At 41.4% G+C, this 121896-nt stretch overlaps 8 protein-coding genes across 18 annotated transcripts in view; 5 read left to right on the top strand and 3 right to left on the bottom strand.

Annotated features, from left to right (window-relative positions):
- Positions 1-3097, bottom strand: part of wars2 (tryptophanyl tRNA synthetase 2, mitochondrial) — a 25757-nt gene extending 22660 nt beyond the window's left edge. Inside the window, exon 1 of the mRNA XM_055031428.1 lies at positions 2993-3097. Coding sequence (XP_054887403.1) covers positions 2993-3097 — 105 coding nt within the window. The remainder of the gene's footprint in view (positions 1-2992) is intronic.
- Positions 3098-27941: 24844 nt separating this feature from the next.
- hao2 (hydroxyacid oxidase 2 (long chain)) lies at positions 27942-37243 on the top strand. Of its 5 annotated transcripts, none has more exons than XM_055031419.1 (9): positions 27942-28034; positions 30582-30640; positions 31445-31592; positions 32017-32168; positions 33330-33613; positions 34403-34624; positions 35667-35825; positions 36656-36725; positions 36826-37243. In XM_055031419.1, the coding sequence occupies exons 1-9, from the start codon at positions 27982-27984 to the stop codon at positions 36879-36881; spliced, it is 1203 nt and encodes a 400-aa protein (XP_054887394.1). In that variant the 5' UTR covers positions 27942-27981; the 3' UTR covers positions 36882-37243. The 5 variants fall into 5 exon arrangements, with proteins under 5 accessions (XP_054887394.1, XP_054887395.1, XP_054887396.1 ...); XM_055031420.1 differs by having other exon boundaries at positions 34406-34624; XM_055031421.1 differs by having other exon boundaries at positions 27982-28034; positions 31440-31592.
- A 952-nt stretch (positions 37244-38195) lies between these two features.
- Positions 38196-55351, top strand: si:rp71-68n21.9 (kelch-like protein 9). The gene is made up of 11 exons (XM_055031405.1): positions 38196-38331; positions 39136-39189; positions 43412-43545; positions 43690-43871; positions 43993-44125; positions 45283-45479; positions 46224-46299; positions 46405-46962; positions 47841-48020; positions 48113-48226; positions 53724-55351. The coding sequence occupies exons 1-11, from the start codon at positions 38276-38278 to the stop codon at positions 54221-54223; spliced, it is 2184 nt and encodes a 727-aa protein (XP_054887380.1). The 5' UTR covers positions 38196-38275; the 3' UTR covers positions 54224-55351.
- Positions 55352-58348: 2997 nt separating this feature from the next.
- Positions 58349-70193, top strand: hsd3b1 (hydroxy-delta-5-steroid dehydrogenase, 3 beta- and steroid delta-isomerase 1). The gene is made up of 4 exons (XM_055031424.1): positions 58349-58475; positions 59536-59969; positions 65174-65338; positions 68176-70193. Exons 2-4 carry the CDS (start codon positions 59819-59821, stop codon positions 68982-68984), a joined length of 1125 nt encoding a protein of 374 aa, XP_054887399.1. The 5' UTR covers positions 58349-58475; positions 59536-59818; the 3' UTR covers positions 68985-70193.
- Positions 70194-70761: 568 nt separating this feature from the next.
- On the top strand, positions 70762-88980 carry pla1a (phospholipase A1 member A). 5 transcript variants are annotated; one of them, XR_008606101.1, is made up of 12 exons: positions 70762-71301; positions 75175-75385; positions 76120-76297; positions 79542-79653; positions 81252-81353; positions 81667-81759; positions 81938-82120; positions 84147-84236; positions 84327-84432; positions 84551-84654; positions 87596-87751; positions 88569-88680. XR_008606101.1 is itself a non-coding variant. In XM_055031415.1 (11 exons), the coding sequence occupies exons 1-11, from the start codon at positions 71235-71237 to the stop codon at positions 88657-88659; spliced, it is 1386 nt and encodes a 461-aa protein (XP_054887390.1). In that variant the 5' UTR covers positions 70773-71234; the 3' UTR covers positions 88660-88980. The 5 variants fall into 5 exon arrangements, 4 of the variants coding, with proteins under 4 accessions (XP_054887390.1, XP_054887389.1, XP_054887393.1 ...); XM_055031415.1 differs by lacking the exon at positions 84551-84654 and having other exon boundaries at positions 70773-71301; positions 79545-79653; positions 88569-88980; XM_055031414.1 differs by lacking the exon at positions 84551-84654 and having other exon boundaries at positions 70774-71301; positions 88569-88980.
- A 2209-nt stretch (positions 88981-91189) lies between these two features.
- popdc2 (popeye domain containing 2) lies at positions 91190-100285 on the bottom strand. 2 transcript variants are annotated; one of them, XM_055031426.1, is made up of 5 exons: positions 100237-100274; positions 99178-100011; positions 95416-95524; positions 94756-95317; positions 91190-91612 (listed from the first exon to the last, which is right to left on the bottom strand). In XM_055031426.1, exons 2-4 carry the CDS (start codon positions 99669-99671, stop codon positions 94805-94807), a joined length of 1116 nt encoding a protein of 371 aa, XP_054887401.1. In that variant the 5' UTR covers positions 99672-100011; positions 100237-100274; the 3' UTR covers positions 91190-91612; positions 94756-94804. The 2 variants fall into 2 exon arrangements, with proteins under 2 accessions (XP_054887401.1, XP_054887402.1); XM_055031427.1 differs by having other exon boundaries at positions 94897-95317; positions 99178-100285.
- A 1150-nt stretch (positions 100286-101435) lies between these two features.
- LOC129360915 (cytochrome c oxidase copper chaperone) lies at positions 101436-105518 on the bottom strand. The gene is made up of 4 exons (XM_055031431.1): positions 105412-105518; positions 103683-103808; positions 103494-103602; positions 101436-101646 (listed from the first exon to the last, which is right to left on the bottom strand). The coding sequence occupies exons 2-3, from the start codon at positions 103799-103801 to the stop codon at positions 103518-103520; spliced, it is 204 nt and encodes a 67-aa protein (XP_054887406.1). The 5' UTR covers positions 103802-103808; positions 105412-105518; the 3' UTR covers positions 101436-101646; positions 103494-103517.
- Positions 105519-110432: 4914 nt separating this feature from the next.
- On the top strand, positions 110433-121171 carry hcn5 (hyperpolarization activated cyclic nucleotide-gated potassium channel 5). Of its 2 annotated transcripts, none has more exons than XM_055031409.1 (11): positions 110433-110761; positions 112524-112710; positions 113244-113348; positions 113448-113585; positions 115256-115417; positions 115560-115653; positions 115761-115888; positions 116717-116863; positions 117361-117598; positions 118936-119104; positions 120966-121171. In XM_055031409.1, exons 1-11 carry the CDS (start codon positions 110577-110579, stop codon positions 121162-121164), a joined length of 1752 nt encoding a protein of 583 aa, XP_054887384.1. In that variant the 5' UTR covers positions 110433-110576; the 3' UTR covers positions 121165-121171. The 2 variants fall into 2 exon arrangements, with proteins under 2 accessions (XP_054887384.1, XP_054887385.1); XM_055031410.1 differs by having other exon boundaries at positions 118936-119119; positions 120966-121050.
- The last annotated feature ends 725 nt before the right edge of the window (positions 121172-121896 follow it).

Below are 121896 nucleotides of genomic sequence, written 5' to 3' on the forward strand. Positions count from 1 at the left end.
AAGAAAAAAAACACCTCAAGTGCACACGTCGTAAATTTATCAGTATGTAATTATGGTAACACTCAGGGCAAGCCTCCACCTCCAACATCTCAGTGGAGGTTAGTCATTTCCTCCTGCAAAGGCAGCAGAATTGTGACCGGAGTGGCAGCTCAAAAGGCACAGTATCGCATGCTCGGTTTGTTTTAATTAAAACTCCGACGGTCAGGAGAAAAGCTCAGGCAACACAACCGAAACGTTACGGGGCTCCCAGAGCTCCGCCGCGGCTGCTTTTCTACGGACCGGTTCTGTAATTCGACTTAGTGAGATGAATTTTCAACAACAGGAATAAGGAGGCACGCGGGACTGCTGCTGAGAGAGGGAAAAAAAAAAAAAAAGGCTGAACGGAGAATGATTACGACAGACTTAGTTACACTGGAGGGACTGCTGTGAATTAGCTGGCTTTTCTGACAGTTGAAAATAAATAGGGCAGTTAATGAACATCCTCAAAGGAGAGGCCACGTTTCCCCCCACTCTCGCCGGCCTCTCCCATGTGGCGCAGGAGCTGCTCTAATGGTTTTAGCTGACACCCGAGTAACTGAATTTGAGGCTAACTGGGGGGAGAGAGAGAGAGGCAAATTAGAAGTCACTTCCTCTTTCCTGTAGCCTGCAGCTGACATGACTGATATCAGCCAATAACTGGACCACAGGAGAGAGATATCAGAACGCAGGGCTGTAAGGTCGAAGACACAAATAGCTGGCCTTCGTTGGGACGCTGATTGTTAAGATGTTTTCACTTGCTTCAAATGGTAAAACGGTGAACGTGAAGTTTTCCCTTCAACTGGAAATTGTTTTCATGAATGTAGGCAGTTCCTTTCGGGTTGAAATTTTACTTCAAGTTGGGTCGAGGGAGGATGAGCAACATCTTTCTTCTTTGACTAAAAGAAAGTCGCTTTAGAAGTGGTTTTGGTCCAGCTGAGTTTATAACTCTTTTGTTTGTTTGTTCGTTTGTTTTGGTTTTGGAAATTTTTGTCAGCCTTTACGCCGAGAGCAAAGGGATTATTGTGTCAAATGTTAAAGGGTCAATATTATGCATTTTCCAATATTATTCATTTTCCACAATCAACTACACAACTTCAGATGTTACAAATTATGTATAAAATATAACTTTAAAGTATTTGACTTTGCAATGTAATGCCTCTGTCTCTTTAAGAAACTCCTACTCTTTCTGAAGCTATGCCTTCAGGAAGTCATCACAACACGGCTCCTCCATTAAACCTTGACCAACGTTTTTCCAGCGTTTTCACTGAGAAGAAGCTCCTGTGTTGAGCTGAGCTGATGCCCAGCTCCACCAAGTGTTTGCTAGTTGCTGCTGGCTAGTCTGAAGGAGCTGAGTGGAGAAGTCATGGGGGAAGATGGAGGATCGGAAACTTGGAAACTGCGGCTCAGAGGATGCACTGCGCCTTGAAGGCGGGGCTAGGGTCCCCCCCAGGTGTTTTGCACAGATGAATGGTTGCCATGGGAGATTAAAAGATTTCTCAAACACGCATAAAAGAATCAAGGCAACACTCCACGTATGATTTTGATGAGGGAATAACTTTAGAACTTGATGGAAAGCTGAAAAGCGTTGATTTTGCACAATACAGTGCTTGACGTTCAGTTGCCGTAGCGCTTAATTTAAGATATTGTTCAGGATTCTTCTGTCACCTCCTGGTCATCAATGCACTCCTGTAGTAATTTTCACGAGTCAGTGACTCCGGTTCCACAGCTCCATGTTTTCTCCCTCTATAATAATTTTTATTGTGCTCCTCTTGTGAACTCGAACACATGCGCTTTTGTGAAGGATAAACTCACAGCAATAAGTTGTGTTAACTTTTCAATTAATTTTGTCATATCTCCATGAGTTGTGTAAACGAGGGTGTTAAGGTGGGAGCGGAGAATAACATACCAAAGATCAAACTCTGTTTAATAACATTCATTATCAGATCAGATATTTTGTTCCTACAAGCTGATTAAATACTTCTAACGTAAAAGATGTAGTTATTTTTAGGTGATGAGAGTGAAAACACTATAGAAATGTGTACTTGTTCCACGAGGCGAGGACCGTTCTTGCATAATGAGAAAAAATTACAGTATTAAATTATAACGAGTCACAATTTAAGAACGAGGAGCTATCAGAAGAACTTGTAAAACAATATTTAGACAATTTGTCTTGTTAAATCGACTTAATGATATTCGCTTTCTGAGTTAAAATTCGAGACGATTCTCTGGTTGTGTCTTCAAGGCAGAAGATCAACCTTAACTTTCAAATTGTACCACTTTTAAGAGTTTCACAGTGAATTGCTTTGGGTGTTGTTTTGTTGTTGCTTTTTTCATCTGCAACCTAATTTTCTTTTCTTTTCTCTTTTTTTAATATGTTGGGCTCAACAAAATAGGTCAGTTTTACCATGTTAACGTCACAGTGAGATGTCTGTTTCCAGACTTAAAATTTAATAATAGAAAACCTTGTCATTTTTCGCTAAAGTCATGATGAAATTTGCCGAGCATACAAGCATATTCTTATAAATAATAATTGAATCGGTTTATTATTTTCCGGAGTGCCTTTTAAAGCGGGGTTTGGGTTAAATGTTTTCTCACATGTGTGTAAATTCACATTGCAATGAATCCACGTTGCTCCGCAACATAAAAACATGACGTCAACCTGTCACGTTAAACCCCGTGGACGGATATTTTTCAGCGTTTTTAGCAACTACAAGTTCGTTTCTAGACTTTCGCTGCTTTAAAACGCCTCCAAAGGTTGTCGCCGTTGTGGCGGTGCTTCCACAGCCCAGTGCTGGCAGCACGTTTAGCGGAGACTTCTACCGCCAACACAGCTCACTGCTCTGTTTACAGCAGACAGGCGGGATGACCTGCTGCCGACAGCACCAGTGTTCTCTAACCTTAAAAGAAAAACTCGCGCTAATGCATACTTTTCTCACAGCCGAGACCAGAACTGCCTTCGCTCTACGACACGTACCTTGATTTCCGGGCTTCCTGCAGCGCAGAAGCGCCTTTTCGGGGGTTTAAACCTCTGAATGAAGCAGATGAAGTGTTTCAAAGTGGTCCGCAAGGGGAGCGCCATGTTGGAATGTGAGTTCACTCTACGGTGGCTGTGAAAGGACAATAGACTCAACCGCGTTTCAGTTCCGAAGGAAAACAGCCGAGCAGGAGTTTTGGCAGGATCCAGCAACCTAGAACCGTGAATGCTATTTACCGATAAGAGAGGGGGAAAAAAATCACAAAATAAACCAGGAAGCAAGGCCAAGCTAGCCAACAGAAATAAACATAAACAAAAGAGGAAGTTGAATATATAATACAGTTTCTTTGGCGCACAAATAGTAACTGACGAATAAAAAAATAATGCTGTGTTAAATTCAATAAAGTCTTCACTTAACTTCAAAGTTTTCTCTTTTTTATGCTACTTTTCTTTTGCATCACCCTGTTTCCTAGCTCACCAACTGGCTGCATGTTCTGTTGTCAGTATGCGTTTCACACCGGAAGATAAATGGTGGCGCACAAGCTGCTTTTTTTTTTGGTTACCTTTAAGCATTTTATTTGTATTTGGTTTTGCTGTTTTGTTTTAAAGAAATGAACCATAGTCTATATTATAGGTAAAGGTAAACAACATAAAAATCACTTTAATCTAATTTATGACTTAAAACTAGTTTTGTTAATGATGACAATAATAATAATAAATAATTTATTAGTAGTAGTTGTAGTAGTAGTGTCAAGAAAAATGGGATATATTGCCATATATTATAATTTATTGACTTTGTTTTATTTTCATAATAATATAATTATGATTATTGTCATCCTTAGAGTACCCCAGCTAGCACTGAACGTCCTGTCAATGTCCGCTGAACGTTCGCTCAACGTTTTCCAGACTTTGAAATGAAACGCCATTAAAAGTCCGGCGGACTTTCAAAATACTTCATTTAGTTCACATGTTCTTAAATACAGTGAGCTAAAATGAACTGAACTAGTAGCATGATAGTGCATTCAGCAACTCCAGCAGTAGCCATCGTAGTATCTTTCTTCCGGGAGTCGTATATTTGCAAATTTGCTCAAATGTTGTCGCGTGAACCAGATTTGTTTTGCAAAACTAATTGCTGTGACATAGAGTCAAATTAGACACATTTCTTTTTCAACAACAGCAACAAAAAACCTCTTTCCCTAACCCATCTGGGTTCTCTCGCTGAACTCCAGACTCCTTCTCTTTGTTCCGTATGCGTGTCTGAGCACCGGGTAGCCTATAGAAGGCGAAGATAATGCAACTCCACCGCTCCCATCGCAACATTTACAGTAGGTTATAGAAATGTGTCAGACATGTGTGGTTTCCTCGTCTTCGTGTCAATTAACCGGTGTTGTGTCTGGCTGCCTTCTCGACAAAGCAAAGCGACGTTTCCCAGGCAGCAGCTGCAGGACTCCTCTCTCCTCTGCACCTCAGCTCATTACAAAGTGGCGATATACATGCTACGAGTGATTATGCTCCACGCTGGCTAAGGTTACAACATGTTTGCAGGGCACAACCGGCTGCTCTCGGTCGCTGGGACCTCTTGTTTTTCGGAACATCTGCTCCTGATTTTTTTTGTTCTCCCTCCCCTCCACCTTTGTGCATCTGGTTGCATTTGCAGAACAAAATACTATGGACTATCTTTCCATATTCATTATTATTTCCTCAGGCACCGTGTCGGGGCTCTTTGGTGCGTCAGATTTGGACCTAAGCTGGTATGTTCTCTCACGCCTGGTCCATGTGAGACCTAGTTTTGGGCCGGCCAAGAAAGACTGGTTGGGAAATGGGCTTAGATGTCGACTGGTGTGTATGTGTGTGTGTGTGTGTGTGTGTGCAGAGACATCATGCTCCTGTTTCCTGGCCACCCTGTAGATGCCGGTCCTCTTGCTTCCCCTTTCTTTTCCATCTCTTGCCATCACATCTTTGTGAATCTCATTAAACAACTACTCAGGTAATGTGATATGTGGAACAAAGTAATGCACAGATAAAAGCTGCTGCTGAGATCATCTAAAGCAGGTCCAACACAACGTGGTGATGTAAGTGGTGAAAGTCGGCTCTTGTTGGATAAGAAATCATATAAAGGGCATTGTAGATAAAAAAATAAAATAAAAAAAATGGAGGAGATTTTGCCTCCCCACCCCCAAAAAGCTGAGATTTTCTGGAAAAAACAAGGTAACCTCTAAGTGTGAAAAGTTCCGTATTTGCTCGGAAATATTTTTTTAAACACAGAAATTTCCACTTTATTAATATTATTATTATCTTTAGAAAATTTCGAGACTCATCTCAGACAGTTTCTTGGCAGAAATTAATTTGTACTTTTTTTTTTTAATCAATTATAGCCCTAATACGGATTTGTACTTTCAGCACAGCCTAAAATATGGAACATTTTAGAATAATTTCCTGTATAACATTTTGTTACATGACGACATCTAACTCTTCACAAAGTCTGTTTAGAGGCCAAACGAGAACTTTTCAGTCCACAGATACAAGCTTACTAAGAGCTGAGTATTGTTTTGAGCTAAATGACAGAATAGTTAAATAGCTTTTTTAGAAGAGAGAACAGCGAAGCAGCTGTGGATGTAACCGATGTTTAAATATTTGTATTCACTCCTGTTTCATCATGGCTGTTCTACTTTATGTCTTCTAGATTTCTGCACATAATCTGGAGCAAATAACTTTAAAAAACACACACACAAAAAACTGTCTGTCATTCAATTTGTAGCCGAGAAAAAGAAACAGAAACTCCGCAGTCTGATCTCCAGGGAGCGCCCCGAGGCCGACCAGGTGATGAGTGAAGATTTCGTGCTTTCGTTACAAATCTTTGCCACTTTTCACCAATAAGGCGATTCATTTTACATGCTAATCCAGATCTCCGTAGGAATGTTTCTCCCTAAAATCCGTATCGAAAGGATCTTTGGGGATCCTTTTCTGGTTTCCTTTGTCTCATTTGGTGTCTTCTTTTTTTCCCCCCCTTTAGTATTTTTTTCCTGGAAAAACCCCGCCCATTTTATCATTTTGCTTTCTGTATTCTTCACTGGAATGTTAATCTTCCAAGCAACAGTTTTATGCAACGTTTACAGACTTGTGGAATGGACAAAAACAGTCTGTGCATCGATGTTGGAAGGAAAGTCCTTCTGGTGGTGACCGACAGTCCACCTGTCATAATACAGAAAGAAAAAAAAATGTCTGATGGAGGGGTGTGGGCTACAGCCTGATGATGAAAGATGGGCTGTCCCCTCTGACATTTCAGGCGGTCAGAGTCAACAGGACGACCACCACCCAGGTGGCTGAGTGGAGGGCCGGCCAGCCAGCAGACAGACACTGACCGAGCAGTATGCGCGCCGATTCGAACAGCTGAAGAAGAGAGCAGACGTCCCGCCGTTGGGGGCCATCAATCACACCCCGAGCTAAAAAACACCGGCGTGTGGAATCTGGCTGAAGGGAATCGAAAATTAGAAAAACAACAATAAAGCGCGATAACAAGAAATGCAGATATATAACTTGTCGGGAGACCTCACACACGCTGCTCCCTGACAGGACGAGCCTCAGCAAGCATAATAAACATCCAGGACAAAGTATTTTGTGCAAAGCAACGTTTGGCTCCCAGGGGAGAATCTGGGTCTCATTACGGATACGTGGGACGGTGCATGTGTGAAATGGGGAGTTGGACTCGTTTCTCTTCTTCGCTACAACAACAGCAGCGAAGTGCATCTGGATGCTCAAGCTATCAGTGAGCTTCGCCGACGTTCACATGGTTGTTAAAGGAGCGGTGAGGGAATCAAGTGTTAACATAAACCTCTCTCAGGAGAACAGCAGCGAAGGACCAGGACGTCTTTGGGTCCTAAAGCTGGAGAACCACTGGTTCCGATGAGGCGGCTCTTAATGGTCAAATTGACTTTTTAGAACTTTCCAGAGCAACGCCGCCGTCTCAGACGGAGCTCCTCCTCAGAGCTGCAGTTTCCAAGCTTCCAACTCACAGACCAGGCTCCTCCCTTCGCTCTCTATTTCCCCACTCAACTCCTTCAGACTAGCCAGCAGCAGGTAGCAAGCATGTCAGTGCAATGCTGGTAAAAACGTTGTTAAAGAGTTAATAGAGGATACGTGTTGTGACGACTTCCAGAAGGCGGCGATTCAGAAAGAGCAGGAGCTTCTTAAAGAGACAGAGGTCCAATCTCAGTGTGTTAAATTAGTCAAATCTGAAAGTCAAATTTCTTAGAAGTCATGCTTGATACGTATACCAACCAAAGGTAACATAATTATTTGACTGTGCTATAACATGGCACCACATTTCTGGAAAACTAACTTTCAGATTAACTTTATTCAAACTTTCCCAAAGTCCCAAGAAAACAGTTTGCATTTGCATATTTGGAGTAGAACCAAAAATGATTCTTGTTCGATTTAGTTGTAGAATTATTTTCATTTAACTAATCATTTTTTTCATCTTCATGCATCCAGTATTTCAATGTTTCATCAAAACTGACGAGATCCAAGTCTTTGTGACTAGAAGGTCTCCTTAAAATAATATTTAGAAGTGAAAGATTAGAGAACGTTTAAAAAAATATAAATTTACAGAAATTTGGCTATTTCAGAACAACTCTGTGTGAATTTATTACAAAAAAAATAAAATATATGGTTTTGATAATAAAAATACTGGCCATTCATGGAAATCAGAGTATCTACTTAGCTCAGAAAACACATCACAATTTGACTTTTTATTTCCCACAAGAACCACAATCATTATTCTCCTCTTCTGGCCCCTTTTCTGTGTCAACCAGTTCTACCTGTTCATGCAAACCTTTGCTTGTATATCATCATACACACTCCTGTGTGTGTGTGTGTGTGGGAGTGTGTGTTTTAGCAGTGGGCGTTTGGGGGTCCCACGGGAAGCCGCGCGGTTTCAGCACCTTGTCTCGTCTCCTGTTGTAGCGTTGACAGGACGGCGGCGAAGGGTCAGACGGGGTGAAGCGGAGAATTACAGCCAATCGGACGGTTGCCTCGTTAACCTCGCAGTGTGGCGCTATTTTTAATAAGTCCACTGTTTATATTTTGGGGTTTTTTGTGTTTTTTTTTTTATTGAACATACTTTTTAAATAATGCCATGGTTTTCTACTTCTACATTTTCCGATTTGGCAACAAATTATGCAAACTACAAGGTCTAATTAATAATTCTTGGCTTGGGTGAGTTTCTACCTAATGGCAATAAGCTCACATATCTGTAAGTTGTCACATTTTCTCTGCTGCTCACTGTCTGGTCTTCATTTGCATTAACTTCCATTGTTATCTGCTATTTGTTTGCGTGTCATTCCACTTCAGTCCAGCTGTTGGATTTGGGTTTGTGGCCAATTTAAAGGCAGAATGAGGGGCCAGCCCGGGGCACCGTTCATGCTAGAATCACTCCTGGCAGTGACCTTAGGAACTCAGACAGAAATAATGCATCTGTACTTCACTTAATCGACTGTTAACATAAAGAAATTTCATTCTTGAAAAAGTCTATCTAATAGAGGTACGCGATATGGCATATTTTGATATCGATACAATAGTGATTAAAAACAGGGTTGGTATCGCCGATTCCGATACTGATACCGTTACCAATGCCGATACGTTTCATCATTTAAATTTGACAGTTTTTTTCTTTGTGGAGCTGAAACAAAAGTACCGATCTTATTGCTCCAGCATCAATCCAATACCGACTTTATTGATTCGCGTAAACTTAATAAAAACTGGGCTGAGTCATATAATTTAGTAGAGATCATTGAGATTCGTGAAACTTTTACTGTATATTCTACAACAAAACCATTAGGCTTCCTAATTTAAGTTTGCCACGGTCACCTTGTCTGCGTGTCTCTCATGAAAAACAGGAACGCTTGCAGCCGAATCAGTGCGAGCAGCAAGCGCATTACACATGTTTATCGGCCGTTTCCAAAATAGAGAGGGAACGAAGGGATGAGCAAATGCCAGCGTAGGACGTAACCAGAGCCAGATTCTTCAATCCATCAGGGCCCCGGTCGATCGGCCAACGTCTGGCATTAGACCGAAACTCTGTGCCGATTCCACCGCAGCAGAGACCCGCTCATTAGTCAGCCTGACAGCGTTCGTTTCTTCCCTGTGAAGTGGAAGACAAAAGCGGTTTCTCTGGACTCAAACCCAGCTCTCTTCCTCCCTCCCCCAATCTGCCTACTGAAGAAATTAGAAGGAGAATGCAGACAAACTCTGTTTAGATGACAGGTCTTCAACTCGTTCTAACTTCTACCGACCTCGATCCCACAGCCAAATGTAGTTTCGGTCTTCTTTTCCATCATTTAATCATGAGTATTATCTGTCATTTTTTCACATTGTTTTTTACATGGGACAGCCACTTTGATTGCGTCACGTAGAGAAGAAGAAAAACCCCCAGGGACATGAAGCCGCGCTCTCCTGGCATCGATTAAAGGCGACATGTCATTATATTTTAGAGGCCAAGAGGAAAAAAAAAAGATCCTGAAAGTGTGAAACATAAATATATCCCAGTTCCATTGTTCTCAAAGCAGATCATTTATTTTACAAAAGGGCGTCTGGATTTTTTTCTGTATTTTCTAGAGCGATCACCCTCACTCAATGAAAATACTCTGCATCTCTGTTGGAGACGCGTTCGAGCCAGCGCTGTGAAACAGTCGACATCTTGGGTGAAAAAGTGAAGTAGCGAGCCAAAGCTGCGGAGGACAAACTTCCAGCTAACAGACGACAGACGCATCATGAAGCTTATGAAGCTGCTTCCTTTTACAATTATTGTATTCTTTGCAAAATGTCTGATCTTGTTTAATCAGTGATGGTTTTCCTGGAAAACTCTGCATGTATATTTTCCCACAATTAGCAGAACCTGCGACTCTTTCAAGAAAAATTTGTTTTATCTGTGTCCGAACCAAATGAAGGAGGGAGTTTCCTTTAATATATTGATTTGATTAGGACAGTGCACATTAAACAATGTTACCACAGTTCGTGACAGTGTTAAATGGCAGGAATTAGCGCAATGGATACATTTCATCCTTTGACCTAAGACAAATAAGCAGAAGAACCAAAACACCTCACTATGCAGGACATACCGAACAATATTGGCAAAACCTCGGTATCGGTATCAGTATCGGTATCATAAGTGAAAAAAGTGGGTCAGTGTGCATGGAAACTCGTGAAAAGTGCTGCACATGCAGATCCTTACCCTACCGCAAAACCAGAGAAGAAAAATCTATAATTTTCATGATTAATGGCCAGAAAGGAACTCCAGATCCACTGATTTAGCCTTTTTTTTTACGTTTCTTGTGTGCATTTCCAAAAGCGACCTGCGTCCACTTGAACGCGATGACTGATTGAGAGTTAGCACACTAAATAAACTGTGTCCCAACACGCTCAAATATTAAGTTATCCAACATGCGCGCGTAAATACGTGTGAATTGGTCGCCGCTCAGGAGCGCATGTGTTCTCAGCTGGCACCGAGACAAGCCGCGACGTTATAACACCTAATTTACTCTCATTTAAATGCTGCAAGGTGTGAAACTGAGGTCAGCGGTATTTCCTTCACACACCTGAGACTGGAAGACGCTGTGTGCAGTTTTAGTCATTTACTTGCACAAACTGACGGACAAAAAGTCCAGTTTGTTGAGTTAACATTAATCCTATAAATATGTTTATGGGACTTTAAACTGACTGTTTAAGATATACTGTTATTGAATTAAACACAAAAATCTTGATGATATGAAGATTTCTACCATTTCCATCACATTCGACGACACTCGGGTTTACACGCAGATCTTTCTTTACATTTTTTATTCCACTGTAATATTTGTTTATGTTTTATGAATTAATTATACTTCCCAAATTTGAAGAATGCGCATAACATTTTTCTATTATGGGCAAAATTCTTTATTTGTGTTGGATCTACATTGATCTACAGACATCCTTTAAACCAAAATGTTTTGTTGAATTCATTGATTCATTCATTTGTTGAATGTTTCCAGTTTCGCTTTTCCTTTTTATATTTTAAATTGTTTTTAAAAAGTACAAAAAGTAAAATGAAAAAATATGGTTTGTGGGTACGCTAGAAGGGACAGAAAACAAAACCAAAAAAGGTTTGGATGCTGCTGCTTTTCCGTCTTTAAGAAAGATGACTTTCAAAACCTCATCTTGTCCTGTGAGAAAAATGTTCCGCCACAAATATATGCAAAACTTTGCCAATATTCCACTCATGTAAAAAACATTGTGGCGTTTAAAAAAATCCAAACACGATTAAAATCCATGCTGAAAAGGTTTGTTCACCCAATAGGGCATTAAAAAACGCAGCAGATATCGTCCTCCAACCACTTCCTGTTGTCTTCTTCTTCGTGGTTTTCCAGCGGGAACATCCGGCTGTTGGTCACGTGACACCTTTGATGGGAAAAGAACAACAACAAAAAGTATCTTTATTGCAGTTTTGGGAAATGAACCAATGTCGATACGAACAAAAAAAGAAAACAGCTTGTCTTCATCAAAAGACGCGGGTTTTCATGAAGAAAGTGTTTGTCAAATTGAGCAAGTTGTGTTTCAATGGAAACGCAACTACCGCCGTTCTCCACCCTGGCAGTGAATATTAGGTACATCATTTTTCACAATGTCACATTAGTGGACATTTTCAGTTTGAGCTTCACTTGTTGTTTGGCATAATGTTCAGCTTTTACGTTAAAAACTGCCACTTGTTCTATCTAGCAGGCATTATGCTAGAAAATACGTAAACAAATAAAAAATAAAGACTGCTGTTGTGGACACGTCCTGCTGACACAACAACAATTAAAAAAAAAAAAAAAAAGAACAACAGAGACATAACTGCGTGGTGCCACGTCAGTGAATGTTACAGTGAATTTACTCCAACTGATGCACGAAAATGACCCCCACTGATTGGCGGGTATAAATTCAACGGTTTCCCCCAACCAGGAAACAAAAAACGCAAGCCGTGCGCATTTTTTGATCTCATTTTATTTTTTTCCTGTCGAAAAACCACAAAAAAATCACTGCGTGCAGGTCTCGCAGAGAAGAGAGACGGCCACGGCGCACATGCATGCGTATGCGCTTCGATGCATATGTATGGGTGTGTTCACATGTGTAATAGATGTGTAATATATGTTACCAGGCCTCATCACTGCTGTCAGCACGTCGGACCTTGAACGCGTGTGATGGATTGTTTTACATGCAGCTGGAGCCTCCTGCTGTCTCCCCCCCTCCCGGCCGAACCGCTCGCTGGCAAACAGGAACGCTGCCGAGATTCAGGAGGAATTATGAGTCATGATGGATCTGTCAGTCTGCTGGTGTGTGTGTGTGTGTGTGTGTGTGTGTGTGTGTGTGTGTGTGTGTGTGGCATCTTCTCAGGGGTCCTGCGAAGTTCCCATGCTTCTATTATGATGTTTTTTTATGGGAGGTGAGGCATTTGGTGAACAGGCTTCACAAACAAAACTATCCGATTTCAGAGGTTTAAGCCAGCGGAGTCAGTGAAGGGTAGAAAGTGCATGTTGGTTACGTGAATAAACCGGATTATTTACATTTCATTTGTCAGTCACAATTGTACAGAAAGCTGCGGTCTATAACTTCTGCAAAATAAAAACAATTAAAAAAAACATTTTTTTTTGCATATTAGTAAAAACTGTCGCGACGTTATGTTCTGAGGCAGATGATCTGCGAAGGGATCCATCTGCCAACCCAGACGGTGTGAGCCTCACTTTTCTCCACATAATCAGTCTGCATTGCAGTTGTGATTGTAAAACTCCACTACGTCGTCTGTCAAAACAGTATTAAAGACAGCGAGAGTCAAATGAGCCACGAAACGTCTCGATTTCGTTCTCATTTTGTTTAGCGGGACGATACAGGAGCGAGGATTCATCTGTAACGAAATGCAGTTGATGTGTTTTCTTTTAAACTTCATTCGAGGGCAGCATTGTGTAAAGACGACTTTTTAGCGCTTTACGTCATGTTTGAAAAAAATCCTTCAATCTCCATGGAAACCATCTGACAGCGCCGTCGTCGAGGACGAGCCATGTTGTGACTTTCTGAAGGCGGAGTTTCGGAAGGAGCAGCAGCTTCTTAAAGAGACAGACGTTCAATATCAAGGCGTTAAAATTACAAAGTATTTTTTTTTTTTAAGTTTCAAGTTATATTTGATACTTTTTATAACGAGTGAAGGTAACATAAAATGGCACTATGTGCCTGATGAGCACTTAATACCGCCCCTTTAAAAAAAAGTTTATATATTGTTGAAACGTACCTTTCTTTAATTCAGTCAGCATTTTCAGCCACTTTTACAGTAAGCATTGAACATGTCCGCAGGGATGCATGGAAACGGTCAGATGCGAAATGTAAATCACAGCAAATGAAGCACTGAAAGCAGAAGCGATGATCCCGAATGTAAACAGCGGGCCCGCGTTACGCGTTCTTCTTCCGCCGCCTGTCTCGGGCCGCAGCGTTTCTCCGTCTGAGTTTATTCAGCTGCCTCCAACACTGAGGGATTCACACCCGCAGCTATCCGGGGGCAGACTGACAAGCCTCTGCGTATTGTCAGAAATGGCAGCTCTCCCACCCACTCACATAAATCAGAAGTGTGTTTCCATTCCCCCGACCCCCAATTCACACACACCCACCAAAACGTTTCACAGTCACTTCATCTATTTTCCTATATCATACCACTGAGCTGTCATGAAAAGCAGTGATTAATTCCTTCCCACGAGTTATTTGCGGTAAGTGCTCAAAATTTCTTTTTTAATTAGAGGGGAGATTTTATGGGGTTTTTTTTTGTTGTTTTTGTTTACAAGCCCCTGTTATTTGTACATCTACATTTGTACATTTGTACATGTGTTGGCTTTAGTTTTGTTCCTAAACAAAACAATGAATGAAATGAATTGTGAACCCTTGTAAAAAAAACAACCACAAAAAAAAAAAGCACTTTGGAAAAGTCTGAAGTGCCAGACTGAAGACTTTTCTCATCCAGTTTTTGGTAGAAAGAGAGGAAAAAGATAAAATTATAAACCATGCTGCTTAATTAGAAGAAGAAGAAAAAACAGTTCCATAGCGAAAACGTCATTCTCATGTTTTCAACGTCTCTGGTGAAACCACCAGCCAACATGTTAGCTCAACTTCTGACCCCGAACGCATCAAGAGGAAAGCTGGAGTCCATGTTTGTAGTTTATTATTTTCATACTTCAGGAACTGTTTGGGTATGAACGTGGTGTTTTTTTTATTTATTGTTTTTATTCCAACATCCAGTTTTAGAAAAACTATTTCCCTTGTGGACAGAACCAAAGCAGTTCTTTCCTCTTAGTCCAGCAGAAGCGTACAACAGAGCTGGTTTTTACCAGGCTAGTGCAGCAGCTGACTGCTAGATTAGAACCATGCCTTTTGGGGTCAAAACCAAAGCCTGAGGGAGTGGAAATACAAATAAATATTGGCAGAATTGTAGGTGTAGTTTGGAAGCCGACTGTGGCTTCTATAATATTACTACAGCTTCAAAGCAGAGTTATTTCTGTAGGCAGCTAACAAAGCAGGAGATGCTTCTAGATGACATCTTACCAATCTGTTCATGTCTTTAGATTATTGATTATTATCCAGATTATTGTCAATCAGTTTTCCACCAGCGTGTTATTGATCTCTGTGACGAATGGCACCGGAGAGGAAAGATCGGGTGGGACGTTTCAAACATCTTTTAGCAGAAAAGCAATCAAGGGTCAGGAACGAGGCAAGCCGTCTGTGACTGCATGAAGCGAACTGCGGGGGTAATCGCTTCCAAAAGATCCCACGGGTGAAAGGAAGGGAAAGCGCTGGGCTAATGAAAACGACCACCATCTCGGCTCCAGGGTTGCACGTCATACGGGAAGCCCAGATGAGGATGAGGGGACGTGGGAGGATGGCCGCCTCCAGTGAGCGTGTTGGAGCGGCGCCACATCTGGTCAACAGTGGCTGTCGCTTCCTGCACAGAAAAACAAATCGCACAAAGCAGAGAGATCCCGCGCTGATCCAGGCTCACAAACACCACAAAGATGGTGGATTCGGGGGATTGAATCAGACTTTCTTTTTTGCTTTTTCTGTTTGATACGATAGAATCGCCATGGAAAACTGAACACAACTTATGAAAAATAATGTGGAGAACATTGGGTCAAAAGGTGCCTTTTAATTTTTCTAATTCACATTGATGACCGGGTGAATTTCTGTTTATTCCCTCACCTGATGGTGAGATCAACACAATTTTGCAACTTATTCAAACTAACAGACTGCTTCCTGCAGGTTTTTGTCTAACAATCCCAAACGTAACTTCACTTTCTGATTGGAAACCAATTACAGGACGCACTGAAAAACTGAATGGAGCTCCAACAAGTCAAGTTTATTTGTACAGCACATTTCAGCAACAACACCAGAAAAAAAAAATCCCACAGCTACCAGTTATCAAACCAGTAACAAGTATTACATTTTGTCTAATTGTATTGCATTTATATGACATTTTGTATCATAAAATTTGTATATTAGTTCATAAGTGTTGTTCTTTGGATATCATCACTTTCCGAATATAAAAAATGATTTAATAACTATTAAGTAATCGTTATTAAGTGATTATTAACTTCATCGTACAAAAATAATCTCAGCCAAAAAGAAGAAAAAAAAAGATCTAGAGCCTTTTCAGCTTTTCTGTCTGAAGGAAATTTATGAAAGCCCCGTTTTAAAAAAGCCATCATTTGATGGATAGTTGCAACTTTATGCTTCCCTTTCTGTGTCGCACAAGAACATCCAACTCTTACCCGGCGCGTGTGGAAAGTCGTCCACACGTCACGTGAAAGCAGAAGTCTGTCTTCGTTTCTCGTCTTTCAAACCCGAGGAAAACAGATAGGAAGGAAAGATAGAGAGATGAAAGAAAGGCTTCAGAAGAAAAGTCTTTCATTTTCTTTCCTAATTGGTGTCCCGCTGCTGGGCCGGGAGGAAGTGGAGCTTCCACTCCTCCACCCGCGGTGGACGCCTGGAGTCTGGCCCCGTCCCCGGAGCCTCGGAGGAGTGTGAAGTGCCAGCTTCAATCCCAGTAATCCCAATCCCGCGCTCCACGGTCGTTTCTCCTCCGCGGCGCCGTGAATGAGCCGGGGACGACCTCGCTCCTGGTTCGCATTATCTGCCCCACCTGTTACTATGAGACCTTTGACCCGACGGAGCGGAAGAGATGCGTCCAGAAGGCAGCGAGTCTGTCCTAATGAGACCACGTCCAGGCGATGTGTCATTTGGTTTCATTCACAAAGCGAACAGCAGCTTGAACAAACCAGCATACTGACAAATGACCTTGTTTTGTATGTTCACAAACAGAATGAAACAGATTTTTAGCAGAGCCCTGTGACCTCTGTTTTATTATCACAATTTATTTTTTTTTAATACTTTTATTTCTCGCAATAAATTGCTTCAATTCAAATTCAAATATATTTCATTGATCCCAAAGAAAAATTAAATGTTGTTGTAACTCGTAATAATTCAAATTCTTCAGAGTCCTTGCACAGGGACGATCTCCTGCAGCGGCCTGTGTTACAGCCAATTTGAAGAAGCCTCTGACCGAAGACGCTCTGTTTTTCCAGCATACTCATCTCACTGCCATTCAAAGTAAAAAAAATAAAAAATAACGGTTGATGTGTACATTTTAAACGACAAAAAAAAAAATGTCTTCCCGAGATTATGTCAAATTTTATTGCTACTTATAGTTTGTAACGAGCATTGCATCTTTTTCTCCCGGTAATTGATTGTTTTCTGCAAAAAAAAAAAAAATGTTTTCATTGTTTGTAGCTAGCTTAGGCTAATGCTAACATTAGCTGGTCTTCAAATGCATCTAGTCATAAGTTAGGCCTGATTTCAAATTGAAACATCCTAAAGTAATTCCGTTGATTGATTGACTGATTGATTGATTGATTGATTTTAAATGTTCCGCATCATTTAGCGATCGCTGTTTCCTCCTGCTCCAGTTCTCCCTCCCACGCCAACATAGAGCAAACTTTCATGCCCACACATATATCCTCATATCAACCCCACACAATACGTCCCTGGCACATGTGGAGCAGACTACAGCAAATTGATTATTTTCATGTAGCCTAGCGCTCGCTCTGTGGTCTGCTGCACAGATGTATGGACGCATGCGTTTCTTCCACAGAGAGAGGAAGAGAGAAACAAAGGGCTGGAGCAGCAGGAGCCGTCTTTCAGAATGACAGCGAAGTCAAAAGCCGGGATTTTACTTTAACTGTGCCGAAGCAGCTGACACTTTGTCAGGTTTTGCCGCAAAAGCTGAGACACAAAGTGAATGTTTTTTTTTTTTAGTTCCTACCTATGCGTGTGGCTTTGTGAATATTTTAAAACTCATTTCCAATCGCTGCATGGAAATTTGTTCAACTTCCAAACAGAATATTCGGTGGCGTCGTATTTGTTGCTCTGTGTTGTTTCATTTTGAAGACAAAGTTCTACATTTGGATCAGTTTTCTTGACAGGTTCAGCAATAAAAATGATGAACTGGCCCCCCATCATCCGATACATGACTGCTCTTCTCCCGGCCCTGTTAATGGCTGCAGTGGTCATAGGGACAGATTAGCTTCCAAACAAACGTCCTTTCGACAACAGCGCTGAGATGATTTCTTGTTCCTGGTTGCTAAAGACAGGCTCGTTTGCCACAGTCCGAGCGAGAACCTGATTACAAAGAACCATGTGGAGTTAAAGCTATAAGGACTTAACACCTGAGGCCTAACGATTATCTTAACTGAGGTAAGGTAACCTAAGGTAAACCAAGGTAAGCTAAGCTAAGGTACTGCGAGATAAGCTAATGTAAGATAAGATAAGCTAAGATAATGTAAGATAAGCTAATGTAAATTAAGTTAAGCTAAGCTAGGACTTTCAATTCAATTCAAAAATACTTCCTTTATTACAATATTAACTTTTCTGTTTATTTAACTCACATTAACCAGATTTCCATCCATTGCAGGTGCTGATGGCTGTGGACAGGCAGGATCGCCTGTAGCAGTCTTTGTTACAGTGGTTTTGAAGAAGCCTCTGACTGAAGACCCTCTGTTCTTGCATGAAGAAGATGCTCAGTGTTGACCGTGATGTTATTGATTTCATGGCAAATCCTTCTTTGCACATCTATTTCTGGAGGAATACAAAGAAGTCTAAGAGATAAGTTGCTGAAAAGTTGCTTTCTAAGTTATTTCTGTCTTACTTCTAGTGTACTGAGATATTTGCTGGAATGACTTGGTGAGGTTTTGTGTTTCTGCAGCGTTGGTCTGTCACACGCACATCATAAAACGCTCTGAAGTTAGTTCGGCAAAGTGGGGAAGAAAAATTTGAAAAAAAGTTCACAGGGTGTCAATGCGTCTGTAAAAGCACCGTAAGTGTCACGAAGGCAATAAGATTTTCTCGGCAAAATACTTTCAGGAATGCCATCTGACAACGAGATTCGCTTTGAACGAATATCGGCTTTCCACTCCTTGGATGTCTGATGACGGAATCGGGCCCTGGATGACCCGTAAAGGCTTTTATAAATGAGTTCAATGGGATTTTTGCGGCTCTTGACAGTTTAACGGAGCACCAGATCTCGGCGCACAGACTCTCGGCAGGTCCACATATTGTTCGTCGGAGAATAAAAAGAGATGAAAAGGGGATGTGGCAAGAGGCTGAGGACACGAGTACATCCCCTCTTGGAGGACGTTCAAGAGACGTCCTATCAAAGCCGCTTTCCTTCCGTCTATAAATACCAGCTCGCTGAATAATATCCCTCCTGCTGCGGGTATCGAGATCTGTTTAACACATGAGAAGCTCTGGCGATAACTCGGCGGGATATGCATTATGCATCGCGCAACTGCAGATGAAGAGAGCGGCATATATATCCAGCGACTGGCCTGACATTTAATGACGTGTCCATCAAAAATATGACACCTAAATCTGTCCTAATTTATTGCGCTAAATATGTCTTAGCGTGTCGTATCACTGGGAGTCAGTGTTGAAAACAGCTCATAATAAATTATCGAATTTAAGTGGCTGTGGAATGGTGTGGTAAAAGGGACAAGACTGCAAAGTAGTCGTAGGAGGCCATACCTGTGACAGAGTTCAGCTGATTAAAAAGGTTTTCCAGGTGACACAGCGAGCCAGGGCAAAGACAGCAGAGCAAACTTTGCAAATAGGACTTGGGAGAGTATGAGAAAAATAAGGATTATGGTCCATTTCAGTTGGAAAAGCTAGAGAAAGCAGGGACGCCCAATAGATCGTCAGCAGTAACCTCTTTGAAGTGTCTTTTTTAATGGGGACTATTACATATTTTCCAGTCACAAGGTAATTTTATAGCATGGTCAAGTAACTAATAAGAAATTGAAAGTGGGCCTCTGTCTCTTTAAGAAACTTCTGTTCTCTCTGAAACTCCGCCTTCAGGAAGTCATTACAACATGGCTCCTCGATTAACCTCTTTACAACCTCCTTTACTGCCGTCGCATTGAGAAACAGCTCCTACAATGAGGTCAGCTGATGTGCAGCTCCATCAGGTGTTTGCTAATTGCTGCTGGCTAGTTTGAAGGAGCTGAGTGGAGGAGTCAAGAGGAGAGGGATGCTCATGTTTATATGCTATTAAAGTATTTCATAACCATTTATAAACATTTTTCAAATTCTGTCCGAGGTTTGAACAGAATACTTCAAAGGAAAAGCAACAAAAACACCTGAAGGTCAGAAGTTTGATGATACACCAAACTTAAATAGAAAGTATCGGTATCGGCAACACAAGCCCTTTGTTGGATCCATACCAAAATATGAAGCCTGGCACACCTATGGTAATAACCAGTCTTTATTTTTATCCTGCTGCCATTTGTGTGTCGCAAAAGGAGGTTGGCAAAATTGATACACGATCTCTTAAAAAACAATAATTTACAGCAATGATATCAATATCGGATATTGATATTGGCTCAAATTGTCATCTTGATGCTTCCTACATATAAAGCCTGTGAATCCTAAAGAAGTTGGTACAAGGAAGCCATCAGGCTTAAACAGCTTGTTGGGGGATTATTGTAGGAGACAAAACTTCAACAGTTGATTTTATTCCAGCTGTGTCAAAGTCCTTACTTCTTCTTCTCCTCTCCTGCTTTTTTCTAGAAGAGGAGAGATAAAGTGAGGAGAAGGGAAGAGAGGGGGGAGCGCAGCACTCCCTCCTGCGCTCAGAGATGCAGAGAGCAGAACTTGTGCCAGTGAGCCGGGCTTTGAAAGTGTAACGTAAGAATGGCAGATCACAGAGGCCAGAGAAAAATGATATTCTCCTCGATGCGACTCCCCCTGCCCGGGACTTTGTTGTGGGGGCTTCTGCTTTTAACTGGAACCAGGTTCTGTGTTGATGCGGCGTCCCCCACGGTGCGTACGCGCTAGCTCTGTCGCTTCTCTGCGCCCTGACGCACTGGGACGGCGTGTTGAAGCCGATGGCCGTCTGTGAAGATCTGGGGTCTGCAGGTAGGGGCTTCTCACCTGAGCTGACAGGTAGAAACCAAGGAAGCTCAGAAAGCAGGAGTTTCCTGTTTGCATTCGCTCCATTTAGCAACAGAAGCGGATAGGTGCGTGTTTCCAAAACAAAAGACACATGTCCAAAAACTTGTACTTTAAAGCACTATGGATGCTACAAGTTTATTGAAGAGGCATCATTGTGTGTTTTCCTGACACATAGCACAAACTTACCTTCAAAGAAATTTGACTTCATCATTTCAAATTGGGTTTCTGTCGCTTTAAGAAAGAAGGCGGAGATTTGTTTCCAGATTTCTTTAGCAACGTTTTTGCACTGAGAAGTAGCTCATATCAGTAGCGCTGCAGCTCCACCAGGTGTTTGCTAATTGCTGCTGGCTAGTCTGAAGGAGCTGAGTGGGGGAGAGCTGCTTCTGTGAGGCAGAAGCTCTGAAACTGCAGTTTTGAGAAGGAGCTGCACCTTGAGGGCGGAGCTCGGTCCACCCAGGTGTTTTGCACAGCTGAATGGTTGCCATGGAGATTAAAGTGTTTATCAAACATGCATTAAAGAATCAGGGCAACACTCCATGTATGTTTTTGATGAGTGAATAACACTAAAACGTGATGTAAAGCTCAAATAAAAGTTGATTTTAAATGATACTGCCCCTTTAAGAACCAGTTCAGACCCGGTCCTGGTCCTCGCATTGAAGGGTTCGAGTGCCTAGTGTGTCTCAATTCTCTGGAGCCTTTTTCTGCCCCGCCCTCTTTGCCCCCTTGAGCCACACTTCGGCTAAAGCCCGCATCCAAGCGGATTTTGGCGAGTTGCATTACCCACAATTCACCGCCGCACGTGTCGTCTTGCATTAAAAGTCGGCAACATGGCAACCTTCACAGAGCAAAAAGTGTCTGCCGCGCAAAAATAGTAAATGTGACGTATTAAACATCACTAGTAGGAATTTATTGTGACAACGACAAATCTAAATTCATATTACGGGAAAAGGTTTCACGATAAATTTAAAAATTGATACGATAAATGCCCACCCTTACCACACTGTACTGTCACCTTCTTAAAACCCTTACGCCAGTCATTACTGTTTCACTCAGACCCGCCATTTTGGATTTCTATGAAGTGACCCGCACTGTTCCAATCCTTCAATTTTTACGTGCTTGTAACCTGCGCACGTATGCGCAACCGAGTGCACACTTCATGGAGGGGCGTAGGGCCTAGAGTACTGCGATCGGGCCTTCATCTGCAGGGCAGCCATGTTGGATTCTGAACCGTCCCAACTTTCCACGCAGTCGAAACCTCGTCTTCAGGACAGCAGCACGCTTCCTGAGAGCATAAATCTGTCATCGCCGGCCTGATCTCTCTTTTGGTGTCCTCCTAAAAAAAAGAAAAAAAGGCTTTTACAGCAGGAGGATTTTTAACCTGCTTTTCTCCTGGTTGTTCTGTGCACTTTTACCAGATTTGCGAGGAAGGAAATCAAAAAGAACAGGAGTAAAATCTGATTTACGGCACGTTCTAAATCTGTCAGACCTTTATGTGTTTACCAAAGGACTTCGACTCCAGGGGTTCGTGCAGAACTGATAGCCTATTACATGTCTGACTGGAAATAAGTTCATTTTTATTCAGTCTGGCTGTTTTATTTCCTCATTTTCGCCAATAGAGCAATATACTGTTGTGCTCTATTTGCACTAGGGCCAACTCCGATAGAAACATCTTGGTCTGGATGTTTTCCGTTAGTGAGAAAAGATGAAAATCACATTAGTAAATATAATCTCATCTCATCAGTGTGAGATACACACACACTTTGGAGAGTAGCTATAGCTTTCTTACACAAGAGACTATATAAAAAGAATGACCAGGACAACTTGATGCGATCAGACAACCAGTGTTTGCCAATAGCTGTGTTGCAACTCTGGTGTTTTGGATCAAACATAGTTCTTAACAAGAATACTTCTTGATTTTCCTGCAGCGATGACACATGGCGTAGAGGAGAAAAGCTAGAAACTTCACCTCATGCAAGAATTCCTCTCCACGCGCACACACAAACCCAAGCTGCACCACCCTAAAATGTTTCTCATTTGCGATCCGATACGCCTTGTGTTTTCGCAGATTTGACGCCCTTTTTTGACGACTTTTAATGGAAATCGGAGGCATAGATCTCATTTTAGCTGATTCAAACACATGCAAAAAAAAACACATGCCTGCCCTCTCAAAGCCAGCTGGTATGCAGAAAAGCCCACAGTTTGTCCAGTGCTTTTGGCGGGGGGGGGGCGAATAAGAGCTTAGCCTTCAGTCTAAATCAAAAACAAATCCTCCCACAGCCAGATTCCAACATCAAAGGGGCAGATTGTACAAAAATCCCCTTTAAGGCCAAGTTAGTGGTGGATGGATGGTGTTGAGTTAATGCATAGAAAATGATGCTTATTCTTCTTTTTTGGTGTTTTCATTCAAGCTGAAATTTAGTATGGGTCTTTGCTCAGACAAAAATCCTGTCACTGCTCTCCTTTAATTCCCCTTTTGCGTATTTGAGTTAAGTGTAATTTCCTGGCAATTTTTTTTTTTGCTTACGTAAAAAGGAAGCTAGCCATCTGGCTAGCTTGCTAGCCAGCAGTCTAGCTAGCTAGCCAGCTAGCTGAATATGTTGTTAGCTCGCTAGTAGTCTAGATACATCAACATATCATATATGCCCAACTTTCAATCATTTGCTAACCACGTGTGCATGAGACATGTTCGTTTTCATTATGTCAGTATACCTTTCCCCGACCGAAATTTGCGTTCACGGCAGTCATTAGCCCATGCTAACGTTGGGCTAATAACGTTGTCCTCGTGTTTTTGTGGCTCCCGATAGTGGAGGGGCTTACTTAAAATTAAATCTCAAGCATATTATTATTGCCATTTATTTCACTTTTTTCCCCTGTGTGTTGTTTTTGCATTTAACTGATAGTTCATGTGTAGTGGTATGGCGCCCTCTGGTGGATTTTCTGTAGCACTGCATGCCATTTTTCATACTGCACCTATGTGAAGCTGTAGTTTGCCTGTAAGGTTAATAATAATAATAATAATAATAATAATAATAATAGTAATAGTTGTAGTAATAATGATGATAGTAGTTATTTCTAAATTTAAAACGTTAATTGTGGATTTGTTGAGACATTCAATTAATTTCAGCTGAGAGGGAAAACTAGCACAAGCTTAATTAGTCCAAATCATTTTAAATAAAAAAAAAGGTCTATTCTAAATTAACTAAAGTCATCAAAATTAAGTAAATCAAATGCATTGTTCACAATCCAGTAATTTACATGGAGTAACTATCACTATTTAGCACTAGAAATAAAATAAATTCACAACTTTCGGGTTTTACCAGCAAAAAGCTTCTCCGGCGCCATTTGAACCCGTTTAAATCCTTCACTTCAAGACATTGAATAATCCAAAACACACACAAACAGAGCATAAAATTAACTTGTGTCATGCAGCCGCTTCCCTTCGGTGTCCTATATGTGGCAAATATTCTGGAATCGATTTAAAACTCCTGACTACCAATTTCATGCATCACTTCCATAAATCGTACATGGCATGTCAATCTCCAGGTCAACTTTCATGGGACGGAAGCGATTTACTGACCCGTTTTCTAAATGATTGAAAAGTCGATTTCATTTCAAGAACTCAGCACACTGTAGGAGACACATTACAAATATTATTTTCACACAGATTGATGGGTTGCAGGTTTTGTTTGGGTTTTTTTTCTGATCATTATCATAATTTTCTACTAATGAAACCATCGTCGTTTAAGATTGGAATATTACATCGGACCAACGATGGGCTGAATGAAAAGTGCGTTGAGCATCTCCTTAAAGGTTTCTGCTTTCTAAACTTTCTTTTAATGACAAAAGAGCCTCTTCGGAACATATATTCTAATTAATTGAAAAACGGCGGCACATTTAATAGTAAAATAAAAGTCCCAGCTGCCTTAACATATAAGTATATCCCACTAAGTTCATTTTAGGCACATGCTTCAGCCGAACGCAGAAAAGATATGAGGTTGAAGTGAATGAACTGAATGATTATTTTTTAAAGTATTTCTGAAGTTTAGACTAAAACTAACAGAGTTTCACTTCTCTTTTGTTGCTGTTGTTGTTGTGGTTTCATTCACCTGTAAAAGAAAAAAAAAGTCACATTTATGCAACAAACCCAATCTGAAGTTAGGAATGAAATCAGGCATGGAAGGTAATTTAAAAAACAAAACAAAACAAAAGGCAGCATTAGCTGAAGTAAGTTAAACGTCTCCTTTTATTACAGTGCTTTCCTCCTTGGTTTTCAACAAGCCAGTTCACCTCTGGTTTCATGTCATGTCCAACTAACCTTGTCGTTGCAAACGCAGGACTTTTAGCTCTGACCTGGCGTGTGAAGAAGTCAGGGCTCGCTTTGCATAACCGAGTCGGACAGAGTTCCATAATGTTCACACCCAAAAGACCCGAAACGGACCGAGGAGCCCGCAGACGTCGCATTTTGACTTTTGAAGCAAGAAATAAATCCTTCATATGGATCCGAATTTAACCCTGAGATACAGTGGAGTAAAGCGTAAAAGTCCGAAGTGCTGTGACCGCACACTGCGAGTTTGATTTTTTTTTTTGTCTTGTTCTCCAGACATCATATGTTCCGAGGATCCATCAGTCATTCACTACGTGACGTTCCAGGCGCTGGTGTGATTTAAACACTGTGAGTCACTGCAGGAGTGACATGTCAATTAAAGTCGGAGAAAACCGGAAATGTTGGAGAAAAAAAAGATTGTTTACTGTTTTAGGCCTTAGGGAGAAATGAATAATGCTCTTATGAAGAACCGAAACTCATTTGCTTTGACAAAAAAAAAAAACACAGTCATTGCCAAAAGTTCACTTTCATTCATCTGAAAAACAAACAAATGTCAGATAAAAAAAAAATGAATAAGGCTGAAAAGTTTCAGATGAATAAGTTTGCACCCATTTTGAGTACTGCTTTGTTAAACCGGTTCATTTCAGAACATCAACGCTGCGCTGCCTTCAGCGATTCGGATGTACCAGGAATAAAGTTTAGCTGCTGTCAAAGGATTTTCTTGATCTTTGGTCATTTGAACCCTTTCAAAAAGCCAAAGTTTGCAGACAGGTTCTTATCCGATTAGTCCAGGAAGCAATGTCCAAACACATACTGTAATGTAATGTAAAAATATATATCATGTTTGAATGTTTTTAGATATCTGCTAGAAATACCTTATTAACAAAAAAAATGACTTCAGGAGAAGAAAATGAGAGTTTTTGGAATGGCCTAGTCAAAGTCCAGAACTACACCTGACAGGATGTCTGAGAGGCCACTTGACAGTCCACTTGGAGAAATTTCACAAGAGCCTCTGGACTAATGTTAGGAAGTCCAGGTGTGGGATGCTAGTGATCAAATGAAGTCTGATGTTTCTTATCATGGCTTCATTTCTTCTGCAGCACTCAAACTCACTATTTTAACTCGGACTGTAGAAATCATGTTCTTTTTTTTTTCTTTTTTCCTTTGAACCAGCTGAGAAGCGGCTCTGGTGTCCCAGAGAACGTTCGGCTCAAACGTCGAGCCGCGCAGGATGGAAACCTTGGCAGCCAAAACAAACAGCGAGAGTTGAGACCCGACTTCAGAGCGAAAACAAACACCCCGTCCCTGCGTTCTGCAGGGCCGCATAACACCTGGACAATTCAACCCACATGTGCCTCGGGGCCGGACGGCGTCCGCCGGTGCCGGCATGCGGGAGAGGTTTTTCCACTCTGCTGAGCGTCCAGCGCCTCCACCGGGACCTCACCGCCATCGTACTGCTGCGGGTCAACGCCACTCGCACCTTCTCTCTCTCTCTCTCTCTCTCTCTCTTTTTCTCTCTCTCTCTCTGTCTTCGTGTACAGGTAATGCCTGGCGTCTCCCCTGCGTGGAGTCCCACGCGTTCCACAGTCCCGACAAGAGGCGGGCAAATGCCTCAGGAAGGCTGGGTTTGTTGCCAGCAATATTGCATTTGCGAGAGGAGTAAATTGGATTCAAACGCCGTAACGCAATAAGAAAAGGGGGTAATCTAATTTGAGCCCAGCGCCGTTTTAAAACGCTTGGACAGCTTCTTGGGGCGTTTTGTTTCGTCCTGGGAGACACCATGGCGTTGGTGTTTCTTCTTCCTCCCACGTCCTGCTATCGATCAATCGCGTTGTGGGGAGGGAATCTAAAAGAAACAGTCTGGCGATATCAAAGCTCGAGACATCTGTGTTTTATATGTACGTGAACTCAGGATGTCTGTCAATCTGTCCTCCACTTTCACTCTATCTCTCTCTCTCTCTCTTTCTCGCTCTCTCTTTTAACCTGACAAAGGTTTTTTTCATATTTTAGTCAAGTTAGATGTTTCAGACTCATGAGTTGAGTTTCTGACCAAAGGTGTTCACATTGAAACCCCGGTTTCAATGTACATTGACAATTATACGTTGATAATCAGGCATTAAATTGATTTAAATGATTTATCCGAGGAACTCGAACAATGGAGAGAGAACAAAAAAGTCAAAGCGAAAGAAATTATTGGAATGGAAAGAGAACAAGTTTCCTACATGAGGATTGGGACGGGATAGAATTTTTTTACACACGTCAAATATTAGAAAAAGAAAGGCTCTATTTATATTTCCTTCCCTCTGTTTTTTTTTTTTTTACTTATCCTTCCTCTTCTCCATTTATTTCCTTCCGTCCGTCCGTCTGTCTTTCCTACCTTACTCCCAACTCTGTTTCGGTCTATCCTTTCTTCGAGGGGTGCACCGATTTATCGGGACAGAAAACTGAAATTAATGCGCCCTAACTTTCTTCCATCCTTCCTTTGTTCTGTTTCATCATATCCATCCATCCTTCACTCCTTTTTTCCATATTTTGCTCTTTCCTCCTGTCCATCCGATCATTCTTTTTCCCCTTGTTTCCTTCCATCGTTCTTTACTTCCTACAATCTAAAGATCAATTCTTTCTTCCATACTTTTTTCTGTCCTCCGATCCCTCCTTTCCTTTCTCCACCAACTGAGCCTCTTTCATCGTTTTCGTCCCCACGATCTGTCCAACCTATCGCCGTTTCTTCCTTATTTATTTCCTGTCATGCTTCCTCTCCTCTTTTTGCGTCTCTCCTCCTATAAATATTCCTTTCCTTCCATGCTTCCTCCCTTTCTTGTTGACTTCATGAGGTTTTCCCCATCACGAGCAGAACTACCTGCCATTAACGGCGCCAGGGTTCAGCAAAAGTACGGACACGACGAGAAAACGAGGGGAACGCTCATAGAAACGAAGCAAGAGCAGAACCACAGAGCGAGTGAAGAGATGCACCATTAAATTGCAGAAACAAAGGTTTTTGTTTTATGTGAGAGTGCTGACAAGCAGCTCAGCTGGTGTAGAGCTGGAGTGGGTGGAGCCAGTGGGTGAGCGGAGGGGTGGGGTGTGGTGGGGTGGCTGCCCTCTGACATGACCCCGTCACATGAGAGGTGAGCCGACACGCAACCGTGGGGCCGTTAAACAGCTCGACGCCAGGTAAGAGACCCGACTCCATCCGCCTTGTTTCGTACGCCGATGACACCGCGCGCTCTTCATTTGACCTCCAAACCCGAGAACGGCGCACGGCCCTTCAGTTCTGCCACCAACCCCATCGGGAAGGGCAGAGGCTTTCCAACCGGCAAAACTAAAAAGCCCCGAAAACGACACCTGGGAAGGTCAGGGAATCTGAGGAAAGCAGAAAACGACGACAATAACAACAAACGGCGTAAACCTTTGTGTCGGTGGTTGCGGCTCGGCAACAGAGATTGTCAACGCGTTCCAGAAGTTCACCTGAACATTGTTCTCCCAGCAGCCATTCAGTCGCTCTAAATGAGCGGCACCTTTCACAAACAGAGGCCGACATTCAGCACAACAAAAACAGAGCAGGCCCCGAGGCTGCAGGTAGACAGCTGGGGAGGATGGCAGCGTTTTAAACCAAACACTGCGCCGGCTTTCCCGGAGTGTGCAGCCAGACGGAGTTGAATAGTTTTTGACAGATTGTTTTTGTTTCCCGTTGCTTCATCCGAACCTAGAAGGTAACAAAACGTCGAGTTTTCTCACGGATGTAGATGGCTGCTTTGTATTTGAAGAGCAGACTGAAGGGTGTGAGCTAAAGGTCGATTATTTATCCAGGTCTGTTTATTATTAATCTGCCACACAGATGCTGGTCGGGATTTTGAGTTCTTCGTCAGTCCTGCACTGCCCTCTAGTGGCCGACGCTGGAAGCTGCACTCTAAAAGATTTGTGACGCAAACAGTTCAGTGTTTTCCATGCTCTCCGTCCATCACAGTAAATGTCCATCCCGATGACGTGTCTCTTCGGCGTTATTTAACTGTGGCAGGTTGTGGATCACCTGTTTGTTTTTGTTGTTTTTTTTAAGCCTTTTACGTGCAGACACTAATTTAATTTAGGCTGCGGCTGCCCAAACGTTTGGAGACCAAGATCTACTTTTCCTCTCACCAGCTGGCCGAGATCTACCTCATGGCACGAAGACGTGAAAATTGTAAATTAAACTGTTGACTTATTTTATGTGCAAATATACATCAGGTATAGCATAAATGATGAAGTGATAGAAAACCTAATGCAGGCGTCAGTCAGTTCTGGTAGATCTGAAATTTGGCTTGATGACGTCAATATGAGGAACTGCAGACTGATAGGAGGAACCAAAGAGCTCTGTTAAAGTGAAGAAAAGATGATCAACTCAGAACCACTCCTACCTAAGATTATGTTAAAAACATAACAATATCAGGTTTCCATGCTTGATATTTAGCTATTGATTATCAATGAGCCTCTCATGAACACTGCGGTTGTCGATTAGCTCATTTAAACTCCTCCTCTGCCAGGCAGTCGGTCTTTGAGTCCCTTTTTTTTCTTATTCAAACCGAAACACACTGAATTGCGCTTCACCCTGTTGAAACAATAATTACTGAGAATATTCATTTTACCTTCTGTGGTTGTGCTAATCAGGGCTGTTCAAGTGTCAAACTGGTTACCAGCTAATTTCTCAGTGAACTGAAACTGCAATTTAAAGTACAATTTAAATACACATATCAAATATAACCTTGTAAATAATTCTTTATTTGTAAATCTGCTATTTAGTAACTGTAATGTCAATAAAAAGTAGCCTTACCATTTAAGCGTCATCCCTTGAAGGAACAATGGTAGCACATATCATGTGACATTAACTAATACAACATGGGTTATGTCACAAAAAATGCTTTTTGTTTTGTTTCTTGTCATTAAACGACATGTTTTAAATTATATAGCCACGTTTCTTGGAGTTTTGCCGCAAATAGTTCCTGACATTGATAAATTGTTCAGTCATTGCTGATGGAAATAGTTCAATTTTGTTTTGTTTTATGTATACAGTGATTTGTATACTATCATCATTGTGGAAATTGAAATCTAAGATACGAGCCACGAAATAAATGCTGAAATCCGGGGTCCCTAAAAACATGTTTTTATGCTTTTATGCTTTTCGCTAATTGTTTCGCTAACTGGGCATCGAAAGCACAGGGCTGCGATTCGGGACCTGAAAAATGTTGCTTGAGATTGGACCAGCTTGTGGCAAAACCTTATTCTGAAATGCTTTACTTTGTTTTATTTAGAGACATACGGTGTTCCTGAAACCCTTGAAGTTTTCTGAAAACATTATTTAATTATAATCTCTGTGAGAAAGTGATCTTACAGAGTTTGATATGCAGTAACTTTTGCTGGAAAGAGCCAATGCTTCCTATGTGACGTACGCATGAGACTCACTCCTGGCTTTTCTGTACCATAGATACACTGAAAATGTTTTTAAAAAATGTTTTCATCTAGATCCTGCATCACTTACTCATTTCAACCTGGGTTGGTTCAACACAACAACTTCAAAATTGGTCAAAAGTGACTAATGTTTAACATTTCGACGAACAAGGACCGACCGTGCAAACTTCCTTTGCAGTCGTCGTCGGTTTGCGTGAAGAGCGAAAGCAGTTTTATTTTTGACAGACACGGCTTTATGTACGTCAAGAACAACCTCTGTGCTTTCTGCGTTTGCTGCAGGCGGTTCGCATGTTACGAGGAAAGGAGTTCTGCTCAGAGACGATGTGCAGCTGTCATCAGTGAGTAAAGCCCAACAAAACCACAAGCTCTCGACCTGCACGGTAACGTACTGATGTGTCTGCGGGGTCATATTGTTTTTACATAACAAATTGCTTTATAAAACTTTGGACTTCATAAAAGTGGAGGGAGGAGGGGGCAGTTTGACCTTTTGACCTTTAACATTTCATTAATAAATTCAAAGCCAAAGCAGCACAAACAAAAAATGTTTGCTGCACCAATTTTGTCTGATTTGAAGAAGGCGGGGGTGGGGGAGGAGGACGACTTTGCCCAGGTCAGCGGGGCAGTTATTGATCGACCGAGCTGCACTCGCTGGTTAACGGCGAGCTTCGGTCTAAACGGGGACATTGCAACGTCAGTCCTTCGCGGGCGCCGTGTGAGGCAGGAGGGAGGATTTTTTTGTGTTTTGGTCGCGTTGCTCGTTTGCGGTGAGTATCGCTGTAGTTTTATTTGTACATCTTGCTTCTTTTTTTTCTTTTCTTTTTTTGAACATGCATTGTGCAGCTTTTACTCAAACGTCCCCTGAGATCAATGTATTGGCTTAATCGGACAAAAAGTCGCAACAACACAAAGGATCGCGCTGATCATGCCGACGACGAAAAATGAACGGCGATCGTGAAGAGTTGTATTTTTTGCATGCAAGGTCTTTGAAATCATTGCACTAATTGCGCAGTAAAAACCACACTGACTACGACCACATCGGGTGAAATGAAGCAGAAGACCCCCTGATCGTCGTGTTACGCCTCATTGGTGTGCATCTCGAGCCGCGACGTTGTCTGTCTGGTGTTTTTCCTCACACAGAGAAGGAGTTCACTGTGCAGAGATGGCCATGGTTTGCCTAACTGACTTTGAGGAGTACGCAAAGGCGCATCTGTCAAAGGCCACCTGGGATTATTACGCAGCCGGAGCGGATGAATGCTACACCAGAGACGACAATCTGATGGCTTACAAAAGGTACGCTGGACATAACACGTCACATCCGCACAGCTTTTGACTGAATTACTTTTACATCGATGCAATATTTGAAATCTCTGTGTGGGTGTACATCTCTCACTAGGTGTAATATTGAGTGTTTGACCATTAAGAGACTCATTTTGATGTGGACTCTGTGCTGTTTTGACACATCTTTGCTTTCTCTGAGCCGTCTCTATTGAGGTGAAGTTGGATAATGATTAACCTGTTGCTACAGTTTAGCCAGACTGTCAGGACAGAGGAGCTGAGTTTCATTTTTTCCTTTTGTACGTGTTGAGTCAAAATCCTTTTCAACAGCATTCGATGGATTTCTGTTCACACGTTGTCATGTTCCACAGTAACACACAGAGTTTTCCTTCATGCAGAACCAATCGATGCCACTGAATTATTCATGTCTGTCCTCCAGGATCCGTTTGAGGCCTCGCATCCTGCGGGACGTGTCAGACAGTGACACGCGCACCACGGTGCAGGGGACGGAAATAAGCTTTCCCGTCGGCATCGCGCCGACGGCCTTCCACTGCCTGGCCTGGCATGAAGGCGAGGCGGCCACGGCTCGCGGTGAGTCACGTTCATCTCCTTGTGTCGCAACAAGCGAAAGTCTGATCCTGCTTTTGATGTCTTCGACTTTTACCTCCAGAGAAAGTCTACTGAATTTTTGGCTCCGGTCATCATTCACTCCGTCGTGAATCGTGTTTTGTGTTACTCTCTGTTCGACTCACTCCAGTTCGGTTTCTCCACGCCACACCGATTGACGCCAGGCGCTGGCATTTTGTTGCAAAGTGGATGAAATTCAGCTCGCTTGTTGCAGAAACCTTTTAATCCCGCAACGGCGGCAGTGCTCTGGCCGAACACTAGAGGGAAGTGTTGCAAGCTGAACGAGCAGCTGCACGGGAATCATTAATGCATTTATTCAACAAATAAATCAGACATTCAATCTACCCCGAAGTCTGCTGTCTTTAAAATGGCCACAAAAAGTAATTCATACGGTTTGAGGCAAGATTATGGAGCACCAGTGCAAAATATTGATCCTAATGATCATTTTTCATCCACAGTACCTCGCAAAAGTATTCATGCCCCTTGAATTTTTACATATTTCTTTCCTTTAGAGCCACAAACTTGATTGTTTGTGTGGGACATAATTTTTGCTGCAGGTTTTTTTTCTGCTCCCTCTTAGCTTTGGACAGACTGAAGTTTTGCCTGCGCTTCTCTGCAGAATGGCTCGGGTTCAGTCGAACCGGATTGAGTCTGTGATAATCAGATTAAAAAAAAACAAACTGAATCCTAAATTCTCCATGTTTGGTTCTGGGGATGAAGGACAGACTAGAACCAGAAGGCCTGAGTTGTCTGATACAAAGACAACAACAGATCTCTGATGTATTTTGGTGTTGAGTTATTCAGTTATGTATAAGCTAACAAAAGTATTTTAGAGTCTATTCTCTGAGCCTAGGACTTTAAAACTGGAGTTACATGATCAATCTTCCTGTTTTTTTTTGGGGGGGGGTACCTGTGAACACACTGTCTTACCTGAAGGGGTTAGAGATATAGAAATGCTTGCTGAATTTTCCAAATTTTAATTTCTAAAAATAAACGTGAAAACCGTGTATTTATTTCCCTTTCCACACACAGTACTGTGCTACTTTCCCAAGCACTGTAAATGCGAATATTTAAACCTTTGTTCTTTTAACGGATCGCACTGATGATTCCCCTCCTCCCACACAGCCACCGAGGCTCTCAACACCTGCTACATCACCAGCACCTACTCCACCTGCTCGGTGGAGGAGATCGTGGCGGCGGCGCCCAGCGGCTACCGCTGGTTCCAGCTCTACGTGTACCGGGAGAGGAAGCTGTCCGAGCAGCTGGTGCACCGGGTGGAGGCGCTCGGCTACAAGGCCCTGGTCCTCACGGTGGACGTGCCCTACACGGGAAAGCGCCGCAACGACATCCGCAACAGGTTCAGGCTGCCGCCGCACCTCAAGGTCAAGAACTTTGAGGGAGTTTTCCAGGTAAGAGAGTGCATCGGCCCGGCGGGGGAGCGTTGGAAACTGCGCGACAGCCGCTGGGTCGCAGATGAAAGGAAAAGGTTCAGGTTTCTTTTGTTAAAAAAAAAAAATTCTTACGTATTTATTTTGTGGCAGTGTAGCGTGAGACAGGTGATCAATAATAAATAAATAAATCAAGCTCCTCCATTTTCTCCCCATCCTACTATTGCAGGAAAGCACCACTTTACGATCAAATGGGCTCACGGTGAAAATAACAACTTCCCATTTCAGTGTGTTTTTCCAGTGTGACTGGTAGCCATGTTAACTAGCAGTAGCATTAGCTCTGCCGTTAGAAAGCGCAGCAGAGAGCAATGGAGAGACAGTGACCACATACACTAGGGTGATTGCCAGTGCTAAGACCCTCCTCCTGGCTCTGATTGGTTGCTTCTGATCAAGCAGTGTATTTCTACTGGGAGAACAAAGGCAGGAGTCTGATACCTTCCCAACATAGTGACAACAAATATGTAAACATTTTTCTTTTATAAAAGTTACACACTGTAGTTTGAAGATTCCATTTTAATTGTCTGTAATGTGATATTAGAAGTTAAAGTATGTAAATTAAATGGGGTTTTTTTCTTACTTATTTCTGTCCGTTGGCGTTAATTTTGAGGAAATAAAACTTATTTGACAACAGCCTAACAAATCGAGTTGAAATCTGACCCGAACTTTAAAGTTTCCCGCTCTACCATCTACAACCACTGCTGATTTTTGACGAGTGAACCTTTGCGGGAGCTGTACTTGTCGCACCATAAGCAGGAGACGAGCGTCCCAGAGGAGTACGGGATCCCGGCCAACACCTTGGACCCGTCCATCAGCTGGAAGGACATCTACTGGCTGCAGTCCATCACCCGCCTCCCCATCATCATCAAGGGCATCCTGACCAAGGAAGACGCCGAGGTGGCCGTGGAGCACGGCGTCCAGGGGATCATCGTGTCCAACCACGGGGGGAGGCAGCTGGACGGCGGCCCGGCGTCGGTACATGCTGGACACATCTCTCGTAACTTCACCTCAGAAAAGGAATTGGCCGTAAACAGAGTCAGGCAACGGGGTTGTGGAGTCACTGCAAGTGGCTCTTGTGTCTGAAAGTTAAACAACAGAGGCAGTGATGTTGTTTTAGAGAATTACATTGTTTTACAATAAAATGAGGAAACCTTCTGGAAATGGAGGGCTTGTGGCACTGTTTTGACAGAACTGCAACAAACTACCTTTGTATTATCATTAATATATATATTTGTACACTCTTTTGAAGATCCCACTTAAAAAGATGAAGATCTTCTAAAACCATTTTGTTCTATAAATCTGGATTAGATTTTTTTTTTGTCCTCAGTACTGATCCGAATTGAAACTCCTGGTCTGATAACATATTGAAATTATTTGCATCAATGCTGTTTATAGTCTTGATAACTTGACACCTTTGTGGAGTGGTAAAATGAAACAGTACACTTTATGTCTTTATTTACACATGGTCACATACCAATTACTTCAGTTTTCCAATATATCCTTTAATTTGGATATATTGTCCTAATTAAAGTCTGCAGACAGGCCTTAAAGGGGCCGTGTCACGTAACATCAACTTTTTTTTTTAGCTCTACGTCCTGCTGTGATGTTTTTCCGTCATCAAAAACAAACCCCCCTCAGCTCCTTCAGACTAGCTCGCAGCAGTCAGCGAACATCTGGTGCAACTGTGGCTCTACTGAGATCGTTACAGTTGCTAGTTCTCAGAGCAATCGCTGGTAGAATGTTGCTGAGGGTTTCTTAAAGAGACAGAGGCCCATTTTCAAGGCGTTGCATTACAGAGTCCAATTTCTTGTCAGTCATGTTTGATGCACATTGAATTTCTATAAAGGAGTTACTTGATTGTGCTACAAAATGACACTATATGGGACAGGGAGCTTCAGCAGCCACTTTGGACTCTTGCAGTGAATGTCGTGCTCACAGGAAAAAAACTCTTGATCCCATGACATCAATAAGTGACGTATTCTCCACGTTTCTGCCCCCCCTCGTCGTGTGCACACAGATCGACGCGCTGGCAGAGATCGTGGAGGCGGTGGCGGGCAGAATTGAAGTTTACGTCGACGGAGGAATCAGGACGGGAAGCGACGTCCTCAAAGCGCTGGCCTTGGGGGCCAAGTGCGTGTTCATCGGCCGTCCAGCCGTGTGGGGCCTCGCGTACAAGGTACGACAGCCGCGGGAGGCCGACTGTGTGGAATTGATTATTCAGGAATGTATGTTAGTTCAATCCGTGACGTTTGAATGTGACGGGGGTTCTTCTTTTTTCCGTGTAAAATGTTTGTCCTTGGCAGCGTCGGTGATTTCGTTGGTTCAGGTAATTTAACTGTGACCTGAAGTTTTATCCCTCTGTGAAACAGAGTATGAGGGTCACGCTGAGGTAACAAAAATGATCAAATTCCAAGAATAAAGTCTTTATAATTACTGGAATGAAGTTACTCAAGAACAAAATCATAGTGTTACAACTTTATTCTTGTAATGTTTCAACTTTACTGTCGTGACTTTATTCTCAGAACTCTGTGACTTCTGGCTGGAAATATTGGGACTTTATTCTCGAATTTTACGACCGTTTCCTCATTTCACTTTGACTTTATTCTCATACAACTTTTGTTTTCATAATAGTGCGACAAAATTCTCATGATATTATGACTGTATTGTCTTTATTCTCAAAATATTACAGGTTGCTCACAATCTTGACTGTATTCTCATAGTATAACAACTGCATTCTTGTATTATTATGGGCTTATTCTTGACAAGTTATAACTTTACACTTGTATTATGTCAACTTTGTCTTGATTCTCCTAATATTACCACTTCATCCTCATAGTGTTATGACTTTATTCTGATATTATGACCTTTTTCTCATATTATTTTCACATTATTGTCCTAATACTATGGCTTTCTTCTGGTAATTTCATGTATTTGTTTATGTTTCTTAGTCTGGCGCTAGCTCTCCGCCGTAGCGAGGCAGTAATTGCGTCTTGTGTGATTTATCAGGGGGAGGAAGGAGTGAGGGAAGTTCTTCAAATCCTGAATGACGAGTTCCGTCTTTCCATGGCTCTCTCAGGTCAGTCCGACACTCCAGGTTTGGCGACCCAAACGGGAACAATGCTGAAATGACGACATTCGGGGCGTCCTCTCTTTCCGTCTCCAATGATCTGACGCAGGTTGCAGGAACGTAGCCGAAATCAACAGGAGCCTCGTTCAGTTTTCCAGACTCTGACGACGACGGCGCCGCTTTCGCAGGATTCCGGCCTGAATTGAGCCCGAGACGCAGTGGCGAGCGCACCGAGGACGGGTCTACGTCAGAACCCGCTGGCGCCGGGAGCTCACGGCTCACTGAGGCCTCCTCCTGGAATTCGACTTGTAATCATCCCCCGTTGTACGAGTGACAGAATGTCGTGAGAAAGTGGAGTGTTGTTGGAAGACCGAGCGATCAATTAATGAAAGTGTTTTTGGCTTTGGTGGCAGAAAGGATGTGGGCGCTTATCATAACAGCCAACACACTTCTTCTGGTTAAACTGTGCAATGTTTGTGAGAAATGCTGCCAGTGCTTGTGGTTGAATAAATACCTGCTGAGATGAACACATTGGGTTCCTTTTGTTATATCATTTTTCTGATTTCCGTCAGTGTTCCGGCAGTGTTGCACTTCTCTGGGAGTTTATTCCAGACTTGTGAAGCTGAATACTGTTTATCCATGTTTGGCTCTGGCTGGGTTTTGGTTAACATCCAAATACATTGTGAAGATGCTATTTAAAGTGAAGTTTCACAGCCACCAGAGCTGAATTTGGAGTGTTTAGTGTATAGATGCTGCAGTTTTAACACGGAACTGGGGGTAATTTATCAACGCCACTGTCATTGTTAAAATAGAATTTTGGAAAATTGTTACAGAATGGCAGAGTTGCATTTTGATGGCCAAAAAAAAAAAGTGGTATAGGCGCAACAGGCTAAAAGTAATATTTAACAAACATTGTGTCTATAATTTAGCAACATATGGATTAGAGAAAATCCATAGTCAGATCAAATTCATCTTTGCAATTCTCATGTTTGAAATTTGTTGGTGTTTTTTGCAGCGTCGTCATTGTACTCAGAGAGATGTTTAACTCAAATAGGTCTTTGTAGGCCCAAAATGACCAACGTTCATGTTCATGAACAGTAGACGCCTGAAGAAGTTCAGTCTTTGAAAACAAACCGAATCATCAGAAGCTTCTGCAACCAGATCAACCTGCAATGGGGGCTCAAGATCAAGCTAAGACACCTGCACGTGTGTGAGCATGAAAGGAAATAAAAGGCCACAGCGGTGCTGAACGGCGGCCGTTTTGAGCCTTTCACCGGTCAAAGGCCAATCGGTTCATGCGACCTCAAACGCCTCAAAAAACTCAAAAGAGCTTCGCGCGACAGGAACAGCGACAGTATCTCAAAATGTGACATAACTGGGTGGAGAGCAGCGAGATGCGGAAAGAGACCGAGAAGGAGAAGTGGTACAGGAAGTGACTGAGGTCTCGGTTAAGTTGAGAAACGCCGATGCTTGCTCAGATGCTCGAACTCTTCCACCAGCTGGAGCGTCGCGGCAGACATTTTCTGCTCCGTCTTCTTCTCTGAGTTGCCCTGCATTAGATGGACAATCTGGAGGGGGGCCTCGGATCCAGTCTGCTGAGGAAGCTTTCCTCCAGGTAGGCCATGTACATCCGAAAGCCTTTTGTTTCTCTGTCAAACATGCACTGAAAGTTGAATCGTTCCCGAGAATAGCTTTGACAACGGCCTCGGTCTCCGTCATTAACTCCTAACCTATATCAGTCGGTTTGACACTTGTGTTTTTTTTTCTGCTGGAAGCCATTTAAGTTCTAATAATGGTGGCCAAAAAAAAAAAATGGCCAAAAAAAAAGCCAATTTGGAAAGATGTTTCACATTCATTTCTCAGCATGGGGCGCAGACGTAGCAACTGAAAACAATTCCCATTTAACAGGATTTAAAGATTTTGTTTACGGAATTCTTTTCTTCCACAAATTTACCCTGGTACACATTGTCCAAACAACAGTACATGCAGAACCACTTTAGTAATTATTATTGCGTGGGAGGAAAGATGTTTCGCCAGAACAGCGTGCTCATTTTCTTTCACATCAATCAAACTGTTTTATATGCTTAAATGTGTGCTGGTAACTATGTAAAACCTGGTATAAAAAGTAGAATACAGTCGGGAAAAAAAAGCAAAAAAAAAACACCAAACAAACTAAACTGAAAATACCAAAAAACAAAACAAAAAAATCAAAGCAGCTGAAGGCCAAAAAGCGACAGAAGCACACTTAAAATTTCAAACGGCCATGCCTGCAGATGGTGCCGGGCAAGTGTGAAGATAATTACACAACTAAGTAGCAGAGTAATATGGCGAAATTAAAAAATTACAGCCCACGTAGGTTGGAGATAATTCGAGGTAACAGTCTGCTGATTCGTCTCGTTTTCTTCTTCTTCTCCTCTAGGAAGTCTCACCAGCGCAACAACAGCCCTCAGCCTCCGGGGGACAACGAGCAGGGGTATGGACACGACTGCACTGTCCTACCAACATGTCCGCTCTTCGGGACGTCCCGCAGCTTAATTCTCGGACATTTTTGTTTGCTCGGTGTCATTGGCTTCAGTGTGCGACACCACAAGCGACACACTGCGCGTGTTTGTAGACATATTTGTGGGGAACGTGAGAGAGGCACTGCACTTGACAGGGTACAAAGCCAGACAGGAAGTGACTGAACCAGGCAGGAAGTGATTGAACTAGAGGCGGTAAGCAGGGGAAACCTTCGGAGGCCTCTCGTTCACAGCAACAGGCGTCCTTTGACTGAACAGCCCCCAATCTGCGGCGACTTGAGCTTTTCCCTCGCATGATGAAATGGCTGTTTGCTTTCAGAGTGCGAACACAGCTTTGTTTTGCTGTTTTTGTGTTTGTTCTTTTCGTCCCAATTTGCTTCTTTTTAAGTCATGACAGATAATTACTCAGATATTTTCTCCACTAGATGTGGGAATCCTTTCAAGGAGCCACGAATCAATCATTTGTTCACTAACTCATTTGATTCGGGCAGATTTAATGGCTCGGGGGTTTAGCGTGCCGTCCTTCTATTTACTTCCATGTCTAAAGATGAGAAATTAACAAAAAAACAGTCGAAGAGCACTGACCAAACTATGGCAACACAAATAACATAAATTTCATACAAGATTTAACAAAAAAAAAAAAAGAAACCAGTGTCACCATAATGCTTTATATTAGCAAGCAGGGATTCCACAAAACGTAACCACAGTGAATGGAAGCAGTTGAAAGTCAAATTTCTCTTCGTTCAAGCAGTTTTTAACCACGCTATGGCAATGTTGTGACTAAAACATCGTTTCAAAGTCACACCACTCAAACATATTTTAGTCCATCACGAGTTAATTTCCTTCAAAACACAGTCGTTGACTTTAAAACGTCACCCTGAGCTCAGTGAACGGATGAAAAAAAAAAGAAGAAGAAGACGTCAAATTCAATCTGTTGCCCATTTGGCTTTGACACAGAGGGAAAAAATAAGTCACTCCTGTGGATAATTATCCAGCATTAACATGCAGGAGGAACTCTTCAACAGACTGGTTAGCAATTTAACTTAACCCTATAATTGTCTTGACAACAAAGGTGTCCTCAATGGACCCATCGACGAGGGGTTAACGACGAGATCTGCAAAAGGCAGCATATGTTTGGAACTGATGGTGAATCCTTCAGATGTCAACAACAACAACAAAACAAAACAAAAAAGAAACGGCATAGAAAATTGTCTGATTGCAAACAAGTCGTGCGGTTGCTTTGATGGCGTGTTTACTCAGTCCTCTCAGGCCAGCTGTCGTCACCGTTGCACGAACCTGGTCGCGCTTCTTCCGCCTCTGACTCCAGATCGTTTCATAATCCCCGGGACGAAAGAAAATACCCAAAACAAAAATAAGGGTCTGGAACAGATACTGTTTCTTGGCTTGTGAGTAAAAAGAGCCGCCGCCTTCGCTCAATTACTTTCACAAACTTCATGCCGTAACACTTCCTGCAATGTCAGGGTCTGTGGGAAAATCATCTGTGACGACATTGAAGGTTATTTAAAGAAATCATTATTTTTTTTCTTTATTAAGACAAATGACAGTTGGAATCTGTTACACCAGTGGTCCCCAACCCCCGGGCCGCGGACCAGCACCGGTCCGCGGACCAATTGGTGCCGGGCCGCCACAAGAAATAATTAAACATTTCCGTTTTATCTGTTATTTGAGTTTGGATGATCTCTTATTCTGAAAATCCTTTAACCGGATTGTCTCGGTTACGTCTTGCGCGCCAACATGGAGCCACAAGCAGCAAAATGAGTAAGAATCAGATCAGATGTCTTTGGAAAGTTTCTTTGTGAAGGAAAAAGGCCCAGAGAAGAGACAGGAGGATGGATTTATCCCGGTAGGTGATTCCCACATTCAAAGCTGCTCTGCATGACGCGGTGACCGACTCGCTAACGAGGCAATGAAGCTTCAAACTGCTTCAAACTTGTGCAGAAGCATCACTTCTGGTGTCATTGTCTCTCGTCTCTCCCAGATGGGAGGAACGAGGTCAGGCCTCCCATTAGTCGTTATCGTGAGTTCAAATTTTCACGAAAGTAAAATGTCGGTTTTTGTGGCGCACCTGTATCTTATTTTGAAGAGATGTGTAAGCGTTACCATAGCGACCGGAGTCAGAGAGTGTTAGGGCAAGGGGTCGAGAGGAGATGAGAGGAGAGGAGCTTGCGAGTTCCAGGTCTGGGTCACACGGCACGATTTTAAGGATTGTCGGCCAATTCTCCAAACCTCTGTTGACCTCAGAGCCGATTAAAGTCCACTGAACATCCTGATCCCAGAAGAAAATCCAGTAAATCCCCCAACATGCCATAAATGCATTTAAAATAATCAAACATGAACAATGTAGAAGCAGTAGTGATAGTTTGTGGATCATTCTAAGCGATAAAAGACGAAACAAAAAGGAAAGGCCTTTGATAAAAGGGAGCAGCTGCTCTATTTGCTGCACTATGATTTGGAGGTGAGTTATGTTTTTTTGTAGTTAATATTTTTAACTGAATAAACATAACCACATATGTAAACTGTTTGGGGTTCCCCTCCGTCCTTACGTCACCGCGCTTTCTGATTGGCTCCCCGTCACATTCGCCAGGCTGCGTTCTCGCTCCCAGCAAAAAGCAAACCGGCTGCGATAATCGGGCCAAGACAACACAGCACACGCTGAAGGACGCTGTGAGATTGTCGTAAAGGAAAAATCGGGGAGGGGTGGTAGAAAAAAAAAAAAAAAGGCTTTAACTCCAACATGCAGGAGCATTATGTGACGGTTCCCTCCTCTGGTAACACAGGCTTATTATACCATCACTTTCTGTTCATAGAGCATGACTGAAAACAAAAACAAAGCAGAAGAATGTTTTCTCCATATTTTCTAAAACATGTCACAGAAATCCAACCGAGTCAAAACACAAACTTGAAAAAGAAAACAATGAAACCTTGTAGCATTTGTTTACCAAATGATTTCAGGACTTTTAAAAAAAGAAAAAAAAAAGCTAAGACTGAAAATTTCAGTTTTATCTAATCTGAGCAATTATTCCACACCTGAATCTCTCCCACTGAAATACAAGTTAACATTTCTAATATTTTTTTACCAGTTTTAAAACAATAATAATAATCCTTATCTCTTCTTTGAAAAAGAATGTGAAGGCTGATTGGGATTTGTGCGTCATGAAATGCGCTGAACACGTCCAGTAATGACAAAAACAGATAAACTGAGATCACTGAAATACTTTTGCTGAGTGTGAACAGGCTAAATGTAGAGCGAGCTTTGAGGGGTAAGAGGTAAACCCTTGCCCAACCTTTAACAAGCTGCGTTTTCCCTCCAAAACAAATAGTTTCCATTAAACAGACTAAAGACAAAAAAATAAAAATAATCATTTGTTAAACTTCAGAGTTGCAGCTGTGGAGGAGCTAACATGTTCTTTGGTTGAGTCATAATTGGGTCATTTTACTTATAATGGGCTAAGTCTTTTTTTTATTATGATTATTAAAAGTGATTTTGGCTGGGAGAAAAAATTACTTCTGGCAAAAATTATTTGCAAAAGTGATGACAAAATTTGCCTTATTGGGTAAATAAGCTCCAGAGGAGCTGCTCGTTTGAAAAGCACTGAAACAAACTCCATCTTGATTTTTTTATGTCTGCATTTAAGTGACTGGTTGACAGGAACTCAGTTTTGATTCATTGGCAATTTCTATTTTTTATTTATTTATTTTTTTACAACGATGTGGTTTTGCAACGGATGTTTTTTTTTTTTTTTTTTGCTCTTTTTTTGTCTTTTCACCCTGCCATAAAAAAAAGAGGAAGTTCACCATTGTAGTCTCTAGTTCCTCATTTTTAGATCGCACCATGTATGGACAGCAAATCGGATGGAGGAGCTTTACCGGTCCCACTGAGGAGAAGTGGCCTCCATTAATCCAGTGTGTAAGAATAGAAAAGCAAAAGTTAGATTCTGGCTTTTAGCGAAGGATCAAGTGAGATTTAAGAAAGTGGCATTTTTGGGCGGGAAGAACTGCGAGACAAAGGTCAAGATTGAAACGTTCGATTTCCAAAATACCCAACAGCTGTTTGTTTTTTACTTCTAATTTTTACTTCTAATTTTACTTCTAATTTTCTAAATGTGAAGGTTTTTGCATATCCGAAAGATTGGGCTGTATGTTCCCCCCCTGCAGGGCGAGCGGTGATGACAGCAGCGCCGGCAGGCTGAGCCGCAGACTGTCCCGTCTGGGCAGCAGACACCAGTCCAGGGAACCTCCAAGACCTCCGGTTCAGCCGGAAAGGCCTCCTCCACCGCCTGTCCAGCAGGGTATGTGCTCTCCACCTCACGGTCCAACCAACGTGCATCTTTAAAGCGAAACAAAACCAAGACATTTTCGACTAATTTCGACTATTGTCACTGAGAGACAACATGACAACTTTCTCGTGACCCGATTTGTGTTTGTGGTCACAGATGAGAGGGTTCCACCACCGGCTCTCGCCCTGCCTTCGGCTCCGCCTCCAGCACCGGCTCCTTTCCAGCTTCCGACGGATCGGCCGCCCAAGAGGCCCGACAAATCCACCAAACCCAAGCTCCCGCCTCGGCCGCTCTCCAAGGTGTTCAGTAGCAACGAGCACGGATCGAATGTGTTGCAGGTGTGTTCTTCCAACTGCACCTTGAAGTAACTGCACTGTATGCTGTCATTAATACAGTGAAAGAAACTGCATTTCTGGCCGAAAATGTTGGTTATTTATGGATCTGTTGTTCCCTCCAAAGGGCTTCGATACTTTCCGGGGGGACGAGACGCTGTGTGACGTCGTCCTGGTTCCTGGAGACAGCACAGAAGCTTTCCCGGTTCACAGAGTCATCATGGCTTCATGCAGCGATTATTTCAAAGCAATGTTCACAGGTTTGTTAGACTTTCGATGACATTCGGTGACAGGCAATTTAAGAAAATGAAGCCCTTCGTGCAGGAAGATGTTTGACTTATCACTCCAGTGTGTTTGTTCAACTCAAAGAATGACTTAAAAGCTAACACAGCACACAAAGTCAATGACCCATCCCAGTCTGGTAATGAAGATGGTTTAAAAAAAGGGTGACAATGTAGTTGTGAGTGGCCGATCCATCAGTTGTCCTCCACGTACCTGGCCTGCTAGAAACCAGCTTCTTGTTCCACGATTTGCTTTCTACTGAGGGTCTGGAGGCTCGACTAATGAGAAGCGACTGCTTGCTGGAGGCGCAGACTTTGTGAAAGTTTCAAATGACTGGACTGACGTTTGCCCCAGACGAATGTAATGCACCAGCTTGACGACCGTCCTCCACTGCAAATAGAGAAGCGGTGAGCCGAACAAGATGGCTGTTAATGTTAAGTCAATATTTGGTTGTGAGGGCAACAAGTCCAGGAGGGACACCCTGACATCCCTCTCCCTAGTAAATTCTGGGTCTCCTTCCATTTTAAAGTGACTGGAAAACCTCCAAACGTGTCCCAGACCTGGACAAAGCAGTCCATCATTTTCCAGTGTAGGACCTCAGCCTTGGACTCTGAGCTGACTCCCATCCTATTCGCTTTACATTTGTGTTCAACCTTCTGCAGTTCAGACTGAAAAAAAATAGATGTTCAAAAAACAGAACTACATCGTCTGCAAAAATGCTAAATTGTAGACCTTGACACCCTGTCATCACGTCATGAACAGGAGCTTTAAAAAGATGCATCTCCTGCAAAATTCTGAAGAAAAAATAGCTGGAAGCTTTTCTGATAACTGAAGATAAGTTGATAGCTCAATGTCATCGTTCTGCTGAAACAGACAGACTCTTGATGAAACGGCACAGAAATGATCCGTCTCGACTTATACTTTCATTTTTGATTACCACGAAAAAGGAAACTCTGCTGACCTTTTTCACTCGCCCTCCTTTGCATCGCGGCTTCTAACAAACCCGGTGCCGTAATCCCCGTCAGATTTTTGCATCTCACTGATGTTGCCAGCTCAAGACAAATCTCCCCGAGTGATGCAAATTCATGCGCTCACCTTGTGTCTGTCCCTCTGCGCTTCGTTCGCTCTTGTGCAGGAGGCATGAGGGAGCAGGAGATGAAAGAGATCAAGCTGCATGGGGTCACCAAGGCGGGCTTAAAGAACATCATCGAGTTCATCTACACGTCCAAAGTCATCCTCGACATGGGCAACCTCCAGGACACGCTGGAGGCTGCAAACTTCCTGCAGGTCATGCCTGTCCTGAGCTTCTGCAACGAGCTCCTGAGCAGCGAGGTGAGACGCTTCTTGGCTTTTTTATCACAGGTTGAGCAGTGCTGGCGTCTCATCCAGGCCTCTTCCTCAAAGGCCTCTCAGGTCCTCCAAGGCAACACGACAAGAGATGCTTTTCCACAACAAATCTTTGTGGATGTTCTGCTAATCTAAAAATGAAAAAAGCAACACACAATTTCCGATAAATATCAAAATCCCGTTAAACAAGAAATCAAATTAAAATCACATGTTGATAAGCTTTCATCATCTTTCAGCCACGTAGGCGGCGTTTTGGGGAAACTGTAATCGGCGATGTTTACACGAGAGCCCTGGATTCAACACACTAGAATGATACACAGCTTTTTATGAACTGTGCCATGTTGAGAGCTCTGGTGGAACTAGCTGCACATCGTCGGGATAAAAAACTCCAAAAAGAAACCTTTGTTTTCTTATTACTTCCTGTCTTCTTTTTTGTGGTTTTCACCAGTAGCAACATCCAGCTGTTGGTTGCGTGGCTGTGTGAAGCGGGAAAAAAAAGTTCCATTGCAGTTTTGCCAAACAGATCTATTCTGATATGGCTGAAAAAAACCCCACCTAATCCCAAAAAAACTTATACTATAAAACTTTCTAAATGGAGATGTTTCCATTAAAACAATTTATTTTCAGAAATCAAATTTGGGCAATTTTATGGCTAATGGAGACCCGGCTACGGTTTAGATAAAGCTGAACTAATTTGGTTGCTTTTTTTCCATTTACCTTTTGGTGCAGATTACAATCGACAACTGTGTGGAAGTGGAGCGGATTGCCACAGATCTGCTCCTTGAGGACGTCCTGGTGAATATTGGTAAGTTAAGACGCGCAACCATTGTAGCACTTAACATTTGTGCAGTGCACAACAGAAGTGGAAACTGCTGTATTTCCAGTTCATGATTGGTCTTCTCAAACCTAGGCAAGTTTGTGGGGCAGAACCTGACCGCGCTGGTGGACTCCGGCCGCTACTTGCAGCTCTCCGAGACCAGCATCGCCAACGCTCTGGCCAGCAACTCGCTGGGCGGTTTCTCAGAGCTGGAGCTCTACCACATCGCCAAGGGGTGGCTGGAGCACGACGCTCCCTCGCGTCACTCCTTCGTCCACGCCCTGATGCGCCACATTCGCTTCCCGCTGATGAGCCCCGGTGAGCTCATTCAGATCTCTCAGGACGAGGAGGAGGAGGGCGACTCCATGATGCGCTCTGACACCGCCTGTGTGAACCTGCTGCTGGAGGCCAGCAACTACCAGATGATGCCGTACATGCAGCCGGCGCTGCAAACCGAGAGGACGCAGATCCGATCGGACGCCACGCACATCCTGGCGCTGGGTGGCGTGATGCGGCAGCAGCTGGTGGTGAGCCGGGAGCTGAGGCTCTATGACGAGAACACCGGCCACTGGAGGGCTCTGAGGCCCATGGAGGTGCCACGTTATCAACACGGCGTGGCTCTCCTGGGAGGCTTTCTCTTTATTGTTGGAGGTGAGGGCATCAAGCTGTCAATTCAGACCCTAATGCTCCTCGAGCTGAAAACATAGTGAGTATTGTACCTGAAAGAAAGAGCAGGGAGGTAATTGTTGAGGAACTTCAGGATCAAATAAAGGAACCGAAATTTAAAGGTTCCCTCAAGCTTCGTCTGAAGTCCAACAGTTGAAGCGCAGTCATGTGGTTTCTGTATTCACACACACCTTTCAGACATCGGCGCAGACCACTCCCGCTTCACACCGCCACCTTCAGGGTTAGGGTACCTAGTTCAGCTTTCACCAAACGGTCACAGAGCTCGCGCCACACTTTTCTGTCTTCAGCCTCCTATGTAAACGACAAGGTTACAATTTCCATGCAGGAGTTACTAGCAATTTACCAGTCTCGTTAGTATAGTTAGTTAGTGAAAAATTGTACCAATGTACATCATTCCTAGTCTGGTAAAAACCAACCCTTTGTTCTACGTTTGGCCTTGTCCAGAGGGCCTGGGCTCGCTGCTGCTGATAAATAATTGCTTCCAGAAGGTGTGGACTCTGTTGAAATTTGAAATTTTATCCAATTGCTAACGTTTGTCCAATTAGTTGACCCAGTCTCCTCATTCGGCAGCTGTTACCTTCTGGATAGTTGAAGTGTATTAGCGCAAGAGAAACGTCAACATTTGTGTCAAACTTCAGACCAATGAGGCAACACTTTGCACAGGATTCTGTCAACACAGTTCCATCCAGGCCTGGTGTCGAGTTCGGCAGGCAGACGGTTCTCTGAGAACAAAATAATGCAGTTTTCGTCACACGGTTACATCTATTAGAACGGATTTTACGTACGTCTGAGCCTCTACGCTCGGTTTTGAAGCCTAACACCAACTCTCGTTGAATTCTTAGGTCAGAGCACATACGACACAAAGGGCAAGACTGCCATAGACAGCGCCTATCGCTACGACCCGCGCTTCGACAAGTGGCTTCAGATTGCCTCTCTCAACGAGAAAAGGACCTTTTTCCACCTCAGCGCTCTGAAGGGGAAGCTGTTTGCTGTTGGAGGAAGGAACGCCTCGGGGGAAATCGGTAGGCCCCGACGCTCGAACTTGTGAGAAATTTCTCGGAAGGAACGTCCGGCTGTTGGCGTCCAACATCTTCTCTCTTGTCATTTTGACCAGACACAGTGGAGTGCTACAACCTGAAGAAAAACGAGTGGACCTTTGTGACCAACATGGTGGAGCCTCATTACGGGCATGCTGGAACCGTTCACGGGGGCCTCATGTACATCTCAGGTGAGAGAACAATGCACAAAGACAGAAGTATCTTTACAGTACTTAAAAGTATGTGTACAATACAATTTCCTCCAAAAGTGTTGGAACAAGAAGGCGAATTCTCTCGTTTTTGTCGTGCACTGAAGACATTTGGGTTCCAGCTTTTATTTCCTGGCATTGTTTGAACCCAACCATTTTTCAAGCGATCAAAACTCTGACTGACAGGCGTTTCTCGTTAAGCAGACCCTGCCTTTGAAACATTAAACATCCTTCTTGTTAAAGTGGGTCAACCAACATGAAGACCGGAGACCTCTTCACGGGAGAACAGCAAGCCGTTCAGAAGCTGAGAGAAGTAGGAAAAACCAATCAGAGCCGTTGGACAAACATTGGGCATATAGCAAGCACAACGATGTCTCCCTATCTTTTGCTTGTCTGGGAAAAACCGAAACTTTTCCTGGCAGTTAAAAAAAACAAAAACAAAAAAAAATCATTTAAATATATATATATATATATATATATATATATATATATATATATATATATATATATATATATATATATATATATATATATAGAGAGACATATTAGGAAAAATTGGACATGAGGACAATAATTTAGCAGCAGCTTATGGCAGTTGAATATTTGTGTTGCTAACCGCTAACAGTAATGTTTCACAGAATCCACTTGTGATTTCATATGCACAAAAATGCATGATGTTAACTTTCTTGTCATGTCCTATTTTTACCGTCCACCGCTCCTAGCTTCGCTGTTAGGCCAGCAGATTCTGGGCAGGCTGTCCTGACAATTACATCAATGTTTTAGTCACTTCTCCCTGGTTCTCCAAACCGAGATGACTCAAAGCAAGCTCGAGGAATAGCTCCCCGGTTTTCCTGGATTCGTGAAAAACGAGTGTCGGTGTTGGATTTTTATAAACAGTGGAACATCTCGAGGCAATTAGGCTTTCGCACCTGTTTTTACAGGGGCACTTTGTGGACGGCTTTGGAATAATAAGAGAGCTTCAGAATTAAACGCAGCTCCTAACAGCGCTCCAGCTCAGGGTTGAAGCTGCCTGTTAAAGTAAGTGACTGAAAGCAGAGCAAAGTCACTTTACTGAACCCACAAAATAACACTTCCTTCTATAAATGATCTCTGTGAAAAAATGACTCATCCCGAACGGGGAGAGAGAAAGCCACATAAGTTGGGTTTAATCTGTTCTTGAAGTGTTTCCAAAAGGTCAACTTCTTTTAATTTTCTTTCTACTTCTCCACCTCAACAAGATGCATTTGAGCTTTGTCTTTCTTTTTTGTTCTTCTTTAATGTATTCCCAACACTGATCTCTGCACTGATCTAGCTTCCCAAAAACTCTCCGCGCCTCGGCTTTTCGGCGTTATGGGAAACTAGCTCTGGTGGTCAAAACAAACCGACGCGCCCTATTTATCAGCGGGAGATTGACGAGCAAATTAGCCCGTGCAACCGTCTAACCGCATTCCCTCACAGGGTCTTTTTCACAGCTGCTAAACCACACAGTGCATCCACTTTCCGTCTAACTGCTGTTCACACGGTTGATTGCCGCAAGAAAGCAAAGCGTGTTTGTTTTTTGGTTTGTTCGCAAATGAATTTCAGTCTTTAAAAATCACTCTCTGGTGTCGAGTATCTGACGCTGCCACATGAGCGGAGGAGCTCTGTGGCATTCAAGAGACTTCAAGAAGCTAAACCAAGCTGCTGGTGAACTTTACAACTCAGAGCTTCGAGGAATCACTACACAAGTATTAAATCTTCTCCTTTTTGGTATTTTCTGATAAGAGTGAAGTGAAAGTGGGGTTTTTTTTGTTTGTTTTTTTTGCAGACGGCACTTTTTTAGCCGACCTACTTGAAAGCCTTTTTCTGTTTCTCGCGGCGCTCTCATCGGCCGCTCTCATTGGCCGCTCTCAACCTGATCTGGGTTTCTTAGCAAGCCTTGGACAGGAAAACCACTTCTCGCAATGAGAGCGCAGTGCAACCTATAAGTTTCACATGTAGGACTGAGAACCAGGAAGCCCAAAGGCCTGTGGTTAGTGTGGGCCTCTGAAACACAGCACATATTTCACTTCTCTCGTTTCTGTAGACCTACCTGTATGTGTAAAGCGTACAATGTGGAAACTTTGTACGCTTTACACATACAGTTCTGAACGGGGGTATTACTTACTTTTTCACCATTTTTCATGGATTGAAGTTCAAAGAAATTAATCACATTTTTTATCGCCTTCAGACATAGTGCAGCCACAAACGTCAATGTATTTTTGGGGGGAGGAATTTAAAGGGGACCTATTATGCCAAATTAACTTTTTGCATGTTTTTAGACTTCCATTTGGGTCTCAACTGCTGTTGTAGCAATAATTTTATTTCATTTTTGGTGTCTGAAAAATGGATGGTTTCGAAAACCTCATGATTGTTGAGTCATGATTTGGGGGGGGCACTGCACTGTTACCTAGCAACCCCGAACGAGTCAATCCATCGCTTAGCAACCCATCCAGTTTTACCACCGTAGGCACTGTACAAAGGCTGCCGGAGAAGAAAGGTGATTTTGTTGTTGTTGCTGCATTCTTGTTGGTTGTGCAGGAGGCTCCACTTCTGCTTTTCAAATATAGACAATTGTATAATTGACCATCTGTTTGCTGCCATTTTCACGTACAATTGTTAACGTTGAGTTGGATGGGAGTGGGTGTGGCCAACAGCAGCTTATAAAGTGACAAGAGGCCCTAAAACTTCTGATCTGAAAGGAGCTCAAAGTCGGCAGAACTGACTAAAATCTGATGATTTTGTGTTTAAGTAAATATAATGAATGGACCATACGCCTGTCCTAACACTTTCAAGGAAGCATAATAGGTCTCCTTTGATGCAATTGATCAACACAGATTATTGGAGCCAAATATGTGTATATTTGGCTGTTTGGTCATTGGATGGGGCTGTCAGCTCCGGTATATGAACCAAGAAGTGACCAGTAGCTGACAGGCGTTGAACCCGGAAGGGGATACAAGTTTTTAACCGCTGTGGCGGAGCCATTGCCAGCACTGTTGCTGTGTACCGTGGAATAAATGGATTTTGTTCACAAACGGTTTATCTGACTAGAACAAATTTGGAATTTGGACTACAAGAAGATCTTTGGGGCTGACTTAGGAACAACATTAGCCGCTCAGCGCGTCGTAATTAAGCAGCAACAGATCAACGCTTAACTAGTGCAGTATTAAACTGGCTAGCACACGGATCGATGTGGAAGAAATCATTTTGGCTTTTCTCCCAGTTTCTTTACAAGTTAAAAAAAATCTGAGACGCTTCACAACACTTTCACATCCAGGACCCTGATACTTCACAGAACCGGTTTGCACTGCAACTCTTTTGGCTCTCTGTCAATGTTGGTCTCATAAAACCAGAACGCCCTCTTCCACGAGTTCTCTGTTTCCTTTTCCTGGTTTGTGGCAAAGTGGCCTTCTTTTTGTCTTTGTGTCAGCAATGGCTTTCCTTCAAACGGATTACCTCACCGTAAGTGCGGACCTTTGCGAGGCTATTGCACCTCCCTGCAGCAAGCACGCGTATTTTGACTGGCTTATCACAAGGTTAACATATAAGAAGCTTTCAAAAAGCTCCTTACACACTTTAAATGTACTAAAACTGCACTGATACTGAAAATAGAAAGAACATAACTTTTGCATTAGCGAGCTTTTCTGCTGCCGTGCCGAAAACAACATATTTTCAAGTCCCGGACTGACCAGGCGACAATTAAGACGGCAGAAATCTCACGACTTGCCTTTAGTCGGAGTCTCTAATCTGAGTCTGAGATTGCTAAATTCTGATGAACATTGAAACACTGGAACTGGGAGACATTTTAACTGTCCAAAATGCATAAGCCAAACAACGAAAACAAACAATGAATTATTGGAGTCTCTGTCAACAAGCTGAGACCAAAGCACCAGAATGAAGAGCAATTTTTAGTAGAGCGAGAGAAAATAGAGAATAATGACAAACTGTTAAATAAATAACTCATCATTATTAGCACTGTCTGCCGTAAGCAAACCTGACATTAAGAAAAATCCGAGCTTTCTCTTCAAAGAGACTAAATCCAATACAACAGAACATAGAAATTAAGCTTTATTGCAGTCATGCCATCAGAAAAACTGTCAAATTTTTTTTTTTTCTTTTTGCTCTCATGTTACAAAAAAATTAAGAAAAGCGGCAAATGACTTGTTTATCTTGTATGTAATTGCTGATCTGTTCACTGTCACTTTGTACCGCGGTAGATGACAGCTGAGGAGAAGCAGTCGCAGGAGACGCTCGGTCACTGCGCCTTCACAGTCCAAACAGAAGCGATACGGCGGCCCGCTATCTGTTGTCTGGAAAGCACCAAATGATTAGCGCGAGCTGTAACCCCGCGCAAATATTTTCATCCTCATTACAAACACACATTTTGGCACCACGTCAAAAAGCGGTAACAATGGCATCTACTCTTCAGGGAATTAGAAGCCCAAATGATGCCGAAGGCTGATTTCAGCTTCTGCATGAAGCTCTTGTTGCTATTTTGTAAGCAAGTGTTGTGAATGTAAAGTTTTCACAGTAAGGACGTCGACGTTGTCTGATCCGTCACTGAACCTGCTGCACTTTTAATCCAAACTAACTGCGGATGCACCCATCTGCTTCTTTCACTCCCGATATCGGTACCGATACCTGAGGTTCAGCATTGGCCGAAACAGAAAAACAAGCTAGGTTAACTTAAAACGTTTCATTAAAGAAAAAAAAAGCACACAATTTTCTGAATGACAAATTTATTTCATAACTCTGCACCAGTATGGCAAATTTAAATACACTAACAGCTTCAAAAGCTTTGATCAAATATGGAAAAACTTTCATTTGTTCAGCCAGTGCAATTAGGACCCGATGCAGAATAAATAATAAAGACATTGGCAAACACAACGGCTGACTACTTTCGTCAAAAAATAAACACACCGTCTTTGAAATGATTGAACGTCAGATGTATTATCTACTGATATTGATCAGGTTTATCGCGATAATTGTTATTGATTTATTGCCCAGACCTATTGTATGGATGTTACTTAAAATATTTTCTGCCATAAAGTGCTGCAGCAAAAATAAATACTGCAGCTCATTTGGCAGAAAGGTCATTCATCCAGCGACCCATCGTGTTTCTGAGATAATTTTTTTTTAAAGTTGACAGGAAATTTGAAAACATAATTTGACAGTCATGTGTCGTCGTAAGATTAATACCTAAACACCGGCTATAAAGTCTTAAAATGCTAATATTTTAAAAGACTTAAAAAAAAAAAAGCAATGCTTAGCCTGGTAGGACACAAGCTAAGCCTTGTGGCCCGCCAGGCTTAAAATACTCTGGGGGAAAAACTGATTTCTTAGTTCCCAACATTCCTCTGGAAAAAACAACATATTTTCATTTTGAGTATTTAGAACCTTTGTTACGCTTTTGGCTACTTTTGCTGTGGTCACATGAATCTTATTCTTGTCGGTCTTGCAGGTGGCATCACCCGTGACACCTTCCAGAAGGAGCTGTGGTGCTACAACCCCGTCTCCGACTCGTGGAGCCGCCGGGCCGACATGATGGAGCTCCGCGGCCTGCACTGCATGTGCACGGTGGGGGACCGGCTCTACGTGATGGGTGGCAACCACTTCCGGGGCAGCAGCGACTACGACGACGTTCTGGGCTGCGAGTACTACAGTCCGGACACGGACCAGTGGACGGTGGTGGCGCCGATGCCCCGCGGCCAGAGCGACGTCGGCGTCACGGTCTTCAACGGCCAGATCTACGTGGTCGGGGGTTACTCCTGGAACAGCAGGTGCATGGTGGACATCGTCCAGCGCTACGACCCGGAGCAGGACGTGTGGGACCGAGTGTTCAACGTGCTGGAGCCCCTGGGAGGGATCCGCGCCTGCACGATGACCGTCCACGTGCCGGAGGGGTCGGTGGACGAGGCCGAGATACAAGACTGCCCGTTACCCACGGCTAAGAACTGCTAGCCACACACATCAGGCTGTTTTGGGGGGGTTTCCAGCTGACGCCGTAGCAGTAAGAACCCAAAACAGGAAGCAGTGGGTTGTAACACAAAGGTTTCATATGCAAGCAAAGCCAGCGAGTGCAGCTTGACACACACGTCATATTTCAGTTATTTTCTGTCCTTTCCACAAGCTGTTAGCCACACAGCATCTGCTTGTGTTCTCTCTGAAGACTCTGAATAAAAACATGGAGCCGCTTCGCCAGACACCGAAGACCTCTGCTTCGCAGGTGAACCTTCAGCCGAACCGATTCATCTATTTCCCCGGCACCAAGCCTTCAGATTAAAGATTAATAAATCGAGCGAGAGCTGTCTTTGTGGAACGCGGCTCTGTTTCTCTCTTCAAGACGAGCTCAAAGGACTGCACAGAATTGCCAGACTTAAAATAGAGACAACCGTGTGTGTGTATGTGCGTGTGCATGTGTGTGCATGTGTGCTGCAAAAAAAAAAAAAAAGCCACAGAGAGGTTTGCTTGTGTTTTTTTGTGAGTGGAACTTTTGTAGCTCAGTTATGAGACATCAGTCCCTGCCATGGCTACAAAGACCACACATCGTTATCATGTCGTAGCGTTGGAACTTCCTGTCCCCTCATTAATTAGGCCTGTGTGCAAAATCCCTGCTTTCACACTTTGGACCTGTTGAACCGTCAGCTTTTGGCAAACAATGTTCAGCTAAGAATGTGAGAAAATCCTGACTTGCCGTTGCTTGATGTGAACTTGAGGAGACGAGAACAAAGGGCTCAGCGGTCCTGCTGCATTAATCCCGGTAGATTACGCTCAGAGAGGGAGTCTTGCTATTTACTATCAAAGGCGACGTTGTAGTTGAACTTAATGACGTGTGGCGTCCTTATCTAAAACCATGCTCACACACACACACACACACACACTCCTGGCTGTCTGACGACTTAGCTACCCTTGAATCTTTGTCCTTCACTTCCAGATAAGACAGCAGACAGCTGTGATTATGGCTGCTATGCCAAGGCCTTTTTGCTGCAATGTTGGAAGTCCAGACTTCTACCTTGGAGCTGAAAATCCCCAAAATTAAAAAAAATAATAATTAAAAAAAGGAATGGAAAAAGAAAAAGAGCTTGATTGCCATGGCAGACGGAATGGCCAAGGCTGATTTGACGGAGAAAGGAAGGAATGGAAGAGGAAAGAAAGGACAGAATGAATAGAAATAGAGAGGGATGGAAAAAGACAAAAAGAAAGTTAAAAAGGTTTCAATTTGAAAGACCGGTCTGTTACTGTGACGTGAAAAAAAGACTGTAATCAAAATGCTTCTTTTGATTATTGATTTATTGCCCAGAAAACGTTTCATTAAAGAAAAAATTTTTACAGTCATCAGATAACTGAAAACTGTAAAATCATTTCCTCGTCTCACTCAAAGCAGGAAGACAAAATGTTTGGTTGACGAGGCCGCGCCAGGAGAAGTCTTCACCTTTTCTACTCCCATTCATTTGGCCTCATGAACAGCCACATCTCAACAAACTGTATCCCTGAAAGGAAAGTGAATTTATCCCAACAATTCATTACAAACATATCTGAATATTAGAATGTGTTCCCACGAGACTCTCTTGCCAAATTGAAAGGACTTTTTCAAACTAACAACCTTCAGTAAAAAACACGCTTTGCCATAAACCAATATTTATGTAATATAAATGTGTTTTTTTTTATTAATTTGCTGAGATATTCTGATCTTAAATGCACATAATAGAAATAAAGACTGGAAAACATCCATCTGTGTGCAAATGATCTCTGAGATGTGTAACAGTTGGTGATTTAAGCTATGGAAATGAAGTTTTCAATAATTTATTGGATGTGATTATGTTTACATATCTTGGCTTAAAGCTGAAAAGATTACATACGGCAAATACTTTTTAGAAAATCAGATCCTGTTGTGGAGTTGGGCCCGTTGCCCAAGAGTTTTAATGGAAAGTTAAGTTGAAGGAAGACATGGTTAAAAAAAAAGAACAAAAAGGGGGTTGCTGAAACTGAAAGGATAACCTTTCAGTTTAGAAAATTAGAAAGCACAACTCATCCAAAAATAAAAAAAAAATTATAATAAAGGAGGAGAGGAGAAGCACAACTGTGGCTGGAGTCACTTCTTAAAGCGCCACAAAACAAATTTATCTGAAGTATGTTTTGCATTTTAAGTCTGAAATATGTTTTGCATTTTATGTCAGCAGTCCAAAATTTGAAAAAGAAGAAAATTCACTACTAAGATACTAATTTTCTTTCTTTTTTTTTTTACTGTTTCCCCCAGGGTATTATAAGCCTGGCAGGCCACCAGTCTTTACTTGAGCCCCCACCAGGCTGAACATAGCTTATTTGAGTCTTTTTGAAATGTTTTCCTTTTTTAAGACTTTATAGTTGGAGTTCAGGTATTAATCTTCCGATCTTTAACACACATAATAATCAAGAGATATTTTCAAATTTCCTGTCAACTTTAAAAAAAAAATTAACTCACAAACATGAGTTTTCTGGGGGAAACCTCGTCCTTTAATCACTATGGTGTATCAAGTAGCTTTACCGTGAAATTCAAATTCACTGGGACGCACCTGAGAAACACATAGGTTTGGAACCTGAGGTCGAGGTTTGACTAGTAAAGGCTCACATCCTGCAAGATAACAAAAAAAAAGAAAGTCCCATAAACATTTTGACGTCTTAAAGGTTTCAGCTTGTCCAAAACACAGGAAGTTGTGGGAGGTAAAAAGCCCAGTTGAATTTATTTTAATTAACTGATGTGTCCAGTAAAACAGTGCATCTATGTTTGGTGATAGTGGTCAGGAAGGATAGAACCCACTGCGATGCTCACAGTTTCCATCACTCAGGCACTCGACCTCCGAACTATAGTTTACAGAGCAAACAGGGGACCAGGTCCAACTAACCATGTAGTAATAAAAACACGTCTGACCATATGTCAGATGGATCTTACCTTGAGATGACAAATCTTCTTTCATTAGGCTGATATAACCTTGCCCCTCGCCTCCCACACACACACACACACACACACACACAAACACACGCACACACACACACACACACACAGACAACACAACAAAACATACACACAGACACACCAAGAGGAAATGAGTTAGTTCCCTGATATAGTTCAGTAAAGAATGAATCAACTTGTGTTTCCTCACCAAGGTTGCTAGTAAATTTGTCTTTATGAGGAAAGCAGAAAAAAAAATTAACTTAACTATAAACTGAAAGAGGAAGAGAAAGTAATCACTTTGGCTAAGAAAAGAAGCTTAAAGGGACAGTACTAGGTTTTTCAGGCACATAGTGGCATTTTCATAGCACAATTAAGGAACTATATTACCTTCAATTGTTATAAAAATGCTTTATATATATATATATATATATATATATATATATATATATATATATATATATATATATATATATATATATATATATATAGACGCTCGGAAACTGCAGCTCCAGGGAGGAGCTTCATCATTGGAGGCGGAGCTAGGTCCAACCAGGCTCTTTGCACAGCTGAATGGTTGCCGTGGAGATTAAAGGATTTGTCAAAAATGCATGAAAGAATCAAACCAACACTCCCCAAATGTTTTTGATGAAGGGAATAACAACACATGAACTACAGCTAAAAAAAGGAGAGAAAAAAAGAGTTGATTTTAAATAATATTTTAAAATAATTTTAAAACTGCCCCTCTAAAAATACACACAGGAGTTACATTTAATACATTTTTATGCAGAAAAAAAGAAAATTTTCAGAGATTGAAACCCAAACGAGAGGATCAAAAGCATGGACAGCTTAAAAAGTCCTATCTTTACCAAAAAACAAACAACTCAGCATGTCACAATTTTCCCGCCCACAGAATCAGCTGTGGCCCTCTGGACCGGAAATGGTTTATTGTTTTTACCTTAAAGTGGCCAACGCTCTGTTATCCCTGTGTTGATTTGATACAGTGGGAGCTTCCGCATTTCCCATACTTGTTCCCTCTGATACTTTCTCAGCAGTTAAAACCGTTTATATTGTTGTTAACACGTCGTAACCTGTTTTTCCGAGCCGCCTTCAAACGCACCATGAGCGCTAAAACGCTCGCGCTGGGTTCACGGAGACCTGCTGCAGCGCAGAGCCGCTCGGGTCTGTTAGAGTCATGGCAGCAAGTCCAGCGAAACGTAAAGAACTCTGGACAGTTTCCCCCACAAACCAACCGACTCAGTTGAGTCAAGATGTTGGACGCAGGTAATGTTCGCTAAATTGCGACTAGCTAATACCAACACAGCGCTTTAATCCTGTTAGCATGTAGCATACAGGCTACTGGTGTTGCTGTTTATGTTCAGCTACCGAGATTCATTTTCTCTGCGTGACTTCCGCCCGCTTTAATTAAGTAAAAACTCTGAATACAAACCCTGTGTCACATAGCTGCCTATTTTAATAGTTAAGACATTAGATACAGGTTAATTTGCGCTAATATAGACAGTAGCAGCAGAAGCTAAACCGGAAGAATGACGAGTTTCTCCTCGTTTGTGAACAGCAGCTAAAAGCGAGCTAAGTTGCATTGTGCTACTGATGTTTCAAATATTTCACTAGCTGCATTTTATTTCAAGTATTTTATGGGAAAGACGTAGGAAACATTTCAGCAAATAGATCACAGCTAAGCTCTACAAAAAAAATAAATAAAAAAAAAGAATTGGTGAATTGCAAATGTTGAAGTAGGAATGCGTTGAGATCCACTGCACTGCTAATGAAGAAGAAATATGTGAATACATGTGTTTACATGTACAGCTTTATGTATGTATTTAGAATACAAAACACTGGTTAACGACCATCGTTGTCATACAAGACAAAATATTAGCCAATTTAAAAAAAAAAGAGACAGAAATAGAAGATGGAAACAGAAAAAAATGGTACATATAGTTGATTTTTTTTAACTTCAGTGCTTCTACTTTACTGAATTGAGAACATCAATAACGTTTTCGGTTTATAAAGAAGTATAAATAACCTAAAATGCTAATATACTTTATTCAAAATGTTTATGCAAAATGCATTCACTTATTTCTTGACACCTTATTTCACAGCTCAAGATGTTAGGCGCAGCAGGTGTATGTGCGTGTTGTGCACACACATTCCTATATGTTGTCGGCCCATTTACCTTTTCCACAACTTCCTCCAGGCCTTGTTTTGCTCAGCACCACAAAACATCACATTCTACCCCTGAAGTAGCAGAGCCCATCCCCTTTTTTCCCACACTCCCTTGGAGCAAATAATACTTCTCTCTCTTTTTTTTTTTTTTTTTTTCTAGTAACTTTTCTTACAAAAAGTGGAGCACCGAGGCTGAGACAGCAGAAGGTGCTGCTGTTCTCCCACTGACAGAACACCGACAAAAAAAAAAAAAAAAAACCCCAAGAAGCCCTAAAAAATTTACACTCCTCCGCGGTCCAATTCCAGTGTCTCGTTTTGAGGAGGGTCCTCGGAAAGCAGAGAAGGGAGAAAGAGAATATTGCCTCTTTTTTTCCCTTCTTCTTCTTTTTTTTTTTTTTTTTTTTTTTAAATCATCGTTTGCACTTTTCTGAGAGTTTCCAGCGATGTCTCTGAGAGGTGATGTTTGCGTGGTGACGGGAGCCTGCGGATTCCTGGGGAAGAGGCTCGTCCGTCTGCTGCTGGAAGAGGAGAAAGTGTCCGAGATCCGGCTGCTGGACAGAGACGTGCAGACGCAGGTTTTGGAGAGTCTGGAGGGTAAAAAAAGAAAAAAAAAGTTTCTCTTTTTCTTTTCTCTTTTTCTTTTTTTTCCCACATCACATACAGGATAATGGTAAAAGGTAGCTGCAGGATCACAGCACTGTTCAGTCAAGTGTCTGCAATTAAACCCAGTGAGATGTTGTGATTGAAAATGCTGGCTTAATTAGACATAATTAATTCAGATGAGGTACATTTGAGCATAAAGCAAGTCAAGTGGATCTGCGAGGGTAAAATAATAGATGGGGGATGAAGTTGTCAGATCGGTTTGAGTCTGGTAGGGAGCGGGGATGATAGAATTGAAATGAAATATCAGAAAATCAGTCGAGCCATAAAAGTCAACACAACAACAAACTACACATGCAGTAAAAGCGCGAAGAGGCGACTTCACAGCGCTCAGAAAGAGCACGGACTCCAAAAGAGAACCAGATTTGATGGACTTTATTTCCCACGGCGCGGTATCAATAACGGGGGTTTATAGAAAGCGGGGACAGCTCACATATGCAGGAATGCAGGAAGCAAAGGATTGAATGCTTGCTAAGTTGAGTTTCTCAGACAGTTTTGTGGATTAACATCAGACATAATCCTAGCAGGATTTTCAGGATCACATCATAAATCCCCTGTAAAAGACTACAGTTACAGGCTCAACCAAACAGTTCCGCAGAACTGACAAATTAAGCATGAAAGGGTTTGTGGTTGTTTTTTTTCCCCCTTTCTCTTTTTTGGCACCCACAGCTGCTGTATCCTAGAATCCAAAGAGAGTCGGTACCATCCGGGTCATTGTCACTGCGCTCGTTTATAACCGAGTCACGAATCATGTTCGGAGACCCTTTGAGCCGCGCGCACACTTTGGCAGCGTCTGATAACATTTTTGATTTGTTTGTTTGTTTATTTTTTTCAAAGCAGCCTTGGTCGTCTTTGCTCCATTAAATTCTGAATTTGGTTTAAAAGCCGGCCTTTTATGTCTGCCTGTCGTGAAAAAAACAACAACAAAACAAACAAGTGCAGATATTTCATTAATTGAAAACACGCATTGATTTATAAACCGGAGCACATTCCAGCAAGAGGAGGCCCAGATTTATGAACCACCAAGTGGACAAACCTCGCTGTGTTTCTGAGATAAAACCACGGTTAAAACAAAGAAAAAATAAAGTTCAAATGGAGCAATAAAGGGTTTAGATACTTGGATATAACGATCACACCTCAAATTTCACAATTATTCAAAGCAAATTATGAGAAGCTGAGGAAGGAAATTACGAAAGACCTAGAAAGGTGGGAGATCCTACCACGGAGGGTAGAAGCAATCAGACGACTGTTCGTATGTCAATCACTCCCAGTTTCCATTCCCAATGCCTGTTTTAAAGAGATGGAAAAAAGCATATCAAAATAAAAAGGCAAGAATTAAACTTAAAATACTTCAGTCCTCAAAGAGTAATGGAGAGTGAGGCTTATGTAATTTAAAGAACTATTGTTGGGCTGCTCCATGTTAGCAAAGGATGAAAAGACTATATGGGTAGATACGGAGCAAAGAGCCTGCCCAAATCTGCCCTAGATACACTGCCTTTTACAACAAAGATGGTTCAAAGAAATCTTGAAATTACTGGACTAAGAAAACAATTAATATTTGGTCAAGAATAAAAGAAAATTCCTTTTCCCGAATCTAGATCGAAAATTGTAAAAATAGCTACGATTCCAGATTTTATCCAAGCTAAATTGGAGGCTAATATAATCACAGCAGAAGAGGATTGGTAAGAAACATTTAGCTCTGGACACAGTTAACAAACATCCCGACGTGGAGAGAATTTGACTGGAAAGTTAAGCTGCATAACTTTAACCCTCTTGTTATCACATCTAAATATGGTAAAACATCTTGGCTTTGTTTGAGAAATTGTGGAAATGGGGGGTTTACTCAGATATTTGGATTTTCCGAAGGTGGCCGAGTTTTGGAAGAATGTACAAATACATATGAAAAACTATTTTAGGCATTTACATCTGTATATATTTTAGGAATAATCCCCTCGGACTTGATCTACAAAGACAATAAATACTTTAGCAGAGTTTACTTCTGATTGCGAAGAAGTGTTTGACATATGCTTGCTAAAGGCCACAACCTCCCAGTATTACATAGTGGAGAGATCGAATTAGAAAAGTCTATATGATGAAAAAAACAACATCAAGACGAGAATTTAAGGTGGAGACCTTTGAAACAAAGTGGAGCCCGATAACTAAATTCATATTGTAACCTTGACACCTCTATGTATTTATTTGTTTGTGTACCTTTTGAATTTATTTTGTATTATTATTATTGTGGATTTTTATTACTTTAGTCAACAGTAGACATATGTTAATTACGTCGACTGTTGATCCGAAAATTTTTGTGATTTATATATTCATGGATGTTAATGAATATAGGTTTCTCTTAATGGGGCTAACATCTATTTGAAGGAAATGTATGTGTGTTGGACTGCTCTCCTCCATCATTAATCTCTGAATAACTTTTGGCAGAGCCAGAATTAAACGGCCTGTTCGCTTGGTGTAGGTAAAACGTTTTCTCCAATTTTTAGGACTGATTATGTCCGTGTTGTGAAGTTCATATTTACTATATGAAACTGAAAACCTCACCTTGCAAAAGTGTTCGTACCTCTTCAGATTTTTATTTTTTTTTTTACTCAAAGTTCACTCAGACTTCAGGACGTTCTTCAAGGGACAAAGTAGCACATCATAGTGACGTGGAAGGAAAATAACAGTTAATTTGAATAAATATCTAAAAAAGAAAGAGAAGTAAAAGTGACATCCATCAGTAGAAGTCAACAAAGATGACCAATATCAATATGCCGTGATCTGATGTGGCTCCTTTCTTCTCCTAGCGAACTGTTTACAACTTGCCTGCTCTTGTCAAGGAAAGTAATTCACACAGCATAATGCTTCTACCACTATGTTTCACATTGAGGTTGGAGTTTTGCATTTTGACCAAAAGTTCTATTCCTTACTTGTATCCTTTCCCACATCTATAATACTATTTGCTATATTAAAGGGGCAGAATTATGTAAAATGTACTTTTTTTTAGCTTTACATTATGTTAGAATGTTATTTCTTCATCGAAAAACACACGTGAAGTGTTGCCTTGATTCTTTGATGCTTGTTTGAGAAATCCTTTAATCTCCCAAGGCAACCACTTAGCTGTAAAATACGCCTGGGTGGACCTGACTCCGCCTTCTGGGATGGAGCTCCTCCCCTGAGCTGCATTTTCTAAGCTGGATCACAGAGCAGTCCTTCTCTGTGACTCCCCGACTAATCTCCTTCAGACTAGCCAGCAGCAATTAGCAAACACCTACTGGAGCTGCGCACCTGCTGAGCTCATTGAAGGAGCTACTTCAGAAATGCTGGTAAAAACGTTGTTAAAGGGTTAATAGAGGAGCCATGTTGTGACGAAGGCGAAGTTTCAGAAAGAGCAGGATTTCTTAAAGGGACAAAGGCCCAATTTCAAGCCATTAAGTGTCAAAGCCAAGTTTCTCTTAAGACATCTTTGATATATGCAGCATTTTTATGGCAAGTAAAGCTAACGTAGCAACTTGACTGTGCTAAAAAAAAAAAGTGCCTGGAAAGCACTAAATACTGTCTCTTTGAAAATAAAAGGGCTAGACCAGATCATTTCAACCGCACGCTGATTGCCTGACTATAAACACTGGTTCCCAAAACCCGATTGCTAATCCCAAATTAGCTGCCTTGCAGTTACTGACTGGTTCATGAAAGCTCTCTGCACAGAAGGAGAAACCACACACACCAGAGCGCCCGCAAAATCTCTCCTTTATTTACAGAAATCACAGCATATAGAGGCAAAAAAGACCCAGCCTTTCCCAAATGGATTGGTTTGCAATCTGTTGGCAAATCACGAGCAGTTGTTCCAGGAAGATTCCACCCGGCATCACATGGGAGAGTCATATGGCTTTGACTTTCAAAGAGGCCGGGGTTGACCACCTGTGGAATCAAAGACGGTGGACGTCCACATCTGGAAGTACCAGGATGAACAAAAAACATTCTCTCAAGATAAATAGGTCAGACTTTTCACACTTTTACTTAGGGAAACATTTGAGACATAAGAAGACTTTTCCAAGGCATTTGCACATAAATAAGGTGAACTACATTAAGATAAACCAAACCTTCAGAATGATGCTGTATCGACGTTACCTTCACCATCACTGTTGCATTTGTTTACTTCACGACTTTTAAATTCACACTGAACAAGACAGACAATTCCCAACTTGAAGATTTTTGCATCACATTTAAAAAAATCTACGTTTTCTCTGAATGTATTTCGTTCTTCTAAGCCAAAGGCTGAAATTCATCAGTTAAAAATGAAAAATACACCAATCTGCCTTTTTTCCGATACCGATATTTGAGGCCAATACCGATCTGATACAGAAAAACAGCTTTAAATTGAATGGATTTTTTAAAAAACACACAGACATAAATGCACTGAATTACAAATTTGCTTGATAACGCTCCACCAGTACAGCACACTAAAATACACCAATAGCTTCACAAGCCTGGTGAAACATGTAAAAACAACTTTAATCTGTTCAGTTGGTGCAATCAGCAAAATAACCAGTAAATTAACTGAAGCTAGCAAAGACGACAGGTTGACTACTTTGGTCAAACATAAGAAAAATAATCTGCAACGAACCTTTCAGAAAGTGCAATTAGGAATTCTGAATATGATGTATAATAAATAAAACATGACGTCACTCAGAGCACAAAGCATAGAACATATTGATGCATCTCTGTTACAAATAAAAACCATGTTCTTTTCAAAGCACACAGAAAATATCAACTACAATCATAAATGTGTTGAATAAAACAAAAACAATTATGAAATCAATACCCTTCCAGTAGCCTCTTGAGAGGTGAGCAACCTATGTACCTTCATATGATGGAAAGAACATTTCTTGTCTTGTGGCATCTGGTAGTTGCTTTGTGCGACCTCACCTTCAGGTGTTTATAAATTTTACATGTTGCCCCTCTTAAACCACCGAATTTTAAATAATTCAAGTGATTAAATTAAGAAAAACCTAAAGAAATCGATTAGATCAGACATTTGCTTTTAAGGATTTTCAAGTCTTATTTCGTTTAAATGTTTGACCAAGAGGTCCAAGTTCCATCTCAAATTCGTGGAAAAAATGTCAACCTGAATGATTCTCTTTCAGACTGCAGAGGCGAGACAACACTGAGCGTCTTCGAGGGGGACATCAGAGACGGGGATTTCTTGAGAAAAGCCTTGCGTGGTGCATCGACCGTCTTCCACATCGCTTCCCTCATCGACGTTACCGGGTCAATGGAGTACAGTGAGATGTACGGAGTCAACGTCAAAGGTAAGACGTTCCGAGCCGAGCGAAAGCTGACTTTATAAGTTAGCAAAAATGTCTACCAAGCGAGAAAGCGTTGACCCCTAACAGATGTCTTGTTTTTGATTCAAAGCATTTAAAATTTAAACAAAGACAACCTTTGCTTAAATTCAAATGTCAATTTTAAAAGGTTGATTTCATGACTTTTTATCCCTTAGCTGTAAAATCAGGGTGTGCCACCCCTGGTGTCACTGACAGCCAATTGCTGAAAATGCAATCGTCACATTACCACCACCATGTTTCGACTTTTGATGAAATTATTCCTTTACTAAAATGCTTTGTTGTTTTCTCCACAAAATGTTCAACTTTGTCTTGCCATTCCACTGAATATTTTCCCCAAAGTCTTGAGGATCATCAAGAAATTTATTGACTAACTTTGAGACGGATCCTTGTGTTTTGGGGCGGGGGAGTTTTGGCCTTGAAACTCGTATTCATAGGGTGGATCCGGAAAGAATTTGCAGCGCTTCACTTTTTCCACTCCATTCCACACATTCCAGTCTCTTTTCTCAAAATTTTACACAGAAATACTCCATCATCATGGTAATGTGGAAAAATTTTTCGAATGTTTTGCAAATGTATTAAAATAGAGAAACCAGGCGTATTCTTCGTTTAGTACTTTGTTGATCCATCTTTGGCAGCATCAAGTCGACGATGCCACCGGTTCACTTCACTCATCTTTGGTAACTATTGCCCATTCTTCTTGGCAATTCTACTCAATCTTCATTGGATGAGACGCGTCTGTTTACTGCCATTTTCAGATCTTTTTAGAGATGTTCAATTAGATTCAAATCTGGACTCTGGCTTGGCCACCTCTGGACGTCCACGGAGTGGTTCGGTACTTTAGGTAGCTGTCCTGCCACCACCTCAGGGAGAGTATTGGTCTGGTGATAAGCTATACCGATTTTCCTCCAAACATGGCGCCTGGCATTCTCACCAAAGAGTTCAACCTTTGTCTCATCATACCAGAGAATCTTGTTTCGCTTGATCAGAGTCTGCAGGCACACCAGTCAGGTCAGCAGAGATGGTCGTCCTTCTGGAAGGTTCTCCTCTCTCCACATGCTGGAGCTCTGACAGAGTGAACCCATCAGGTTTTTGGTCACTTCCCTGACAAAAGCCCTTTCCAACCAATCGCTCAGTTTAGGTCTCGGAAGAGTCCTGCTGGTTCCAAGCTTCTTCCATTGACCAATGATGGAGGCCGCTGAGCTCACTGGGAACGTCAAGGCAGCAGAAATGTTTCTGGATCCTTCTCCATATGTGTGTTTTGAGACAATCCTGTCTAAGAGGTCTGCTGAATTACACAATTTGAAACAAGGCTGCAACATGAAATGTGGAAAAAGTGAAGCGTAGTTAATGCTGCACCGCACTCAAAAAGATGCTCAAAAAGATTGAGCATTTTTGCTCAATCTTTTTCTCAAATTGTTCCATCTGTAACCCTGAAGCCTGCACTATGTAAGGAGTTTTTCTTGGTTCTCTAATGACATTCTGGATAATTCTCTTGAAATAATTTGGTAGGCCTGTCACTTCTGGGAAGATTTGCCATGGTTTCATGCATTCTTCTCCCACTGTGGATAATGATTCTGACTGTGGTTCACCAGAGACCCAACTTGGTGAAAGCCAACCCCTTGTTCTACGCTTCGTTCAGAGGGTCTGAGGCATGGACTCTTTTGAAAGTTTAAATTTTACCCAATCGCCAACATTTGTCTGTGAAGAATGCAACACACAGGTTTGACGCTATAATGTTTACCGAAAGTTTACAGCCGTCCTCCACTACGAAGCGAGAAGTCCCGATCCGAACAAGATGGCTGTTAATGTTACTGCAATATTTGGAAGCGCGGCCAAAGTTCAAGTTCTGAACTTCTTTGTTCGCTTCCTCCGTTCATTTTCTGACCACTCAATGATTTTATTATCAGACTCGACTCTACTGGTCTGGCAGAAACCAAGCCTAGAAGAAATGTAGAAGGTAGTGCAGAAACAAAAAGATGTAAAAAATCACAGATAACTCATTATTTAACAGGGGGAAATTATATTTTGATATTGTGGCAGATTGGTTTGCATATAGCCAGCCATCATCCTTCCTACACAATTCTGCTTGATTCTCATCTGACTTCACTGCTCTGTCTGGGATTTCTCCCAATGACTTGTGTATCAAAATTTTGCCAATTCACACAGCAGAAGAAGTTGTAAACGATGATCAGTTTTCTTTGCTGTTTTAGAATCTCAGTAGGCCTGTAGTTTTAGCAAATGGCAGCAGAGGAAGCGAACGAAGCGTTCAGTCCGAGTTGGCCACACCTCCAAATATTGAAAAAACATTAACAGCCGCCTCGTTCGGCTCGGCACTTCTCTTGTCACAGTGGAGGACTGTTGTTTACAGCGCAGGCAATTTCCAGCAAGCTTTGTAAGTAATTGGGTGAAGATTAAAACTTCAACACAGTCCACGTCTCCAGAAAGCAATCGTTTCTCGACAACCGAGAGCCCAGACCCTCTGAATGAAGCAAAGTGTAGGACAAGGATCTGGTTTTTACCAGGCTAGCTTGTTTGGATGAAATTATAATTTGAAAACTGTTTCTTTAGGCTATATTTGCCTTATAAATCAATTGATTCTTTTGACTAAGAATCAATTGAGTCCTTAAGGGGAGTTTGTATAAGTCACCATGTATTTTCCCTTTTTCAACAGCAACAAAAAAATTGTCAGATGAAGAAACGGGGAGCCTGTTCTCTCAGATGAAACTAATTAGTCATATATACTATGACTGCTAACTGTATGATATAGTTAGCAGCTTAACTTGTGCTCTTTTGCGTTACAGGAACTCAGTTGCTTCTGGAGGCGTGTATCCAAGAGAACGTGGTCTCTTTCATCTACACCAGCACAGTGGAAGTGATGGGCCCAAACCCCCGAGGAGAGCCCATAGTCAATGGCACCGAGGACACGGTTTACGACACCACCCTGAAGTTCAACTACAGCAAGACCAAAAAGGAGGCAGAGGACAGAACCCTCCAGGCCAATGGCGAGACGCTCCAAAACGGAGGCCGCCTCTCCACCTGCGCCCTCAGGCCCACGTACATCTACGGGGACGGCTGCCGCTTCCTGCTGTACCACATGGACGACGGCATACGAAACAAGAACATTCTCCTTCGCATGTCCGTACCGGAGGCCCACGTGAACCCCGTCTACGTGGGCAACGTGGCCTTCGCTCACCTCCAGGCGGCCCGTAGTCTTAAAGATCCACAAAAAAGAAACGCGGTCGAAGGGAGGTTTTACTACCTCTCCGACGACACCCCACCTATGAGTTACTCGGACTTCAATCACGTTTTGATGTCTCCCCTCGGCTTCAGCATTCAGGACAAACTCGTACTGCCGCTCCGCCTCTTCTACATCCTGTGTTTTCTCCTGGAAGCGCTCTGCACGATCCTGCGACCGTTTGTCCGCATCGTGCCGCCAATGAACCGACAGCTGCTCACCTTGTTGAACACTTCGTTTACCTTCTCCTACGAGAAAGCCAAGAACGACCTGGGCTACGTCCCCCGGTACAGCTGGGAGGAAGCGCGCAGACGCACCACCGAATGGCTCGCCTCACAGCTGCCGGCGGAGAGGGAAAAAATCATGTCCAGTTAATAAATTACAGTCTTAAAACTGGGAAATACATTCCAGAATAACACACATTTCATTCAGTGGCTGAAGTCGCAGTGTGAAGGAGCTGCTCAGAAATAAATGAATTACATCTGGCTTATTTTAAACACGCAGTCACTCAAATTAACTCACGCAAGGTCCTTCACCATTATTGGCACCCCTTGCAAAGAGAAAACCAAAAGCTTTAAAATCGATTGTGAAGGAGACTTGCTGACCCTAAAAAGCCACACGCTTGATTTCTTTTCTTCTCTTCGCTCTTTCTTTCAGTTTCTCTCTTTAGTACTTTCTCTAAAATAAATCAGTTCCATTTGTTTTAGCTATTAGATTGGTACCAATCATTGTGAAAGAGCAATTAATGTATTGTTGCTGTTAAATAATCTTACCTTCAGATAAATCTAATTTACAGTAATAGTTGGGAGGAGATTCATTGCCAATTATCAGAAGTATTTATTTCCGAGCACGCCCTGTCTCTACTGTATAAAATAACCAAATTAAAATGTGACATTTTCAGGGTGAATTGTCTTTCTGCAACGAGAAGGACGTCTTTCACTACGTGTGCGTATCAATAAATACATAGTGAGCTGTTTAAGTTTGGTGACGAACATGTATGAGAAATCATGCTCTTAAAAACAGTTTTATTCCAGTTGTCATTCTGAGAAAAGTAACAGGGAAAATTTGTTTTTCTTGGTGCATTTTCTGTTTCCCTCACCATTTTGGAGTCACGGTTTTTGTGAAAGTCGCTCTTTTACGGATTTATCCATTAATACTACAACGGAATAAATACATTTTCTCGTCAAAATTTATTATTATTTTTTCCATAATGAATTTATTCAAACGTGCAGACTTGTGTTAATTGTGTTACACTGATGCTCGGAAATATTCACAGGGAAACAAGTGACCCAAGCATCCAAAAAAAGTAACACACCATGAAGATATGATGATTATTCAATATTCAATAAGATATGATGATTATTCAATATCAGTAAGTGGTTCAACTTACGGTTGAACTAGTTCAACTGTAAGTAAAGTACAGACAGATTAATTCAAATAATAAGCTTTTAGTTTTATGAGTTGTGATTGGTTGATTATTGACTATATTTAAATGAGAAAATCAGAAATAACTTCAAGATTATAGTTTGTATTTGTGTAGATTCAAATATATATATATAAAATAAAGAATTCTTTAAAGACTAAACAAAAAGACCCAGTGTGTTTTTTTTTTTTGTTCTTTCAAGAAAGCAAAATACATGAGAACAAAAGCTATCCAGATTTCCATTTCAGATCATAATTTCTCCACTTGTGTTTTTTTTATATTTCTCCGAGAAACTTTAGATTTTTGGGAAAATTGCCCCCCGTATTTTGGCGGCCGGCTGCCAAAGTTAGCTTTTATTGCACATTTGTCATTTTTCCCACTAAGGTCTTCATTACTATTGAGCTCTGAACCCCATTAACACAACAAGACTGGCAGCTGCAGCTGCAGCTCAGACCCTTGACCTCTTTCCAGGGAATTACATCTGTGTGACTGGAGGGGGGGCTATGTATGTGTGTTTTATTTATTAAAAAAAAAAAGGAAGAAGAAGAAAGGATGAATTACATAAGGGAGTTAGAAATTGAAAGACAAATACACCAATCGACCTTTTCCTCCCCGTCTCTCTGAGAGCTTGACCTCAGCTCACGTTTTCAGACGCTCCTCCTTCGCTTTTTTCCAAACCGCAGAAACCACACAAAGCAGTGGGCAGCTAGGCCAGAGTCCAGCATTTTAAACAAACAGCCATTGAACACAAATGAGGTCATGGATTCACCACCAGGCAAAGACCTCCAACTAGTCGGTGCCTCACTGCAAAACACAGACTTGGCGGGGGGCTCCTGGGGCGGATGAAAGACGGGAAAACAAACCGGCCACCAGTAAATGCGAAGGCTGGCATTAGCATAAAGTGGGGGGGGAGGGGGGAATAGACGGGGTAGAGAGATGTTGTGGAGACACATGGGCTTTAACTGGATCTTCACGAGAAAAGAAACATAGTTGACCAAAAGCCCCAACTTGTTTCTTTTGCCTCATACCTGCTGGCTTCCAGTTGAAAGCCCAGAGTTTTGTTCCAAGGCTTCATAGCTGGGATTTCCTCCCTCCGTCCACCAAGCAGCTGAGGCTTGCTAAGCTCTAACTAAAGCTCTTTGGCAGCCTGATTCAGCGCTCACTTACCAAAAAGAAAAGAAAAGAAAAGAAAAAAAGAAAACATGCTTTGGGAGGACAAAGCCATTCTCTTCAGCATTCTGCTGGTCTACAGCTCATCACAGGTGCTGGGTAAGTCGTCTCTTTAGGCTAGAAACTTCCTCTGAGGCATTTCTTTTGGATGTTTTCTTGCGTTTGGAGAAAATTGCATGTCTGCAGGATTTAAATGGGAAAATACCAATGAGCTTTCGCAGCTTAGACATGTTGTACTTGCTTAAAAATGCCTAATCTTAGAAAACAAGTAATCAGTGCCTGTTATAATCATGTCTGCAGTCATGGTAAAAGAAAGTGCACCTCTTCTTTTAAATACAGTTTTATGTATTTCGTGCATGTCCATATTTTATTGTGACTTCCTCTTTATGTCGTATTAACAGTGGAGTTTGTTGCCTACGTGCTACACATACAAGCAAAGTTAAGTCACACATAACAGTGATTTAATGTTTCATAATGTTCTGTAATTTTGACGTAAATTTAATGATGAGAAAATTCCAAATTTCAATGTCTCGGGAACTTGGAATCTTAATAACAAGTTAAACAGAAACGTCAGGCTTTTGAAAAGCATGTTCTTCTCTATACTCTCAATACTTGGTTGGATGTCCTTGGCACAGAGGCGGTCAGCCTGTGGTTCTGATGAAATGTACCGTAAGACCAGATTGCTTTGACAGCTGCCTTAAGGTTGTCAGCATTGTTGGGTCTGGTGTCTCTTGTCTTCCTCTTGAATATATAACCCAAATATTCAGCATGGAGTGAAATGTCTGGCGAATCGACCACCAGTACAATCACTGACGGTACCAAAATTAAATCTCCATCCAGCTCAACGGCAGAGGGAAGCATAAAGTGCTCTAGAACCTCCTGGTAGATGCCCTCATTGACTGTGGACTTTAGAAAAACCAGTGGACCAGGACCAGTGGATGATTTGCCACACTAAGCCATCAATGACTGTGGAGACTTCACATTGGAAGCCTCCACAGTCTGGAGGTGTGCCCCTCAACACTTCCTTGATTTTACCAATGAAATGCAGAAAATACTTTAATCTCAAAACAGGACTTTGGACCACAGAGCAACAGCCTAGCTTTTATTTCACCATAACCCGGAAGTGTTGTCTCTGGTTCAGGAGTGACTTGACAAGAATGTGTCATTTGTAGCCCATGTGGAGGATTCATGACTTAGTGGCTTTCGATGCACCGACTCCAGCCACAGTCCACTCCTTGTGACACTCCCCCAAATTCTTGAATGGATTTTACTTGACAATCTTCTTAAGGCTGCTGTTCTCCCTGCTGCTGGTGCAACTTTTTCTACCACACTCATTCCTTCCACTGAGTCCTATGAACAAACTCTGATGCAGCCCAACCAGCTTCTTTAAGAATGAACTTTTGTGGTTTACCTTCCCTGTAAAGGGCGTTAGTCACTGTCTTTTGGACATCTGTCAAGCCAGCAGTTTTCTCAAAGATTGTGTTGCCTTCTGACACAGACTAACAGACAAGTTGGAGGATAATAAAACCATTGCATAAGTTTGTAAAAATTAAAGGCTTGAATTATTTCACTTTGTGTGCAGTGAATCTGTATGAGAGGCACAAAATACTGAACTTTTACATGGTATTGAAATCTGTTGAGATATCATAATAAATATTCACATTGGTCAGATTTTGCTCCATATTGACACTATGAGACTAAACATTTACTCTGGAAGTGTCGGCTGCACATACCCACGGTGCAACTCTCTAGCTCCATCCCAAATATACTTGATTGCAAGGTAGCGGTGAGGTGACGTCATTATGTTCAACCAGTGACGTGATTTGAAGCTTCCGGATCGTGGCTCCTCTGCTGACGTAAAAAGATGAAGCAGGTCTTCGACAACACTCAGGTAAGCTGCGGTGCTTAAACAAAAATGATTATGGACTCAACAGCAACAAGCGACAGTTTCCCGCCATTCAGGATGAAGACAGCACGCGGAACGCGGAAGCATCAGAAGTCGGACATTTTCAACTTGCTTCTGTCGCGCCGCTCGCCGCTGTAGGTTTACACCTTTATGTGTACGTTTACACCTTTATGTGTACGTTTACACCTTTATGTGTACGTTTACGTGTACGAGCTCGAAATTACGGTTTTATTGTATCCTCGCTGAGCAAGCTCCATAAGAAGTGAATGGTTGTGTCTGTTGAGCCCAACCAACATACTGCTACTAGCATTTTAGCTAGTAGGTAAAATCTCTTCTCCACCTTTACAAAGATTTAAGGCTCTAAATAAAACAAGTTTTATTGAGTAACTCCACTTAATAAAATCTCTCATGAATATTGTTTTATTGTAGTAACTCTCAATAGAGGCTACGTGTTACTTAAGTCATACGTTTTTAAGTTGCTTTATTTCTAAAGCTTTTTATTTATTTTTTTTGGCTTTTTCATGTCCTGGATGGCTGAGAATCTATAAGAAGGTAGAAATAATAAATACACGAGCATCATAGCTTAAACCTTTTGTTGAAAGCACCAGGATGGTTGTAGAAAAATATTGGGATTTTATTTTGTGGTTTCGGAGGCTCTATGTTGAGTCTTCAACTGGTTTGATTTTTTTTCTACCTATTATTTGGAAAAAATAATAAAATAAAAATCTGAGTTGGGTTGTGTACAAATCCTAGTTGATACAGAAATATTTTGACCAGCATCCTGCGCCAAGAGCCACGTTCAAAGTCTGTGGGGTCAACAGGTGTACCTAATAGACCAGGCAGTAGAGGTATATCAAAAGCCCTAAAACTGAAAGATGGTCAGCTCTCTTTTCGCTGGAGAAAAATAAATTCAGCAATAAAAGCGCACCGGCTATTATTCTGTCACAGCCATGACACATTACACCATTATCTGGTCCCGCTGAAGTCTGTGGAAAGATGTAACGAACATAATGTAGAGATCTCGCTGGTGCAAACTGGAGGAGAGGAGGCACAGCTGTGGTCGGAATTACAATCCAGTGTTGTGTCCGTACACATGCTCGTTTCCCAGCATTTACACCAAAGCTGAATCCTAATCACGTTGAGTTCCTTGTTGCTCATTGTTTCTGCAAAAATCTGCTCATTATCCAGGGAGGCTGTGGTTGATTTTTATTTGTCCCTCAGAACATGAACTGCTTAAAACCCTTAAATTTTACTTCAAAGAATTTACTCCCTCTTTGACACAGATGTCTTTCATGACCTACTTTTCACTGTAAAATGCATTACCTATTCTGTTGAGGAGATTTGGTAGAACTAGTAAATGCTAATTAAATGCAAATGCATTTGGTGGTGGTACAAATGTTGACATGGATACAAATAGATCCCACATGCTACTTGCAGTCGGAAGCGTTTGCCAAGAAAACAAAACCGAAGACGTGGAACAGTAAACCATTTGAAAATGTAAACATCAGATTACTTACGTGGAAAGGAGCCCTGCTTCTGACTGAAACCAACAGAATGAATCCGAGGTTATCGGGTCTGCAGTTAAATGTGTCACTTAGTGGTTTGGGGGTCGATGGCCAAGAAGGGTGTGTTGGTAGTATTGCCAGGGCAACATTGCCCTCGGCGATCTCCGGGTTGGGGTGAGTTGATGGTCCAATACAAATGCGGTGCATTTTTCTGCTTTGTCCTGTCCACTTTCATGCCAAATACAGTCGCTCAATTATGTTCAATCACGCATGTCGGACACCATCTTAGGATTTTCTTCCTGCTGTTTCTGTTGCATGTTTAAAAATGTCAAGGCAGCTGGAAAAAAAAAAGAAATGTAATTGGGAAGTGTGACAAATATATATAGCCTATATATATATTTTAATTTCATAAAATGTTAAAAAGTGTTTTAAAGCAAACAAAATCAGGTGGGAAAATACATACATTCAAGCAGTTCCTGTCAAATTTTGGCTTTTTCAGCCAAAACATATTTAAATACTCCACCCTCAAGTGAGTGTGTGTGTTTGTCCATCAAACTTCAGGTGAGGTTCAGGAGGACGGTCAGTGCGCTGAGCTCAACAGCACCAGATGGCAGGAGTACCGCCAGCAGAGGGTCAGGGAGGAAGTCCAGTACCTGCTGCTCACCAGAAACAACCCGGACTGCGCGCAAAAGTTCGACCAGGACTCCGTCGGCAAGCCCACGTCTTACTTTAACACGTCCCGTCCGACGAAGGTCATCATCCATGGATTCAGGTGAGTCGGAGCGCAACTTGGCTTCATGTGATCGTATTAATGGGTTTTGTTTTATGGTCATGTGGCGAAGTCCACCATGGCGTTTTGCAAAGCTCAATGGTTGCCGTGGAGATTGAAGGGTATTTCTCCAACATGAATGAAGGAATCGAGGCAACACTCCAGGTATGTTTTAGATAGAATCCAAAAAGTCTATTTGACACAATATTGTCCCTTTAGTTGAAATGAAGAAGAAGAAAATGGTTGAAAGCTTGGAAAACATCTAGAGGCTAAACCAAACTTTTGACCCACAAGGCTCATAAAAGCTGTGATGACACACTTTTGAACGGCTGTCCTGTTCTTCGATTACAGCACTCAGGCAAAGAGGAAGACTGTTTATACATCTTTCTGCAGACTGACTCGAAGGTTTCTTTGTGTTTAGCTGGGTTTTTTTTTTAACTCTTGTGAACGTGGCAGAGAAACTAAAGTTCTCAAACCAACGAAGCGAAACTTCTGACAAATATAACACCGCTCGACTCACGCCCTCATCAAAACAATCTGGCAAATCTAAAACCACATTTCGTTGATTTATTTATTCCTTTCATTTTTTTCGTAGTTTCTGCTTTCATGGAGCGCGGTTGACCCGCTGCCTCGGTTCCAACAATAACTCCACTCTTTTCCTTGTCTGTTTTTGCTGCTCCAAACCCGACTGAACTCCCCCCCCCCATTGGTCTGTCCCCCCTCCCCAAAACCTGCAGCGCCCTGGGAAGGAAGCCGTCCTGGGTTACGGACCTGGCCCGGGCCCTGCTGGAGGCTCAGGATGCCAACGTGGTGGTGGTGGACTGGATTTACGGCGCCTCCTTCGCCTACAACCTGGTGGTGGAGAACTACAAGGAGGTGGCCCTGCAGATCTCGGTCCTCGTCAACCAGCTGCAGGTGAGAGGCATTGCAGACGCTGGTGCTGGACGGATGGAAAGAAACGAAGCGGAGAATGTGACCAGGTTTTTATGTGTTTTTCTTTTTTCTTCCCCCACACAAATCAGTTTCAGAAATTCAAAGGGCTTCAAAGAATCTCATATCGGCATAAAATAATTCCAACCAGGTTTGACTGACATGGTTTATAGTGCTGTTTTTTTCATGCTTGTCTCAACTTAAAGCTGTCTGTCTGTCTGTCTGTCTGTCTGTCTGTCTGTCGCTTATTAATAAAACATCAAATTTGAATCTTGAATTAGATACAACATACATTTGACAATGTTTGCTCATATATTCCTGTAATGTAATTCGTTTCTTTCGGACAGGCCACCTCAGTCGACGTTACCCACAATTCCTGGCAGTGTAAATATGCAGGAATTAGCACCATCGGTACATTTCATCCTTGGTTCTAAGACAAGTCAGCAGAAGAAACAAAACGCCTCGCGTTGCAATGTTCACAGGACCAAAGTCGGCACACACAGTTCTATTAAAGGAACTATGTGTACTTTTAATAGAAAAAAAACACTTGACAGAAGAAAACATTTACACAAGACATAACTAACCAACAGACAGAAACGATATAAAAATAGGTTACAAGATCCTCTGCCACAAGCAGTGGAAGACATTTTGAACTGGTTTGCTTTCCACCAATGCTTGAGGAATGCCTTTTCCATTTCCATCTGTTCACATTTTGAAATATCGCATTACAAAAGGCTCTAGGACAGAGCAAAATTGAAAATAACTCCTCGATTGAAAAAAAAGAAGGTAATTATTACTCTCAATTGTGGTGTTTTTAGTATTTCTGAGAAGAAGTCAATGCAAAGATGGAAACACATTTGCTGAATACGTTCTGATGAACCAAACCTGTTTATTAATATTTGAGAACGTGACCTCAAAACAGCAACGTTATCGTTTATCGCGATACATTCTGGAGGGAATTTATCGTCCAGGAGAGTCGGCGGTTATCGTGACGGGCGTGAGTCCATGTGGGTCCTGACTGTGTGGACCTGGGCTTGACCAGACTTGACAGCAGCAGGGATAAATCTTTTTTTTTTTTTTTTTTTTTCCAGCCTGTTGGTCTTACAGCACAGCGTCCTGTGTCTCCGTCCAGACGGGAAAATTCTGCCCACACAGGAAAACTGGGATAAGCCGAAAATGACCCGACTGGACAGAAACACAGCTTGTGTTGTATGGAAATGACAACAAGCCATAAAAAAAATAGTGAGATGACTTTTACTCCTTCTTCTTCTTTTGCCTTTGACACAGTTGCGCCCTGGGCAGTGAGCCATACCTCTGATACCAAAAATTGCCCCTGATGGCTTGTGTGAAACAAACAAAAACAAAACACACATGCATGCCTTTAAGTAAAAGCTCTGGCTTCTGCCTCCTTTTCTCGCTATGCATTGTGGAGCTGCTGCCAGATCTCCAGCTAAGGCTGGCTGCCTCATCCAAATATCTCAGATTTTTTGGGTAAATTCTGTGGCATGAGTCCTAATCCAGAGATATCGCATGTAAATACTGTACGCTTCTCCTCTTACAAAGTCATGCAGATGCTGTGCCATGAATCATATATTTAGAAGATTTGTCGACTTATGAGGTTGTAAAGGGGGTTGAACGTAATCAAGGTCAAGGGTGCGAATACTTTTGCGCCGCTCCGAGGTTGAGCTTTTATTATTTCACACACACGAAACATGACCGTGAGAAGAGACGCGCAGGGATTTATATAGGTAGAGATAGTGGAAGCAAATCTCACGGTTTCAGTCCCCGCAGCAGCCAAAATGAGAATCCGGCTGGAGCCAAAGGCGCGTCGGCAGCCAGAGGTTTCCAGGAAAGTAAATCCCGAGTAGAATGGGAGTCAGACTGACCTTCCCAGCTCCACAGATTGATGCAAACATGACCTTGAGGGCCTGTTCTTCCCCCCTCCCCAGCTGTGTTTTAAACGCTCACAGCAAAGGCTATCAATAATATCGGAGACAGCGGCTCACCAAATTTACTACCTGTACGTTCGGGGGTGGACGGTGCTGATTTTAGGAGAGTTCTGCTCCCACCGCAAAGTAACAAAGCAGGCGAACGCCTTATTGTTTTAAGACATTCCTGCGATTCCTGATCGTGTGTCACTAGTTTGTCAGATGGAAAAAAAAGAGAGAGAGAGAGAGAGAGAGGAGGGAATTTTATTTTGTCAAGTTTATCATGTTTTCTTTGAAATTCTGCGGAACAGCCATAACCATTTAGGTGGGGTTTAAACTTTATGGCTTTGTCAGTGAATTTTTTATGAAGCAAACGGAAGAAGACTAAAGCCACTAACCAAAGAAAGTAGAAGACTCTTTAAACTCAGCTTTCTAATTCTGTGTACATCTATGTCAAAATCCAAGTAAATAACCAAACATGCTCTGATGCATGTCAATTATGTTGTTGGCAAAAGCGTCATAACTCAAATATCCTCCTCGTTATTGGATCTGCATTTTATTCGCACTGAAAGCGTCAGAGTTTTAAGTGATGGCAACAGAGAGACAGGACAAACAACCATGCACACACACTGTGGGACAATTTAGAAAGACCAATTGACCTGACACTCATGTTTTTGTGGGAGGAAGCCGGAGAACCCGGAGAGAACCCACCCATGCACAGGGAGAACATTCAAACACGAAGAAAGACCCCGGGCCAGGAATCGAACCCAGGACCTTCTTGCTGCAAGGCAACAGTACTACTGTGGTCAATGCTTTTTTTCCAGAAAAAGCACCGACATTTCTAAATTGACCTAAGAAGTTTTTGAGAAAAAATGTAATTTCTGAGTTGGAAAAGTGAAAATTTTGCTAGGAATAAAAACATACAAATTTCCAGAAAATAACCAAAAGTCGAACATGTTCAACTTTTAATTTCCACGTCTTTTTGTTTGTTTTTTTTTCTCTAAAATTTCTGAGGCCAATCTCAAAACGTCAAGTGTCTTTCTAGCATGTTTTTGATTTTTCAAACACAGAAATGTTCTTTTTTTTTCTTTTTTTCTATAAACTTTCCGAGGTTCATCTCAATATCAATGTTTCGGCAGTAACGTTCTCCTTTTTTCCCGTCTGCAACGGCAGTGATACGCCGTCGTAGAATCCCGAGGAAAAAAAGGCAGAATATGTTCCTCTTTTTTTAAATGACTTTTTTTTCTTCAACGGCTCCAATCCTCTTCTGTAGCTTGTACTAAAAACATTTTTGTTTTCAGCAGAAACACGGCTGCGGACTGGAATCCTTCCACTTGATCGGGGTCAGTCTCGGGGCCCACGTTGCCGGCTTCGTGGGGACGGTGTTCGAGGGGAAGATCGGACGAATCACAGGTGAACCCGCAGGGCTCGCTCCTGACCGGTGAGCTCAGGAAGTGACCCCCACGGAGAAGCAAACCTGTTTGGAGTGTCTGATGTCCTCCAGCTGCCTCCAGTCAGACAGAGAAGAGTCTTGCTCTCAGCCTGGGGATGACATTAGGAGATTAGCAGAGCTCTTCACATGATCTACGCAGCCCACAGCACAATGCGCCGCTGTTCACCGGAGAATGAGAGGCCCTGCTGTCTGACTGGGGATTTGCTGCAGTTTGAATGTTTCAGAGGCATCACTGACACTGGCCTGAAAATATCTAAAAAAAAAATTAAAAAAGGTGACAATGTCATAAAAAATTAGCACTTAAAGTTGAAGTCTGTTCTGTATGTCGGCCGTTGTAGATGGTGGGGAAAGGAGGAGTGAAATTATACCAAAAAGATTCATCTCACATTTTCTAGAGAAAAAAAAAACAAGCAAATGTTGGTGTTAAACATCTGCAATGAAAAACGCAGAAATTTTGAGATGCAACTCTCACAGTCAAAAAGTTGCAAGGGAAAAATGCCTACATTTTGAGATGAATCCTGGATAAATTCTAAGAAAAAATGAGGAAATTTCAGGGCTTCAAAAGATGAAAATTTCAGAGAAAAAAACTCAGAAATTTTGAGCTCAATCTCAGAAATTCTCCAGAAAAAAACATGGAAATTTTTTGATCTCCAAAAGTTGAAGATTTTCAAGAAAAGTTTCAGAAATGTTTAATTTAATCTCTGAAATTTTTGATAAAAATCAAGAGAATTTCACATCTCCATAAGTCAAACATTTCCATCTTCTCAAACTCAGAAAATGTCTAAAATTAATCTCAAAATTTCTGAGTTTTTTGGCAAAAATGCACTCCTCCTTTTGTATGCTCTATTCACAATTGTTCAAAATCAGAAATGCTCATTAAAATTCAATTTTGGGAAGAAAATAAAATTTTAAAATCCTTCAAAATTCTAAACACTTTCCTCTGAATCATTTCATGAGGATCCAGCATTTAGGTGTAAAAGCAGGCAGAAAAGTTAGAGCCTGAGATTTATATTTTTTGCTTATATGATACTGAGTGAAGGTTTATGAAGCATAAAGTAAAACATAAAATGCAGGAACCCATTTTAGAAGCTTTCAATTTGCACTCAAGAATGCCGTGTGTTTCCAGTTCAGTGAATATTCTATTTATTGATCATTGAATATTCTATCAAATGTATTTTCTATTGGGACAGAAATACATCTATAGTTGCATGTGTCTGTGTATATCGTGTTATTGATTTATTGTTAAACCTGTTGCTTGGCAGGAAGTTGCTCTTCTACTTATAGTCTTAATGAGTTTAGTAGCTTTATTCTGCTACTAAATAAAGTACTCTTATCTTTGATTGTAAACTTAGATGGTCTGAAACATTTGGGTGTGACCAAAAAGTAAAAACATTTTTGTTACCGTTTTCCTCATAGCTGAACATTCAGAGGTTAGAAATCAGGCGATCCAGTTCTTGTCATCAGAACTGTTGTCTTCATTTTAGAGCTCAGCGGTCGGCCATGTTCAGAAGCTAATTTCCGACATTTTTTTTTTTTTTTTGTCCATCTGTTCCTGCAGGTCTCGACCCCGCCGGCCCCATGTTTAAGGGGGCCGACACCTACGACCGGCTGGACCCCACCGACGCTCTGTTTGTGGACGCCATCCACACTGACTCTGACCGTGAGTCCTCCTTCCGCTCGCATTTCCTTACTGTTGGATCGGGATGCGGCGAGCCTTCGTCCGAAGACTTAAACTATGCGCTTCATATGTAAAACCTCCTGATTCCTCTCACGTTTAATGTCTCTCCGAATGCCATCATTTAGTTTGGTTTATTACCTTAGCTCTGCATGAGAAATTTTGTTGGAAGGAAGACAGGAAACTATAACGTCTTAAGTATTTGTTTCAGTCTTTTCTGCTTCCTCCCAAGTAAAAAATCTCGCCAGTATTTCTCTTTTCCCCTCTCTCTCTCTCTCTCTCTCTTTTTTATTGTCAGATTTTGGCATCTCCATTCCTGTCGGCCATGTGGACTTCTTCCTGAACGGTGGGATGGACCAGACTGGATGTGCTCGATCCAGATTTGCCTCTAGTGGGTTTTTGAAAAGCCTTTTTTGTTATCTTTCCACGCCCCCCTGACTTTTCATCACCATGTTGTCATAAAAGTCAACAGCTTCTCACCTGAGGGGGGAGATCTTATTTACAGCTTTTTCCCTCCCCTCTCATTTTGATCTAGTGTCTGTCGAAATTCGGCTCCTGTGTGTTGTCAGTTTTTCTACTATTTCCAGTGTACGGCTATGTGATTTGTGACCACATGAGGGCGCTGCACGTCTACATGAGCGCGCTTAACGGCACATGCCAGCTGATGGGGATCCCGTGCGCCTCTTATGAGGACTTCCTGAAGGGAAGCTGCGTGGACTGCGGGGTCTTCAAGGGCAGATGTCCAGCTGTAGGTAAGGACTCTGCTCAGTCTCTTATAAAGCATGAAAGTAAACAGTAACATGCAGAAACCCATCCTACAAGCTTGGAATTTGTACTCAAGTTTATTTGTGTTCGAAAACATCACGCAGTCACCAGTCATGTAACAAGGAATAAACATTAGAATTTGTCAAATACCGTCATCAAAATTATCATCACTCATCAAAATAAGTCGATCAATAGTTCTTATAAAAGTCAACTAAACAGATGCCTTGATTTAAATGAAATCAGTGCTTCAGCTGTTTTGCAGTTTTCTGGACATTTGAGATGCATAAAAATTAAATGTTTGGTTCTGGTTCTTGCTGGGACTTTAGTCATTCCATCCTGGAGATGTTCTTCAGGTGACAGAAGGCCGACTTTGTAACCGTCTTTATGTGTCTCTGAAGGTTCAGGTCAGAGTTCATCATGACTCCCAGGTTTCAGGCCTGATTTGTCTAATAACTGAAGCTGTGCGTTGACTCTAGATCGCTCCTCTTTAGGTCCAAAGATAATAACTTCAGTTTTGTTTCTGTTCAGCTGGAGACAGTTGTGGAAAACCCACACATTGATCTGTTCTGGGAATCTGCTCAGTGATTGGATGGAGCCACAGTCACACAGTGACATTGCAATGAAGAGCTGTGTATCGTCTAATCTTACTTCTAGTTAGAACCTGAGCTAGAGAGACCATGTAGATGTTAAATGGGAGGGGGCCCAGGCCTGAACCTTGAGGCATCCCACATGTGACTTCTGTCCGCTCTGACCTAGCATGCTACGTTTAAATTGTTGGAGGCACTTTTATCTTTATGCATTATGACACTTTTAACCAAAGCTCTCATTCTGCCAGTGTTTCATCTCCCCTCTTTATGCTATTTTATTTTGGAGCACACAGATGTATGTGATTACCGGGTCCCGTTTTACAAAGATGTGAGCCCTCAGGCTGGAGCCAGTTATGGTATCCACTACAGAATAGTTCTTCTGGTAATGCAAATGACAATACAGCAATATGTTGTTTTATACATAAATTGATCCATGAGAGGTTCAATTTATGTATAAGACATAAATAGCCCCATTTTATTCCACTAAAAATGACAATTTTCCAATATTTGAACAGTGTTTTTTCATAAAAATAACAACATTTTGTTACAATTCATATAAGTTAAGTCCAGGGGCAGGAAATTGCAACATGTGGCGTCTTCTACCTGCTCGTTTCTGAACAGATCATGTAAAATACATGTCAATTGGGCATGATCATTTTTCATTTTGATTCTTCTTCTTCTTCCTTGCTTGTACTTTTGTCTGTTTGAAATAAATAAATGAATAAAGTACAATCCAAAACAGGCATTTAGTAAAAAGAAAAAAGCACAGTAACAAAAATTTTTCTGCCCCCGTTAAGCTGAAGCCCTGGGCTGCTGCCCTACAAGCCCTTTGTAAAGTCTGATGACTTTATCAACACTTTTAGTTTCTATGAAGACATTTAATCTGCAGCCTTGATCAGAACTGTTGGTCTTGAGGTTGTACCCAGGAGTTACACACCACATGTACAATCACAACACAGGAATGGAAAACCTTACGGCCTGTTTGAGGAATATTGTAATTTATGTCATAAAATAACAGCAACAACTAAATATATCCTTTAACACCAGCAGATTCGGTCTGGTTTTTACCACAGCTTTCATCAGCACCTTTCCTTTTTCCTTTTTTTTTTTTTTTTTTTTGCAACTTTCCAACCCAGTTGCACATTCCTTTGGCCTGGAGTCCTTTTTTTTTATAACTACACGATATTTATGTTGAAATTGTGCCCTTACTGTAAAACATCTTAATGTTTTATTCTGTTTTTACAAATATTTAATGTTCAATCTTTGTGTGAGTCTGTTTGTTGTGACCGTCTGCCACTTTGCCGCACATATTTATGGTTAGGGTTAATTCATTTCCTGAGAATGAATTCTGTTTCTATTCTCTGTTCGGTTATTTCTCTGAATTATGTCCAACTGTAGCAAGTGGTGCTGGTGGTGTGTGTTGCAGGTTTACAGGAAAAGAGCGGGACAGCCACGTCACCCATTCCCGAACAGCAGAAGGTCTTCCTCCTCACGACGTCTTCGGCACCGTTTTGTGGTACGTTCAGGACTTTTCCAAACACTCTGTGGCTCTTCAGTCAACCATACAAAACGTTTGATGAAAAGAAATCAAACTTTTCTGGTCTAGCGCATCATATCCTGGTGACGCTGGAAGTTTCCCCCCTGGATAAGAGCGCAGAGGTGGAGGTGACGCTAACAACCTGGAGCCAGGGAACGGAGCACCGCTTCAGACTGTAGGTGCAACCTAACTATCTTGCAGTTCGGATTATCACAGACTGATATCACTTATGGACGTTATTGTGGCCCAGAGGCTTCATCTTTCTTCTTCCTGACTCTTTTGATGATTTACAGATTTCTTCTCTTTTTCCTTTTGGTCAAAAATATGAGCACCCAAAAAACCGTGGCGCCCAAACTTTCTGCCACATTGGCCAAAATGATCAACTTGAAAACACTTAGTGAGTACAAAAATTTTACTTTTTCTTTCAATAGAATTTTTTTTTTTACATACTCACCAAGGACTGTCCAATATTTTAATAAAACAAATGGATCGCAGAGTAAACCATTCAAAACATAAAAAGGAAAAATACAAGAAGAGCAGAATGTGAGGCAGTCTTAAAAAATACTTGATATACTCAATTCCTGTTAAAAAGTCAGAGTAACGAAAAATTGACTTTTAAAAACTGGTAAAAATGTTGCTAAAGGGTTAGGAGAGGATCCATGTTGCGATGACTTCCTGAAGGCGGAGCTCCAGAAAGAGCAGGAGCTTCTTAAAGAGACAGAGGCCCAATTCAAGGTGTTTAATTACAAGATCAAAACCTTTTAAGTCATGTTTAATATGTACAGCAAACAACTGAAGGTACTTGATTATGCTATAAAATGATTCTATATCCCAGGAAAATACATAATGATTGTGTGCGTCAAAGTCTGCTACTGAGTAAAAGCTCCTCCATCTTTATAGTTCTACTTACGATGAAACTAGGATGGAAAAAAAAACAAAGTTAAAAGTTAATAAAATACATATCTTAAGTGACATTTTTTCCTTTTTGAGAAGATTTTAATTTGCCATTAAAAAAATGCGTCCTCATACATCAACCCTTCATCTGACTAGACGCTCAATAGTCCAAACTGAGACACACCTCACTGGTTTGTCTTCATTTGAAACTTTAAACATCCTGTCTCATTTCTTCACGTTTGGACCAAAGTGAATCCCGTTCACGGATCAGCGAGCGTAAACGGTCCAAAAAGTGCTCCGAGTTGCTGTAGCGATGACGAAAAACCGACTCAGTTTTTACTGTGGAAGAATCTAAATGTGTGGAAATTAAATGTTTTTCCAGCTTTGATCGGTTTCTCCTTTTCGTGAGTCAGTGTTTACTGCAGCCTCAGATTAGGCCGTGGTTTATTAGCGCTAACCCGGGGAGATTATCGCTCTGCAGTGGACGCCTTTCATCTTGCAGACGCTAATCCCTTTAATTCAGCTGTTCGGCAGCACAGCTCAGCCTATAAACGCTCAGCCTCCCTCCCTCTCTCTCTCTCGCCGAGATTCCAGCTGTTTCGCTTGGAGGACAGAACCTCTGGGAAACCAAGATCCAAGTCGCTGATGTCTCGTTTCCCTCCTGTTAGCATTTCTTGGCGCTCCTGACCTGTATCCGCACGATTTTCATCCGTCAGGCAAATATAACAACAAGCAGTCCCACCTGTGTTCCCTCTAAAAACTGAGCGTAACACCTCAGGTAAAAATAACGCAAACGTAAAGAAACACGTTTGTGGTTTTTTTTTTTTTTTTTTTTTTGCCTGATGCATGTTGGAACAAAACTGGTCCCCTCTCCGCTTGTGCTTTCAGGTAAATCTAAACACATTAATTTAGGATAAAGTAGTCCGAATATCAATGTGACCACTACGCCCCCTTTTATTTAGCCCGGGGTGATGGATAGTAATGCAGCTGCCTTACCAATGTACTCGTAAGCAGATTCTTTGCGTGCATTTTCTCCCTGAAGGGGGAGCTTCTATTCTGGGCCGAGAGGTGCTCAGCTCCGGCCAGGTGCAGCAAACCGAGGCAGGAACGCTGAGAAAGCACAAGCAGCTCTGAAGGAGTTTGCCAAGAGTTTCTTTTTCCATTTTTCGGCTTTTCTTCTACGACGGCGGACAGAGCTCGGGATCGTCAGACGTCTGTAGTTGGATTTATTAGGTTTCTTTTAATATTTTGGGCTCAGAAAATGAAATTTGTTTGCAAGAAAAGCCATATACATACATGGGAAAGAATAAGCGACAACATGCCTGAAAAATAGTTATAATTTTAACGTCCAGTTAAAGTTGATGATGATGATGAAAAAGCTGGTTGTCTATTGTAATATTGTGCCTTGTATTAGAGTAGAAAGTGTCCTATTTAAAGGATGCGCTGCCTGGTTGACATGTTTTGTTTAAAGGGGATAAGTAGCTAACTTTAACGTGTAACTTCTATTTAAGATTATTATTTTTTACATATTTTTTGAAACTGTCAGAGTCTGGTAATTATCTGGTATGACACAGATAATCTGTGAACATATTGAGCTCCTCTGCCTTCTCCCGTTGTGAATTAGAAACAGCCAATCAGAGGTTGGCTCGTTAGCATAGCTACCAATGACAGCAGATAAGCTGCAAGCTGTTTTCCTGTAACAGTACGTTGCTTCTCCACCATTATTTACATTTAGCAACGCGTGCATGACATTGATTGACAGCACCGAGACTCTGACTGGTTGCTTTTGGTGCATTTCTTCAGTCAGCAGCAGCAGCTCAGGGAGGAGGTGAAGGAAGTTGATCTTTTTGCAGATTATCTGTCTCATACTGTCATGACATGTTGACAGTTTCAACAAACGTAAAACAGCATATTCTTTATAAAAGTTACATACTGCAGCTTTAAGTTGTTCATACGTTTTATTTTTAAAGAGACTGTAGATGATCTAAAAGTCGAGTGTAAAATTCAATAAAACTGGTAAGTGTGAATTATGAAAAAAACTCAGTCTTATTTTCTTTTAAATAAAAACATTACATAAGTCAGAACATCCTGAACATTATGCTTTCATAATGTGTCTCCTCTTATGAAGATGATTGGTGGTGCAACGCCCCCTACCTTCATTTACCATGTTTGCAGTCATGAGCTTTTCTGTAAATAAGCAACCAATACAAACGTGATGGTTTCATAGGTCATGAAATCAGTTTTTAGTTACTGCTGTGACTCTTTTAGAAGTTGTTTCAAGAATCTAGATGTAGGCCTTTACCCTCGTGGTCTAACGTTTGACTTCAGCCTGCAGTTCATCTGAATTTATACAAAATAAAGACACAAACAGCGACGTCTGCGATTGTTCAAAAGCTTCGGAACAATGACATTTAGTGGCATTACTTTCACACTCTTTCCTGCAGTAAGCCTGAAGCGACGGTGTACAGGAGGGTGCTGGCTCACCCCGTGGCTCTGTGCCTGATCGACTCCATCAGGCTGAAAAACACGGGCGCTCGCCTCTACAGGCAGGGAGACGTCCACGTCAAGTCTGTGTGCGTCTCGGAGCTGCCGCTCCACAGGTTGGTGCACGTTCAACAAGTTGGCTCTTTAGCTCTCTCTGCAATGTCCCGCTCTTTTTACTGACTGTAGGTTATGCTGATAATGCAGGTCACATAGTTTTAGTAGATTGTGCTCATGACAGGACACGTGTTGGACACACACCTGTGGCTTTAGATTTCGTCTCCGAGTAGAAGCAGTCAGAAATATTCCAGAAAGAATACAGGCATGTCAAAATGAGCTCAAGCCGCTCTCTGGATACTAGCGGCTCGGGAAAAGCCATTTCATTGGTCGAACGTGGTGTCAGTCAATTTATTTCAAGAATATTAGCACAAGAAACTAAACCAAAAATTCTTGGTTTTATGTTTTGGCAGTGTGTGATTAAAGCTGATGGGTGTTTTAATCGTCAATATACATAATTACATCCAACTTGTTGGGAGAAATGTGGTGATTGCCGTAACCTCCAGAAATGCTAAATATTTGTCACTAAAATGAGAAGAAACGAATTAAGGATGGATTTAAGGTCAGGATATGGCAATTGCCCAGGGTGCCACTTCATGAGAGGGTGGCAAAAAGTTACCAGATGTGCTTCTGAGTTTTTTTGCCTGTTTAGTCAATAGAAAGTGGATGTACTTATTTTCTCTTTATTCACTGGTGAATAAAGAGATGCTCACATGCAGCAGTATTAAATAAAGATAAAGTAAAATTCTCCACATTTGCAGTGGAAGTGTAAAAACCCCTCAACAAAACATCTGAATAATTTCTGTCCTGGTTTTAGAGGAGCGAGGAAATTCTGCTCACAGGTGTTTAATTTTCAGTGTTGTTGTTTGATCCTGCCAGGCACGAGGCGCCGCTCTGCGTGAACGACATCGACATCAGGCGGGGAGTTCCCTGGTCGCACGACTTCGTGCAGGTGTGCGGCACTTCGTGACGGGCGAGTCCACGCCGAGGACAATAAGTAGAAACATCAACGGAGCTACGTCAAAACTTAGACATAGGCGTGTTATCGTGGAGACGGTTTAGCGCCGTCGTCATCCTGTTTGGGTCAGAGAAAAGCGTGTGCGTCTTAAGAGAACATTTTGGCAACCTGGATACTCAATCCATCTGATTTCCATCTCATTTCTGAATGAAACGATTTCATTTGTCCTCAAAGACGAGTTCTGTCTCTGAAAAATGTTTACAAGGTGAAACGAACTGCATAACTCTGTCACTTAGATACACCTTCAACAATAAACAAAGCATCATTGTCTTTTTTTCTTTTCTTCTTTGTTTAGTTTTACAAGGCAGGGACATTTCCAAAAGAGGATGGGGAGGAAAAAACGAGCAAAAACAGACCAAGGGGCAGCGTTTTTCTTTTCTTGCAGTCAATAAATATGGAAAACATTTTTAGCTGTGGAGAAAAAAAAACAACAAAATAGTTCTTCAGACGGAGTCGGAGCGTTCTGTTTGAAGATATTTTAAGGCCCTCGTAGTGATTTACCGTCAGTGAGCGCCAGACGTCTGGACTGTACAACCATCGCAGTCTGTGTAATCTTGTTAAAAAAAGAAAACATATGCACAGAAGACATTTGGAAAACTGCACACACATGCAACAGCTTCACGGAGAAATGTTGGCCCCGTGATTGTTTTCTTCTCTTCTTTCGTTATGGATAACAAACGGCTCGATTCATCGTTTTAATTCGCTCGCTACGGAGCCCGTTGTTATAAAACCCGACATGTGAGCTACAGGCGTGTGTTGAGTCATCTGGGAACAAAGGGATAAAAGGACATCTGCTGGGGAAATTCGCCATCGGAACCGCACGCTTTCGCACGTTTATGAAATTAGAGCAAGACGTCGCGCACTCACATCGAAGAAAAACTAAACCATTAACTTCCACGAAATACGAGGGGACAAAAAAGACCAAAAAAACCCAAACGGATGAATTCATCGAAAGCGCACTGCGTCCAACAGGAGGATCAGGATTCAAAGAGACAGAAAGAAATACATTTCCTCATTACAGGAACCAGGAGAAATATGTAACTCATGACTAGTTTTCCTCACATGTTCTTCCAGATCCCAGTTAATGCTGGGATTGTTTTCCCGTCTAGTTCCAGTGAATCGGATCCAGAGGATCTGTGCGAGGCTCATTAGGACAAACGGTTTCATTTGTGAGACAAAACCGTATCAGTGATTAAGTGGAGCAGAAGTGAACCTTAAATCGATACGTGAAAAATTAATGTTTTGAAAATGGAAAGGATGATAAATCCCTCCATGAAGGTCTTAACTAATTGAGTTTATTGCCATTAGTGGGATCCATTATCTACAGAATAAAGACATTTATCATCGTCAGTAGAAGAGCTTGTGACGATGATTTGGATGTTTTGCTTTGTTTTTTGTTTTTTTGATTCATGCAGTCCCTTTAAAAACCAAAAAAAGATCTTTTAAAGGTGAACAGCTTCTGGGTAAAGGCATCTATCTACCAGTGTCAAAAGTTGGATTCAAATTAGCATTAGCATTCCTCTTGACAAAACAGGTTTTGCTACATTTATATACTACCTCTTTTTGTCTCGTTTTTTTTTTTTTTTTTTTTCTTTACGGTTTGGTGATGGTCACGTCAAAACAGTCAACTTTGTTTTCCTCAAGCCCCTTCTCTAATTCGGTGATATTCTGATCGTTCAATCAGAAGGTCCGTTTGTGACAAATGCTTTACTCAACAAGATGCTGCCAACCCTCTAATTTATTGCTGGTGTGTTTCTCTCATGCTATCAGTGTTCTTTGTATTTTTCACTAAATTTAATTCTAGTTATTGTAGCCAAAAAATAAGTAGAGAGGCACCGATCAAATATTAATATCGGTATCGATTTTGATATTTATTTTTAAATTGTAGATCGGCTATCGGTGACAATGTGCCCAATCTGTAGGGGTAGATCTATTAAATCTAATTCTATGCTTTGTACCTGTTCTTTTGGTCATTTTCAGTATATTAGTGATTTCACATCGGCTCTTATACTGAACAAATGAAAGTTGTGTTGTTGTTACACGTTAGCCTGTTAATCTACTGGTATATTTAAGTGTGCAGAATTATCAAAGAAAGTTGTAATTCGGTACTTTTATGTCTGCGTTTTTTAAAAAGAAAGAAACATTTCAAGTCAGCTCAGCACTGTTTTTCGAAACCTCAAATATCGGTAGCGGTGTCGGAAGAGAAATAGTGGATCGGTGCATCGGTACAACCACAGAACCTGTCTCCAAAAATTAAGGTTTACATCTGCATCGGAAGACTGTCATACCTCCTTATGGATAATATCTTCTTCCTCTGAATGTCTCCTCATGTCTACGAGGTACTTTGTTCATGTTCAGGGTTTCATTTGCGCGTTTAACACCAAAACCCGCACAGAAAACCTGTCTCTTTCATAAACCGATTGATATCTGGAGATTCCTGCAGCGTTTGAACAGAGAAGTGAGGCAGAAAATGATGAACTCGTTCAGAGTGAGGAAACAATTTTTTTATGCAGTGGGTGTAAATAGATGGTTTTCATTTAACCTAAATCCACTTAAAAATGATAAAGAGTTCGCTAGCATAATTTGAAAATAAAATAATCTAAACAGTACCTCAGTTAGTTCAAATTTTCTTTTAAATGTGACACGGGAGACTAATGTGGCGTGGTTAGGGTGATGGGAACGTGCATGTTGTCAGTACGGGCAGCATCATTCGGCAAAACGATGCAGGATAAAATAAAGATGAGATGTGCCACACGTTTGGGGCTGAAGCAAGAGTCTGCTTCATTCTGCTGCACCGAAGACAGAAGAAGAAGAAGCTGGCTTCACAGCTTCGGCGTGTCGGTGGGAGCCAGAGGAGCTCTGCGTCTCTGGAACCGAGGAGGTAAATTCCCATCACCGTCACTTCCTGCAACGGTGGATATCAGAGGAGTTTTTTTTAGAACAGATCTCGTTGAAAAATGTCATTAATTCACTCAAGTTTCCTATGGAATAAACGATTCAATTCAAAGATCTGTTTTTGCCCTCAGTCCAGCTAAATAAAACGGGTGTAGAGGCAAAAGTCTGCCATGATTTTTAAAGAACAACTCTTCTGTTACTATTTTTGTTATTTCCCCTACATTTTCTTTTATGGTATTTGTTAATATTTGCACATCACTTCCAGCATAATAAGAAAAATAAAATCTAAAATCTAAAATCTAAGTGTCCTTTTATGTTGTGGAAATTAAATACCAAAAAAACAAAACAAAACAAAAAAAAAACAGTACAAATAGATTAAATCTGCAGTCACGGAAAAAAAGACAATGGAGCTACAACTTTTTTAAAAAAAAGTTAATTTGTTAGATTTAACAACAACAATGCAACACAAGCATTTTTCTAGCATCGGCCACAAAAAATAAAATAAGCATGGTAGTACAATTACTCCCATCCACTCAACTTTCACATTTTGTCATGTGACAACCAATAAATTTTCTATGGATTATATTTGACCAAAATAAGTAAGACTTCTCATCACTTGCTTTTATTTCAAAATTATCCACCTTGTGTTGAACTTGTTTATGTAACAAAAAATGAAAAGGTCTGTCACAATAGGACGTTTTGCTGGACGATAAATTGTCCCACGAGTTATTGCGATAAACGATAATATTGTTGTTTTGAGACCATTTTAACGTAATGCAATGACACGATCTGAAAGATCAATAAACTTTAAATTCTAATAAACATTTATCATTGAAACTAGTCAAAAATATTTTTTAATATCCAAAAAGGGCTTGGTTGAGACCAAAACACCAGATTGAAGATTTTAGTCATCCTGTTTTTGGCAGAAAGAGAGAAAAGAGAAAAACAATAAATCATGAAAGTGGAAATTATTGAGCTCGTGTTAATTTATCACGCGATTAATTGATTGGTTGCTTATTGGGACAGGGCTAGGTGTGGACACTTTTGTAACTGTGTTTCTGAGATGTTTCCAAGAATAAACTATGTTGTTGTAAAAAAAAATAAAATAAAATTGTGAAATAAAACTGTCAAACATCTAAACCTAAACTGACCCAAGGCTGCTGTCCGTACTGAGAACAGGAATGATGTATTTTGGTTTGATGGACCAAAATGCTTTTCAGCTGCTTCACAGCTGTCCTGCAACCCGTGCCGAACTCTGACCTCCTCCCCCCCTCCGTGAAGTGTGATCCTCCACCTGTGATTGGATTGGACCAGTGCTGCCACTGCGATGGGAGGGGCGCCATGCCAGGGCTGAAGAGGGCAGCTGGAACATATAAGCAGGCTGAAAGCTGAACAGTGGGTACGCCAGATTAACGGCATGGCACTGGATTCTTTTTCTTCTTCTTTTTTTTTTTTATGTCCCCTGAATTTACAAGCTGTAATCCATAAGAGGAACACAGCTGCTTTGAGCCGGACGTCACAGCCGCTGCGTCCAGACCCGCTGCAGATCATCTAGCAGGATGGTTGGCACTGACGACACAATGTGTTTGTAGCTGCGAAAACAGTTTCCACTGATAAAGCTGAACCATATTTCACTCTGTCACTGCTCCAAAACATGACTGCACTCTTTATTTAAAACAAACCGACTGATATGGAGAATATTTTAGTCTTTAAATTGGACTTGAACACGGGGAAATAATCCAGACAGCCCCACAGCCGAGAAGGCCAGCAGCATTTTTTATGTATCTCTAAGTTACTCATTTCAGACATGAGTGCCAACTACAGCTGGAGTTACACTGACTGGGTAAACTAAATAAGAATAACAGCAATACACCTTATTTTATGTTGTGTATGTTTGGATTATCTGTTTCTTGGGGGTAAAAAAAAAAACCCAAGCAACATTTGAGACATTGCATACATCATTCTGGATATTTTTTTACCAGTCTTTCCCTCTATGTTTGCAATTTTTTTTATTAACATTGAAGATTCTGTTTTTGCGATTGTAACTATATCTGTATTCCACTCAACACAGATTTGCAGGATTTTTTTATTTTTGCAGAGCTCATTCTGTTTTGTGCATTGAACATATTGGAGAAACAGGAACAAATAAGGCAAATTTGTGGGTTTTTAACTGCATGTAAGGTTTTTTTTTTTTATTAAATATTATAACAAAAGGGTTGTTGCTACAACAATCATGAATGCTGTGACTGTTCTTGTTTCCTGTTTTTAATAACTCTTGTATTTATTTATTTATTTGCATTTGACACAATGGTTTCAAACAGAAGATTTACGGTTAGGATCTTTTGTAACAAACCAACACAAAACAGCAAAATGTGGTTTTAGTACCATGTGTTTGTGGAGTCCTTTTTACTCCAATACCTCAAAATAAATCAATCAGGAAAAAAAGTGCACCCAGAGTTCTGCTATGTGTTATTTAATCTCAATATAAACAAATCTAGATTTTATCGACAAAAAGAAATGGACTGTTGAGAGAAAAAAAGAATCTCCTGCAAGTTGTCAGAGGTAGTTGGCATGGGAAGGGAAAAAATGTTTAAATCTCTAGATTACATGCTAAATGCTAAAAAGAACATATGCGAACGTCTTGAGACGGAAGGGGAGCCGGAGGACAACAGCCCTAAAGACACTTGGAAGTTCATGTTCACACAAATTATTTGTGTTTTTTTGCAAAGAAGAATGGCCAAAAATGTTGAGTCTCCGGTTTGAAAACCTGCTAGAGACATTTTCCAGAGCATCTGCGGCTAATGCTGCAGTGAAGTATTATTCTATCTATGTGTGTGTATATATATATATATATATATATATTATATATATATACACATATATATATATATATATATATATATATATATATATATATATATATATATATATATATATATATATATATATATATATATATATATATATATATATATTCATTCAACCATATTAAGCCTTAAATTGTTAATTGATGCCAGATGAATAAGTATCATTATGAGGCTGTGATTTTCTGTCCATTTTTTTCACTATTATGTTAGTAAGAACTGTGTACTGCAAGTCATCCCTGCACACGAGGCCCCCATGCGCCCCAATCCAGCCAAGTGAGGTACTTACATGTAGCTTAAGTGGTGACCCAGTGTGTTAGCTCCAGCACCCTGCCTCTCTACCTTAAATAATCTTTCTCACTGCCATAGTCCATTAAGGAGCCCGCCACATCAGCAAAGTCCTCCAGGATCAGGCTAGTGGAATCCTCACCAGATGGCGTCTCCGGGTCTGTGGCCCAGGGGCGGTGATCGGGACCGTCCTCAGCGGACACCTGGCTTGTCCTTGGTCCCTGTTGGTCAGGTCTGAGGGCCTGAGACGGTCCGGGGTGAGACGACTGGTAGGGTGGTTCAGGGTCTTGGCTGTGTTGTTCTTTGCCGTCGCTGCCGCTGCCGCCGTCGCTGCCCTGCGAGGAAGGCGCCAGGACGTGGTAGAGGCTCGGTAGGCGGATGTCCAGCAGCACGCCGCTCTTTATGTAGAGCTTGTTGTTGAGGTTGTAGAGCTTTTCGGAAATGTCGTAGCCGAGCATGACGGAGAAGAGGTAGTCAATGTAGCGGTCCTTTGATATCAGCATGTAGAGACGGCGGCGACTCCACGAGACGTAGCGGGAGTCCTCTTCTGCCGTCAGCGTCACCTACGGAAAATTCAAAGGGCAACTCTTGAATTTGTGCCTTGTTGGCAATAGTATCTCCCTGAAATGAGCAATGGTGTGAATATGAAGTGATCTCAAACCTGAAACTTTCCTTTTTCATTTGGTCTGAGAGACTCCCACTCAGGGGAGTCAAGGAACTGGTGCCGGTGAATGTAATGCAGGAACTGACCCTCCAAAGACACATTGATCCTGTAAGTGAGAATAAGAGAAATAAAAATGGTAAAACGGCATGTACTTGTATCGTGCTTTATCAATCCAGAGGACCCCCAAAGCACTTTACAGTACATTCATTCACCCTGAACCATTTGCAGAAAATCTGTCTATTTACTAACTATTTTACGACATATTCTGTTGGACTCAACCTAGGAGCAATGCTACGTGACATGCTTTGGCTGGTATTTGCAAAGCAACCAATACAGAGGCACCATTCATGTTCATTGCCAATGACTGGCTGTAACCTCAAGACCGGAGACAAGGAAGATGGTGGCGGTTACTTACCGCGATAGTGCCAAGATGGTTCCCACCGTACATAGTCATTCATATTAAGGTATATTTGATATTTGAACTCCTTAAATAAGCTGCTGTAAGGGTTCTTAGAGGAAGCCTCAAGCCTTCACAGATTGAAACAGCCAGTTGTGGTACCAAACCCCTGTGAATAACCCCACAAACATCCCTCTGCATCAACACATTTGGAGAGACCAAGTCATTTCCTAACAGGAAGGGTTGGTTTAGTCAATTTAGCTACTCCTGGTTCTGCTTTGGGATGTCCAAGGACCTCCAAATGGCTGTCTTTATAGGCAACTTTATCAGATCGCCTTCTTCTGATGCAGAGGAGCAGGGCGTCTGCTCTAAGTGGGCTAAATGTATTGCCAACAAATAGTTTGTCATTTAAGGTTATTTCATATGTTTGCCATTCAACAGATCTGCAAGAAACTCCCACCCAACCCAGGTTGGAGGGAGTATTCCACCATTTCCTCGTTGCCTCTTCTCCTGGGGCCTTCACACTCAGGTTCAACTGGCTCCAGTGAATGCTAAGGTCAGAGGTTGAATATACCAGCAGAACCACACCACTTGCCAAAAACGAAGAAGAGACTCTGAAGTTCCCAAAACAAAAGGACCCTTAACTCAACACAACTAACAACCACAACCAGCAGAATCATGAAAGAAGATTAAAACATGTGAGATGATCCAGTTTAACTTACTGAGTATGATCAAGAGGAGATAATCTTGATAAAATATTCTTTGCCTTGTGATCTTGTCTGGAACATGCTCCTTTGCATCATCCAAGAAATACGCTGTATAATGTTGCTCCACGTTTGGGAGACTGAGTAGAAAGGCACAGTCAGACGAGACTCAGTTTAAACTTTTAGCAAATTAAGAAAACGGCAACATCTATCACAACCACCTCTCGTCCCTCTAAGTACTTTTCTCTGGGAAGCAAAGAGGAGGTGCCAAGATGGTTTAAGAAGGGATGAGTCACAGGAAGAATACACTGGCAAATCTGAGAGAGACTTGCTTCGTTCATCACTTTGAACGATCGTTGAAACGCTTTAAGGAAAAGTATTTTACTCTCAGTGTGGTCCAATGAATGCAGACCACAACCAGGTTGGCGCTAATATGGGCAATTGCAGATTGTTCAAAGAATGAGGAGCAAAGTATTTATGGCAAATGATAAATATTCCAACTTCTAGACCTACAACCTCTGATATAGATAGATATCAGCCCCACTGACTTTGATGAAATTATACTAATTGCTAAACGTGTTAATTAACTCCAGGTTAAAACTAGGAGAGATTTATTTAAAGTAATGTAAGAGGTTGTTCCCCCTTGGCCTGCACAGAGAGTCACAAATGATCTGTGGATTATTATTAATTGTTCTGAAATAATAATAATAATTTTTTAAAAAAACATGTCAATGCCTGCATTTCTTGTTTGATATTGCAGTTAAATCAATTACGAAACTGATGCTTAATACAGAACATTGCCAGCAGTAATACTGTCGCATTGAAAGGCAACTTGTGTAACATTTCACCACTTCGGTGAAAAGAACTCCTCAGACATTTGTTTGTTGTTCCAAAGTTGTCTCAGATTCTCGGTTTCATGGCCAAGAATTTAATGCAAGGTAAGGAGAGCTGTGTGCCTCCGCTCTCCCGTTGCACAAAGAAAAGATATCACTGCAACACTGTCAGATTGCACTGGGACCCCCACTGATGAGTCACGGACCGAAATAAGCCGTACGCGACGTTTCTCTTCCGCAGCTCCAACGCAGCTCCGCTTTGAGGATGTTTGGGTGAAGAGAACACACTTCCTGTGAGGGTCAAAAGCTGCCAAGAGTCTGCAAGAGTCAGAACTTTGACGTCTAATTTTAGCGATGCTGCTGATTTTGAAAGTTGAGCGAAAACGAATAACCTCGACTTTTAAAGCAGTTTCCAAACCAATTCTTTATGACAGAGGAAGTTGTCCAAATGGACCGAATAGAAAAACACAAAGTATGTTTTGTGGTTTTCATAACCAAAAATAGCTCCTTTCCCCTCCCCCATTAAATTTATCAAAGTGACTTCAAATCAGTAAATCGTTTTCCTGTGTGAAGTTTTTCCTCAAAAGTGTCAGTGCACAACATGAACGAAAACATCTTCATTTTGAAAAAAAAAAAAAGAGCCTAAAACTCTTTTTAGGCTAAGTCAGATATAACGGAAGGGACACTATGAAATAAATACATGGAAATAGTAGTAAGTAGTCCCTCCCGAACCGCCATTTCTTCTTCTTTCGTGCAACTACGATGTTTACAACTGTAATATGAGTTTTGCCAGCAGAGGGCGCTCGGCGTCCAATGCGCCAGTTGCTTGAGCTCTGGCCGCCAGAAGAAGTTCACCAGGACGTGATGACGCACCTGCTACTTTGTAGCTAAACTGGGCGATAAATTAACTATCAGTGATGGCGGACTCGCGGTCCGCGGCGGTGGAAGAGCTTTTTCAAGTTTTTTTGAGCTAAGACATATGGCTAAGGCCTCGCTTAAACGGAGTAAATGTCCTGAGTTGTTTGTGTAAAACCAAACCTCAGGCTAGGAAGGATAGATAGTTTTGGTTTAGGGCTGCAGCATGTATTTACTATATATATATATATTTCTGGTTATCAGAGCAAGTAAAAAATACTTGGTGTTAATTTCATTAAGATGGAATGTAACCATGGGGAAGAGCTGTTTATCACTGTTTGATAATTGGGGTTGGCAGTACAAATGTATTGTTACCGTTACTGTGAAGCAGAAGAAGCTGGACAAGGCTTGATGGAGCAACCTGCTGTTTTCTTTGGTTTGCAGTTTATGCAAAAACAAAATATGGTGCACTAGAAATGAGTTGGCTCAGCAGTAACTGTAACACAAACTGCGATTCCATTTGACATTTTTAAAATAAATTAGCTTAATGGAGACATGGCAAATTGGAAAACACTCTTGTTTTGGTCCGAGGATCAAGTTTTTTGTCGTGTTTTTTATTTTTTTGACCATATCGAATTTGGTTTATTTCGCAAAAATGCAATGAAAACTTTTTTTTTTTTTTTGCATCACACGATCACCAACTAGGCCCACATCCGGTGGTGTTGCTGCTGTGGATGCTGACGACAGCAAGCAGCTGGAGGATGATGATGGCATGGCATGTTTTTTAACTGTGTGAAAAAGCATATATATCCACTTGTGTATTTTAACGCCGAGACTCCAAAACTGCTTTTTTGTCCTACATTAGCTGAATATCAACAGCCTTGCGCGCATTTGTAATGAAAACGCCGTGTCGTTAGAAACATCTAGATGAATTTGGTGTCGCTTGCGACCTCACAACGCACTCCCCCACCTCCCAGACAGCAGAAAGGAGAGCTGGTTGATGTACGTCTTGCCCTCCAGGGCGTACGTCTCTCCGGCCTTCAGCTCCACCACCTTGTTCTTGAACGCCTTGGCGATGTCCTTGAACACCTGGACAGGCACGCCCAGCGGCAGGTAGACGGCCCGGTAGAGGGAGGTCAGCTCCTCGCCGCGGAGGCCCTCCTGGTGGAGCCGGTAGAGGAGGTGGCAGATCTGCAGCAGGGCGGCCGCCAGCTGCAGCAGGCTCCAGGAGACGACGTCCAGGCCGCACACGGTCAGCCAGCCCCACAGGGTGAGGCACAGGAAGGCGGGTGACAGGAAGCCGAAGATGAAGAGGGCGCCAAAGGCCCCGCTGCCTCCCATGTAGCCCAGAAACAGGATGGTGTTGCCCAGGTGGTAGATGGCCCCCTCGGTGTTGTTGCTCCAGCCGCCGCACTCCGGCGGGGAAAACAAGCCATCCCACAGGGTCGAGTTATCCGCGCTCATGTTTGCAGTTTGGTTGGACGCTCAAAACAAATAACGGAAACAGTGACACTGAAATAACTTCCGAGACACTCAAGAGTCTGAAGAGCTCCAAGCTGCAGAGTTTGGGTAATAGGAAATAAACAGCTGATTCTGAGTATAAATATATATTAAAAAAAAGTTTGTTCCCTTGCCGTGCAGTGGAAAAATTCTTCAATGTGAAGAAGTTCTCACGGCTCTGTTTGCTCCAGAAACACAGCTGGAATGGGTCTGTCCTCCTCCTCCTCTCATCGCGAGTCCCCTTCCTCTGTCCTCTGCCCTTGTCTTCGCTTCCCCGCCTTTCGCTCAGTGCCACCGGCCCGCACTGAGGAGCCAACAGATGGAGAAGAAGGGATAAGGGAGGGGACCCCGATAGAGCCATAAAAGGATAACCATGTTTGGAATTGAAACCCAAGGAGAGTGAAGGGACAGAAAGCAGGCCCGCTACTTGACATAACAGTGAGAGAGAGAGACAGGGACAGGAAGCAAGGGACGAGAGATGGGCTACATGATGAGAAACAGGCAGAAAGGAAAAGAAAATGTCACACACCTAAAGTTCAGAGTTTTCTCCAAACTCGGATGAGTCCAGTTCCAGGTCTGCCTCTTCATGGGGGGAGCAACGAGTATTCAGAGGCACAGAAATAAACAGAACCGCAGGGGAGGTCAGGTTTCAGGCATAAACAGCCGCTAATGCCGCCGCTCTGTTTGGGAAAGTCTCTGCTCACAACTCCATCACAATGTCCGAGCAACGACGGAGTTTAAAAAAGTTTAAATGTTTTACTTTTGAAACTGAATTTTCATCAGTCCAAAAAATTACTTCTGGAAAATTTCTTGGATCAACCTAAAATAAAATCAAGTTTTTTTTTCTTGCAACTTTTGGAACATAGTAATTTTCCAGCAGAAATGTGCACTGTTTATCTGCAACTCAATACACAATTGAACTAAGCTGATATTAAATCATTCAGTGTCATAACATAATTTTACTCAAAATAAATGTGAATCGAAAGGAGGGGGTGCGTCTTAATCTATGCTGCATTGAGAAAGATGGAACCTGTTCCCACTGGCAAATCTCAAAATCTCTCCTGTTTTACTGCAGATAATTTACTGTATTATCATTTTCTGTTGTCACATTGAACTTTTCAAATCACAAGTTTCCTCAAAATGTGTTTGTGACAAAATATGAGCTGTCCCTTTAAGAACGTGGCGCCACATAAGGAGCTGTTGGGTCACAACTGAACGTTGTTCCCTCATCGTTCCCAGAAGAGCTAAACAGAGGAGCTTCCAGGAGAAAACATTGAATTCTGCGTTCTGTCCTAAGCTCTTTTTGCATAAAATTACATCAGCAGTTTAAGTTCAACATTTAAATTTTTGTGGATTTAAAAGCTGCTTTGAGCGAGGTTCAAACTGCCTGTTATTAAACAACAGCTCTGGTCAATTCCAGTATTTGGCTAATGAAGTGATTTTTTATTTTTTTTTTTATGAAAGATTAACTGGTGCGTAAAAGAAACCCGGGTGTCATTAGTAGCCGTTTTCTAGCAGCGTGAGGATGCATGTCCACAATCAGACACACTTCAGTGACACGCTGTAAAGAATCCAGATATGCCAAGTATTGACTTTGCAGGGTCAAGAGTTATTTTTAAGCACAAGTGCATACCAGGGGCAGCAACTGTGGGCCAGCCACACTTTTCAACAGGCATGAGAGGGACACCTATTGAGATAAATATGACTGATAAAAGAGACTAAAGGGAATCTTGTTGCATAGGGCTTTTATTCATAACCACACAGCCTTTAAGATATTCACACAGCAGATTTTACAGAGTTGAAAAACAAAAGAATCCACTCATAAAGCCATCAGTTCAAGTGCTTCTGTCTCACATTTCCCTTCCAGAGGATGTATAAATAAGGGGGTGGAAAAAAAAAGACATGAATATCCAGGGTCGTCTTCCACTCACACGTCACACTGCAGGAGAGAAAAGACAAAACCAATCAGCTTTTTAATTTATGTCAGTTCATTGCTATGAATAGATTTGACAAAATTAACTGAGAATAACGTGAACTGCAACTCATGATTATTCTGACAATTAGTCAGACAAATGACACTTTTTACATGTTTCTAATTTAACCAATTGAGCCTTTTTTTCACACGACATTAGAAATACATTCAAATATACAAATAATTCAAACCCTTTCACAAACAGAAAAATAATCAACCCTTATGTAAATCTAAACTGTGTGAAGCACAAACTGAGCCACTCGAGGAGTTTTTATAGACGAGTGTTTTTACCTTAAATGCAAAATGTTTACATGTTTTAACAGTTGGGACTTAATTACTGCTTTGATTAAGATTTTATTTGGACCAAATGCCTTTTTTTTTTAGGCTCAATACTCCAGTTAATTAATTGATTACTAAATTATTTATTTCAACAATTAATCATGCTTAATCGTTTAAGGTTCAGATTTTCCTACATATTTAGGAAGACGTTCAGGATGGAATGGAAGAGCCAATAGTGTTGGAGAATGAGAAAACGTTTTATTTAGACCACACCAACCTCACCACTAAAACTGCTGAGTCAAACAGCTTCAGGCTTGTTTCCATATGAACAATCAGGATCCCTCCTCAGGCTGTGTTTCATCCGTTCTAACACACTTTGTTTGAACGAATTCTGACGTTTGTGCGTAAAATCTGTGGCGACTAACGCAACCTAAAGTGACCGTATCTGGACCAGATCAAAGTTGGGCATTTTCACGGTTCACATAAAGGGCAGATGGCAGTTTACGCACCACACTGACTCAGCTCAGCTGGGATTTAGCCTGTCAGAACACATCTGACAGCAGCAAGACACGACGGACAAGTTCATGAAAAAATGATAATGTCAACAAGGAAGGTGTGGGGGTGAAGTTATGGTCCTTCACTGGTAGAAGAAAGATGTCATGTCATTGTCTGCAGAAAAGTGAAACCAGCTGGCAGAGAACGAGATGGATCCTGTTTTACCAGCTTTAAGCTGTTTGCAAGAGCTCAAGCTGAAAATGCTCTCAGGATGTTAACCATCTAAAATCTCTCAAAAGAAGCTTCTGCCATTTTCTCTGCAGAAAAACATGAGAAAAACATACGGATCCGGCATTCTGGGTCATTTGGGTGAACAAATGCCTCATTTGTTCACCCAAATGATCCATTTTAGTTTCCCGGTTGATGTGAAGTGCGTCATTACATTGACGTTGTACTTCCATCTGTCTATGCTACATACTCCACACTTCCAAAAAACTGTGGCGCCTTCAAGTGGTTTTTGCAGAGTTATGTGGCAGTGCCATAGCGCCACCATTTGACCCAGAATACTTACTACAGGGTTTTCAGTGGTGCTGATCGTCAGCAATTTGAGTTTCAATCAAGAGAATTAGCTAAAACAAGGGGTCCATCTGACTCACTGTCAACCTCTGACCTTTGAAAATGTCTTCATTTTTCTGCAATGTCACTGTTTTTACTGAGAGAACAACAGGAGTTTTCATTCTGCTGTGCTCCATTTTCCTCTCAAGCTTCAACTTGGTTGTGAGAATGATATTAAACCCAAACTGAGGCAGCCATATTGGATTTTAAGGTCAGAGTTGGTGAGAAACCAATTGGACGTTCCCAATTTGATTTTCTACTTTCCAGGCCTTTCAACAAATTTCTCCAATGTTAAACGTTTAAACTTAATTTTCAGCATGAAAACATAATACAGAATTATTCTAAACTAAAAACAACCAATATATGAAAGTGTGTGACCACAGAACCAGAAGTTACAGCTGCTGTTGCAGGAACCAAATACTTACCACACGGACAAGCACAAAATGGAGTTAGACCTTGAATCCAAGCGACCTCATGCAATCTTTATGCGCCTCGATCAGGTCTCTGCAGTTCTCCTCTCCCTTTTCGATGATGCTAGGAGAGACAAATATGACTTAAAGGTTTTCCCACAAACAGAAAGGGAAACGTTTCAGCATTTCTGGCCAGGTGCTTACCAAGCATCTCTGACTCTTTTGGTCTCTGGACAAGCGCAGCATGGCTTCAGAGGCTTCTTCTCCTCCGTGCCATCAGTCACAGCAGGAGTCTCCACGCTGGCAGCCGAAAGGGACGACATCTTGGAGCTAAAATACAGAAATGATGACACGGGGTTCCTTAGCCAGGGTTCCAACCATTTCAAAAACATCCAGACCCAGTTCTCTATGATTTTTTTTTACACATTTAATGAGCCACATTGCAGGCATTTAAGGACCAAACATTTACCTAGATGGAGTTTATAACGCCTGTAATTCATAAAACAAAACTAAGCAACCAAAAATATTTGTGAAAATCTCAATAAAGCAAAGCCTTAAAAAAAAATCTAATTTTAAAAATGGGGATTATAATTTGACAGTCACACCACACAAGGTTATTTATTATAGATTAGTGTAAAAACCCTGAGCTAACGGGAGCCAAGACGGTAAAATGGTCCATTTAGATTTTTGAATGCCAAAGTAAAAACAAAAAAACAATTTCAGTAAAATTCATCTACATACCCCATCATTAATGAAGTTTATTTGTATAGCACATTACAGCAACAAGGCAGTTTAACAAAGTGTTGCACATTGTTAAAAAAAGCAAAATCATAAAAAAAAGTCAACAATTGAGAAAACCCACATTTGTGTTAAATTAAATGCTGTGAATCCTCTCCTTGCATAGTCATTGAAAAACGCAGGCACAGTTTCCAACATCTTTTAGGTAAAGAGAAAGACAAGAAGTGGAATAAACTAAAACATGGCTGCTTTACAATCGCTTCCTGTCTATGTTAGCCAGTTCTAGTGACTTTTAAACACATTTGTTTCACAAACTGAAGCCCCTGTAAGATCAGAATTTTCACGAAGCATTTTTTAATTTTAAAAAAATACAATATTTTTATGAAAATATATATTTCTGTTTTGTTTTGTTTTTTTACAAAAAAAAATGAAATAATTGATTATTTACCATCTCTACATGTAAAAAATTATGGAAGCAGAAAACATTGTTAAGGCAGAATGCTTCCTGCTAATGGCTCCAATATATTTTACAGCAATATCAGAAACTTTTGCCTGAATAAAACTACTACACGTCAATTAACTGCTATACAACCCCCATCACATTTACATCAAAATAAACCTTTCACAACAAGCTGTTTATGTGATCAAAAGGATCCAACAAAGTTGAAGGGCATAAATAAACCCAGAACTGCAGCTTCCGGATCCTGTCCGAATTTATATAGTCTGAGGCTCTATTAAGCATGCCTACTAAAATTAAAACAGAAAACACAGAACCATCCAAATTACCAATCATTTCATTTCAAACACAATGCGAGACTATTTCAAACGTGGATGATGACAGCACATCCGTGACTGTTATCAGCACAAACTGTGCTGGTGAAATCGAGAAAGATGAAGTTTGTTTAACAAACGACGCAAAAAAATGGGCAGAATTAGAGCAGTTCTTTGTCACGCTTGATTAAATTGTTGGCCTTTCTCTGTGTTGTGGTTTACCGCCGTTTGGTAACTTTCAGGCACGTTACAAAACGATTACATAAAGTTAGCTAGCATTAGCTAACATACGACGCTGATAGACGTTAGCGGTGGCGCGCGCCGCGCAAACGCCACAGTCTTAATTAAAACCACTTGAACTGCGACATTCAAACGGTCGCCGATTAGAAACGAGACTAAACTGTGTTAAGTCACGCAAACTCACCAGAGCCTGGACACTTCACCTTCAAACTACCATGCGGGAGAAAGGTCACGTGCTTAACTTTGCTTACTCACGTGACTTCAAGCGTCAACTGGGGATTCTGGGAAATGTAGTTAATTAGTTCAAACGGCGCTAAAGCCTACACAAAAATCTAATATTTTACATTGGCGCGACAGGGCAACTTATATAGAGACTCTACTGACAAAGTTAAGCCATCCACCAAAACCAAAACTCATTACTGCATCACTTTTATTATTTTTAAGCGACATTTGTTTCGGTGGAAATGGATGCGCACCATTGCTCACCCGGTGACGCTGCGGGGAGCTGTGGGCGTGTCATTTCGGACGCTGCTCCACTGCACACAAATACAGAGCAAAAGTGTACATTAGACTTTCATAATGTTGTAAAAGTGATACTCTTACTCTGTCACTGGTAGTGACGTTGCTATTTCAAATCGCTCAGAGCGGTCACCTGTTTCCTCCCACACTTTCATCACATTCAGCCGATTCGAGCGCCGGCTGACTGCAAAGGAGTGGGTCCTGTCTCTCCTTTTTCCACCGTACGGCACGAGGAAGGTTTTGGCCATCTTGCTGCACGCACGAGATAAATATGATACAGCTTTAAAAAAAAAAAACACTTTCATTAATAAATCCAACATTTTAATACTGGATTTAAGATTACCTTCTATAAACTTCTCTTTTAATTTGCTGAGTCATCCTGTTTTGTCAAAGTTCTGGTCTATTACCAATGTTGCGGCTGTTAATTGAGCACAGGATAGATTTTATTTTTTATTTATTGAAACTAGGTCAGTATGCAAAGACAAAAACAAGTAAATAACAAACTGACTGAGGTTGAAATTTAAATCCAACATCCCCATATTATTTCAATTAGTCTGATGGAGATAAGAAGACGACATACAAACAGTGAAAATATTTCCTAAAGAATATAATAACTATTCCAGCTGTATCCCCTGTGGACACTGCTTCACCAACTCTAATTAGATGAAGCTGTTAACGTGCGAAGTCGATGCAAAATGTGCATCTGATTCTCTGCAGGAATGAGATATAGCCTAATCTACAAAAATCCCTCTTCACTGTAAATCATTTTCTTGCTTCAGATTTTATCATCTTTGTGTTCTTAGTAAAATAAGATCCTGCTACTTTTGTGTCACTCGAGGTGAAATGCCTCGTTCCACTTTCTCGGCCACAGAAATGCCCTTTCGCCGATGGTTTCATTGCTTCTCGGCTGTTGCATAAGACATATATTGCCGCTGCTGCCGAGGTGCAAGGCAGAGTATTACGACGGCGTTTTGGGACTTGTGAGAAATGAAACTGTTTGCTGTCCTACAGTTGTGCTATTGTGAGCTCTTTCACCTGTCGATGCATCAGCAAAGCGGCGCGCAAGCAGAAGAACCGAGTCACTTGCTCCAGTCCGAGGGGCCAGCTGTGTGCCAGATAAACCGGCAAGTAAGCATTTTGTTCATTTGCTCATTTCTGTGTGATAGATGTGCACCTTTTGTGAAAACACGCTGCTCTGCACACTCTGCTCTTTTGAAAACCGATGTAAATCTGAGAGCGTGTGAAGTAGGCCTACCCCTGGATTCTTGTTCAGTTTTATTGAACATGTTTTTTTTTTTATGTTTTGTTTTGTTTTCTTAACTGAGCTTTGCCTTCAGGAAGGAGCAAGAATTCAAAGCCACATTACCAGGCCTGACCATCTGCCACCTTCTCCTACCATATGCAGGAAGCTTCCAGCGTCAAGACAGAAGCGTAATCATTGTTTGTCTGAGGTCACTGTTTGGGAAGAAGCACGCAAATACCGTATTCCACAGCAGAATGCATTGGCTAAATCTGGAAGGCGCCATGTCATTTCTGTCTTTATGTCTTTCTCCTTTTTTTCTTTCTTGTTTGCACAGAACAATCAGACCGCAGCAGCGAAAGCTCTGCAACGGTCCATTGTTTTTTTTTTTTTTGTTTTTTCAAAAGTAAACATTTCTGTGAACGAATTGCGTTGAGATACTCAAAACCTCACCAAACCTTGCAATGGAGCCGGAAAATGGCACGGCCAAGTGGCTCAACAGCGCCCCCTAGGCTCAGTCAAAGCTCAGTCAGGTTGAATTTTTATCCTGTGGGAAAGGCCTTGTTCTGATCTTCCAGCTGATTTCTAACTGTATTTAAATACGGACTTGAAAAGGAACGAGCAATAATTGTGTTTTTGTCCCAATAAAAAGGCACAAAAAAACCAAATAGTTGTAGTGAATGCTATTTATTTATTTTTGTTTACTTGCTCACAAATCCATTAAATATATATTATAAAAAAGTAAAATAGAAGAGAAGAACTTATTGGGTACCAGACATTTGCCTCGACGTAAGAAAGATTTACAGTTTCCTGGCTTTTTGATTTTGTTCGCCAAGAAAATGTTTTTAATCTAATCTGAGCGAAATAAAAAAAAATATATTAAAAAAAACCTTGCAAGAATGATTGAAAAAAAACTTGACTATTTGTTTCTCTACTAACTATCTCATTAAAAATTATAGAAATTGTTTGTTGAATTGTCCTTCCACCCTGAAAATATAATCATTTACACCAGTGATTGTTGCATGCAAACTTCTGAATGTGAATGTCCAATCATGGATGAAGCATTAAAGAAAGAATACCTAGTGTTGTAGCTGACACCTTCAATTTAAGACGATAGAAATCTCACTTTTACATGTGAAATCTCATCCTAAAAAACTTTTAAAAGAAGGAAAAATAAAACTGTCTGCATTTGCACCAGCTTCTCAATACCTCTCACCAGCAAGAAAAGCTTTCCCACAGTACGACACTACCACTTCCATGCTTCAAAGTAGGGACGCTGATGCGCAGTGTCGGTTTTGCGTTTTGACGTCCATCTGTAATTTTCCGTCTACTTCAGAAATATCTACTCCTTTGAGTACTCTAGCATAAAATCCAAACGCGGTACGCTGGAGTTTGTGAATGAGATGCAAAAGGGACACTTTTGCAAAACAACGTACACATGTGCACATGGGACGGGTAGCAGATTTTCTTTTCAAATATGGAAGCTAAAGGTAAAAGCGTCTACACAAGCGTCTCCTGAAACTTACAATTGGTGTTCAGTGACGACTTTGCCCTGACCACAAACCTGCTGCGAGGGATTTTCTTTTCGTTCCTGTGAGTCCCATTTAAATCCAGCGTCAAAGCCTCATGTACAGATGGAAAAAAATAAAAGACAGATTTGTGGGCGAAACATCCAAAAATACTGTCTGGGAGACGTGATTTAATCCCACAGTATATCTGAACTATACTGAATGTTTTTGGCTTCTTGTGTCCAATATGTCCAGGAAAGACAATGAAGAGCAAATTATTTACAAATGCAATGTTCTTTAGCTTATTTTTTAATCCCACTGTTCCTCACTTAAATCTGCTAGCCAAAACAAGATTATGACGGACGGAGAGGATACAGTCTAATGTTTAACAAGCTTCACAGACTCTGCCGATACAGCATTTTATTCGGTTTTAGGTCACAAGAGGCTAACGTATTTGGGACAAACATTGAGACAGAGACAAAGTGTACCTGAACATGCAAGCGGTTTATCTTAGTGATTAAGTTTTATATATATATATATATATATATATATATATATATATATATATATATATATATATATATATATATATATATATACATATACATATACATATATATATATATATATATATATATATATATATATATATATATATATATATGTTAGAGCTTTTCAACTTGGATTAGAATCTGTAAAATTCAGACATTATTGGGGAAAACTGAAGGGATTTAGTCAATTTACACACTGTAATGCATGCAATGTTTCTGTTATCCGTGTTAATATAGATGTGAAAGCACATAAGCTCTGTTTTCCCTGAGTTTAAATCAGCCGTTTCCCTGCTTGAGGTCAGTTAGAATAGAAACGACAGATTTTTTTTTTTTTTTTTTAAGAATGTGAATTCCTTTTTCAAAGTTACAGTTTTATTAACATCACCACGAATCAAGAGCTGCTGGCTGAAGCTGTTAACTTCTGAAGACGCTGAACTTCAGGCGTTGTATCAGCTGGGATGGTTCCAGTCCCAGGTGAAGGGGCTAAACATTGCTGGGCCTGGCACAACACCCTGTGGCCCTCCCTGCATTCAGGATTCTGTTGGGTGATATGAGGTTTACTACCCTGACATGCAGTGATTTGTTGTGGAGATAACTCTTGATTCTTGAGACGTTTAAGGAATGACAAACACTGACATGACAGGTGAGCTGAAGACTTTCAAAAGTCTCCTCCTGGGTGTCTTTCGTGGGTTTAAACTGTTTTCTCTTCTTTGGAGTTGCTCAAGAAGCAAAGTAGCACAAAGGGTAAAAACCGACGCGTTCATTCATTATGCCCACCGTCAAGAACTGGCGATTAATTCTACTGTCATCTTATGTAACGTAATTTTTTATTTTATCCAAGTTGTCTGCTCAGATTCATTTTTTCCCTTTGCATTTTCTAAGAGAATAGAAACAAGACACTTTTTTTTGTGTTTTTTTTTTCCAGTTGTTGGTTTCACTCGGTGCCACATCCGTCCCTGTTTTGAGTTTCTTTCTGACTCTTCTGGATGCAAACAAGGAGTTGGTTCAAAGATCCAAGCATGCTGTATGTACAGCATCAGGTAACCGGGTACAGGGTTTAATTACATGCTCCGTGGCCCAGACTGAACTCGTCCCTGCACACGCTGCCAGATGCCCGGTCCCCATGACAGTGTGTGTGTGTGTGTGTGTGACGTTCTCACCCACCATTGTCCTTAGTATTAATGCGAGCTGGACATGTCCTCGTGACATGGCTTGATTCATTTGAGGATGAGACACAGATACTGAATAGTTGATGAGATGGGAGGCGTACAGGGGCAGGAGAGGGAGGAGAGGGAGGACAGGGAGGAGAGGAGAGAGGGAGGGATCGAGCAAGAGAGGCGGGGGATCCGCTCAAGCTTCAGCGAGTCCGGGAGGCAGAGTGTGACAAACACCTTGCGACTAAAGGAGGGAGGCTGGGACTGCCGGAGTCAGACGCAGTTATCCCGAGAAAAAGGAGCAGCTGTGGGGCAGGCGGATGGTTGGTGGGATGGCCCGTGCTTTCGACTGATCGGAGGGAACTGAGGAGAAGTCCATGGAGAAATTCAAAGGTCCCACCACAGGATTTACCAAGGCCACCTGTGGATGGAGAGCCCTGCTTCTCCCGCAGCTGAATAGGCAGTCCCTGTACGTGTACGGCAGCGAGGTGGCCGTGGAGCAGGAGTGCAAGCGCCAGCTGGAGAGCGGAGTCTTCGTCATTCACCCCTTCAGCCCCATGAGGTACTTCGGGCACCCGGTGCTGCATCTCGGGACGACTTTCATCCTGCATGGGATGCTCGGCATGAAAATGACAACAGAGAAAACTGTCTAAGTATTAGAAACTATTTGTCATTTCAATCAGGTGATGAAAAATTGTCCAAATGAAAACTTGACTGACATTTACAGTTTAAAATTTCTTCGATGAGATGACAGGGAAACAGCTGCAGTCACTATGCAAAAAGTCCTTTAACGTATACATTTTATGTCACTTATTGTTATATTTGCATTTACACTTTGGATGGAGTAGCTTGTTAATAAATAATCGATTTCTCCTGGCGGATAATAAAGCATGTTCTATTCTATCATAAAGTTGCCCCTCCCCAACCTGCTGCTGAGCACAGCTAGCTGACAGAATGCCTCGACTTTCTTTTCCAAGTATTACAATCTGAAAATGTTTCCTGTTATGAAAACACAAACAATCATGGCGCGAGTACTACACCATCCACCACTTGATTTGTTTTTCAAATCCTGTAACAGTGAGAAACTGTAGTCAGTTTTTTTTTTTAATCTACGGTTTGTTGATACATTTCAGGTGCAAACATGGCAAAATCTAGACACCACACCAGACTGACTTTTAGGTTGTTAAGACATGTTAATTAATGGATCATTATATAAGGCCAATTAAGAAATACAATTTTTAGTTATCACATTTTTTTTGTACTTTATGTTGCTTCCTATGCAGCGACAGTTACTACAATGATGTATTAATGTATCAAACATACAGTATTTTGCAATGGACTTCAAACTATTTTCTTTAAACTTGTGTTTAAAAATTTATTTATGCCTCCCCCCCTTAAATCTTTGCTATTAAACCTTCACAGCAAACTGATTAGCAATCCTCCCAAAAAGTTGTTAAAAATTTTTTTGTAAATTTAAATTTTTTTTTTTTTTTATTAAAGTGGCGCCACGATTAATTACCCCTATGAAAATTCCCTTCCAGTGAATGTAACTATTTCTGGTGATTAATGTGTTGATGCACGTCCCTGAGGCATTAACATATCATGACAAAATAAAAAAAGTATGAATTTCTCTTCAAAATTGTTAAAAATGGGAAAGACAAAAGAACATGGCAGGAAAGAAAACCAGATGTTTTCCTTTCAGGTCAGAAAATGACCACAGGGAAAGCAGCTGCTCGGCTAAACAAGACTAAACAGAAATAAAAAGGTTTGAAGCAACCGGAGCGCTGACAAACGAGGCTGGGGAAATTTACCTTAAAACCCCACAGAGTGAGAAAAACTGGAAATGGAGGTCACTGTGGGAAACCGCGGCAAATTTTTGGGTTAGGCCCAGGGTTAGGGGTTGTTATACTCGTTGTTTGAGTACTGATGCTTCTGGAGGGGGTTTGAATGTTCATTTCCTTTGCACCGCCCAAACAAGATAGAAACAGATAAAAGGAGACACCTGCAATAAAACATGACAAAAACCTGAACCCTTTTCTTATGTTATTACGGAAATTTTAGAAAAGAGGAAACACGTTTTGCGACAGATGGTGACCTGTCCAGGATGACCCCCGTTTCTCGCCCGGAACGTCAGCTGGAGAAAGGCACCAGAACCTCCAGACCCTAAAAGGGTCAAGGGTGTTAGAAAATGGATGGATGGCTGGATGGACGGACTTGAACATTTCAAGTCTCAGAAAGACAAATAAACAAACTAAAAACAAATTGATTTCTTTCTTTCTTTCTTCTTTTTTTTTTTTTTTACTTCCGCCTCTGCCCTCCTGCAGGAGTTACTACATCATGGTCATGATGGCCATCACCTTCCTGAACCTGATCGGGATCCCCATGGAGATCGCCTTCCTGGACGGCGACAGCGGGCTGGCGTGGGAGAGCTTCAACGTGTTCTCGGACACGCTGTTTCTGCTGGACGTGGTCCTGAACTTCCGCATGGGCATCATCACGGAGGACGCCGAGGTGAGAGTGGCCGCCTGCTCCATTTTCAGACACAATCTGGACGGAGCGATAATCCGCCTCGCCGACGGGCTCATGCAACCCATCCCGGTCCCGTCTGTAATCCACTCAGTGCACGAAAGGCTAGATTAACCTCCCGTCCTGAGATACGGGCAACATTGGCACCTGCTGCACGGTTTTATAACGGGGATTATAATGAGCGTATAACGTTTCTAATTAAGCGCCCTTCTGTCAATATCCCGTTTGTTTTCCCCGAATCAGAGTTCTTGCTAATCACGAATGAAACGTCTATGATATTTTTCAACACAAACATCTGGATTTGCATCTGGATTACCTTTCTTTTTTTCTTTTTTTTTTTTTGTAGTCTGTTTCTACGAACTTCTGACATTCATGCCAGTCTTCATTCATGCCATGCTGGCAAACCCGAGCCAGCATGGCGGTTTATTTTCAAAGTACTCCCTAAATATCGGATCGGACGGAGCGATAACATTTTGAATCGGTTCGTGGCTACATCCGGTGTCCGTCCTCTCTTCCAGGAAGCTATTCTGGACATCAAAAAAATCAGGGTCTGCTACCTGAGGACGTGGTTCATCCCGGACGTCATAGCAGCTTTCCCCATTGGATACATCCTGCTGTTTGCGGTAATGAGAATATTTTTTATTTTCATTTATTTAGTTTTTACGAGAGCTGTCTGCGATCTACATCAAAACACAAAACCCTCACCTTGTTTGCGTTTCTAGGACCTACACTACCACAACGACGACAACCCATCCAAGGCCAACAAGATGATGAGAATACTGATGTTCGTGCGGATCCTCAGCTTGATCCGGCTGGCCCGAGTGTCCAGACTGGTCAGGTTCTTCAACGAAGTTGAGAAAGTAAGTTCGACAACTAAAAGATTTGGAAGTCCTTTTGCCGTATTCCGCAAAAGGACTTCCAAATCTAAAACCTTTATAAATAAAGGTTTTTTAAATCTCTAATTGTGCTCATTATGTTTGTTGCAGGAAAATCTAGTTTAGGTTTTACTGTTCGAGCAACGAGCTGGACATGGCGTTTGTACTGTTCCCCTTATAATCCCCTTATAATAAGCGATTGAAAACTTGTTGAAGGAAAAGGTGGCAAAAGACGTTATGTTACATTCTCTATGCTCATGCCGTTTCCTTAAGAGATGGCAGTTTGGTTGGTGAGCTTTGCTGACAATATCAAAAATAAACTGTTTTTGCTGTTTGTTTTTTGTATGCTATTATCTACAAAGCGGAGACGCCTTTCTTTTGTCGGTTATTTCTGCTGTTTATAAAGTGTTTTCTCAGGACACCTACGTTTCCTGCTAAGTATTTCTTGCCATTTCGCTTAATCTTCTCATCTGGATTAGTATCTGGTTTCTTTAGCCCCTTGTCTGCAGAACTAGATTTAACCACTTCTTCTTCAGTCGGTCCTAGCCACATTCTTCTCCATTTACAGACACCATGGTATTCCTGGTTTCTGAAACCACTTCAGGGGGCGGTACAAGCCAGAGCAATTTGGTTTTTATAAGTGACACTATCAGGTGTTGTAAGGTCACAATAAATGTCAATGGCCCAGTCTTATTTTATTGAAGAACATTATTTAACAGTACCGGTGAAACAATAAAAACTTTAGTTTAAATTTTTCATATTTTACATACAAACAAAAGTGTCACAACAGGTCCAACTACACCTGCTTTGGTCCTCTTACCAAAAAAAATTATGTGAACAGCAGTGTTTTGCTTTTAAAAAAATCAGAAGGTTTGAAGTCAATTGACAACGAACTAACAAAACAGCTTAAGCCACCGATAAACTGTTCTGAATTTTAGATTTCCTTGTAGTGCATAAAAAAGCCAAATAAGTTTTGTGGCTATTTAAACGCAAATAAGCTTGGTGGATGACATCAGTTACACATGCGGTGCACCCCTATAAATGATAATTTTTATCAAGCAGTGTTTCTATTTAATAACCAAATTAAATGAAGCCAGATTGACAAGCTGAATATTGGAGAGCTTGCCTACATTAGGTTTTGGCCAAATGTAGGCCAAAACTTACATTCGGCCCTGTAGTTTTATGTTTGTTTGAACTGTTTTCCTGACTGATGAAGATCATTACTTATTTAGGTGTAGATTAAGTTGTTTGGGTAATCTGACTAAACTGTTGGTTTGTTTGCAGCCCGGGTGATCGTCTGACCGCTCCCGTTTCTTACTCTGCCTTATTTAGTTGTACATCTGTCATTTGATCGAACTGTTGACCAAAGCAGAAGTCGTACTAATCCAGAAGAAAATGTAATTCTAATGCTCTTTTGATGAATTCAGGTTTTTAGTCCAATTTTTTATTTTTTTTGGTACTTCTTGAACACCATGCTTTTCTCTGCGTTTGCCGTTGCTATGCAGATTATTGGCTAAAACACATGGAAAACATTACTTGCGACATTTGCCTAGCCAATATGACTGCGCCAGTTTGATGACAGGTTGTAGATATACTAGAAACTTCATGCACATTCACTGAAATTTGCACTCTTTCGTGTCGTGTCTTCTCGGCAGGTGTCAAACGCAAACCTGGAGGTAGTTCGGCTCTTCTTCCGCATCTTGTCTCTCTTCATGATGATCTTTTTGCTGTGTCACTGGAACGGCTGCATCCAGTACTTCGTCCCCATGCTGGAGGAGTTTCCCACCGACTGCTGGGTTCGGAAGGAAAACTTGATGGTAAAGGCCACCAAACCTTTCTTCAAATGTACAGACAGGATGACAAATTTATCAAATTAGAGAGCCAGTTCTGTGGATTCTTGGTGACGTGGTGGTTTGGGTAACTGGTTGCAATATAACAACGTCGCCTTATTTCTTTCAGAACTCCACAGTCATCGTTAAATACTCTTGGGGAGTTTTCAGAGCCCTCTCCCAGATGATTGCTCTCTCTTACGGATCCATGGACGCTCCAACAAGTCAGACGCTACCTTTTCCTTCAGGAATCTCACACTTTAAAAAAAAAAAAAAACTAACAAAAAAAAACAAGTACCCAAAGGTTCTCACTAGCTCTTTTTCTCTCCAGACTACATAGAGATGTGGATCGTCATGGTCAGCATGGTCTCTGGCTGCATGATGTACACCATCCTCGTAGCCAACGCTACGACCATGATCGCCAACCTTGACCCAGCAGCCAAGGAATACAAGAGCAAGGTCCTTGTACTAGCCTTTAGCTATTGAAATTGCTGACTCTCCTTTATTGTTTTACAGTGTTTTTTTGTGACGAGTATATATGTTAGTACGGAAACATTGATATAGCTACAATAACTAGTCCCCGCTTATTGGGGTATTTATCTTACAAACAAAATAATTAGACATTTTTATCAGCAAATACATTTATGGCTGTGGAAACTAAAGACATGTTCCAAAATTCAATTCTGTTCAAGTTGCATTCTTGGACTCTTGAGTCCATAGCTACAGATTGAAAACCAAATAACAAAAGTTACAGCCCACAATAAAATCATACATGTACATTTAAAGAATATAAAAGCATAATATAAATAAAATCCACAATTTCTTAAATAGGAGTCAGTGCTCACAAGCATTTATACCAGACTGAATGAGAAACGGGAGTTACTCATTGTCGGATTTGTCAGTGCTAAAATTATTCTGACAATTAATTAATTCTCTCTTCAAAACTGAACATTGACATATTTAACAAGTTTACATACTGCAAATGTATTTTTTACAACATGTTTATAAGGACTAAAAGAGTCACGTTAAACCAATTCTGCAGGTTCTGTGGATATAATTGTTAAAATGGTGGTAATCAAACCGTAATTGCTGTTAAACATTCTCTCCTTCATTTGGCTCAGACACAAAGAAAAATGTTTTCAGCGCGCAGGACTGTTACAGAAAAAAGGTTAATCCTTTTAAGCTTTTTAGATTTCCTAGTTGTAATAAATGAATCTTGGAGTCCTTTAAGCTTTATATTATGAAATTACATGCTTTATAAGTGCTGATTTTTTTTTTTTTCCACAGATGAGTCGCTTGGAGCACTACATGGCCTTCATGAAGCTTCCACCAGAGTTGCAGCTTCGCATCAGCAACTACTACCAAGCTCGCTACGGAGGGAAATGGTTCGACGAGAAATACATAATGGACACGATATCATCATCACTCAAAGAGGTAAACCTCATCAATACACAACTATACATTTGATACTTTTGCGGAGTTGTTGAAAATGTTGTTTTTTACCCAGTCTCTAGTATTTAAGGTATAGACTAAGTGATGCTTGAGCAACAAAACCTTTTCATCTGTAATATATATAAAAGGAAATTTGCTAACCCAACCGGTGGTTGGGTGTTAGAGCAATCATTCATCCAGCGGCGCGTCATGTTTTTGAGTCAAAAAATGTTTAAAGTTGACAGGAAATCATGTGTTACGGAAAACTTGCAAGATTAATAACTGAACACTGACTATAAAGTACTAAAAAATGCAAACATTTTAAAAAGACTTTAAACAATAAGCAATGCGTAGCCTGGTGGGGGCAGAAGTAAAGTCTGGCGGCCCGCCAGGCTTATAATACACTGGAGGAAACCCTAATATATGCATACTAATTGTCTAATTTGATCTTTGTATCCTTGCATTTCTAATGGGAAATCATTTTTTCTTTTCTTTCCCAGCAAGTCCTGATGGTAATGTGCAGCCAGCTGCTGAAGAAAGTACCGATGTTTCAGAACAGAGAGGAGAACTTCATCAACGACGTCCTCTTCAAGCTACATTACGAGGTTTTTCAGGAGGGAGATGTCATCGTCCGACAGAACGTCCCGGGCGATCGCATGTTCTTCATCGATCACGGAGAGGCCGTGATGGAGACCGAGTCATATGAGAGGGAGCTCTGCGACGGAGACTTTTTTGGAGGTATGGTTCGATTTGTTCCACGTCTCTGGTTACGTTCGGAAAACTTCAAATTGTATATTTTGTCATTTGTAAAACAGGACGTGACGTTTCCCTCATTGTGATCACTATCAAATCATCACAGCAATTTTTTTAATTCTGTGTACAGCTGTCCTTTTCAAAACATTGCCAATGAAAGCTGTTCTAAACCCACTTTCTGATTACATTGTAGTTGATTTTGTAAATTCCGGGGAGTTGACGGTACTATTTTGCTTTCTAAACTCTGAAAAGTGTGGCATGCATTTGTGTTCAGCTGACAGAAAGAAGAAAAAAAAAAAGAACAGCACCTTCTAGCATAATGCTGCCACAACGTTTCACCTATTGGCTGCTGGGTTCAGGGTTTCAGTGTTAGTCCTCCTCCACAAAAAGCATTTTTTTGTATGTAAAACCAAAAACAATAGCTTCCTTTTAGCCAGTGTTTCATAGTTCATGGAGCGCTTGGTTAACAGTTATCAGCATATCTAAGTGTGCTGTGTTGGTGCAGGGTTATCACACAAATTTGTAGTTCTGTATATTTATGTTTGCGTTTCAAAGAATTTACGTTTTAAGTCAATTCAGAAAATATTTTCTGTATCAGATCGGCTGATACTAATCCTCAGATATCTGTATCGGAAGTTACAGATATCCCTACCTAATGAGTTTGGCTGCACTGTATTTCACTTAAGGTTATCGGAGTAAACGGGCTAAATCTAATTTTATGGTCACATAGCAAAATGTGACATCTTTCAAGGCGTTTTAAGTGTATTTGCTGAACTTCCAATTTTATTTTGATAGTAACCCTGTGACATTTAATAGTACCTAAAAAAAAACCCAATGAAATTATTTCTTTGTTACTTTTTTGGTACTTTTGTGACTGTATTTTGGCAGAACGTCGTGTCGAGTTACTGTCACAGGGCGTTCTGTCTTTACAAAATGTGTTTCTGAGCATGACAAATGGGTTTTTGAAAATGCCAGTTGGTCCTTGTGTTTATGTTCGGCTTTGGCAGCTTCAAGCTTCGCTGTGAAGCCTCCTCCTTTTCCCCATTTGGCAGATTGATCACATATAGTGACTTTTTTTTTTTTCTTCCTTCGTTCCTCTCCTAACTCTCCCCTCCGTACTTTAAATCATTTGCTTAATTCAGTGGCTTTTTTGGGCTGGAACCCGTCCCAGGCCGGTTGGCACCGGAGACCGTCGGAGCTAACGGCTAACGTCGGTTCGTTCTAACGACAAATTAACCGTTAGAGCTCATCCGCTCCCTCCGCCGTCGAGGCTCGCGCGCTCATTAGTCTGACGTTTCTTCCCCCCCGTCCTCTGTCCGCAGAGACGTGCGTGCTGACCAAAGGCAAGCATCTGGCCACGGTGAAGGCGCTGACCGACTGCCAGTGCTTCTCCTTGTCCTGGGACGACTTTCAGGAGGCGCTCCGGGGCTTCCCGGACATCAAGAAGGACCTAGAAAAGATGGTCCTCGTCAACGCCGACGGTGGAGTTGTGTGAGAAAGAAAAAAGTATTAACTGTTTTGTTTTTTGTTTTTTTGGGGGGGGGGGGGGGGGTGAAGGAATCCGGATCTAACCCTATGCACTTTCGGGGCATTTGATTGGCTAACGGAGAGCCAGTGAAGAGGGGTTTTTTTTGCACATGAACGAAAGTTGAGCACCTTTTAAATGCTACAAGACTATGAAGAGTTTTTGCCTTCTAATTCTCTATTTATCTACACCAAACAAAGACCTCATCATATAGGGCATTTGGGGTGTTTTTTTTTTTTTTTTTTTTTTTTTGCTGAATTATTGCCGTTTATTGCAAAAACAAAATTCTCTCCTGTCACGTTTTATTGGAGCTGTAAGCTCTTCTAGGAAATGTAGTTTAAATACCAGTTAGTATTTATACTAGATGGAGAAAGAAAGTTTTTTTTTCCACATATTAATTTCATATGTGTGGTTAACAACAGGCACAGTGCAGGTCAGGGGTTTACATACATTTATTATGAGTATAAATTTTATAGACATTTTTCTTTATTTACTTTTATTTCACTTCTGTATTTCATTCCCAGTTCATGTAATAATTGAAAGAAATCAAGAATAAAAAGGAGCAGGGCATAGTGTGAACTTCTGATATTTCTGCAGATTCACACAGAAAATTAGCGATTCAGCTCACAGAAAATAGTTCAAATACACACAGGAAAGCATCAAGTCATTCAGTGGCAAACTGCTTCATCACAATGATCTTTTACAGATGTCTTTAAAAAGCAGAAAGAGATTTCGATTTAGCTTTGATTTCACCTCACTGTCCGGCTTGTTCCATAAACTGACAGCTTTAGTTGAAACCAATTTTTCCAACATTGCCATTCTGAGTCTACTTTCTTTTTTTAAATCTCCATTTGCTTTCTCTTTACCAATTCTCTCTACCGATTCGTGAAATGTCAATAAGTTTTTTGTTTTTAAACTATTTTCCGTTATTATTATATGTAATGTCGTCACCTTCCTAAAATAATAAGTCATATTTTGCCAAAAGTGATTTTTTATTTTTATTTTTTTTGTAGTTTGGCAAAAAGAAAATGACTTAGGCCATTATTTTAGGAAGGCGAAGACATTATTATCTTAATTACGTTAATTACTTATTTTTACTTAATTATTTTTTCCAGCATACATCTAAGCCACCGCTTTGCCCAAACCCCATTAAAGTCAGTTTTGTAGCCTATTATAGACGCCAAACAGCAAAGTGAGACCAAAAATATAGAGAAATCAATGGACTCCCACGGGAGACTGGAACTGTCCATGCCCAAGGTGAAGCAAAACGAACCAACAATCAGCGCTTCCTGTGTTTTTCCGCCCCACCCTCTGCAGAACGAAGCGCTGCAGAGACCTTCACGCTGAAGGTCAGTTTACAGTCTGATTGAATAACCTCAACTGAAGCTGGAAGCTGTTTACTGTTAACAACAACAACAAAAAAAGCTAAGACGGCCGGTAGATGTTATTATTTTTAGCCACTGTTTCCTTTGCCAGTGTTTGCACTCTGCCATGTTGTTGAACCACTTCTGGAGAGCAGTCTGACCGGAGCACATCGGTGGTTTCCATTAATATTAAATGAACGCCATCTCTTGCAGATGAAGCCGGTGTGGATCATATCTAAGCCACGTCTGATTTTTGGGGCCGTTTATTGTCTTTAACCTCATTAGCAATACACTACCTGGTCAGTTTGTCCTTCCTTCTGTTTTCTTTTTCTTTCTTTGTTTTTTTAAAAAGTGGCCTTAACTGTACGGACGAATATTACTACAATAGAGCTTGGCTTGATTATGCATATCTTGGTCTCCTTCAAAATAGCTGTAGATCTGCTGACTTCTCTCCTTCCTCCAGATATGATCTGTATTTACCTCAACGTCGCGGCAAGACGGGAGATCCAAGGATACTTACCATAAGTGCACAGGATATAACAGTCCGGATGCCTCTGAGAAGAATGGATGTAATGTTTTTCGGATTTGTAATTACTCCTTTAATTTATGTAGACTGTTTTATTTTGTCTGAAATAAAGAGCAATAAAGCGAACCTATCTTAACTCTAAATGCAGCTCTCTGTTTCTTCATTCTCGTCCGCCACGCGTGTAGCTTTGCACGAATATCTATGGCTCCTCTCCAGCTGTTTTCCATATTTTTAGCATGTTACAATCACAGACGTTGGGGGTTTTTTATGCTACAGACTAAAATAAAGTAGCACATGATTCAGTACACGGTTTTCTACATTTTCTGTGTTCAGTTCCCTGAATCGACATTGTGTGCAGTCACTTTACCGGTCTATCCTGAAATATTTGTCATTCTTCTTTCTAAATACTGGTACTTTTTTTTTTTATTGAATATTGCGTGATAGATCCAATATCATTGGTGGACCTGTTCCTACCGCACTTTTTCCTTCCGCTCTATTTCCTAGTATGCGTCAGTGTTGACGTTTGTGTCCTGTGTGTAAATGACTGATCCGTTTCACGAGTTTCCATTAAGGTTCTCTTTCACAGCATTCTCGATTTGAGACGGAAAATTTGGGGGGGGTTTCATTATCTATAAGTCATAATCATCAAAAGTGCAATGCAACAAAAAAAAAGCCTTGGAATATCTATGTGAGACAGATGTATTACACTGCAAAAAACCAAAATCTTACCAAAGATTTTTAGTCTAGTTCCTAGTGCAGTCGTTTTCGGCAGCTTGTTTTAAGTCAATAATTTTTTAATACTGATGAAAAAAGTTTCACTTAAAACATGAGCAAAATGTCCTGTTAGAGTTGAAATTGTCTGCGAGTG

The sequence above is a fragment of the Poeciliopsis prolifica genome, unplaced genomic scaffold (genome assembly GCF_027474105.1).
Source record: "Poeciliopsis prolifica strain line A6 unplaced genomic scaffold, Auburn_PproV2 SCAFFOLD007, whole genome shotgun sequence".
Lineage (NCBI taxonomy): Eukaryota > Metazoa > Chordata > Actinopteri > Cyprinodontiformes > Poeciliidae > Poeciliopsis > Poeciliopsis prolifica.

Excerpts from the sequence above, each read along its gene's own strand:
- hao2 (XM_055031419.1), top strand. The coding sequence starts at position 27,982 with ATGAGAGGTGAGCCGACACGCAACCGTGGGGCCGTTAAACAGCTCGAC. Across the intron at positions 32,169-33,329 it reads CGAGGCGGCCACGGCTCGCG|CCACCGAGGCTCTCAACACC; the intron begins GTGAGTCACGTT and ends CCTCCCACACAG. Across the intron at positions 33,614-34,402 it reads ACTTTGAGGGAGTTTTCCAG|CAGGAGACGAGCGTCCCAGA; the intron begins GTAAGAGAGTGC and ends TCGCACCATAAG.
- si:rp71-68n21.9 (XM_055031405.1), top strand. The coding sequence starts at position 38,276 with ATGGACAATCTGGAGGGGGGCCTCGGATCCAGTCTGCTGAGGAAGCTT. Across the intron at positions 46,300-46,404 it reads GGACGTCCTGGTGAATATTG|GCAAGTTTGTGGGGCAGAAC; the intron begins GTAAGTTAAGAC and ends TCTCAAACCTAG. Across the intron at positions 46,963-47,840 it reads CTTTCTCTTTATTGTTGGAG|GTCAGAGCACATACGACACA; the intron begins GTGAGGGCATCA and ends TTGAATTCTTAG.
- hsd3b1 (XM_055031424.1), top strand. The coding sequence starts at position 59,819 with ATGTCTCTGAGAGGTGATGTTTGCGTGGTGACGGGAGCCTGCGGATTC. Across the intron at positions 59,970-65,173 it reads GGTTTTGGAGAGTCTGGAGG|ACTGCAGAGGCGAGACAACA; the intron begins GTAAAAAAAGAA and ends ATTCTCTTTCAG. Across the intron at positions 65,339-68,175 it reads GTACGGAGTCAACGTCAAAG|GAACTCAGTTGCTTCTGGAG; the intron begins GTAAGACGTTCC and ends TTTGCGTTACAG.
- pla1a (XM_055031414.1), top strand. The coding sequence starts at position 71,235 with ATGCTTTGGGAGGACAAAGCCATTCTCTTCAGCATTCTGCTGGTCTAC. Across the intron at positions 76,298-79,541 it reads TCCTCGTCAACCAGCTGCAG|CAGAAACACGGCTGCGGACT; the intron begins GTGAGAGGCATT and ends TTTTGTTTTCAG. Across the intron at positions 79,654-81,251 it reads GAAGATCGGACGAATCACAG|GTCTCGACCCCGCCGGCCCC; the intron begins GTGAACCCGCAG and ends CTGTTCCTGCAG.
- popdc2 (XM_055031426.1), bottom strand. The coding sequence starts at position 99,671 with ATGAGCGCGGATAACTCGACCCTGTGGGATGGCTTGTTTTCCCCGCCG. Across the intron at positions 95,525-99,177 it reads TCCTTTCTGCTGTCTGGGAG|GATCAATGTGTCTTTGGAGG; the intron begins GTGGGGGAGTGC and ends TCTCACTTACAG. Across the intron at positions 95,318-95,415 it reads ATGAAAAAGGAAAGTTTCAG|GTGACGCTGACGGCAGAAGA; the intron begins GTTTGAGATCAC and ends AATTTTCCGTAG.
- LOC129360915 (XM_055031431.1), bottom strand. The coding sequence starts at position 103,801 with ATGTCGTCCCTTTCGGCTGCCAGCGTGGAGACTCCTGCTGTGACTGAT. Across the intron at positions 103,603-103,682 it reads AAAAGAGTCAGAGATGCTTG|CATCATCGAAAAGGGAGAGG; the intron begins GTAAGCACCTGG and ends TGTCTCTCCTAG.
- hcn5 (XM_055031409.1), top strand. The coding sequence starts at position 110,577 with ATGGAGAAATTCAAAGGTCCCACCACAGGATTTACCAAGGCCACCTGT. Across the intron at positions 113,586-115,255 it reads TCTTCAACGAAGTTGAGAAA|GTGTCAAACGCAAACCTGGA; the intron begins GTAAGTTCGACA and ends TCTTCTCGGCAG. Across the intron at positions 116,864-117,360 it reads TATCATCATCACTCAAAGAG|CAAGTCCTGATGGTAATGTG; the intron begins GTAAACCTCATC and ends TTTCTTTCCCAG.